Source organism: Oenanthe melanoleuca, chromosome Z, assembly GCF_029582105.1.
Source record: "Oenanthe melanoleuca isolate GR-GAL-2019-014 chromosome Z, OMel1.0, whole genome shotgun sequence".
NCBI classification, from domain to species: domain Eukaryota; kingdom Metazoa; phylum Chordata; class Aves; order Passeriformes; family Muscicapidae; genus Oenanthe; species Oenanthe melanoleuca.
The window spans coordinates 51,117,604-51,261,782 of record NC_079362.1 but is presented as its reverse complement, the minus strand read 5'-3'; the positions used below and the strand labels follow the sequence as shown (position 1 = coordinate 51,261,782).

Genomic DNA, 144,179 nt, shown 5'->3' with positions numbered 1-144,179 from the left:
ATATAATTCAGGCTGGTGTCCTGTGAAATGCTCCCTGGGCAGATTTACAAGAGAATAAGAGCATGTGCCCTTCTGGACAGCAAGTGTCTCTGTACTTAATTTTCAAAACAGTCTGTGAATAGTAATGAGAGAGGTTTGAGACATTCCCTCCCTCTTGTCCATTAAAAGGTCCACTGCTGATCACTTCCAGTGCATTAAGAAATGAGGGCTTAAACCCCGGGGCCTTCAGCATTTTCAGCAGACTCTTGAGGAAGAACATTCTGGTGCAGAGGTATTTAAAGAATTTCAGAGCAATATCTATCTTCTGCAGAATTGAAAGTTATGTAACATTTTGCTATGCAAAAGATATATTGGTTGAAAAAGAAGGTAGAAATGGGTTCATAAAAGTCAATAATTGTTCGTGGTTTTTTTTCCTGAAATGAAAGGGAATGGCCTGAGCTCTAGATCTCCCTTTAAATCCCAGGAATAATCTTGTCATCTTTGATAAATCCCATTTTCTCTGAGAAATTTCCATTCTTGTGCAAATGAATGTAATGTCATCAAAGAAATGAGCACATCAGAAGCTGGACCAAGCTGACCCAAGCATGACAAACATATTGTCTGAACATGTGTGCTAGCTAGCAGAAGATCAGCCTGCATGCTATTCATAGGAACTGCCCTACACTTTTTGTTACCAAGCACTGAACCCAGCTCAGCACTGTACTTGTGCTTCAGACAACGTGAAATCACTAATTGGATTTTGGTGACATTAAACTGAAAAATCAGACTGTCTAGGTCCTGAGAACTGCATCCTGGCCAACAATGTCGTACCAATTTATGCTCATGCTAAGTTGCAGTTACATTTCCTTCACTGTGAGCAAAAGGCAGATACCATAAACTACACGTAAAAGCGAATGAGGAGAGGATCCTAAATTGTGTCAGAACATCTCTGTTGCAATTGTCTGAAGTCCTTCTGCAACAAGAAAGGGCTAGTAATTGAGGCAAAGACCTCCCCAGCCACTGCCACTTAGGGCTGTCTGCCAAGATGTGACTGATTACTTCCTTTTCCCATCTAATTATCCATCCTCAAGATGTCTTTTCTCCACAGTTACCTCCAGCAAAAATGTACAGGCAAGTAAACCATACCACACAGTGTCTTAGCTGACTGTCTCAAAGGCATAGCAAACATGTGACTGCCATCCAACTAGATGACTGGACATGATATTAAGGATGAGAAAGGCATGGAGTTCCAAAGTTTCTGTGGTCTTTCATCCTATTTTCAAGTTTCTAAAGACTTACAGCACTCTACCAAGTTACTTAACAGTCCCCCTCTGAGTGGTTTTAGTTAGGCACACAGCATGCTATTTGAAACAGGATTTCTTCAAACAGGAGCCAAGACCTCTAGGTTGACTCATTCTATACTGGTGTTGTTAATGCAAAATGAAAAAAAGATAATCACCATTCAGTTATAGCAGCTTTATAACTGTACAACTATTATCTACTTATGTAGCTCAGTAGAGGAATTTCATTAGGGAGCTCCATCCACATATGTGTTCTGCTTGAAGGGTTGTGTTCAAAAAGAAATTGTGCTTTTACATCTCTGCAGCATGTACTCAGAAGTTATTTGCTACTCAGTATGACTATAAAAAGCCCATGTAAAAATTCAAAGGTGAAATTTCTTGAAAATTATCAGCTAAAGCAGCAGATGTATTTTCCTGGTGCCTTATTTTTTGCCATGCTTGTAATACCCCAGCACTACTGCAGCACAGTTAGAAGGTAAGAGCTAAAGGCTTCCTGTGTTTGTTTTTTATTGAATTCAGTGAGAGTGATGTTTGAAATGAAGTGGGGTCTTAGATAATAAGAATAGGGAAGAATTTCACCATGGGGCTTAGGGACACATGACACATTTGCTTTGCATAGGCCACAGGGACCCCAGAGGGAATTTAGGGAATAAATGCAAACCTTCCTCCCTGCCTGCTCATTCGCACCATGGTGAGGCACAGACAAGGACTCAGTTATCTGAAGCTGACCTCAGTCACAAGATAAGTTGTGAGAGATATTTTTGGGCAGGAGAACAGACATGGGTTTAGTCTTGTTAAACAAACACCCTGTTGTTTTGCCAGTGTTGAACTGGGTGCAGAAAAATCCACTTCCCACATGAAGTTGATCTACCACACAAAGGAACAGCTCTGGTTCTCATCATTCCCACATAGCACAACTCTTGCCACCAGTGATAAACAAGAAAGAAATTGCATTTCAGTTGATTTCTCTTCTGTCCTCTAAAAGCTAGTCATGAGCCTCTTTCCTATCAAGGATGGTTTCATAAGAGGCTTTCATCCATTACTTAGATTCTGTTCTGAGTCTTTGTAGGAAAAGCTAAGGCCAGCACAGCCCTTCTTTCCTGTCTGCATGCTGGTATTGTTACCAAGCAGGTCACCAACAAGGGGAGTGCTGCTTCTCTCTCCTATTCAGTGGAGGAGGAGATTTGGAGCATGACACACTACTTGGTTCCAGAACCATTTTTGCTCTTGGGTGGATAGGGTGCTAGAACAATGGGACAAGGAGTAATTTCTCCAGTTTTAAACTTCTAACGATGCTATAGCTTTCTACAAGACAAAAATTAAAACCTCATTGCCTTCCCCAAACTACAACTCCAGAAAAAAAGTTTTATCTGGGTCAACTGAAATTTTTCCTATTCTAACTTTGTATTTCATTTCTGGTTGTCTTTTACATTTTTTACTGCAATAAAACAAATGAGACTCTGCTTCAAAACAAAAAAAAACCCAACATTTTTTCTTCACTTGACAAGTTGATGATAAACACCATTTCTAAAGGAGAAAACAACACAGAGATCTCCTTTATGTGGTCTCTCCCCAGTGCACCAGTGAAGGTCATTAACGTGTTGCAGTCCTGTGGTAACATCCAGCTGTCCTCTGCAACAAATCCTGCTTCTCTGAAGTCCCAGAGGTTCACTTCTGGTACTGGGTACAAGATCATTGAAGTCATTAGTTCCTCACATGTGATTGATCATGGTTGTCACAGGACCTGGCTTCCTTTTTCTGGCTGAACGGTTAACTTTAGAACAGGCTATTAACTCATCAGTAAATCTGGAAGTGGAAATAGGGAATGTTTGAGCATGAATTTTCAAATGGATGTCACTGATGCTTGCCCTTGTAACATTTCTCAGTTCTGCATACATGGCTATTAATACAGCATCTCAGCCTACTGTGCTTATGGTAATCACTCACAAAGCAGTCAAGCTGAATTGATGTCCCTAACTTCCAGAACACTTTCGGGTTAGCATTTTACACTATTTGAATTAGTAGTCCTGGTTAAGATTTGGCTGATTAAGAGTGCTTTCATTTCCTTTATCTTACCGTCATCTGTGGCTTCAAGCTCGAATTACATTTTATTGTAATAAGTACAATGACATAATAAATACAATGTAATAAATAAAATAACGTCTGAAGGGAAGGAGTGGGCAACCAGTAGCATTTAAAGCTGAGAGTCTGTGTCTACAACCAGCACCAGTGCCCTCCACACAGACAGGAATCAGGCATCCCAACTTGGTTCATTCCCATACCCAGATGGAGGTGGAAAGTTTAGAACTTGTTCAGAAGTGGCAGAGACAAAAGCAGATCTGCCCTCTCCATCTGCTGCCCAGCCCTGGCACTGCTGTGTGTTAGCACAGATGTGCTTGCCACCAATAGCTCCCATGTATTTCATCCAAGTGAGTTCAGTCCTGGAAATCCCCAGGAACAATCCTGAGAGCTGACATTCTTCCCCAGCCTTTGCCTTTGCCTGATTGGGAGACAAGAGTGTGCATGAACATCTCCTTTGGGACACCCAGTAACCTTCAGTGTTGTGTGAGAGAGTTTCTAACCTGAACATAATGAAAAGTCTATTTGCAACATGCTACAGTTACTGAGTGGCTGAAAATTTTCATGCAAATTTTATTGCTGTAGATTTTCAGGGCTGTTATTCTGCTTGTTTTAAACTGAGAAAACAGTTTAAAAGATACTACTGTAGCTCTTTTTAAAAGCCGTGCTGCAACTGCTGTCTGTAGTTTCATTCATTCCTGATCTACTGTGATTGCCTTATTCATCTGTTTCATGTCAGGCATTTCACACGATTCAGTATCTTTTAAAGCAGTGAGAGTTTGCTCTGCAATTATGCAAAACATTCATTTCTTAATCCAACCAAAATAACTGTAGCCTTCATGGGATCAGATTTCTGCACATTGCTTTCTATTAATATGCGATCTAGCTGTTGCTGATGCAGTCACACTTCTAGGAGAAGCAGAGTTTGCAGAATCCACTGATCATCTGTGTGCATGAGTCAGGGATCAGGCTGATTAATACAGTTCGGGCTGCTGCCCTCTGGGATGCAAGGGACCAAATCTTTCATGACTGAGGAATTTGCACTATTCAATCTACAATAAAAGAAACTGCTTTGGAATAGCAGCTCTTACTCTGTGGTGCTTAGTGTAGCAGGAAGATTTCCTTGAAACCCATAAAGATTGAGGAATATAAGAAGTCTTAGCCCTAAGAAGTCAGAGATTAAACATTAGTAGCAGGACTATCTGTTGAATTCTTATAAACTGCTTCTATATAGAAACAAAAGAAAAAATATTAAGATCTGCTCAGACCATAAGACCTTTTTACACTTTAGAGATGCACAGCAAGCTCTTCTATGTTTTTTGCTTCCCTGTTCACCTCTCTTTAGAGGGAGCAGAGCTCATTGCAATAGTATGTTTCAAGGAGTTTTTCCCTACAGTGCACAGACATCTCTTGCTTTAGCTACAGCTGCTTGTGACAAGCAAGTCATTGTTTTTATTGCAGGATGGGGGCACATCACAGAATCAATGTCCATGAGCAAAGCAACCCTCCAAAAGCACACTTATGCCCTTCATCTTCAAACAAACATTTTGTTCAGGTGTGAATCCAGCTGGAACTGACACTATGGTAACTCCAAGTCACCAGGACACTAGTAAAAGCCCAATCTTGAAAATAAGTTGTTTTTCTATGAATCAGCACATAAAATTTAACCTCCTTCCATAACAGAAAATATCAAATTTGCAAATGAGTACCCATGATTCTGAAACAAGGATAGCAAGGCTTTCTCTTCAGATTTCTAATGAGTTCAGTACTTCAAAAAATTACACTAATATATTGTACTTTAAATGAAGTTTACCACTGCCACTAACAAGGTGATTGCATGGCAAGGGCACTGGGCAATCTGAAGCAGCCCTATAAATACAGGTTCCACATTAAGGTCATGGTGTTCTTGTTTGGTGGTGTCACCACAAGCCCTGTAGCACCACAAGAAATCCCTGTAGCAGCAAAGACAGGTTGGAAAGCCATGGCTACAGCTATGAGTTCTTTGCAAAGCAGAATGTAAGCAGCTGTTTCAAATAAGAGCAAGTACATGCTTAAACTGTGCCAAATGTAAAACAATATGAAAACACAAGGAAACCCCTCCTGCACTGCAGTAATTAAACCTCTGGTGTCATCAGGACTGTGGAGTCAGCAAAATTCCATGACAATTGTACTGATGCCAACACTTTATGCAAGTCTCACTTCTGAGTTCAGGTGGTTTTCCTCAAATGACTTAACTGAGATGAGAAGAACAAGTATCTGCAAAGCTTGCAGAATTCATGCAGTGTTGCTTGACAAATTTGCTTTCATGTTTGCTTTCATTTGCTCAGATTAGAAGAGGGAAGAAGAGGGGTAACCTGGTGATTCTTGGCCTACCTCCTGGCTGAGCACTGGGAGCACAGATGCTGTCCTTTCATATTGCAAATCTGCTCCTCCCACAGCATGCTGGCTTTGGTGGACTTCCAGTTTCCTGTGGTAGTGATGCACAAAGCAGTTTCCCTACTCCAAATCTCCAGAGGCAGCAAGGATCATCTGACAAGCAGATTTACATGATGGGGGAGACCAGTGACTGTAAAAATAATATTTGATTAGAAGAAGACTCGTGTTTTCAAGAATGGACAGGATTTATTAGGCAGAGCAGAAAATAATCCTCAGGAAAGCATTTGAGACACCTTGGACATATTGGACCTATGCCCAAGGAATGGTCTGGTAGTTTAAGGAAACTGTGTTTCTTGTACTGGCTAAGACACTAAATGAGCAGGTTAGAAAGTCTTGCCAAGCCCTTCCATTATATGCTTCAGTAAGACCAAGCTTCTGAAAAAGGAAAAAAAAGAAAGAAAAAAAGAAAAGAGAAAATAGGAAAGAGAGAAAAGAAAAGAAAAAAAAAAAAAAAAAAAAAAAAAAAAAAAAGAGAAAAGAGGAAAAAAAGAACAAGAACAAAAGCAAGAAAAAAGAAGAAAATAAAAACAAAAGAGAAAATGGAGATGACAATTTAAAGGTATTCCCTCTGTTTTAGATGAAATAAAGAGACCAGTCAAAATGACAGCCTGAAAATGAAAGTGTTGACTAGAACTTTCTAGCTGGGTTTTGATCATGGAGTGTTCACCAATCTTCTCAGTTCTTCCATGTGAGATAAGAGACAATCAAACCACCTTGCCCATGGGAAACCTTACCCTGTGCTTTCTCCTCATCCAGGCATCTTCAGGAATGTTCTGTATGCCTTGGCAAAAACACTATCTGAGAGGCACCAAGAGGATCAGACAGCTGCTGGGTCTCCTGGAAGGTGCCTTAGCCCACCTGCACAGGGGTCAGAGGAGATTTACTGGCAACAAGACCTCAACCACACTCAAGTTGGCAGAGGTGCCTTTGGCTGAGGTACTTGATTTGTGGGACCTGCTTTTCTGGTGGACAGGTCCCAGCTTTCCCTGCAAATGTCAGGCAGTCAGACAATTAAGGAACATGCAGTAAAATCAGTAGGAGGTAAGCCTAAACCACATGAAACACAGTCCTTCCTTTCTAGTACACCAAACAATTAGTAACTTCTGTAATTTTCTGCCATGGGGATCTGGGATAGATGGCATCAGCACGGTGGGAAATGTTTTAGACTGTAGTTCTACAACAGGATATGGACAGGATGTCTCAGAGATATCTTCACCAACATATGTCAATACAAGAGTCACAGAAGGGGAAGAGAGGGAGGGCTAAGGCTTACATTTGCACCCCATAAACTTCTCCTATCCCTGTGGCAGGACACAAAACCAGCCTGATACCCCCAGGAACTCCTTGCACCCTTTATGCATCCTCATGTCTCTGTTGCAATAAAGCGTAGCATATCTGGGTGTCGGACGGGCTGCTGGAAGTTTTTTTGTTTGTTTGTTTGAAGACAATAGCTTCCATGTACCTCAGATGCACCCTCTTAATCTCTTAGGGCACATTAGGCACATTAGGCATTGATTTGCAAGCAGAGCATTGAGAAAAGGAGAGTGAATCTCTCACCCGAGGACATGCGAGCACTCTGTGGTCTGCTCAGAATTGAGCACTGGTATCATTATTTAAGTGCCTCATTTTTCAGACCATTTCAGCTGGAAGGCTGTTCTCGAGCTAGATTGGATGCAGGGTGTAAGGTACACTAGGAAGAGGGGGGTGTGCTGCAAGCCCAGCACCACATGATCATACTACACACCCTGAATCACTTGTGAGAATCACTTGTGCACCAGCAGCCATCAATGTGCTGCTCTGGAGGGAATCCCCACCGACTTCAGATGCTACATCATAGCACATTTTCTCTAACAGGGAAGGTTTCCAGTGCCTGAACAGAAAGAGCCCAGAGCTGCTGCAGATATTGATCTTCCAAACGATGCTATCAAGATATTTGCGTGTGTACATCCTGGCAAAAAGATGCAGTGCTGTGTCATGGCAATGATGCACTTTTTACTTCCTCAGAAAATGTGGCATCTCTGCTGTGCTCACCACAGGCTCACTGGCTGGGCACAATCAGATGTGACTCAGGACTGTCTGACTGAGCAGCTGTCACACAACAGGTCATATGCCAGTGCCAAAGGTCTGTCACTGCACTCTTACATGGCAGCACAGGAGGAATTCAAGCAATTGGCACACTAGCTGTAACACCCAGCTATTAATCACGTGGGTGCATAGAGCTCCCAGGATAAGACATACCTTGTGGTTCAGAAGGAAAATGTCTGTTCCTCTTTTTGGCTTTTGCATTTGCAATCTTTTGAAATCTGATTTCCCTCACTCACCTTGCCCTGCAGCAGTTTTTTGGCCTTGTGCTTTAGAAGGATGATGCTGCCTGGCAGGGTGTCAGGAGCCCACCTGCCTAGCACTTTGTGGCACTGACATTGGGTGGATCTTGTTTTGTGGGACATCAAGTCCACATCTGAACTCTCTGAGTGAATACAGAATGCTCACCTTGGTCTTCTAGGAGCAGGCATCATTTTGGGTGTCAAAAAATGAGTCATCACTGTCCTATGTGAAATCAGATCTCTGCAATCTGTGGAGATGGACAGCTTGAGGCGCCCAAACTCATGAACCCTTTGTTTACAGAGTTTGTAGTAGTGCTGACTCATTTGCCTGCGCAGTATCTGCATCTAGACAGAAACAAGAGATGTGGGCAGAAGCTCAGCCACTCCCAAACATCTTTCCTGTGGTAAACTGTTGAAGGCAGTTTTCAGAAGCCTTTCTAATTCCAGTAGGCTGGGTTCTTTTGCACAGGTATCACGGATATCTTAATGCCTTTACCTTCTAAAAACTTTCCTTGCTATCTCTTCATTTATTTGTTCAGTATTAACCATTAAGTTGTTCAAATACTCATCAGTGTAACTGCACTGCTGAATCTCTGTAGTCTCTTGTTTACTCTGCCTAGATTTATTTCACACAGAAGATTGGCACAAATCCCAAAAGGCACAAAACTAATGAAGGATTGATTTCCACTGTGACAATTAGTTGCCTATCCAAGTTATGAAGCAAAAAAGCCTGGCATGTAGATGACATTGGGTGAGATTGTTTACAGTAAGTACATGCTTCAGTCTGGAGATTTAATGTAAAACTGTGATAAACACAAACTGAATTTATTTTTTTGTAACAGTGAGGCTTCAGTTGCAATATTCTTGTCAAGGCTGGGTATTCAACCCCACAGTACAACAACTGGTCCTAAGAGATGAGTGGAATATTTTATCTCACTCTGCTCAATTCTTTCTGAGAGCTATGCTACAAATACTATGTCCTTCCTCACTTGCAATTATTTTCACAGATAACCTTATCTTCACTTGTATGTAGGCTGTAAGTAACTCAGTAATCCAAGAGAAAACATCACAGGGATGCTGTAGATAAAGTTACCTACACACAAGAGACTTAAAGACCAAATGGCAAGAAAGCTGTAGTGTTGATTGCTGATGCCGTATCAGAAAGACTGTAACAACCAGATTAAAAATCATCAGAGTGATATGTCCTCAAATGCAGAACTACTCTCCACTGGGGCATAAACATTAGCTACTGCAATGATGGCAACGTATTTCCAGTTATTTTTGAACATCTAATGTCATTCAGCCATTATAAGTGCAGCAAAAAAATGGCTGATAGTCAGCTCAAATATCAAAATAACAGACCCAAAGGCAAACACAAAGCTCTGCTGGGCTTAACTGCTGCTATCAAAAGTGATGGCATTTCATAGTGCAATGGACATGAGGGAAAAAATGTGGACACTTCCTGCATGTTCCCATCCCCTGCTGTGTTCCTGGTTCCCCAGTGCAAAGCTCATCATCTACTTTTTGAAGGCCAGGAATCTTTCCACTGCCAGTTCCTCCTAGTTTCTGCATCCTGTCAGAGCTGCCAAGGTGCCCAGATGCTCAGCAGGAATGCCAGATGGGGAGCAGCCCCAGCCCCACTGGGATGTGGGCTGCTTGGGAGGAGCAGGGGTTGCAGGGGCAAAAGACAAAGGAGCAGCAGCTGAACCTGGCAGGAAGCTCCTGCCATCTAAACATCTAGGGCACAATGTGAGATCCTAGTAATATTACAGCTATTATCTACCAGCTCCATGTTGCTGTCTTACTTTTGTAACAAGGAAAAACAGGCAGTGTATTTTTCTGGTTTAAAAGAGAGAATATACTCATCTATTCAAAAACAATTAATCATATTTTTCCCTTTTTACTGACTGCCAACTGAAACAGACTACATGAAGTCAGAATCCATACCAAGAAAGAGAATAGCAGTCCTCCACTGAACTGTGTTTTTTATTCCTCATCTGAAGGCAAATACCAACATCTGATGGCGTAAGAACTCACCACTGGTTTCAGCATAGATAGGCACTTCAAATAGTGCTGTGAAAAAATGCATCACTATGAGAAACAGGAATTAATTTCAGTTGAATAGTTCTTAACGTAATGTGCAAATCTCTGTCTTCAAAGATAAAGCAGAGGGTACAGCATAGGCTGTAGATAGGATGCCTTAGCCCTTTCCTGGCTCCTTGGTCACCATCCCACAATTCCCCTCTTAGCCCTCTCCTACTACCAAAATCCTTGCCACACAAGCCAAATACACATAAAGAGCAATAATTTCTCAAAGATGCAGTGAGTGTCTGAAATACTTTGTAGGAGGTGATCCAGGCAGGACTGCACTACAGTTTATATTTCCTCCTGCAGCTGGGACTATTAAAACATTATTTGAAAAATCAAAGGAGTGGTAATTTAAATATGTCAGAGAGTCAAGATAAGTCAATGTACCATATAATTTTCTGCAAACATGAGCTGAAGGGGATAAAGCTAGAAACAACTGTTTGAATTTGTGAAAGCAGACAAAGAAAAACCAACTGAGCAACAAAGAACTGCAGGCAACCTTGAAAATACGGCAGAGGACTTAGCATCTGATAACATTTAATTTCAATTAGTGTACAGTATTTAATTTCAGTTAATGTACTAATATAAGTTTTAGGATTTTGAGCATAAAATATTGAAGAAAACAAAATGTTTTTCCTGAACAGAGATTTTGTAATAAATGCATTTGCAAACATGTAACTTTTTTCTCTGCAGTACTTTCAGTGTTATCAAAAACTCCATCAGCTTTGAACACATCTGGCTATATCTAATTCCACACATTTCCTCAGTTGCTAGGAGCTTAGAAGAGTGCTTCAAGATCAACCTGAAGACATTTATCAGCATTGGCAAATAATGAAGAAATATTTCAAAATACAGTTTTGTGATAATAGGAGTTATTTTAATAAGGAAAATACTGCAAGGTCATAGTCATGTGGTCACTCAGTTTGGAGTAACTCATCAATACAGTTACACCAGATTGTCAAAGCAGTGAATATTCACAATACTGTTTACCTTGTGTCTGTGTGTGACACATGCAGACAGTATGTCTAAGCAAACTGAGCAGGTAGCAGAAAAATAACCATTTCTAAGTACCTTGTCTGTAAATATAGACATTAACTTGCATGTGGGACTACTGAAATGGATTACTAAAGTGCTAAATTTTTGTGATTTAAAAAAATACACAGCTAACAAAATCATTATTTGATTTATTATGCATGCAATCCAGAGAATGAATAGAGCAGCATGCTATGGATCCAGGTCTAGGTTCTGTCCTTTTAACACCATTAGAAACCAGGCATAGGAAAATAATTAATTTGCTTAAAAAAATGGAGCTTTGACATGTTCCATTAAATTCTTGTTTCAGGGACTTTGGATGGTCAGTTTGGATACTTATACAAACCTTCTTTCTACCACTGATCAAAAAATTGACTTCTTCTTTTAAGTAAATGGATATTTTTCTTTATTCCTGGAAATACAGAAGTACTGAAGCTTTATTTCCCTGGTACATTCTAGCCTCCCTATATTGTATTAAGATTAGATGAGAATAAATTCTTGGAGATGGTTTCTGTAAATAAAAACAGCAAGTCTGTTTCATATTTTTATGTGTCATTCAAATGATAGAAGTAAAGAAGTATTTTTTGTCCCCCACTGAAAATATTTTATTAATGAGAAAAAGTGCTTGATCAAACATTTAGATTTACTTCTTTGGTTCTAAATGATACCCTGTCACAAGACTAACTTTAAATGTGTGAGTAGTCCTCTAAATTAAATTATTCACTTTTCTAAATTAGATATGCACATAAATAATGAGTCTACATTACGAGAACCAAAGAAATTAAAACAATCACTGACAATCAGTCCAGTCCCCTTACAAGCTACATGCAGAGTCTGCATCTTTTTTCCACTTTTGTTGAAATTCTAAAAGTTATTTTTCATTTACGAATAAATTATAATAGCAAAACATTAAACAGATGCAAAAATGGTGAAGGATGGCAAATTATCAAGTGCTATTTCCATTTTCTTTTATTGTTCTAAAATAAAAAAAAACACCATTCAAATGAAAAACATTTACCTACAGCCCTATTAAGCAGAAATAAAAATCCAAGGGTGGAAATTTCCAGGTGTCTCTGGTCATACTTTACCATGGTAGATGATCTGTACTATATGGAGCATGCTCCTCATGAACTCGAGCTTCCTGTTAGCTTTCCATTAATCAGTGTATCACAGTCACTTCAAATTTCTTTGTTTCTGAAAGGGGATTAGTTTTACAAGGATCTGCATTAGAAATCTTGCATTAGAAGTCTTTTATTCTACATAGTTCAAAAAGACTTCAGGTAGAGAAATATGTTTTTTCTCCTATTTGTTCCTTACTTTGTCCTTTGCACAAAAAACACAGCCATATGTAAAATCTGACTGTGACTCCAAAATTCCACATTTTGCTGACAGAAAAAGGATTCAAAGGTCAGCCAGCTACAATATATACTGAAATGGATTCAAAACAGTGACACTGTTGGAAAAAGTAATAGAATATTGATGTCCCTTCTATTAGTGTATCAAGAGGATAAAAAAAGTGATAAATTATCGTCATCTGTCCTTGGAAGAATACAGCAAATGCAGAGTCCTCCTTCTAGATCTCTTCTGTTGCTGTGTAGTGCTGATAAAACATTAGCTCTTGGACCAAGCCCCAGGACTAGAGGCAAAACATCAACACACTGAGGGCAGCCAGAGCAGTTTCAGTCCTAAGGCTCTTTTAGGGGTACCTCATATAGAACCCATCTGTGATCTCCACGCATTGCTTGTGGGTTGCCAGTCTTATGCCTCACTATAAAATGGTGGGGACGAGCTAAGACCTACATTTATCTTCATCATCACAGGACTGCCAATTTTTTTTAGCTGATTCTAAGCAAGTGTTTATTTTTGGCTTCTAAATGGATTTTATGAGCCCAAAATGCTCTGCCTTGCCACCATCAGTGTTTGCAGGCCAGCTCTCTACCAGGCTGATTCCCATGGCATGATGCTACAACTCAGCAAATGGACACAGATACTGCCCCTAGCCCATATTGCTAGTGGTCAGTGCTGGCCATGAATGTACCCTGCTCCTTTCAACCACCCCTTACTTGCTTTCTCCATAGGGTTGCAGGGCAGATGGGCAACAGTCAGTGAGAAGAAGAGAGTAATTGAGTGGGAAATCAGGCAAAAGCCTGTAAAAATCTGGGAGGAAAACTTAGCTGGAAGGCCAACGTTTATTATCATTGCTGTTCTTGCCAATGAACTTAATTCACAGATTTAGGCTAGAATAAATTAACAGAATGCAAATCAAAAAATTAAAACAGTCAGAGAAGGCCACAGACAGGATCACATGCTTCATGAGCACTGATTCATCTCGTTTATTCATTAAAATATTTATCCTTCAGAAGGCACACACCTATGCACACACTTGCTGCATCAGTTAATGTATACCAAGACTCTGTTCCTTCAGATAGGCTTGCAGTGCTTTTAAGGAAGAAATAAGCATCCCACAGCATACTCCAGCTGTAACACACAGTGAAGGCTGTCCACAGGTAAGACAAGGCAGCCCAGACCTCACAGACCAACAGCAAGAAACAAGCAAGAGATACACCAGAGGAGGCCAGATATGCCAAGCTGCACCAGAATAGCTAAGAAAAAAGGCAATTATGGACTTAAGGTGAAAAAAATATAGTGCTGCCAAAGGGCTGGAGGGAAGTAACCAGTTTGGTCAGGTGGGAGAGAAAAGGATCAGGAGGGAGCAAAGTAAGAGAGGGATTTTGTGCCACAATAGTGTATTGCCACTGTTCCAATTTTTGCACAGCAAAAATTTTCCTTGTTTTTCTATTTTCAGCCTTTGGGACAAGTGGAATCTTAAAAGCTTGGGCTTTTGTCAAGATTAAAAGTAAGTCAGTAAATGCACAGCACTAAGCCTACTGGAATGGTGGTAGGGTGGTCTCCAAGCCTTTTCTGTACCTTCCCAAGGGTGAGAGAGTATGTGGCACTAAAAAGTATCCCAGTGCCCTTCAGTGCCAGCTTGTTCATTACTGCAGTCACTGCACCTTTCCTCTGGCATATGACCAGAATTTATTAACAATTACTCCTGTAGAAACTGGAAAAGGGTAGGTGATGTGTAATGGTTTCAATATTGGTTCCACCATATCTTGAGATTGCAGACCACTCATTAGTGTATGAAAAGACACATGTGGAGCATTAAGTAAGAGCAAATTAGTGTGAAGAGTTCTAGAAGCAAATGTTAAATCACAAAAACTATTCGATCTCCTAAACCACAAAGAATTGAAAAGTGATCTAAGTGTTGCTTTGCTCTAACATATATTTGCAAATGAAACATTACTGTGCTGTTAATGCAAGTCCATGAAATGTATTGTATTCTTTCTTCTACTCTACCAAACATAAAATAAAAATCATTTAATATTTTCCATTTTACACATAATGAGCCAAATTTTCAAGTGATATCCAAAGGTCATTTTCAGAAAAATGCAGAACAATTACATGGCTGATTTTTGTTCAGTTATCTTGACAGTACCTACATAGCAGGTAATTTGTCTTCCAGATGGCAATTATGTATCACACAGATACAGAAATGCAATTGATCTTACACAGGCTGTAGCTCTTAGGGATTTGGTGCCTTTCTGATAAGTAGAAACAAAGGGCACAGTGAAAACCTGTTTCACTACTCCTTCATTACTATTAAATCCATACACAATTTTAGCATTTTAAGTATTTTTGAAAATCAGGTTTGGCTCTAGCAGTTCCTGCAAGATTATAATAAGAATGCAATCCAGCAGCATTGAGTTTCTCAGAAACTCTGCTGAATTTCTGAATTTACTGTCAGGCCAGTAATTCTCATTTGTACGTTTCTATGCAGATTCTTTTTTTTTTTTTTTTTTTTTTTTTTTTTTCCTCTCCTTCTGCAGTTTCTCTTGATAGCCATTGATCAGAGCTGTAAAAAACGCTGTGCATCATTGAGCAACATCTTCTGGTACAGTAACTCCATTAGCCCTGCAGCTGCTGCTGCAGATGCGGCGTGTGCACTCTCACAGCAAATGAGCCTTTCTTGAAAAGCTGCGAGGGTGTGTGCTGATGGCAAGATTCCTGCTCCCTGCCTGGGGTGGGCAGTGAGGTCTAGATAGCCTCTTTGGCCCCTTGACTTCTCACAGGGTTTCCAGTGTCACATCCTCATCCTCTCTGTGCACTAGTATGCTACATGGAGTTCTATGAATCACCTCCTTCTGAGAAAAACTCCTTCTCCTCACATTAGCAGCCACCAGAAGAGTTTTGTTTCTGCCTCGATTGCTCCCTTTTTGCCCCAGGGCTCCTGGATAGGCTGTGCAGCCAATCCTCCACTGAGCCTGCACCACCTCCAGGATGAGGGAAACACAGACTCTCCAGTCTGTGCCTGCTTCCTGAGTGCTGGCTGCCCTGCCCAGGTACAGGGTGCTCACCTCAAGCATGCTTGTCTTCAGACAAGCAGGCTTGGTCCATTTTCTCAGGGCAATCACGGCTCCCTGCATGGCCCAGGAGGCAAGTGTTTGCAAACTCTGTTTGAGTGGGTCAGTAAGTCAGCTGCCCTTTTGTCCTCTCAAGCAGCTCATTTGCAATTAATCATTTACAACTCAAGGGGCAAGACGGGGCAAAGGCTCTCCCAGTTCCTCTGCTGGCTGGGAAGCCCCTGCAGGCCTGTCCCTCCAGGGGAGGAGGACAAGGACAGTGCCACCATTCCTGGAGGACTGGGGACAGACACTGGCACAGCCTTGGTCTGGTCTCAGCAGCTGGCATGGAGCATGCTGCAGAAGCTGAGACAGCTGAGCCCAGGAATGTGTTCCATTTTGCCCTTTTGGTCAAAGAGCACACAACTCCAGTCATATGAAAGCCTCCCGCAGAATTTACTTGCAGAATTTTAATGTTTACAGAAATTAAATGCATAGATACAGGAGTGGATTATCAAAGCATGTGGAAGACACAACACAGATCTGACAAAACTCATTTCTATGTTGGTATTGCAGGAGCCTGACTGAAAATATTGCTTCTTGCTGCAGTATTTTAAAATTGCCTTACTTTATGATCCTTGCTTCACAGAATTGCCACTGTCTTCTGATACTGAAAGGAAGTAAGTAACATAAATTTTTGAAACCTATTTTTTCTTTGTTATCTAAGGGATATTAAGAGTCAGAATGAAATCTGCTGCCCAGCCCCTACAGTATCAGCCATTTAGGGAGTTGACAGTTTTCAGGGGCAGAGAAATACAGAGAATACAAAGCTTAAGAGTTTATTATTAGTGTGGATGATTGGTAAAATATGCCAAAAGTCTAAGTGGCCATATTACAAAACAGACCAAATCTGGGTTTATGCTGACTGCAGAATCATTCCCCATGGTTTCTGACCACTGAGCCTTGGCTCTTGCTGCTTCAGGCCCAAGTCTGCTAGAGCACCCAGCCATATGATATCCAAGAGAGAAAGCAGAGGCCTGAAAGCTGGGAACTGATTTCTTCTCCCAGGTTTTTAAAAAAAAAAAAATAAAATAAAAAATTCTTCACTTGGGTGAAAGACAAATGTGTGAATCAATGCCTGACAGTGTTGTTCTAAATACAGGCAGAAGGCTTAAAGAGTCACTTTTATGTGGTTTTTGTCCTTTGATTTTTTTTCCCCTGCATTATCAAATTTTTACAGCACCAGGATTTTGCCAACTGTATGTGATACCAAGACAAGAAGTTCTGCCAAAGGATTTGCTTGAAGGTAAGGGGAAGAAGGAAGAGAGTGTTCTTCAATTTAATGTGTGTGATGAGCAGTTTGTAAGGTCTGCATATTTAAAGTACTTTGCATTGCTCCTGCATAATTCCAGCCTTACTTTAGAAGCAAAAACATGACTGATCATCTCAGTTGCATTCAAAAGTTTCCATTTCTTGACATCAGCTGACATTTTGTGAATTATTTACAGTGGGACACTAAAGTATACATTACATCTCTCCTAAAAGCTTAACTCTTCAAGGCAAATGTCTAGGCCTCCTGTCTGTGGAGTATCTCATCCAAAGACAGTATGCAGGACTCAAACTCACCCTTATGGCCCCTCAAACCTATTGCTGCCATTTTATCATTCTGCAGATTCAGACAATGTACTAAAGGACACCAAGCCTTTGAAAATCTGTGAAATCCAAAGACTGCATTTTTTTCTTAAGGTAAGAAACTGCCAGGCTCACAGTGGGAACCTCTGAAAGACAGATACAGGCTCTGCTGTGCACATCCTCCTCACCAGCTGCAAATCCTCAAAACTGCTGTACTGAGGAAAACAGTGCAGTTCAGCAGATCCCCATAGGGATGCTCCTAAATGATTTCCAGGAAATGCTGTCTCGCTCCTCTGGGAGATGTAGGCAGCAGTGCCATGTGAGGCACCAGGACACATGTCAAATAACAACAGAAACCCAAAGGCTGCATGCTGAGACATGGCACAGTCAGGACATCTGTCTGATGGGGTAGGCAGGGGCTAAGGGCTAGGGCTTCCATTCACAGAATTACAGAAACACAAAATGGTTAAGGCTGGAAAGGACCACTGGAGGTCATATACTCCAACCTCCCTACTCAACCAGGACTCTGGACTATGTTCAGGTGGCTTTGGAGCATCTCCAGGGAAAGAGAATCTGCAGCCTCTCTTCACAAGCTGTTCCAGGGCTCAGTCACCTGCTTAATAAAATTCTTCCTCATGTTGAGGTGGAACTTCCTGTTCATCAGTTTCTGTCCTTTGTCTCTCATCCTATTGCTTAGCAATATCAAAGAGGGACTGGCTCCGTCCTCTGACAACCTCCCTTCAGACAATTACATACACTGATAATAAATCCTCACAGTCTTTCCCAGGCTGATCAGTTCCAGCTTCCCAAGACTGCCTTTGTAAGAAAGATGTTCCAGTCTCTTTGTCCTGAGGAGCCCAGAACTGGACACAGCACTCCAGGTGAGGCCTCACAGAGCTGAGTGCAGGGGCAGGATCACCTCCCTTCACCTGCTGGCAATGCTCCTCCCAATGTCCCCCAGGATCCCATTGGATTTCTTGGCCACCAGGACACGCTGCTGGCTCATGGGCAGCTTGTTGTCCAGCAGGACCCCCAGGTCCTTCTCTGCAGAGCTGCTCCCCAGCAGGTCAGCCCCAGGCTGTGCTGGTGCCTGGGCTTGTTCCTCCCCAGGTGCAGGACCCTGCTCTTGCCTTTGCTGAATATCACAGGGCTCTTTGTCCATCTCTCCAGCCTGCCGAGGTCCTTCTGAAGGGATGCACAGCACTCTGGGGTGTTGGCCATTCCTCCCAGCTCTGTGATGAATCTGTTGACGGGTCACATTCCACCTTTTACCAGTCAAGGATGAGCAAGTAAGCAATACTAACAGCACTGGTAATTGTTAGTAATTGCCAGTAATGAACCTTGGGGGACACCACTAGGGACAGGCCTCCACCTGTGCCTCCGATTTTGACCTTCTGGGATCTGTTGTTCAGCCAGTTCTTGATCCACCTCTCTGTCCACTATTCAGCCCATGTCCCTGAGTTTGTCCATGGGCATATTATGGGAAACATAATGAAAAGACTTTCCAAAGTTCAGGACATTCATCCACTACTCTCCCCTCATCCATTCATGTAGTTGCTTCATCATAGAAGGCAATCAAGTTTGTTAAGCATGATTTCCTTTTGATGAATCCATGCTGATTGCTCCTGGCCACTTTCTTGTCTTCATGTTCAGAGATGGTGTCCAGGATGAGCCATTCCTTCACCTTTCTAGGGATTAAGGTGAGGCTGCCTGGCCAGTAGCTCCCTGGATCTTACTTCTTCCCAGTTTGGAAGATTTGGTTTGTTTGAGTCCTTAGGCACCATTTCTTATCTTTATTTCAAAGATAGTAGTGAGTGAAATAGCAATGAAGCCTCAGTTCCCTCAGCACTTGTGGATGCACCCCATCAAAGCCACAAGTCCAAACCTGTGGATGTCAAATTTGACTTAATGGTCTCTAACCCAATTCTTCTCAGCCAAAGGAGAGCTTTCCTTTCTCCAGGTCTTCTCCCTGGTCCCCTGGGTCTGGTTTTCCCTAAGGGATGGGCTTGGCAGTAAAGAAGGGAGGAAAGAAGCATTTGATATCTCAGCCTTCCCTAAAACCTTGACTGTGAGTTCCATTCAGTAGCAGACCTACAATTTCCCTACCATTTATTTCATTACTATCTATTTGAAGAAGCTCTTCTTCCTGTTCTTAATCAGATTAAATTCCAGCTATGCCTTGGCCTTCCTTACTGCAATTCTGCAAACACTGTCTATATCTGTATATTCATTCTTGAGGTCCTGTCCCTGCTTCCACCCCATGTTTAGGTTTTCTCTTGTTCATCCATGCAGGTCTCCTGTCCCTTTTTCTCACTTGCTAGCCCATGGGGATGGATATACCTTCCTTGAATCTGGAGGAAGAAATCTTGAAATACTGACCAACTTGTTGGACTCACATTCCTGCAAAGCTACTCCCATGGCATTCTTCCATGAAGTTCCCTGAAAGAGGCTGAAATTAGTTCCCCTGAAGTCTAGGGTTGCAATCTGATGTTCTTCATCCTTGCAGGATATTGGACATCACGATCCCTGCAGCCAAGGCTGCCTCCAGCCTTTCTTGTTAGTTAGGATAAAGCCCAGCAGTACACCTTTCCTTGTTGGAGCCTTCACAGCCTCCTGGAGAAAGTTAACATCAGTGGTGACCTGAAAGGAACTTCAGGGGCTGTTATCACAGCCTTGTTGTGTTTTTCCTTCAGCAGACATTAGAGTGGTTGAAGTTCCCCACAAGAACAGGACTCGTGGCTGTGAAGCTGCTTCCAGATGCCTGAGAAAGAGCTCATCCACTTCCTCCTCCTCATCAGAGGGCCTGTAGCAAACACTCACTGCAGGGTCACCTTTGTTAGCCTGCCTTTTAATCCTAATACATAAAATGTCACCTTGCTCCAGCTGCTTCCCTGCAGTTCTGTTCATCAGGCTCCAGGCTGAGCCTGTGGGGAGCTGAGGTCCCCATCCCTATTCACAGTAGCATTCCATGTGAATATCACCTTGGTAAAGGTGTCTGCACAGCTCCTTGTGTGTCTCACCAGTATGGATCATAAACACTGGCACAGTTGTATTTGTGTTGCTTTTCTGTAACAGTAAGTGAATATTTTCATAGAAGGGGATTTGCTGTTAATATTTGTGCTTGAAAAGGAGAAAATGGATGAGGCTAATGCCCAAGCATGTCTAAGCACAGATTTCCCTCCTCAAAGCAAGGCTCAAGCACACAGATTTCTGAGCAGATTTAACATCTTCATGTCATCCAGAAAATCCATGTGCCACCTGGGAACTGGGCAGAGACGTTTAAGATCTTGGTGGATGTACACAACTCTCCCACTCTCAAAACTAGAGAAATCCTAGACAGGATGCCCTTGTTCAAGAACATGCCTTAGAAAAACTATCATGGAAATCATTCTGCATTAAATGTAGATAATTCAAATTTCTGTGCCCTTCAGAAGACATGCTGTGCAGTGCAGCAGCAGAGAAGAACAGTAGTTACATTGATTTTTTTGGTAATTCAGGAAGGGCTGTGGTTCAGTGTAGGAAACAGTTGCTTTCCCTTGTATTGATGGGCTACTATACCAATAGAACAGACCAAGGTAGGCAGATTGCAAGCCTTATCTCATTGAGGTGAAAGTGAAGGCCATTTGAGAGTATTAATTATTTGGATAAGACCAGTGCTTTGATGAATTCCCGGCCTGTCAGGTTAGTAAATATTAAAATACTTTATGATCTTCTTTCTGTTAAGACAACATAGAAATTGTCATCAAGACAGTTCATCACAGCCAATATTATGTGAGGAACAGTCAGTTACCTGTCTTCTAAATCAAAGAATATCATAGAATCAGAGAATGATAGAATGAAGGAGACCTTAAAGATCATTTAGTTTCAATCCCATTAGAGTGGGTTGCTCAGAGTCCCATCCAACCTGGCCTTGAACACTTCAAGGGATGGAGCATCCACAAATTCTCTGGGCAACCTGTTCAAGTGTCTCACCACTCTCACAATAAAGATTTTTTTTTTCCTCATGATATCCAATCTAAACCTCCTTTCAGTTTGAAACTATTCCACCTTGTCCTGTCACTACCTGCCCATGTAAATAGACTCTCCCCAGCTTCCTTACAGGCTCTCTTCAGGCACTAGAAGGCCATAGTTTGGTCATCCTGAAGCCTTTTCTTTTCCAGGCTGGAAAAATCAAATTCTCTCAGCTTTTTGTAACAGCTCCATCCCTTAATCAACTTGTTGGCTCTCCTGTGGACTTGCTCCAACAGGTCCATGTCCTTCCTGTGCTGGGGATAACCACACACGTGTTCTCTTCCCTGCCTAAGGTGCATGCACTGTCACCATGGTAAATGGTGACACTTGCAATGCTGTGTCACCACAATTCTCTTCTACAACCACAGAAACTGAGAAATGGAAGACCCTCAGTTACAAGAGAATATCATGTACCAAGCTTGAACTTCATACAGCATATTTAAATCCAGAGTTACATCCTTAGGTCTCTGTCTCATTGGAAAATGGAAATGCAGGTATCCTGTTGTCATTAAATGTTAAATGTTGTTATTAGTGCCTTGCTTGCAGGGATGTAGGAGATCAGTCGTGAAGCAGCTATTTGAACCTGTAGGTGACTAAATGTGCAGGACACCCCTTTACTCCAGACATCCCCTTCCTTTCTTTTCAAAAGCCTGTTTTCCAGCTGATAGCATTTGCTTAGGTCTCAGCTTCTGACTAAGAGGTTTAATGGCTGAAAATTGCCTAAGGGTCAGAATGCTCCAGCTCGGTTCATCCTTGGGTCACTGCATTGAACCAAGACTGCAGACAGGAACCTGACCTCTCCAAAATGTTCTGTGCCTTGTAGTGAAATGCAAGTATTGTACTTGATGCCTTGTTTAGAAATGTAATTGATTTTAAAGAACTCACAGTCTCCTGGATGAAGCCACTAATGGCACGCAAAGCTGTTATTGCCATTCTAAAATTTGCTGAAATAAAATTAAAGCTATAAAGAGCAAAAGTACCTAGCAGTATAACTACAGTTTCTTTTTTGCCCATCCTGTTCAGAAAACCTACGTGAAACAGTACAAAATTTATACTCTGCTCTGATGAACCAGGCAGTGTGTTGAGGATATTCTGGCAGCTAAAGGGCACATTGCCCTATATTCATATCCACACAGAAAAGTGTATGTATGTCTGCATGGTTGTTACCTCTTACCTAAAAATGCATTAAAAAGCACATGGGTGCAACAAGGTAAATGCATGTACAGGTTCTGCACAGGTTGGAGGCCAAACTTTCCATGTCCATGTGTGCAAAAGAAATCTTATTTCTCTTCATCAGCTTCAGGAGCTTTGCTCCTTATATTCTTCTTCAGGAACAGCTGAAAAAATATCTTATGTATAACTATGCTACAATACTCAGGCCTATAAAAAAGAGAAAAATGGCATTAAAGAATCCCAAGCAATTTGGTCAGTAAAGCATGCTGTGGTATCTCTGGCAGTCTTTCAGAGAGCTAAAGAGCTGGTTCAACTGGTCAGCCATCTGTACAGAACTTAAAAACATTTTCTGCTATATACCATATAATCTGTAGACCAGTTCCTTTCTGATGGAGCACAAGCTGTGACAGTCCCATATTTTATGCATAGCAAATCTTCTGTGTTGCTGTAGATCAATCCATCTGGTATAAATTAGAGTCTCTGGGAAGGGAAGTATTGGCTTTTGGGTTTTTTATTCATCACAAAGGAAAATGTAAATACACTCTTTCTCTTTGTATTTTTTATCCATCACAGAAAAACGTGTAAATATATTTTTTCTCTTTGAAAACTGAACATGGAAAAAAATATAGCAATGCAGCAAAAGAAAAGGAAAAGCACAGCATCAACATGAAGTGTGAATGTCTTTTTTTTCTACTGTCTCACACAACATACAACCAGAGGGCATTTCATATCTTTATTTTCTCTCACCAGCACAACTATATTCTGCATATAAAACCCTGGGGAGAAGTTGCTACACAGAAACTCCATGGAGTCCTACACCAGCCTACCACATGGCATTTTGATCTGCAAAAGGGGCTTTTCCCAACATCACACAGCACAAACCATCAGATGCAGATTTAATGGCCCAAGCTCCAGCTGCTGCTATTTATGAGAACAGGATTTGGACTCTGCACATGTTGCTGTACAGGCTGAAGCACCCAGGCAAAACATCACTTCCCTACAGCTGAGCTATATAAAGGACACTCATATCTTGTGCCACTTAGAAGAAAAATATGCTTTTGCTGACAAATGCAGCCATGATTATATTTTGTTGCAAACAGAGATTAGCTCTGTTGTTTAAAGCATGGTGCTAACAGCACCAAGATTGCTGGTTTGATATGGGCCATTCCCTTAAGAGTTGTGGGTCCCTTCCAAGTCAGAATATTCTGTGACCTGTGATATATATTAGTGAATTGCTAAATAATGGTTTAAAAACCATGTTAAAGGACAGTGTTAAATCAACTCTTTATTTTACAGGTTTTTTAGGATTAGAAATATAAAAAAATTACCTGCAGTTTTATTCTACTCATAGAATATTTTTTCAGCCATTCCTGAGAAGCACAACATTGATACTGCTGGGCTAAGCTGTACCATTTCACTTCACTGATAAACACAAACAAGTATTCCCCAATAATATTGATTTTTAATGCCAGTGACAATATCCCTATTACTAATATATGTGCCAAAAAAGATGATGATCATCTCAGACATAATTAATGCTGACAACAAATTGGTAGGATTACTACAGATTGCTAAAAGATATAACTCAGGATCCTGGAACTGACACAAGGGACAGAGGCATTGCTCCCCAGGGTGGCTACACCAAGAGCTGCCAACATTGCCATAACATTTCACTGAGGGATTAATGCCTTTTTCCCTCTCAGGATATGTAATTGCTTGCTCTCAGAGTCTGTCACCCAAACACAGAGGGTGAATACCACACCTTGTAGAGCAGCCCTTAGAAAGGCTGGCCTGGGAGCCTTGTGATCCCTGGGGAGCAAAGCTGGCTGAGAACAGTGAGCCTGGAGTAAAGCAAGGGATTGGGCTCAAGCATTTACCATGCACCCCTTAATGAAACACATGTGGGGAAAAAAACCCTCTCCTGAACGTGCAGGTTTCTCAAAACTGTAAAAGATTTTCTACACTAGAAAGCCAATTCATCCTCAGCTGCATCCAGAGCAGAGTGGGCAGCAGGGCAGGGAGGGGATTCTGCCCCTCTGATCTGCTCTGCTCTGCTCTGCTCTGCTGAGACCCCACCTGCAGTGCTGCACCCAGCTCTGGGGTCCCAGCACAGGAAGGACATGGAACTGTTGGAGGGAGTCCAGAGGAGGGCCATGAAGATGGAACAGCTCTCCTGGGAGGACAGACTGAGAGTCTTGGGGCTGTTCCTTGAGGAGAACAGGCTCTGGGGAGACCTTTTAACAGCCTCCCTGAAGAGGGCTACAAGAGAGCTGGAAAGGGATTTTTTTACAAGGGCAGGTAATGACAGAACAAGGCAGAATGGTTTCAACCTGAAAGAAGGGGAGGTTTAGATTGGATATCACAGAAAAAAATCTTTATTGTGAGAGTGGTGAGACACTGGAACTGGTTGCCCAGAGAAGTTGTGGATGCTCCATCCCTTGAAGTGCTCAAGGCCAAGTTGAATGGAGGTTTGAGCAACCTGGTCTAGTGGAAGATGTGCCTGCCCATGGTGGGGGATAGGAACAAGGTGATCTTTAAGGTCCCTGCCAATCCAAGCTCTTCTTTGATTGTATGCAATTGTTTTTCTGAAGATTATAAAATCAGATAGGGTCAGTGAGAAGTGCCACCCAAGTAAAAATGTACATTGAAGTATGTAATTTTGTGTTTGAAAATATACATTTCTGTTTGTATGTGTCTCACAGTTATGATTTTCCCCCCACTGCATGTGATACTTACACACATAGCAAGTTGCAGAGCTCCAGGAAAGCTGCATTTCTTCACGCTGCTGTCTATTGACTATGGTTTTGATGGTTTTTAGTGTAGGTGTCTGACAAACAGTGTTGCAATTGCCAAGGATTCTGGTGAGAGCAGCAGAATACTTCTGCAGTGTCCCTCAAAATGGTTTTAATCTTATGGACGAGCATTTAACTTATACAGTGTCCTTTAAATCAATGTACTAGGTACACACATTAAAAATTAATATAGAAATGCAATATAGAAGTGTGTTAGTGATGCACATTTAATCCAATATAGTTACACCAAAGTTGAGCCTGGCCCACTGTATTGACTTTTGCAGATAAAAGCAGAGGCACAAATAACTCACAAGCTGAGAGGGAAAAAAAGAACCAATTATGTTGTTGTGAGGAAAATATACAAAAAAACTGAAAAAATGAGAGTATGAAAGAATAGATTAAAACCTGAAATACAAAACATTTATTTCTGTGTAAACATAGCATTTGGAAAGTCCTTGTGCAATGCTATGGCAATGCTGTGGCATATGTATTTCTCTTACAGACATATGTGTGTTGAAGAAGAAAGACAAAAATCAGCTAGTGGTAAGGTGGGGTGAATCTCAGCAATAACCAGTTTCACTGCAGAGAAGTACACCCAGCAGTTTGGGGGATTTTGTTTTAATAAGCCCTCTGAAGCTGGAATTTTCACAAGGGCTTTTAAATCAGCTCTGCACCTTCTTTGTTGTACCAGGAGACAGCCTGTGTGTGCATCACATTACCGAATGATGAATGTCAAAAAAGACAGAATGCAAATTCAAGCTGCTCCCAATTAAAACTGGACTGGAATACGTGCCAGGGGACTGTGGAGCAGCCGCAGCTCCCTGCTAGTTAGTGGTGAGCCCGTGCTCTGTGCTCTCAGCTGCAGACCCCCACACGGCCCCCAGCCCCAACCAGTCCCAAAGAAAACTCCCTGTGCACTGAGAGTACCTCGCCAGGCTTCACCACAGACTGCTTTGCCTGCACTTGGAGGGAGTGTGGACTCTGGCACAGCTGAAATGTGAGATCATTTCTGGACAAGACAGTCCCAAAAAATGAGTGCTCCCCACTTGCTTGAAGGCATAGCTCTGGGAGAAAAACAGTGTTAAAAAACAGCTTGTACTGAGACAAAACAAAATCAAGCAGCTCAAACCATCTAAAACACCTGAGAGTCGATGTCATTGTCTCTATCTTCTTGAACCCTGTAATCCTGTCATCAACCCCCTGCATCACCACTCACCTTCATCTTCATGCTTAGTACTTGCAAGGAGGATCTGTTTTGACACAGTGAATTACTAGGAGACAGAAAGCTTTGCCAGTGAAGAAATTGAATAGTCATATCCCTCAGCTATAATACAATTTACTTACAAAGTTAGCAATCCTGCCATGTAAAATTACACATACAAGCTTCCCATATTGTGTTTCCTTACCCTATCCCAGGCATCACGTAATATTTGCAACCCCGAAGACATGAAACATTACAGCTGCTCCAAAATGTTCAGAAGTTAACTCACAAGAGTCACTGTGGTCTTTACACTTTGTGCTGGAGCTTTTAGAGACACTAAATTGTTCACAGATAGACAAGAGAAGGATTGCAGAACAGAGGAACAGCAAATGTGAACTAATAACTCTAAGATAACACAGTAAGCAGCAATTTATTTCAAGACTGGTTTAAACAAAAAATCTTCTCTGCTCCAGACACAATACTTGATCAAGATGGTGTTTTGCATTTGGATCATGTTAGCTGGAGGAAGAAACCTCTAGGGAATAAACACCCTTTCTCTTGGATATTTCATATCAGCATCTCTTCCTCTACACCTATATTTTGCAATGGTCCAAGTTGTGTTGCACAGATGGCTTTTCTGAGAAAGGAAATAGCATTGGACAAACAGTCAGAAATATCCAGGGGAACCCTGGTACTTGTTAGTTCTGATTTCATGCCCTTGCTTTATGATTCAATGTTCCCAGGAAGCAGGCTACTGGTACCTTACCTTGTGGCACAGAAGAACTGATGTCTCATGTTCAGTGACAGCTCTGAAACTAAAATTTGCATCTCTTTCACTCTCAGAAGTCAAGAGGTACAAATGTATAAAGGCATGCTTAACCTCTTACTGGAAGCTAATACATCATTGCTGTTGGCTTACACTAGTTCCTACCTTCATAAAAGATCATCACACACTCACATCTATATTTCCAGCTACAGGAAGAGTTTCTGCTTATTTCTAATGCTGGGCATTGCTGCTCTGCAGGTGGCAGTAGGAAGTCAAATAAAGGAGTACTGACACCTGGGCCAAATAGAGAGGCCAGAAGTAGAAGTTGGAGGTTGCTGAGAAGGGATGGTGAGAAGACAAGGAGATCTGCCTTTCTGGAGACTACCAGTGGGGCAAGAGGGGGCAAGAGGGGTTACTCACCCCTCGGAGACATTTCCACAAAAGTGTCACTTTCTCTAACCTTCATGGAACTTTGACATTTCCCTTGCTCAGGAATGAGCATTGTTTTTTGGGTGGACCATGGTGGTGCCATGGGTGGTGCTCCAGCACAGGTATATCCCATCTTTGGCCTGTCCTAATGGAGGGCCAGAGTGTTCACAATGAGACGAGAGCAAAAACAGAAGAGATTTGTTGTTCACCCATGCACTCCTGCAAGGCCAAGGCTCCAATTTACTCAGTACTCTGGGGAGATGCTCCTGGGGTAGAGGAATGCTAGTTTTTATTGTCTGCAATAAAAATGTTTCTAATCCAATCTCCACACCTTTCAGCATTGATTTGGCTGTAAAAGTAAAGACTATCTGACCCTGCTCTATTCTCACAGCTTCTCTGCAATTTAAGGACTCTGCTGTGGGGCCTTCAGTGCAGTCCCTTGCTGGAGCCAGTAGCAGCAGCAGGCCTGGGATAGGGACAGGTCCCCATCATGGCATGATGCTGGGGCTGCTGGAGGAAGGAGGAGCTGAATGACACAAGGGCCTCTTGACACAAGGATGTTCAATCAGCAGCTGGGGAACAAAGTTAGTACCCTGCTGTAGAACCATGGAAAGCATTTCATGCACTGTATGAAACTTGTATTGCCATTTTCCCAGCCCAAAATCTTTTTTTAAGAGTTGCAGCTCCAAAATGTCACACAAATAATGTGTTGATCCTGGCTACTCTGATTTTGTCTTGGGTAGAGTTAATTTTCTTCCGGTATGGGGCTGCGCTTTGGTCTTGTGTTATAAAAAGGTCAATAATATAGAAATGTTTTTATTGTTGCTGAGCAATGCTCAGCCTGCTCAATGGGCTTTTCTTCTTTTTGTACTGCCACTCTGGCAAGGAAGCTGGGGGTGCTTGGGAGGCTGGGAGGAGACAGAACCAGGACAGGTGACCCAAACTGACCAAAGGGATAATCCAATACATGTGACATCATCTCAGTGTATAAAGTGAAGAGAAGAAGAAGAAAGGAGGAGATATTTGGAGTGACAGAATTTTGTCATCCCAAGTAACTGTTACGTGTGATGGGGCCCTGCTTTCCTGGAAATGACTGAACACCTGCCAGCTCATGGGAAGCACTGAATTAATTCACTGGGGTTTTTTTCTGCTTGCATGTGCAGCTTTTGTTTTCCCTATTAAACTGTTTTTTATCTTAGCCCATGAGTTTTCCAGCTTTCACCCTTCTGATCTTCTCCCTGGTGCTGGAGGAATGAGTGGCTGCAGGGCCCTGGCTGCTGGCTGGGGCTGAACCATGGCATTGGGCTAACCCAAAGGCCAGGTGGCCACCTTCTTCCATGGGCCTCCTCTGGTGCCACACCCCAGACCATCAGCCCCTCGTCCACTGCATTTTGGAGAAGCTTCCCAGAGCTGTGACACAGGCAGGCTTCCCACTGCAGACAGAGACAGAGGTTTTCACTGACAAGCTTGTTGTGTTCGGCTGTTGCTTCCATTGATGCTTTCACAGATCCTAAATTAAGGTATTTTTCTCCTGTCAAGTGCAATGACCTGTATTAAGCTTTTTCATGCAAATCAATCATCTACTTATTTCCCTCTGCATGTGCTGCCTTCAACAACAGATTGATAATGAGAACACATAGACAGACAGAAACCATATGATTAGGCCTTCATCTCAGAGGACATTGTAGTACCTGTTCTGCTTTTAATCCCTTTATCTCTGTCCTTAAGCCTTTATCCTTTCTCAAGGATAAAGAAAAAGGAAAGGAGAAGCAGGGAGAAAGGCTAGCTTCCTGAAATTTGGCCTGTTGGAGAGTTTTTATGCCTAAGCTCAGCAATAAAAATAATTTCTGCTACTCACATACAAGGTTACAGTCATACATAATTGCTTGTCTTGGCTACTACATCTTAATGATCTCCCAGACACAATCCAAGAGGCCATGGTGCCTGGCACCTCTTGGCTGGACATGCCTGAGCACTCACACTTCAGGAGCATCATGTTTTAAATATGCCCCTGTCTCCATAAAAGGGAAAAACATAGTTTCCTGACATGACAGTGAAGCCTCAGAAGGAAATTCTTTAAAGGAAGAAGTGGCAGAGGGAAGGTTAATGAAATGTGTGAGGCAACAGAAAGAATTTTCTATTTGTCTCTAGTGCTAGTTGGGTATTTACATTTAAGTGAATAAAGAAAATTAAAAATTAATAAAGCATTAGATGCCAGACATTGAATCAGAATTATGGCGCTGGAACAATCTTGTCTGGAGAGTGAAACATTATACAAGTTAAACATCTGATCACCATTGGGGTAGAACATGGATTTTGCAGATTTCTCTCTGCAGCACTGCTCCTTTTGTTCACAGTTTGCCTAATTCAGCAGTTTTGTTAGTGGGAAAACAGTCTCATACTCTCACTGCTGCTATTTTAGTGCACAAACTTGCACTCCTCTGACAAAGAAGTGTAGAGAACACACACCCATCACTGCATGATCAGGCATGGTGACTTCAGCAGGAGAGAGGCAGGGCCCAGTACCCTTGCTGCTCATGGCTCATGTCCCCAGTAGCATCCAGGGGCTGGCCCTGCCCTAAAGGTCCAGGGATGGGCCAGTCTGTGCCAGGGTGCAGGAGCTGCTGCCTCCCCAGTGTGAGCAATGCAAAACTCCTCTCTCCTGCTGCTCATCGCTGGGGTACTGCCAGGGACCTGTGCAAGTACAGCAGCACCTGAAGGTTAGAAATGTACTCAAAAATGTAAGGTAAGAGTTTGTACTTTCTGGTACTTCAGTGTTCCATGAGGGCAAGGAAGATACCTAAACACTGGCTCAGTAAGACAGAAGAATTGAGAAGTACAAAGCTATGTTTGATGGGAATGTATAATTGTTTGGCACCTGCTTCTAAGGTTTTATCATACCAGCAGGAAAAGGAGGAAGAAAAATATGGGAGGGAGCACCTTCAGTCTGAAAACACATATATCATACAGCTATATGGGTTACAAATACCACCTTTCTTTAATGCTGTTGACAAGAAATCCAGGACTCATCTAAAATGCATGCTATTCAGAAATAACTCACAGTTTGTAACAACTGCTGTTCAAAATTGTTTTGCTGTGTTTCATCCAGCTAATGAGCCCAAATCACTGCTTTGGTCATGGCAAGGGTTAGACTCAGATTGTTGTAGCAAATTTATCCATTTAATAATTTCAAAAGCAGTTCCCAACACTGTTTCAAATTACTGACATAATCCTTGCACATCTGCAGCGCGGAGCAGAACCTCCATTTTCAGAGCCAAGAAGTGCTGCTCAGAACCAGTAATCAGAAGCCACAGCAGCTCATCTCAGGCCCCACAGCCTGGCTATCACTGCCCCCCACCTTGGGGACCTCCACTGGATGAGCCAGTGGGACAGCTGGAGCTGGAGAAGGATGGTGCTCCCAGTGTAACACTGTTTGTTGTCCACCTGATTCCCTGTGCAGGCACACAAAGCTTACCAGACAGTCACAGAAAGGAGGGATAGCACACACTTCTGCTCCTCATTGCCAAAAAGCAGGAAAGCCCAAAGCACAGATGCTCAGCTCGGGGGATACTTGCCAGACCCACAGATGGGAGCTGTAGGGAGTCTTGGTGTCCCAAGACTGAGAAACAGTGAAATGCTGCCAATATTCACCTGAGCTCATATTATCAGAGAGCCAAATATAGAGTGGGATCGTTCACAAGAGAGACCCAAACCTCCTGATAATACATGGACTCCAATACTTCTGGCAGTAATTTCATTATTTATGTTTTATATAAGGTCCAAGTGGAAATCTTGAGAAAAAATAACTGGAAACAAGTGATGGATAATAACAAAGAATCAAACGAAGGCTGGAAAAAAAGCAGGGTAGATTTTCTGCTTCTTCCCTCCTATGCATACATAAAGAATGACATACTTTAAATTGTGAAACCATTTCTTAAGCAGTTTATCTCATAAGACTCATTATGCAGCTTAAGTTTAAAAAAGAGAATATTTTAATTATAATGACCTTCTTTAGAACTGCACTGAAAATTACTGGGAAAAGGCATTATCCAGGAGCTACATACTTCTCCACCATTAAGGGAAAGGGCTTCACAGAATCCAGTTATCACAATAACTGAACTACATTGTGGAAGATAAAACCTATCATTACGGTAAAACATTTAATTAAAAAAGCCATGAGTTTTGGCAATGTTATAAGCTTTTATTATTCATGGCACACACCAGCTTCCCATTAAATAGGATTATAAAAAATCCTTTTCTGGAAAGGTTAATTTATGATTGCCCATATCAGAACCTTTTCATGTGTGTCTCAAAGCTGCTTCATTCATTTCTGAATACTGATTTTGATCAGAAACTCATCCACTATCACAATTTTCAAGCTCCCATTCCAAACAGGTATAATAAAAAAGAATGCAAAACCATCTTAGATTCTGCTTAAAGACACTGACTTTTAGACATTTAGATATATTTAACATGCTCATATTAGTAAATATATACTCAAACAATAAATTCCCCTTCTTTGTCCCAAAACCTTGTCCATCCCAGCATGAAGATCCCTAACAAGGTCTCTACTTTTAAGACATTAATCAACATTGAAACATCCATTTCAACTGAAGTTGCTTCAGGATCTTCCCCAGGTAATCAAGTGGCAACCCCTGGTACTGGCAATGTAGCTGCTACAAGATGCTTGCCTTGTCCATGCATGAAAATGTGCCTTAACATAATCACACTTTCTTCAATATTTAAGAATTTAAAACTAGCAACCCTACTGGCAAAAAAAGCTAATTATCAGATTAGTTTAAAAAAAACAGATTGCCATTCTTAATGTATCTGATCGCACAGAAATGCTTGAACTGAATATATGGTTCTGTCTACAAAGCCTCTGTATAAAGCCTTCCTTCATAAACATTTCTTAGTGATTCATTCAATATTTCTACCATACAAAGAATTAATTAATATTCTTACAGATGTAAAATATTTAGAATACTTCTTAACTTCTGCAGCACGTTATTTTTGTACAGGCATAATTATAATGAAATATTTTTGCTTACTTATTTTACGACATGCTAAATCTAGCTGGTTTTGAATTTTAAAATTAAATTAAAATTAAAATGGTTTAAAATTTAAAATTTAAAAACCACCAAAAAAGTCTATTTGAAGACATTAGTGCTACAAGCAAAATATAAAACTTCTCTCAGTTCATATTTTTCTTGGCCTGAAGTATTTAGAGCTGAGCTTCAATTGGCAGATGAGTCACCCCATGTCTTAGATCACTGTCTTTTATTTCTTTGATTAATTTCTTAGGCTGGAAAGTCTTCACTATAAAGAAACTGAGCCTTAGAGCAGAGGTAAATAACACATCTGAAATGAAAACTGCTATTTGAGATTTTGACTACTGAGGCATTGTACCTCTGCTGTTGCACCTGTAATGCTCCTATTGGAGAGGTATGCAGAGGACAAGACATGAGGGCTGGTCACTGTGGGCGCTAGGGAAATGCTGGGGAAATCTCCACCTCAGTGGAAATGACTCAGAGAGAAGGCTGCCAGGAAGGAGTGGGAATGTGACCACTGCTGCAGCCAGCTGCCTCCAGCAGGCTCACACTCTTCCAGAGAGACTTTCCCAGAGTCAGTGCAAATATTTGCCCAGTGCAGCAGCCAGAGAGCAAGGGAAGGCTGGAGCCCCAGAGGCTCCCTGCACTGCATCACTGACCTGCTACACTGTCATACTGCTGGGCTGTAAGGGCAAATCTGGAGCAGAGGGCATGGATTTGTAGTTTGTGTGGAGGTCTCTGGTGAGGTTTAGTAGCTGAGGACATGCTTTTGTCCTTTTGGTCTTTTTCTCTTTTGTAGGGAAGTACCTGCTATCTAAAAACAAAACAAAAAAAAAAAACCAACCAAACAAAACCAAAACCAACCAACAAACTGAACAAACAAAAACCACCACAAAAAACAAACTACCCAAACCAAAACCCAAAAACACAGCACCCCAATATCTGAAAAGTATTTCCCAAATAGCTCCTGCCTGCCTAAAAGAAATCGCAGAGAACTAACCTCTGTAATTCCACCTTTTGGCATCTCAGGCTTGTTATATCCCATACATTTATTCTGATTTACTTACTGCTTGCATCAAGCCAATCTGGTATGCTTAGTGTAGAGAACAGAGGAAGTGAGAAAGACCTAATGTTAAACATGAGTTCTCTTTATGTATTTTCAAGTGATCAAATTAATCTGAGCGTAGATCTTGAGTGTGACAGTCAGTAATCTGTCACAGCAGCTCAAACCAGCCCCTTTAAAGAAGACATTCTATACCTAGAAGGTGTAGAGAAGTGATTCTGCACAGGTCTGTGAAGATAACAATAACTGCCATAGGGCTTAATGGAAACTTCTCAACCATAAGGCACCATGAAAATGGAGCAGATGATAAAAGACATTCCAGCCTAGCTTCTAGCAAAGCTTGTGAATGGGTTCTTGCTAAGAAATGTGAAAATGCAGAAGATGATGGCAAAGTGACTCAAGCAGAAAGTCTGGATTATAATGCTATTTATATTCATACCCTCAATATAGTACTTCCTCTTTTAGCAGAGGATAAAACTGGGATCTCATCTCAGGTGTGCATAGTTATCTATATGGGCACAGTTTGACTGAAACCCTAAAAATAACCAAATTTATGCCTATCTGGTTTTTATTACAGAATTGAAAATAAATAATCCCAGGAGCTGGTAGGTTTTTGACTGCTGCTTTGGGGTTTTTTGGAGACAAAAGTTCTGCATTATGAACTTTTTTATCTGTAAAGAGTGTGCTAGGCCAAACAGCTTGAATCTTGACAACAGATTATGTGTTGCAGATGATTTTGGAACACAGCATGAGAAATGCTATCTATTTAGAGATTAATGGAAATTTACTGGGTGAAATTTACTTCTAGATAATTGTTCCGTTTAGATGATAAACTATGCAGCAAAATACACCATAGATAGTCATAATTTAATCCTCAAGACTGTAACATACTCTGAATTACTTTTTTTCATCTGCCAAAAGTGTTTCGGAGTGATAAAAAATTCATTTTGTCAAATGTGAACATGCCTGAATACCAAAGCATCCTCTCACAAGACAGTTATGGCTTCAACCTGCTGCTGAAAGGCTAAGCATGTCTATCAGCTATTATATTTTACTTCTGAATACCAGATCAATTAGAAAAATCTGATTTTACATGCATTAACATACACATACAATGTATTCCTTGAAGAAGTTGGGGCCCAAAAGTTGCTTCAGCACATTGATTTGTTCTAGAGTTAAGACAGTATTTGTCTGAGAGCAAACATCTTCCCGTCAGGTAGAGAATGGGAAAGTGACTTCATTCCATCATATATCCAGTATCAGGCCTGATTGCATTTTATGAACAGAGCTAGCAATCAAAATAGGTTAATCGTGCTTTATGCTATCCTATTTTTTATTTTGTAGGAACAGATGCTGGCCTTTCAATGTCTCAAGTTTGCCATGAGGTTTGGTAGCACTTGTTTGTATCCATAATATTGTATCCATAATATTGTGAGAAACACAATTTGTTTGTGTGTGCATCTTTCAAGACCTTTGCACCATTTGTATCCATCAAAGTACCATTTTAAATAGTAATATGGAAATTACAATTATTGAACTTCCATTTTTGAAGAGCAGAAATTATAATTTGGTAAAAATGGATTTTAGAACAGGCAGCAAGGAAGAATTAAGAATTCACATTAGAAGATATAAAATGCATGCACTCAACATTACAGACTGTCCTCTTCCCTGTTCCTCAGTCACCTTCTGTACCCAACACCCAGGACAGTCTGAATTCAATCAGTCCACGGTAGGAAAGTGAAATTCCCTCTCCATTGTAAAGGGGCCAGGCTGTGATGACCTTTTCCCCCTAGCAGCATCAGGCTTTACCCCTTTTCTGTGGCTGGGGTACATGGCCTTTCCTCCCCACAGCCACTGCAGCCACACAGGCTCCACCAACAGCTCCATCCACCTCAGATGTGGATGCTTCCCACTTCTCCTCTCCTAGTACACCTGCTGCAAGGCCTGGAGTTGCTGGGATGTTTGCAAACTCTTGTCTTGGAATATCTCATTGTCTGTACAGATCTTCTCTGCAGCAGATGGCATGTTCCCACTTTCCTCCTAAACACCTTGCTCTGCAATGGAAAATGCTGCACTGCTGTACAGACTGGGCAAGGACTGGTTTCCAGTAACTGGAACTGGTAAAAAATATTGCCCTGTGTTTACCTGAAAGAGAGCTCAATAGGCTTTTATCTACAGCTGTGGATCTGGTTTGTGGGCTTTGAGCACCTTGCCAGTGCTCAGCTGGCACCTATGTTTTCCTCCCACAGGAAGAATCAGTAAAACTGTACCCTCTGCTAACTTTACTCCTTGCGTGTTGAAACAATTTTTCCTTTAACTGTGATCTTTCCAAAGGCAAAACTGCACTTGCCAGAGGAAGAGGTGGGCACTGTTCTACACATCTTCTGGACAGAACACAAGGGAGGAAACTGCTTGTTGCTATGAGACATAATGCATTAATTTGTGAGTTTTAGAGACAAGGGAACATTTTCCTATGCAAGTCTTATTATGACAGGCTGTTTCCTCCCATCCTTTAGGAGATTGCTTCCAGTGGGCCAGCACTGATTCTCACAATCACAGCCACAGTCAGTCATGTATTATCCCAGACTGAATTTTAAGAACAAGTCCCTAAGGGGGATGTCTTTGAATAGTCAGAATTGTATTTAGCTTAGTCAATGTTGTATTTAGCAACTCTCTTTTGACCCTGGAACATGGAGGGCTTGAGTCAGCAAGTCTGCAATGACTGTGTTTCTGCAGACTTCTTCACTCAAAGAAAAGACATGGATGTCATGATATTTGAGAGAGATATTTAATTATGACATTCAAACATCTGCCCTCACTTATCAGCAAACAGCTTAGCAAGGACCACAGCTGATGTAGCAGTTGTCTCATTTGCTTTCCCTAAAGTTAAAGCAGAAATCCAGGCCTTCCTTTCCTTTAGGTATTTTGGAATTTGGTATTTTGGAAAAGCTGCTCTTTTCCTGGCAGAAGCACACAATAAATTCTTTTCCTCAGAGGTATCTATTACATCTAAATGAAAATTGAATTTTACAGATAAAATATACTTCTGAAACAAGAGGTAGAGGGCTCTTGATGCTGAGGACTTTTCTCCTCTGTTGTTTTTCCCTACAATCCAGGAACAAGAAGATCACTGTAGCTAAATCCAACATCTACAGCCAAGAACAAGCTGGGATTTTTTGTTTGTTTTTGTTTTTGTTTTTGTTTTTGTTTTTGTTCTGGTTTTTGTGGTGTCCTTGTATTTTGAGCTACAATACTGCCCAGCACTGCAGTGAATATTCCCACACAGCAGCTACCAGCTCCTGCATCCCCTGGAAATTGAAAACCAAGCTGTGACTCAGCAAAATGGCAATAAAACTGGAAAATAATACAATATGCAACACAGAGTAAACCACAAGTAACTCAAAACCCAAAGGACAATAAACACTGAAGAAAATCACTACTTTTCTGTGGAAGAATATTCTTCATTAGAATGGCATCATCCATCACCAGCTGTTACAGCAGTAAAAGTAAAAACAGCTACAAACACATCAATATCTCAAATGCTACTGTATCATTCTTTCCTCCTATATGCGCAACAAGCTTAAAATAGATAACTCTATTAGTGCTTGATTTTTATAAAGCCTTGTTCCTGCCAGCCCAAGATTTCACTCTCTAAAAGCTTTTTAAAAGTCAGGATTCATTTGAGCCTGGCTTTGGTCAACCTGAGAGCTACCTTGTGAAATTCCCAAGCTGGTGACTTCAGTTCTTTCCTGATTTCAGACAGCTTCCAGGTAATGAGAGAGATTTAACCTTCCCCTTACCTGGCCACCTTAGTGAAGCAGGAGGGACAAACAGTGCAGATGTGTGGTTTACCTTTCCTCTTACAGATTGGTTAAAAAAACTCTGAGCCTATAGCCCCTCTTCAAGGGGCCAGAGAGGAAATATTTTTGATTGCATTGATGAATTTCTGAGGACCCTGAGGAAGCCAAAAGGGTTTCCACACAAACTGGGAGGGTGTCTGGAGTAGACCAGCCTATTCCCAGCCATAAGCTTCTTCCACTGATTTCTTTAATGAAAAACAGCACAGACCTCACCCCATGCAGCAGAAAATGTGAACTTACTCCTATGCACTATCTAATTAGTCTCGGTGGAGAATCTCAAAATGTCAGCTCCTGCAAGTCATGCTGACCTATATCAGCTAAGAATCTGCCTTCCAAAGGCTCTCAGGAGGACATTAAATGGATCCCAGGGTGACATTCTCCATCACAGCTGCCTGTTCAAGGAGAGCTCTAGTGTAAACGGTGAATGGGGAAGTTAGTGCAAGGCTGCAAACACTAAGGGCTTCAATGTCTAAACAATATCTTTTAGGACATTTCTTTCAGCAGTACCCAAGTCAGGACTGTGAGACACATTTCTCAACCATGTACAGAGCAATCTGCAACACTGTGCACACGTCTGCTTTTATAACTTTATTTTAGTTATTATTTTTTCCTTTGAGTTTTGGGTAATGAACTCAAAGACGAGAGAAACACTCTACTCTATCCAAAAAGAGAAAAATAAAACCAAGAATGCAGGGAAAGCATTTATGAGATTGTTCCATTATTTTTTGACATAATGTTTCAGAATGAGTCTCATCTCAGAGCTTCTCCATGCCACACTGGGGTGACACACAGCTCCCTCCAGCCTCCATTCTGTACTTCCAGTGGCCATAGCCAGATACCCAAGCCAGCAGCAATTGCTGAAAGCCACAGCTGGGCTCCTGTCCCTCCCACCCAGCCGAGTCTCTTTGGATAACAGCTCTTCAGAGCTTGCCAGACTGCCACGCCTTGCCACTGCCCACATGCAGAACAGCTGCATCCCTGAAAAAGGACTCTGCTGCTGTGGTTTCCTTATAAAGCTCCTTGTCAGAGCTGCAGTGTTACACTTGCTGTAACATCTCTCACAGTTCCGTCACTCCAGAGAAACATCACCCCAAACACCACTCTCTAGCTTCTCCAAAACACAGGTAGCAGGACTGCTGTGCCTGCATCTCTCACCAACCCTGAGTAAAAAAGAAAAAAAACCCCTCCCCTTCCTTCCCACCTCTGGGTCCCTGCCTGCCTCAAGCCCAGTAACAGCCAAATGACACTCAGCTGCTTCTTGGTGTGCCCACAGTGAAACTGCAGTTTTACATCCGTGGGAGATGGAACTAAATCAAAGAGCCCAAACCCAAAGCTGAGTCCCCCAGCAACATGGTGCATACTGGACTGGGGGTGTTCTTCCATGTGCCACCAAGGCTGAAGATGCTCTGCTGCAAGCTAAGGCTGGAAAAATTGTATTCTTCTTCTGAAATCAGCTAATTTCTCCTCCTGGACTAGAGAAATGAAGGAGATTACACAATTTTTAGAAAGAGAGAGCAAAAAGGAATTTCAATGCCCCAGGCAGCAGTGCTAAAGCAGATGGTAAGATGTGCTGCAGGGAGAGATAACCACAAGGATTATAAGAGCAAACCATGAACCCTGACTATTATCAAATAACTATTGAAGTAGAAGGATCTGTCTGAAATTCAGGAACATGCTGACTCGGGCTGAAATTTATAAAAGCAATGCTTTGTCGATGCTTCCACAAGGAATATAGACACAGCAGCCACCAGAAAAAACCAAGACTTGGCTGTGTAGATTCAATAGGCTACATTTAAAAGGATTTTTGGTGTCAGGTTCCAACAACCAATTTAAAAAACTGGAGACCTATCACCTCAACAGCTTGTGGGAAATTAGCCTGGGTAATGGCCACTTATGCTAATACTTGCACAATGCCTTGTGAAGAGCAGAATGCCCACCAAAACCACCTGGATACCCGTGTGGGGGAGCAGCAGCAGCAGATGCTTTTCTCTTTAAGACCCAAAGGCTCAGAGCATTAGCAGCTAAGCTTTGCATGGGCTCATTTAAATAAAGAGTGAGGGTGATTTTTGTGGGAATCATGCCCTCTGTTGATGCATCATTTTATTGAGAGGGTGTTGCTGGCTGAGGTATGGCTGCCTCAGTAAGGCATGTTCATAGCTAGGAAATGGTTGGTTTTGTTTGTTTGTATAGATTTTTAATGATATTTTTCAAATAACCCCACAACAGACATCACCTGAAAAGGTCTACATAGAAACGCATTAACCCAGAAAAGACTTTTTCTGGTCACTACTTATGAACTGTCCACCTCCCTCTGGTGACTATACATCTAAAATAATTAGAGTAAGTGTCTTGACCAAGCTGGACCAAGGCCAGGTGCTACCATTTGTAGTTGCACCATTTGTAGGATTTCAGTGCCTGTGTTAAAAAACAGAGCAAGAATGAGAAGACTAATAACAAATTAAATTTATATAATCAATTAAGGCTTCACAAAGAAATCTGCATTTCCTCATTTGTTCCTTCAGACATTTGTCTTTTCCAAATCATACTTGAACAAATATTGTCTCCCCCAAAAAGTCAGAGGAGGCAATGAAAATATTCAAATGTACTATGTCATGTTCAGCATACAGAATATGCCAATGTAGCAATACAGAATACACAGGAATTTACCTTTAAGAGTATTTTTTAAGGCTCTCTAAGCAAGTATTTTATCTCCCTGGTGTGTAAGACTGCATTACATTGGCTCAGATTAGATGTACAATTAAACCATTGGGGCAGCCCCTTCAAGCACCTTCTGCCCTGTAGGCTTTTCTAGCAAGACCTAGGTGTTGTTTTCATTAGGGAGATGTATAATGGCATTCACTCCAAGCCTTTCTAAAACCTCACTGCTCTGTGCTGGTTTGGGATCCCTTTATTCTACATACTTTATATCTTTTTTCATGTTTGTCATGCTTGCTGGAGCTGAAAGCCTTCCTTCCCAGAAACCAGCCATAGATGAATTATTTAATATCCCATGATATGTATATTTTATATTTTCATTAAAAAAAAAAATGATTACAAGCAGTGATTTCAAACCTTGGTGCAATTCTTGGATGAGAGTTTCAAGCAGATTGGCTGCAGGGTATGTGCACAGTCACACACTTGGATGGAAAAAATCTGAGGAGTTCTGTAAAGACTTGCTATTTCTATCTGAGAAGTGAATATGTTATCAGAGATCAAGATATAAAGCTTGGGAAACAGCTAGTGTGGTTCAGACTTACAAACTTAAAGCCAAGAAATCTGGCATCTGCCCAACAACAATACTGGCTGATTCTCAGCAGAAAGGGAAGAGTCTCATAAGGATCAAGGAAACTTTGGAAGTGTTAATTAAATGTTGGAGTTAAGATTTTAAGTCAATGCACTTAGCCTGACCCCCTGTTTGCATTGCTGCCTCTGCCTAGCAGGACACACCATCTGTCAGGCAGCTGCACTGGCTTTCCCAGCCTCACCACTGCTCTGTAGGGACACACTTCATCACCCCGTGCCCACATGAAGTGTCCCTGAAAGAAACAGGCCAGGAAAACACCTTTCCCTCCTTCTTTTCTTACCCATCTCATGCTACAGTGGCTGGCAGAGCTGTCCCACAGCTTGAGGACAGGTCCTGCTCACCCTGCTCAGGTGAGAAACATCAACATGGAGAGAGTTGCCAGGCTTGGGTCATACTCCTGCAGATTTACCATGGACCAAAGGGAAAAGGAATAGCAATTCTCAACTCTAAGAGGGTCCAATACATACATATGGGGAGACTTTATGGCATTTCAGTACTTACAGGGGAGCTGAATGAAAGATGAACTCAAACTTTTTAGCAGGGTCTGTTGTGACAGGACAAGGGATCATGATTTAAAAATGAAAAAGGCTCAATGTGGATGAAATGTAAGGAATATTTACAGTTAGGGTGGTAAAATGCTGGCACAGGTTGCCCAGAGAGGTGTCTCTGGTCATAGCAGGGGGTTGGACTAGGTAATTTTTAAAGATTCCATTCCATTATGATTCTATGATTACAGAAATGCACCCTGTGATGACAGCTTTGCTGGACACAAATAATGAAATCCAAATGGAAAATGATCCTAAGAGTTCAGCACTGCAATGAGACACTGCAGTGCCACTGAAAGCCCCATTGCAAAAGGATTATTTCACTCAAATATCACAGGTATTTTTGGAGGTGGCACAGGAGCACATCAGCAAGGAGTTCACTCATAAAAGACAATAATAGAAGTTCAATTTCTCCCTTTCTTGCTCAGCTTGTCGAGGTTATGTACTAAAAACTGATGTAATGAAATGGTATATTCACCACAAATCATTAATACAGAGCCCACTTACATTTGTTTAGGAGAGATAATTATCTATACCATGCTACATTGTGCTCCATTAAACATATCCACAGTCATAGTCATTACCTCACAAATACACTTTATTTACATTATTATACTGCTTTATTTACAAGAGCTTGAGGTAAGTAATGCATAAGGGGAGAGCATGCTAGAGACAAAACAGGCTTCTCTGGTAAGCCTTTGCCTGAGAGGAGTCTGATCAAGTATGCTTTCCCGTGTTCTATATTAACTGACTGATTTCTTTCTAGCCTTGAAGAGTAAGATAGTCTCTGGGAGTCTAAAAATCTTATAGGATAATTAGTCCTAACTTATCAATTCACCTCATCAATATATTCATTAGTTTCATAGATTAGAAGAAAAGTCTGGCGGTTTCTGATCCAAATCCCCACTTGAAACAGACTTGACACCAAAATTGCATGGGATTTACCATGGCCCCACCCAAAAAGATTTTGTGTATCTCCAAGGACAGAGACCCCCAAAACATCCCTCAACAGCCTGTTTCAGTGTAAAGACTGTCAAAATGAGGAACCCTTTCCTAGTACATGATCAGAATTTCCCTTGGTGCAAACTGTGCCCTTTTATGTTTATATCTTGGAAAAGGCTCTGTCTCCATGTCCTCTATAACTCTCACTAGGTACCTGGAAACAGCAGCTAGATCCTCACCTCTAGAGGGGATCCCCTTTTCAGGACTTTTACCCCCTGGTGAACTTGGTTCACCTCCCAGAAGAGCCAAATTTAGATGTATTATACCCCTCCTGGCCTCTTGCAGAGTGTTTACTAAGAGGAAACACATTTTCATTCACCTAAATTGTCATTTTCAAGCCAACTTCTAATTACAGCTGACTGTCAGGAAGATGGATTTTAAACATCAACTATTTTCCTCAATAACCACTACTCCTATTCTGGTCCCACATCAGGAGCAGCAAAACAAGCAGAGCACAAACCACAATTATTTTTGCTGCTTCTAGCTCAGCCAAACCCAGGAAACAGAGTTTCTCTAGGGACAGGGCCACCCTGTGAGACTGCCAGGCCAAGGAGCTGTGGTTGCAGATGGAAAAGCAGGAGTCTTCCGTGGTGTGGAGTTTTAAGAACAGTTTGTGCATTTTCTACCCAGATTTAGTCCTCCTTTTGTTTGCCTCACGTTAGGAAGATGTTGGCAAAAAAATCTGAGCACTTGCTTTTTAAGCCTTTTGGAGAAAGGACTGCCTTTCCAGTATAACAAGCAAGCTGTCAGACCTTAAACAAGAGATTCATAAATAGGTAGCTGTGTTACTAGGCACATAAGAAAATACAAAAAGTCCTCAAACTTGCATTCAGACCCATCATCAGCACTCCTCTCAAAAGAAATCCTGTAAATTTAACATTGGGTTATGAACACAGGCCTCTTCCCTGTTTAACTTAGGACAGAGGAGTCATCTCTACATCAGCTGTTCACACTGCTTCCTGTGTTATAAATGCCAGGGTGATTAGATGGCTCCTGCTTTTTTAGATATTTCCACTGTAATTTCCTAAAATAATAAAAACATCAAAAAATTACCCACTAGAATTACCAGTGGTCATCCTTTCTAAAAGGAGATTAAAAAGCTGACTAAACTGCTTTTGGGAAACTCTGATCCATTTCCTTCTGTTTGCATAGTCTGTACCATTTGCTGACCATGGAAGTGGGTGAATGCATTGAGAATCACTGGGTGCAAGGATCCTTGTCCTGGCTGCATGGGGCCAGGCTTCCTGTGCCTACACACCCCTGGGAGGCAGGAGGAGCAGCCATGTGCTCCTGCTGCACTTACATCAGGGGCTCCCCACCCTCACACCCCTCAATAATTAACCATATTATTCTTTGCAAAGGAAATAATTTCTTGGAATGACAATAGCATACATCTGTGCTTTATTTTGCACATGACTGGTAAAATTAGGTAACAGCAGGCTTTTCAAAATGGGGATTATTTCATCTCATGTCTTCTGTAGCCCTTTCTTTTACTTGAGCTATTTTTTAAAGCACAGATGGGTGCTAATGGAGCCCACCACAGAGCAGTGCAGCACAGACAGCATTGTAGGTAACCACAGCAGGTTGAGGGATTGATCCTGTCCCACCCTTCAGCCCTGGTGAGGACTCACCTGGAGTGCTGTGTCCAGTTCTGGGCTCCTCAGGACAAGAGAGACATGGAGCTGCTGGAGCAGGTCCTGTGGAGGACCACAAGGATGATTAAAGAATGGGAGCATCTGTCTTAGGAGAAAAACCTCAGGGAAATCAGGCTGTTCAGCCTCAGAAGAGATGTTTGAGAGGGGACATCATCAATGTCTAAAAAGTGTCTGAAGGATGGGAGGCAAGAGGATGAAGCCAGGCTCTTCTGAGTGGTGCTGAGCAATAGAAAAGAAGCAACAGGAAAAAACTGATGGACAGGACGTTCCACCTGAACATGAGAAAGGACTTCATTGTGCAAGTGACCAAACACAGGAACTGATTTCCCAGAGAGGCTGTGGCATCTCCATCACCAAGGATACTCCAAAACTGTCATGACAATCCTGTGTCATGCACCCTGGGAGGCCCTTCTCAAGCAGGAAGGTTGGACCAGATGACCACTGTGGTCCATTCCAACCTGGCCTGTTCCTGCGATTCTCTGATTCTATAATCTTTCAAAAATGTTTTCCAACATCACTCATGTTTTGTGGTGTAAACACCCACTTCTACTTATGTAACAAACAGACAAGCTCCAGTGTTAATACTTTTTTCTTAAGCCATGCAGAGATCTTGAGAAAAATAAGGAAAATAATTAGGCCAAATTCTAAATTCTGGTCTGAAAAATAAATGAAGTTACAGATCCAGTCAGAATTTGACTTCAGTTTGCACTTGGAATTGATCTGATCCTAAGATCTATAGCAGCTGAGATTTCTGCTTTTCCTCCAACTGGGGCTTATTCCAGCACTGTAGTCAACACAAGGGCATGTTGCTTGAGGAGGCTGTGAAATACCCATATCCATCTGTGGAAAGGTCTGGAGAGACCCATGCTTGGTGTTGAGCAGGGATTTGCCCACAGACCCCTGGTGTCCTCCAATCCAAAGTGTGCTGTAGCTCCCAACACCTCCTTTCCATTTCCCTAGTTCCAGCTAGATTCCCAAGGCATCTTCTGTAGTTTCCTCTGACATGCACTGAAATGAGCATCACTTGTGCTTTGGTGTGCTGCCCCATAGGCATGTGCCCAAACTCTGGCAAAGGCACATCAGCAACTGCTGGAGGTGGCAGGGCTCAGTATCTTCATTGTCAGCTTTTTGGTGAACACAGAGGGTGGCCAGGTTAAGACAACAAGCAGAACTGTTTGCTTTTGGGGTTTTTTTAAGTGTGGGAGGAACTTTTATTCTAAAAAATAATGGTGTCTTGATGACTGCATTAGACTAGATTGCAAGGAAGAAAAACACCATCTTCAAGCTGTAACAACCCAGGACTTAAGCTTGCGTCTTGATTTCATTGTGGTCAGAGCTCAGCCTGCAGCTGAGGGCAGAGACCTCCCCTATCTTCATGCTCTCTGGCTCTGCTTGTCCTTCTTTGCCCTTTTTACATCTTCAGCCACTCACATACCTGTTACTAAAACTATTATGGCTGCCATAATACCCCTCTCCTATTCAACTACCTCTGCCTTTTCCCCTTTCAAGCCCCTCATTAAAAACCCTCTCCTCCATGACCCTGTTGTAGTCCCCATCATCAGAAATGCTGTAGGTTGTGTTTTACTCTGCAAAAATCAAGGAGCTTTTCTTCTCGGGCCCACAAGATACTATTTCTGGTTATTCCTATTGGTCTTCATTCTCCACAGCCTCCACTCCCTTTACAAAGCTGCCATGACAAGAAGCATGGGTAGGTTTTGATCTGAAGATGTGCCACTCAGTCCTGTAATGGAACTAGTGTCTTCTCAACAGTGACATTCAGGGGAAAAAACATCCCCTTATCATTTCCCCTGGACAACTAGAACCAGTAGAGCAGATGTTTCAGTGAGCTACACACAAAGATGCTTAGGTCAGAACATATACAGTCCAGCTGTATGAAATATGCATGGTAATTAACTGTGTCAGCCCTTTAAGGAGACTGAAGTCACTGGGTCATATTATGGTGCTTTTTCTTTGATTTCCTTATCATCAGTCAAATCCTGCACAAGGTGAAAAATCAGCTATCTGTTAAACTATTCAGTTCATTTTCTATGCAGGCTTTATTGAGCAATCAGCATTAAAAATGCATTCCTTAACAACGCTTTAGATAAGAGCACAAAAAAAGAAAAAATTACATTTTGCAGAAGAACTTTAATAGCTCCAAAAACATGTTTTGTTAGTTAATTTAGTAGCAGCAGAAATACTTGCAACTCTGTATTTTCCTAATCACATGATATCAACCACTCATCAGTGACACTGCTATTCAATCTTCTAGCAATTATTCAGTTTACAGTTACCATTCAAAAAATTGAGATAGCCATTTATGAAGGCATACTAACAAGGAGACATTCAAATTGGCTTAAAAGGGCCAATTATTAGATATATTTCAAAATTAAGTATTAGTTTCCATGGGCCTACATGCTGCTGGTAGCCATCTCTGCAGCACCAACCACCTCTAACATGCAAGCTAGCTACTTGTAAAATGACAGCACTGCTCATCTGGGAATCTTCCAGCAGTGATGAGCTGCAGTTTCAGTGTGATTCCATACAAGCTAAGTTTAAGGTTCCCTTTGCCTTCTTCAGAATTTGTCAGATGCATAAATTACTTCATATTGTTTTATTATTTGAAGTCCAAGTAAGGCTCCCCATTCGGAGATGCTGAATGGGGCAGTTCTGTTACAAATGTGCATCTCTCTAGAATAGAAGAATCATTTATGTTGGAAAAGACCTTTAGAATCAGCAAGTCCAACCATTAAGCCAGCACTGCCAGGTCCACCACTGAATCATTTCCCTATGTTCCACATCTACATGTCTTTTAAATATCTCCAGCCACAGTGACCCAACCACTTCCCAGGCATCCTATTCCAATGCTTGACACAAAAATTTCTGTGTATAAATTTTTCCTAATATCCAATCTAAGCCTTCTCTGGCACAGATCAAGGCCATTTCTTCTAGTCCTGTCACTTGTTACCTGGGAGAAGACACCAACACCCACATCATAAAGCAGGCAGTTGTAGAGAGTGATATGGTTCCCCTGAGCCTCCTTTTCTCCAGACTGAACACCCCCAGCTCCCTCAGCCCTCCTCATAGGACTGGTGTTCCAGACTCTGTAGCCCTTCTCTGGACATGCCCCAGCACCTCAATGTCCTTCTTGGAGTAAGGGGCCCACAATTGAGCACAGGATTTGAGGTGTGCCCTCACCCATTCTGAGTACAGAGGGACAATCCCTCCCTGCTCCTGCTGGCCACACTATTGCTGGAGCAGGCCAGGATGCCACTGGCATCCTTCAGCTAGCAATGTTTTACAGATAACAACAGAGACTTAAAGAGGAATAAGTATTTGGTGTCATGAAGTCATGTTTGATTTTTAGTGTTCTGGTAGCAATCTGACTAGAGGTGTCTCAGTTATAAGCTACCCCATCTCACTGTATCATTTAAGCTAAATGAGAAATTTGAACAGTTCAAGAGGGCACTAGTAATAACAATGGAGAACTGCATAGAAATTCCTTAGCATAACCATACCAAGTTAGATGGGGCTGTCTGCCACCTGGTTTAGTGGAAGGTGTCCCTGCCTATGGCAGGGTATTGGAAACAGATTATCTTTAAGGTTGCTTTTAACTCAAGCCATTCCATGATTCTTTGATAACCAGAGGTGGTAAATTCTGGCCCCTCATTTTGATTCCCATATATAAGGTCTGGAAAGACAGAGATATTTTTCTGCATCAAGCATAAATGACCACAAAAATGCAACTATTGCTTTCATCAATTCTGTGTGCATGCATCATTACATTTTCATCAGATAATTTCATCATCTGTGTGCATACAGATCACAAAAAGGACTGAGAAATGCCTTTTTGTTCAGCTATAAACCACAGACTCCTGTGTCTATTGACATCCTTTTGAAACCTTAATCAAGGATTATTTTCACTGCATTTGCTACCTCTCTAAATATGGATTATTCTCCTCATTCTGAAAGAGGACTCTTTGGCAAAAAATGTATGAAGTATGTACTAGGACCACACCACCCTTGTACAAAGATATCATATATAAACCACAGATATAAGATTAATTCTGGTCACCATGGTACAGGCTTGTAAAGCCACAAGTAATAGCCCTTATTTAAGGAGAAAGATGTTACTTTCTGATCTAACTGTGCCTTCACCAGGCTCATGGCATGCATCACTTGTTTCTATCATATTGAATATACAGGGTGAGTATTATCATTGTGGTAATAGATTACTTCAGTCTAACCACAGAACTGTAAATACAACATATATTTATAAAGTTCTGGGGAGGTGTCCAGATTAGCTCAGAGCAGTGCAAGATTTAAATGGTGTTATTGTGCACACTTAATTTAATACCTGACATTTCAGTTGTGCCAGAATTATATGCACAGCCTGCTACTGCCATTCAGTGGGAGTTACTGATATAACACTGGAACAGCTTACAGAGAAGGGTGCCAACACTGCCAAATAGGAAGAATTCCTGAGAGAGGTCTGTATCTATTTCAAAGTCTTGAAAAAGGTTCAAAACATACCAAAAATCCACCACAGTATGTGGCAAGGTCTATTGCAAACAAAAAGAGTGTCCTATCACCCAGAGGTTTTCTCTCTCCCAAGCTTTCCTTGCCAGAGACCCTCATTTCTTGAAAGCCATGAAAGTGCATGTTTCTCTGTTGGTATGGTAGCAAGGCCCCACCATTAACCAAACATTTTTGTTTAAACTTTACTGGTCTCAAGAAGATCCTACAGCAATGCAAAAATCCTGTGGCTTTCTTTCTGTCTTAGGCCCAGTAATGCTGTAGATCTGGCACTGCTTATTTCCAAAACACCACAAACATCACAGAGAAAATTATTTAGAAAAGTTGGGGTTTCCAGCAGTAGAAGAAGCCCCACTACATACCACAGTTCTTTCAAAACCCATTTGGAATAAAGGGTTTGTAAATCAAAGCTCCTGCAAAGAATACAAATCTGGTCAAAAGTTTGGGGAAGAGGGTACTTCTACAACTGGAAAGGTACCCTTGCAGCTAATCCACATGACCACAAATGACTGTCAAATGATTGCCACACTCTTCCTAGGTTTGGCTTCAGCTGCAGCTAATGCTAGTGCACAGCTTTGTGTTAGGGACAAAAATAATCTTGCAAGAGCTTTTTTTTATCAAGACAGTCAAGACAATCACGGAGGACAAAAATGAGGAAACAAGAAATGTTTCCTAATGAGCATGTGCTGTATATCACAGTAAACTCCAAGTGGTGATGCACTGTGTTGGTGATGAATGCCCCCACTCAGTTTTTCATTTGACCCCAGCAAAGCACTGGCCTCATTTGTGGGAGTGTCAGGATGGTGAGATGATCCTTGCCTTGCCTTGCCTTGCCCTTCTCTCTTCTATAATGATTCTATTATGCTGCCTGTAAATCAATTCCTACTATATTCTTCAAAAATATGCATCTTAGGCATTGAAATCATCCTGATTTGAGGTCAATTTATGCTAGCTTCATGTGTAAGTTTTCATACAAGCAGCAGCTTGCCTTCAACAAGCCAGTAACTTTCTTAGAAATCCTGTATGTCAGCCTAAGGATTTCCACACCTGTATCAGCAAAACAATTATTTAAAAGTTTACCCTGCACATAAAGGTACATGATTAAAATCATGCTCCAGCCTGTGCTAAATGTGAGCCTGTGTTAAGCTAAGGAGGTCTAGGATAGGGTGTTAGCAGTGTTATTGCTGTTTCAGCAACACTTTTAACAGGAGTAGCAATGCAGAGTGTGAAATAGGCACTGTCCCTCTTCCCATCCCATGTTCTCCTCATCAGGCAGTACCATCAGCAGGCAAAATCAGCCTCTAGGTGGGCAGTGATGCTTTGTGCCTATCTGTTTCAACTGCAAGGCATTCTGCTTTGCCCTGCTCTTCATCTTGTAAAACACATGGTTAGGTGTGCAGCAAACACATGGCTAGCTTTTGCTGAAGAAGGCAAAATCCCTAAATCACTTTGCATGGATAATTGTCCCCCAGGAAAGAGAGAAAGACTGACAAATTTGGATCTCACAAGTTAGCATGTACATCACTGCAGCATGGACATTTTTGCTGACTTCTCAGGCAAAAGACTGAGGGAAGATACTCTTTTCCAGAAAGTTTGGGAGCTCCTTGTGAAACTTTGTGAAACTCCTGACTTTCAGAGTATAAAAGCCTGTGTGCAATTCTGCCTTATATCCACAGGTGTCAGTGAAAGACCAGCACTTCTGACATTTATGAGGCAAAAAAAAACCCACTGAGCTGGCTTGAAAGATAGAAGTTTAACATAGCTGAACTCCGTGACTGTAGGCTCATTATCACCTGGAAAACATGCAGTTTTAAAAAGACTTCAAGAGACACTTTCTGGCAAGTTAAGAAAAAAACATTCCTAGAATGAGGCAGGCTGAACAATTCAGCAGAGCAGTTCCTTTCCACACTGATCTAATCCTTTCCTTTGTAGCATAAAACCCCATCTCTTTTTATTTAATTCTACAGGCCAGACACCTCCCATTTCCCCATCCCATCAGCCAGACTCATAGCATGTTTTCCCTTCATTTCCCTGGACTCTGCAGGTCTGGGCTCATGTTCTCTGTCCACACTGGATAGCTCTGCCTCATTTGTACTTTTTCACCCCAATTCCATCCAGATTCTTAGTGCCTCCTGCAGCCCTCCCAGTTAAGGCTTCCCAAGCTGTTGTACTCTGAGTGCTGCTGGAGGAGTGAAGGAGAGGAGAAGCATCTTAGATGTGGCTGTTTGCAGTCCCCACACCCAGCCCAGGCTCATGGCATGCATCTGGCTCTTGCAGTCCTGAAGGCCAGTGGGTCTCAAGGAGAGCTGTTGTGGCAAAGAGAGGGGACTGGTCCTGGTGGCTGTCCTCAGGGACGTGTGATCAGCTGAACAGCTGCTCTCTCCATGGGGTCTGCCTGTGCAGAATGCTCTGCTGTTTGCATCTCTGTGATCTCCACTCAGGCAGGGCTCCTTCAGGAGATGCTGGATATGACATCTTCTTTGCAGGAACCACCCAGCACCTTTTGGGGGTACACACCCCTACACAGGAGTTACAGATGTAAAGCACCTCTTTGCTGTGAGGAGGGAATGGTGCATAGTCCTTCCCCAGCAGATCACTGCTCTGTATCATCCTAGCTGTGTGAGCAAGTATTTCTGACAGGAACACGCTGTGGTGTAAAATCACCCTCCCTTGTCAAAACAGAGCTGCAGATCAAGCTGGAAGACAGCTACATGGCTTCTCCAGTCATTTCATGGTGCAGCTGAGAGTGACCTTGGCTGCAGATGAGAGCAGTGCTGCTATCAGCTGCTGAGGCTGGCACAGTCCCAGCCAAGGCAGGGCAGGAGAGATCTCCTCAGATCAGCACACTCAGCTGCAGGATGAGGCTGAGCTGCTTTGCCTGTCTGGCAGGGATGACTGGGTGCAGCTCTCTCAGGCAGCCAGGAGCTAGGACTGCAGCACCTGCTGGTCTGTGGCCCTTCACAGGCTTTAGCACTGCAGCCAATAAAAGGCTTGTAAGCATCATCACCCAACCTGTGGAAACTCTCACTTCTGTGGGATCTTACTTTCCTTAATGTAACATTTTTTAAAATTTATCTTTTAAAAAGAATGTAGAGAATTTGAGACTTAGGAAAGGGCTGAGATGGATGTTAACAGTGAAACTCATGAAATAATGACCGTTGCAATTGTGATGCTGTTAGCATGTTAATTGAGAAGAATAATTATGTACATGATCATTTCTGAAGGGTGAAACTTCTAGATTGTAGGAGAAGGGGATAAGGTGCAATGCTTCAATCATACGGGTTGCTTAAAGAAATGAGAAGAAGGTCCTATGGAAAAACATGGGAAATTGTTCCCTGAATGAAGAAAATAGAATATTAAGAAATCTTCCTGAAATTGAAATGAAAAGTAACATAAATTCTTCCTTTCTAAAAAAAAAAAAAATAATAATAAAATAAAAAATCAGTATAATAAATGAATGTATTTATATATGCAAATATAAATATTATGCCATTGTGAAAAAATAATGGTTAAATCTGAAGTGTGGTAAAAGTTTCCCAACAAAAATGACTGTTCATCAGATTTTATGTGAAGTGTAAGCAGATGTAGAACTACATTATGCTAACTAGTGAATCTTTTGAAAACTCCACTTAACTTCCAGCAATTCAAAAACCCTTCGGATGTAACTGGAAGAGCAACCAAACCAACACTACAGTGTGCACAGACGCATTAGTATGTGCTGTTTATTGTCAGTGAAGTAGTTTCATGCCTAATGATTTACAAACAGTTCTGATAACTGAAGACCTCTCCAGCTGCCACTCTTCATCATAATCTCTAGAGCTTCTACACAAAATTCAAGGGAAAATTCATAATTATTTTATTGTATTGTCCCATTGAGCTAATTTGTGGTTTGGTGATTTTTTTATTTTTTTTTTTTTTTTTAATTTGGAGGAAAAAAGTTCCATTAGAATTAGCTCCAGCCCTGTTAGTCTTGTAGACTCCTCCAATCATGTGTTAAGAAAGAGAAAGAAGTTCTGAGCAACTTCTCTCTGAGGTTGTTTCTGAGCCCTGCAGCTCTGGTCCTTCACAATGTTAGAGCTTGCACCTCCAAAGAGTGGCCACCTTGTGCAGGTGTTGAGCTGAACGCCCAAGCTGTGCACAGCCCTGCCTCACCACCTGGCTGAGTTCTTCTAGGGTTTCTTTGCACTCTTTTTGCATATGCAAAGAATAAAACTGAACATTTTCATCTGCAGTCATGCGTTGCCATGCAGTTATTTGTCAATTTGTATGATGGATATCCCTGTAGTCAATCAGGTGTAAGGAAACATTTCCCTTTTTAAGCTGCTTATAAATACCAAAATGCAGCTCACACACCACTGCTTGGCCTGGATAGCTTGTTTGGATGTCAGCTGTGCCCCAGGCATGTTGAGCACAGACAGCACTGCAGAGGGATTCTGATGCACTGACCAGAATGGAGGCACCTGTCAGGGCCCCTGCTCCAACAGCCAGCATGGCAGGTCCTGCTGACCAGTCTGCTGGCCTTCTGTGATGGGGGGATGGCATCAGTGGACAAAGGAAGGGCTACAGAGGTTGTTTATCTGGACTTCTAAAAGGCCTTCAGCACAACTCCTCACATCATCCTTCTCTATTAAACTGGAGAGAATTTGTGATCCCGTTACTCTCACTTATATTCTGTATTTAGTGTGACATCTTTTCTGCTCAAAGGTTGTTTTTTTTTCTCAATTCATGTTTTTGCAGTACCTCATAATATTCTCATGAGGCCAAATTATCAAGTGAGAAATGACATGAGATAGAAAGGTGACAGCAGTGTATGGAACTATGGGTTGAGAAAAGAGGATTTCAGGCTAGCGGGGAAGACAAAAAGATTGATACTTATCCTTAAGTTTAACTTTTGTGAAGAATATTACAATTTTTTCAGATTTTTATTTAAAAGGTGATGACTAGGAAAGTCATATGGAACCTTAAAATAGACATTTACTTCCATAAAAATGATGGAACTACTTAATTATCCACTTGTTTCACTCAGCACAGAAGATAAAATACTCCCATGATCAAATTCTTCCAGTGCATGGGCTGAGGGCACAGTGCCTTCTTTTGCCTTGACCTGGAGCATTAATTTTAATGTGCATCTTGTTAAGAACAAAATCGTAATTCAAATGAGAAGTCTGGGGGCCTGGGGGTGGGGTTGGTGTTGCAAAGCCACATTTTGCACACAGATGAGTAATTAGACTGCAGTGAGTGTGGTAGTTCTCCTTTACCACTGCAAGATGACTCCCATTCATCAGGTAAGTTTGCAAACAGAGCACAACAGAGCCTTAACATTAAATTTGTCACCATTCAAGACGAGTTCAAGATGTTTTGAGTTACATCAAAGGAAATAGCTCCCACAGTGAGATCACAAATTGCAAGGTCCAAAGCTGTCTTTGTTATTGCACAGCTGGGAGAGAGATTATTGAAGTGACATTACAAGAAAGTAACAATGTAAAAATTAATTCTTTATCTTCAATCTTCTGTAGGTATGCTTAAGGCAGAAAAGATGGATGCAGATCTTGTCTTCTGCAGGGAACAGAAGCACTGACCAATGTCGGAATTTAAATTGTGTATGGACTGAAATATTATTTTAAAAGCGTAAATTTTAATGGACTCATATGCCTTTCCCTCCCTTTTCCTCCTGCCTAAGGTCTATATGGAAGTCATCTAGTTTATATGCAGACATTCTATGCTTAAGGATAACAAGGAATTTCAAAGAGCTCTCTTTTTCCTCTTAGAAGTTTGTTTACATTTGCTGAGCATCATGAGTCTGAAGAATAACAGCAGAGTTAAAAGATAAATTCTGTTTTCCAGAACTCTACATATATTGAGGTGCTTTGTACCTGAGAATTCAAAGAAAAGAGCAAAGTTTCCAGCAGTCAAACCTCATGAAGTGCACAAATGAACTTTCTTGTGAGATCTTGGTCTCTGTCACGCTTCACGTGGATCGTCTTTGCTGGCCTCAGCATTTCAGTGGAAATGACCCAGGAGCAAATCAGACACTGGGATTAAATGAAGCTGAAAACAAAGCAAATTGCAAATGAGCAGGGTACTGAAGAGTGAGTAGAGACTTCACCAACTCTGGTAGTTGCATCAGCAAGGGTTAGGGATAAAGGGAAGAACTATTCCCTTTTTCAGCAACCATGAACAGGACCTGTAGAGTTTCAGGGGAGTGGATTGCTAGAAAATAGGATGGAGTCAGTTAGGAAAATGGAAATTGGTGAAAAATGTTGAAACCAAACCAGTAGTGGATACTTTTTGTCTCTAAAATGCATCTGTTCTTCATTAAGAACATAACACACTGTAAAGGAGGGTTAGTCTGCAGGGTTTCCAAAGTGAGTTGTCATATAATACACTCTCTTTCTTTTCAGTAATCTCCCTCCAGGAGATGGAAGGCTGCTTTAGTTTCCCCACCTCCACCTTCTCTCACTGGGCTGAACTGGAACTCCCTACGTAACTTTTTCTCTTATTTCCCTATTCTTCAGTACAGCTCTTTGAGTCCTCCTTACCAAGATTCATTAAACTATATTGGTATCTGTTTTATAATCAGGAGTTAAAATTGGACACTTATGTGCTGCTCAACTTGAAATGCTGCATGTTTTAAAGAAGGATGCAGCATCTTTGAAGAAAAAAGCTGGCTTTGAAAAAAGGATTGGGTAAGGGGCAGGAAGAAACTAGGCAAAAACTGGTAGAATGAAGAGCTGGAAAGAAGAGAGAGAATGAGAAGCAGAGAACTTCAGCCGGAGATAAAAAAAGTCTACTCAGAATATAGGTAGGAACTGTTTCTCCTGGGGGGGGTATAATCAACAAGTCCACAGTTACCAAAAAGTGAAGTTGTGCCCTTTTTCTTGACCCAGCTGCCCAATTCTGGCTGCTCCTCCACTTGGGTGGAGGAGCTGAGCAGCTGCAAGCTGAACTGGATGAATGAAAAAAAGGAGAAAAAAAAGTTCTTTTCTCTGATTCAGGCTGTGGCCATTTGAGTGTAAGCGCTGGATCAAATGGGAAGGGAGCAAATAAGGGACTGGGAAGGACAAAAGGCACTGACTGTGAGCTAGGGTATAAGTACATAATCCCTTGGATTGTGGTTTATGCTGACTGAAGGGCTGCAGCATCATTCCAGAAGTTAAATTACACATGCACCTTGTTCAATAGGAGCTGAGAAGTAAATGCACAGGACTGCAATTCTGCTCCTCCTTCAAGACTAGATTATTGAAGGCCTTGAAAGATACACAACCCCAAAAATTAAAGAATCTGTTCTGGCCATGTTAGAAAATACAGACTCTGCTCAGCACCATGTTTTAAAGGAGAAGTCTCTGAAGCTGCACTTCTGATAGCTTTTGGCATGCTTCAGAGAAGCATTCTATGGGTTCAGTCTTTGGAATGTGGTGGTAAAGACAACAGGTATCAGGAGCATGGGACATCATACTTATGAGACCTAGCAAGGTTCAGGTAGACAGGAACATTGATCAGTGATGGTCATCTGGGAAGAGGAAGCTGGGAAGGTGACTCCAAATGACTTGCCTGGGAAAATGAAGCATTAGCCATCAAGCTAGCATGAAGTTCCTGCATGTGTGTGGCTAAAGGTTTATGTCTTTTCTTTCTCCAGAGAGCAATCAATCAGGAACAGAACTGAGTTAAATTGCTGTTACAATGAGTTGAAAACTAGATTCACCTTAAACTTTGCAGGTAAAACACCTCCAAAAAGCCTTTTATGCCTTCTTGGTTGGAGGCAACATATGGGGAAGGAAAGCTTTACCTGATTTCTCTCAAAGACTACACTATTGTTTTAATTAGAGCATGTTGTATGAGTTCACAAAACAGTGATGTGGTTCAGATTAATATGCTGGAATGAACTTCATAGCCCTTACAGGGTCCTCCTTTTATTGAAGTCTGTTTGTGCAAGGTGTGTTGGGAATACATGGCAGGGAAATATGTCACTGAAGATATGCATTCACTGGTATTTATCCATTTCTATTAAGTTAGTTTCATAGCTGTTATATGTTTTCAATTTGATTCTGAAAAGCATCAGGAATTTCCCTCTTCTAAGTTCTCTCATTTTCAGGCTTTCTCCTGACTATTTTGAATCCTTTTTTTTCTTCTGCTTCCATAATTAATAACTTTAATAGCTCTTTTTTTTCTGTCCTTGGTGTTCCCTTGTTGATGTGTTTGTGGGCAATAACCATGTTTCCTCTCAGCTTTCATTTTGCCCAGTACAGCATGTCCAGCACCTTCAGTTATTTCCTGTACAGTGGGCTGTTAATTCACCCTTTACTTAATAGCACTTCTGTGTCTGTTCAAAGGATATGGCCAGGATATGGTAAGTTATGCATGGAATCAGTGTCTTTGAATATGAATACTAACACTTTTTAATCCCTGCAGAAGAGATCTTTCTTGAGGCCTCCTATGGCCAAATCTGTGTCTGTTACAGTTGTGTCATTGAACCTTGTCATCAGCAGTACTGCAGATTTCTTGCCTCCCCTCTTGTGAAGCCAGAAATATTCTCTGTGATGTGTTATCTTTCTATGTGTAGCCCTGTTGGTTCCAAGGAACTTGAGTCAGTCTAGTATGACCTACATTCCCTGCTTCTTCTGCTCCTTAGTAAGAATATATTTGATATTTCTTGGATTCATCAGTTCCTCTTAAGTCTTAAATTCAAGGCAGAGTTGCTGTCCTACTTAACTAGACAATGTTTTTAGTCGACCCATGATCCAAAGGGAAAGTTACATTTTTTTCCCAGTTTTCTGTTAGCTTGCTGATTTTTTTTCCCCTGTGGCTTAACTTCCTTGTGTTTTCAATCACAGAGTCACAGAATTACAGAACTATTTGGGTTGGAAGTTCAAAGATCACCCAGTCCCACTCCCCTGCAGAGAGCAGGGACATCTTCCACTGTTATTGGCTCCATCCAAACTCACCTTGATAGTTTCCAGGGATGGAGCATCTACCATCTCTCTGGGTAACCTGTTTCAATGTTTCACCACTCCCATTGTGAAAAACTTCCTTCTTATATCTAATCTAAATAGACCCTCCTTTATCCCTTGTCCTGTAAAAAAATCACCAAAAATCCATCAATAAAAAACAATGACTTTCTTAGATTCTTTTTGAGTGTCATCATATTATCCGCCAAATCATTAATGATTTGTCAAAAACAAAAGTCCATGTTACACCTAAGGTCTCCCTAACACTGATTCTGCCTGCTGCATCACCACCAGCTGTGGTTCTACTTGGTGCTCCTAGAATGAGCCACATCAGCCCTACTGTTTAAAACGTTCCTAAATTTTTTATCCCAAAGAGTAATGAGGGTCTTTGCTGCCTTTTTCCACCTGTGAATATAGAACCCATCAAGGGGTGTCCCGAGTGGGAAGGGTGGAGGAGAGACTCGGCTCATGGATCTTGGGGTAGTGTCAGTCCTGGTGCTCCATCAGGATGCTTGGAGATGGCAGGCTGAAGCAGGAGAGTGTCCCAGCAGGGGTGCAGGGTCCCACAGCTGAGGAAAGGCAGCTCCTGGAGTTGGGATGGCAGGGCGAGGTGTTCCAGCAGCCGTGCTCCTCCCAGAGCCAAACGAGAGAGAGAGCAGCTGCCCACATCTCTCCTTTACCTGCCCCTGATCTCCTGTGTTCCCTCCCCCAGTGAAGTGCCCTTTACTCTTCTCTAACAGGAAATCTGGTGATCTACAAAGAAGACAGAGTTTCCACATGCATTTTTGAGGGGTTGAATATGTTGTTGTATCATGTGTAGCATGGAGGATCTCACAATTCTCCAAATCGTGAGAAGCAATGCCAGTGCAGTGTTCTGTAGCAGCCTGCAAAAAGAACAGAAATGTTTCCCAGAAGCACAGAATTTGTCAGCTTTTGCAGTGGGACTGCAGGCACATGTGGGTCATACATTTCACATCCTGCAGTGGCTGGAGATGTCTCTCCTTGATTCATCAGGGAGATAGCCTGCACTCCATTTTCCTGCAAAGCAGCAGCCTAAATGTAGGTCTCCTTGCTCCATGCATTAATGAGCAGTGTTGTGTAGGTATTCCCTGCCAGTATCAGCAGTCTGGCGTTTGAACTGAAAATTAAAGAGCCTTGGGGTTTGCTGATGTTTCTGGGTCCACCTGTCAAAATACAGACCTTCATCACAAACATCCACCTCCTAAGACACTTGTCATTAGTTTGGCCTCTTGTTGTTGTTGTTTTTGAACTGGCCGACCAGTTCTCCACAAGTCATGCCTGTTCATTTGCACAGAAGTGTGAAAGCTTTGCACAATGCAAGCTTCACACATGCCACAGGCTGTAGTTCTTGTCCATGTGCTTTCCCAGTAATTTCATATTTGTGTTAACTGCTGCTTAGGCCAATGTGTTTAACTCTCTCTGTTTAAATTATTTTGTATCTTCTTGTGATATCCACCTTCTTCATTTTCTTTGGCAAATCAGGTATGCTGGAAGTGCTGAAAACCTGCTTCTTCACAAACCTGCCTGCTTGAAGGGTAGACTGTTGAGGCTTACTTGAGTATTGATTAACTTGTTTGGTTCAACTCAGAAATGAGTAGACCTCTGCAAGTAAAATTTTTACATATCAAAGCATGATCTGCAGTTATGGAAACAAACACAGATAACTATAATTTCTAACACCAGATTCACTCTGAAAATAATTTTGAAAAATATTTTAAGATCTCACTACCTGAGACCATTTGTCAATTTTTTGAAAACTCACAGGATATTCCTCTAACCAAGAGCAGAACTTTTGTATCTATTCCACTATTCTTGGAAGTTACACCTATGATAATTAAGCTCTACTAGTGTACAATATTTGATTGCAGTGTTCAGCCAGCCTACTAGAATGACGTCAAATAAGAAGAGTTTCAGGAGGTTCAATCTAATTGTGTTACAATATTTAACTGTATTTTAAAGCCAGTAGGGATTCTTGTTTTAATATTAAACCTTCCAGCACAGCCAAACAGCTAGCTCTAAGCTTTTTGTGCTTTGTTAGAGCAAGAGCTACCAGCACCTCCTTCAAAGTTCGCTTCTGATCAGCTTTTGATAAAACCCCTACAATCTTCAAGCCAAGACAGAATCCCTGACCTTGCTCCTGCTGCCAAAGGCAAACAGGCATCAGTGCCTACAGGACTGTGCTTCAGTGCCTCCCATGCCCTAAAACTAGAGTAAAAAAGTGCTCAGGGCAGTTGTCACCTTTCCTGGAGGAGGACAGCACTGTTTGTATGAGCACTGTCCTATGCTCTCCTGCTTATCTGAGCCCTGCTTGGAAGTGTCTATACAGGCTATATGTCTTACTTTGACAAAAACATATTTTATTCCTAGACCTCAGTTGAAAAATCCCTAGGACAACCTTCTTCTGGGGAAAAGAAGTATGTAGGAGGAGTGAAAATTTGAAAGAAGAGTGACATTTAAATTTTGAATGGAAAATAATGCTTGTTCATTTTTTCCCTAAGTAAATTTTTCCCTCAGACAGTTTATACTAAACAGTATAACCAGCTAATTACCTATGATAGCACTATTATTTAACTGGTAATTTTTTACTAATTTATGATTGGAATTCTGCCACAATCCTCATATGTGTAATGGTGGAATACAAATCTTTCTGTAAAATGAATATTTCAGCTGGCACATCATCTACAGTAGCGATGCATGAACAAAAGGTAACTTGTCTCATATACAGAGGATCCTCATTTTTTGGGGTCAAAGTTATCCATATTTGCTAAGCAGTGCTTTAAAATTGCTTCCTACTCAGGAGTTGTGCAGATACAGCCCTGCTGGAGGCACCACAAACAGCTGGAACTGAGCAGAATGGAGATGATGGCCCTGCACCCCTTCTAATCCACACTGCTCAGCCAGGCTGTCACTCTGTTTACCCACAGCTCTGATTCTTAAACTTAGGTAAACAGACACCAAAACCTTCTGTTTGGGGGGCTTGGTTTTTCTTGTTTGGTTTGGGTTTGGTTTTTGTTTTTTTCATTTTAAAAGCATTTTATTTCACGGTACACATGATAATTTTTTAAACTCTTAATTCTACAAAAAGAGCCATAGTGTATGTTTCAACAGATGCTCATATGCAGCTCCTAGCTTTCCCAGGCTCCTGGATGTCATGCAAGACATGGTATTTTTAAAGATGTGAACATGAGACAAACACAGCACGCCTGTATTTTCATTGCCAGAGCCTTCCACTATAACTTCTTGCTAAGAGAAAAAGAAGAGCAGTGTCTACTGTATTTTTTTTTTCTTGACACAACTAGAATTCTTGTTTTGACATATAGAAATTGAAAGGAAATGCCTCAGATGTCCTGATAATCCATCATGTTCATTTCAAAATTTTACAAAAATATACGATTTTGATGTATATATCAATAAATAGCCTGATAAACCAAAGATAATTCCACATTCATTAGGGAACTGTCTCATTTATGTGCAATTTTCTGACTAGCCAGTTCATACCATCACTTTAAACAATTTAAACTGTTAAAACTTTAAACTATTAAATGTTGAACTATTGTTAGTTATCACAATTGTTATCACAATTACCGTATGTCATTCTTTTAGTAAATAACTAAAACAATAACATTTGGAAATAACACCTGGGGGAAAAAAATAGAATATCCAATTCACCAAAAATAAAGTTTAAGTATTTGTTAAAATATCATCTGTTAAACCTCAGGTTTTTTTCCACTGACTTTAAAACTTAGTCTCTTAATTCTCCTTAAGTATTTATTGCTTTTTTCTGTTACCTGTATCTGGAGTAAACTATTCTCAACCATTTGGGGAAATTTCTCAATAAAAATCCTGCCATGTATTATTTCAATCAAATTAGTTCATTTCTGCTCTTTTCAAGTATTTATAGAACGAGTTATACCCAGTTTATACTATGAAATTCAATCATTCATTCTCAAATAGGAGCCACAACTCCTAAAATCACATTACCTTCAAACACAAATGGCAGCCCTGGCTGTGTTCATGCATCTTGTTTTGTGTAGGCATCATCACATTCTCGGGTTGGAAACTGGTCTGGGAAATAGGATTTTGATGCTCATATTGCATCGACTCTCAGTCATTATTAAACTTTTCTATGCTCTCAAAACTGTAATTAATTCAGGTATGATATGGAGAAGAGACTACACCTGCAGAGCTTAAAATCATTTCCCATTACCTCCGTTACATATTTTGAAGGAATACTGGAATTGCTAAAGAAACCTACTGGCAAATCTGCTCTGAATTATTGACAACATAAAAAACCCTTTCAGTGAGTTATTACAATAAATCTTATCACCTAAAGGTGCTAGGAAGTTACAGAAGAAAAAACCAAAACTGATGTAAATTCAGAGTTTTAATTCTATTAAAAATAATTCATTTCAGACCAGAGTAAAACATAAAATCTTCAAATTTCTGGTAAAAGATCATGTTTTAGTAGCAAATGTGACCATTATCTTGTATCATACATGTACTGTCATATGATATGCAGCTGACACAGCCCCAAATATTTGCATTAAAAGGTCTATTTTTAAATTTTCTGATTATCAAGTTTTCCATTTTATTAGTAGTAAAAAAATAAGTTTGTGTTTCACAACTGTCATAAAAATGTATATGATATCACAAATTTCTTTTTGAGTAGCATAATTCTAGAAACTGGTTTGTTGAAGTCTTACATGTTTCAACAGGATACAGGATAAGCAGTGACCTTTCAAAGTGAAATGCAAATTGCCAAACAATGGCAATCGTCAGATCATCCAGTGGAACATCCATTAAGTTCATCTTCAATCAGGCTTCCTAAGAACTGCTTTTTCTCCATCTGGACTGCTACCTTTTGACCTTGGTCTGCAGCCAGTTCTGCTCAGTAACCTTTACACCATGTTAGCTATTCCCTTTTCCCACCTGATCTCATTAGAAGCAACTTGCTTCCTGTTTTGTAAGAGAAGTAGGAAATCTGCTCATCCAGTCTGATGCAGTCCAAGACACTCACTGCCAATAAAACAATCAAGCTGCAAAATGTTAGGGAAATTGGAAAAGGCCAAGAACAACATTACAGAAAATCTGAAACTGTGGAAGTTAAGAAAAATAATGGAGCCCTGATAATTAAACAGCGTTATGGAGCTATTGTCACCTTTTATTTTTCCTTTTCTTTTATACACCCACTCGGTGATATACAGTAATTTAGAATCAAATGCTAAGGATAATGTACCCATAGTCTGTTGCCACAGATGAAACTGACCTCTTGGAGAAATCACCAAACTTCTGCAGCCTACAAAAAAAGCTTGCAAGTCTCCGAATGCAAAACAAGAGACAGATATATACCTTCTCCATAAAAGGGGCTCCTCTATGTGCCTTCTTCTCCCACAGCATGGTGAGGAGTAGCTCTGGTGCTCTGTGTCCCCCCACCCTCAGCTCCTGGGCAGTGCTCAGCTAGCTGTTCTCTGGTCAGAGCACCTTGCAGCCTCTCCAAGCCCTGCTGTGGATTATCCTGCAAGTACAGATCTATACAAAAAATAAGAAGTAAAAATTATTTTTATTGACATCATTCTTTCATAAATACCACCTTGCAGCAGAAGGAGTAAAATTACAGAAGATGTGAATTACATTAATTAACTGGACTTTGGACAGCAGTCATTAATAACTTGGTATTTCTATTTAGGTGAGTCAAAGTCTGAAACATCAAAAACCTAGAAGTAATAAGAACTATTTTGTAAAATAAAGCAGGTTGGACAGATAGGCAGAAAGCAGAAATTTTACAGAAAAAAATTTAATTTATCTGAATCTGTTAACCTATGGGAAAACAAATTGATGGAAGAACAGTCATTAATATTTGAAACAACAGAGCATGAAGCAAAGGTGTCCTGGAAAACAGTCCTGCAGCAGAAGGAAGATGAACTGGTGGACTTCATATGAGGCAAGACAGACATAAATTACTTGCCTTTTGAAACGGTTTATTTTAATGTGTTTCTGTCACAGTACAGTTTTGCTGTTACATTTCTGGAAGAGTAGCTGTTGCTGTTGAGTGGGCATCCAGCATGATGAAATGATTCTGTCATTTCACTGTGCTCCACCTGCCTGTCATGCTCTCAGCCTCCACTCACACCTTCCCTGCATGAATTCTTACCCCCAACACATGGCTTTACCCTCCTGGTTACTGATTTCCTCTGTCACCACTGGGCCACCTCTTTTAAAGACACGAATTTGGTGAAGCCAGTGCCTAAAATAACAGGTTTCCCTGCTCTACCCCCACCTCATCCCTGAGAAACATGCACCTGCATGCATGCTAAGTGGCAACTCACACTATTGGGAATCTACTCTACTTTATGTCTTTTCTACTACAGCAACTCTTTTAAGGGAAGTAATCTGTTTGTTGTGTGACCAGTTGCTTTTGAGTTGATACCTATCAGACACTAATATTCTCTAGTGATACCTTCCTTATCTTAGCAAATCAGAGAGAAAAGGTGAGACGATATCCCCCCTCAGAAATAACTGGTTTTAATATGCCCATTCCCCTCCCATGTCAATGTCATGGATTTATATGGAGCATATTTTGCCTTCAAACTTTTAATGGGGCTTTATGAGCAGCATTTTTGTTGGTTGTTGGTTGTTTTACTTTTGAACTCAAGTAAGTCAAACTTAACAAATACGGGTCTGGCCCATAAGCAGTGAAGTGTATAAACCACTGCAAATCATGCAATGAAGGCAGCAGTCCACGTTTACACTCCAGAGATTACAGCAGCAAAGGGATGGTTCAGGAAGTTACTGCTTCCTTCCTTAAAGTAGGTAGAAGGTTACAAATTAATCTCAAAGGAGTTTGTAAGTCTCTCAAAGAGTTAATGAGTAGGTTAAAACTGCCTGCTTCTCTTATTTGTCTAAAGGCCAGTTGGTCATGTAACCTATAAAGTACCCATACATGAAGATGAGTACAGCAGAGAGAGCCAGCAAACAAGCAGCAGACAGCAACAAAGTGCTGTGTCTTCTGCTAAAGATGCCAAAACATCTTTTTACTTTCCTTCGTCTTTTTATGCTCTTACTTAGTTTCTCCACTATTTGCCTGGGAGTACTTTGCATGTCCACGAATTCCTCCATGTGCAGATGTGGGAACAACAAGCTAGTGTTTTATTGCCTGTTAGCTCTGGGGCTCTGTCTCCTTGTTACTGGCATTTTCTGGAGCACCTTCCATGAAGCTCTGAAATACAGGGCCCTTGGCATCTTCATTCGAAATCCCAGCCACAGAGAACTGCATGTCTGCACCATAGACAGGTATGTGTTGCAGATGAATTGGGAGGGAGGGATGCTATTTTTTAAACATACTGTGAGAAGAAAGAAGCAATACAAGGTTTTTACAAAATGCGGATCCTGCAGTCATTTTATTATTTTTCTGTGGAGAGAAGTGTAGTCTGAAATTTTATTTGCTAGAGCAAGCAGCAATGTGCAAACAGCCATTCATGCAAACAATGTCTAGGGTAAGGCATGCTACATGAAACACAGAAAATTTCAGATTTTCCAAAGCTTCCAAAGTCATGAACAGAGGCAGCAGGTTCAGCTATTCCAATTCCACGCAGGAGCATCCTGAGTTTCATCTCAGCAGACAATCCCAGATGCTGCTGTGAGGTAGGTGCTTGTGCAGGTTATCAAAGTAGAGGCATGCAGGGGGCCTCAGGTCCTTCATTATATGGCTCCTGCTTAAATTTTATTGCCTAATTGTCCCTGCAAATTAAAAACCTCTTAATATTCAACCAGGCCAAGCACAAGGTCTTGCACCTGGGTTGGTGCAAATGGAAGCACAAACACAGGCTGGGCAGAGAATGGATTGAGAGCAGAACTCGGTGGGGTTGCTGTTGATGCGTAGGTCAGTGTGACCCAGCAATGTGCACTCACAGCCCAGAATGCCAAATGTGTCCTGGGCTGCATCCAAAGGAATGTGACCAACAGGCTGAGGGGGGGATTCTGCTCCTCAGCTGTGAGTCCCCACCTGGAGCACTGCATCCAGATCTGGCATCCTTGGCACAGAAAGGGCATGGACCTGCTACAGTGGGTCCAGGAGAGGGCCATGAAGATGATGAGGGGAATGGAACACCTCTCCTCTGATGAGGCTGAGAGAGCTGGAGTTACTCTGCCCAGTGAAGGTTCCAGACAGACTACAGCACCCCATGCACATGAAGGCAACTTATGGGAAAGATGGAGAGGGACTTTAGAAAGAACATGTAGTGGCAGGACAAGGGGGAATGGTTTCAAATGGAGAAAGGTTAGGTTTATATTAGATATTGGTAAAAACATGATTTATTGTGAGGGTGGTGATCACTGGAGCAGGTTGCCCAGAGAAGCTGTGGCTGCCCCATCCCTGGAGTGCTCAAGGCCAGGTTGGATGGACAGCTTGGTCTGGTGGAAGGTGGCCCTGCCCATGGCAGGAACTGAATCATCATTAAGGTCCCTCCCCAAAACATTCTGTGACACTAAGATTTTGTTCTTAACAAAGTCTGATGCTTTGAGAGAGAGTTTCTTAAACTGACTGGCACCAGGCCTGGCAAAACTCTTGAACCTGGTCACTGGATACAAATTACTTTTCCTGGACTGTTGTGGAAACCGTACTAGAAACACTGACATTGGGTGCTCTAAAGGCACTCTAAAAGCAACATTCAGTAAATTTTGGTTAGATAAGCACAGACATATCAAATTTATTTTAAAACTATGGAAAACAATGGTTATTGTAATAATAAATAACTTCAAATACTGATCTCATTCTCCTTCCAAATTAAACTTTACTCAGGCACTTGTTGAAATACTCATAGGCATGAATGTTTGCATGCCGTGGCTGGGAATTTTCATGGGGAAGGCTTGTCTTTTTAGAATGCTGTGTTTTAATAAAACATTTTGTACAAATTCAAGGCAAATTATATTGGTTATGCCTACTTTTTTGTATTAATATATTTCATTGCTATAAACACACTTAGGTGTCTGTTTACAACTAAAGCCTCATCTAAATTTTGGAAACATAATAGACAAAGCATCTAACCAAGCTCTGTGAGATAAATCACACTTCACCATGATCTCTTTCTTTTTTGGTTTGCTTATTTTAGGCCTGACTTCTATCCTCCCTCTTATGAAGACAGCATAGATCCTGAAAAACTGGTTTCCTCACTGTCAGTTGCCTCCACACTAAAACAGCAAGAATTCATCAATATTCCTCCACCTCCATATAGTGAAAGCAGTGCAGAATTTATCAGTGAAACAAATGAGCAGGAACAGCCACCACCATACACATTATCTGTGGAGCAGCAGCAAACAGCTGACCAAGACCCAAACCACAGAGGGGGGTTAAATTCTCATATATCCATGCAAGAAATCAGTTGCCAACAGGATACAGACTTCCAGAGGACCTCAGGAAGAGCAACACCTGTCAAAACATGAGACATGCAGCCAGCAAAATTCTGCATCTGTGAAGCAGGGAAAACTGGAAGAAGGCTTGTGCCATTGATCCCTAACAGTATGCTAATTAGGGTGAAATTGCACAGGAAAAGCATTGATCATTTGTGACTTGGAGTGGAGTTGGAGGGGATATGTAAAAGTGCTCAGTATTTCAAATTAGAATAAATCTCCACAGAGACAGAAATGCTCAGGCTGTCTAGTAGAAGTCACCATCTCTGGCAATGGGAGTTTTTTTATGCTGCTAGATAAATGAAGCATCAAGGCATTATCAGTCTTGACTTGTGCTTCATAAGGAGTTTCAGATGAAAGCTGTCAATTTTTGTTTTGAGACATTAACTAACTTGGGAAACCTATTAACTCAGCTTTTGTCTGAAATTTGCAAATTATTTGTTGCACCTGATTATTTTTGTATTGTATGCCTTTCAAGTTATTTGTTTTATGTGGTGGTAAAAACGACCGCTATTTTACTAGTCGATTTGTGAATAAATTTTGTATTTAAAACAAATGTCTTGTATTTGCTTATATAATACAAGGTGCCCATGATTCAGGATAAGGGTGCAATAAAATACACCACCTAGCTGCCAAACAGAGAGCTCTGGTTATACTTACATCTCCTCAGAGGGAACTATCAATTGCAGCAGGAAAAATTGTCTCTGACTCCTCTGAGCCAATTCTAAGAGCAGTTGCTTCTGTCACAGCTTACTCAAGACTGTGGGAACTGAAAAACCCTGTACCCTGTTTCTGACACAAGCGGCTTCATAATTATACAACAAACACCAGAAAAAGGGCAGGCTTGGATTCATCATTCTTCTGTTACATGTATCCTTCCTCCTATAAAATCACTGAGGCAATTTTGCATCCAGGCCATTGTCATTTATAATCCCAGGTGACAAGAAAAATTTCATGAGAGTTCACTCAGATTTGAACTTGTAACGTTTACTTCAGACAGAATTTTTCATGTTGTGTTGGAAGTTTTGGATTGGACAAGGTCATTTAGTCCAAGCCCCTGCAATAAGCAGGTACATCTTCAATTATATCAGATTGATCAGAGCACTGTCCAACCTGACCTTGAATTTTTCCAGGAGCATGTATCAACCTGTTCCTGCTTTTGCTACAGACCAGTGAGACAGAAAAGCTGTCACTCTTTCCAGATGTTCATGTACTGTAAGACTCCAAGCTGAGCATTATGGCTGTACATGCAAGCCATGGTGGTAGCCATGGCTAAGGCCAGGGAACTAAAGTTGCATCAGTTTTGTCTTTCAAAGAAGTTCATCCTTTATGGGAAGAACATACAGTTCCTCAATTGCTGTAAGTAGAAAGAAAAGAAGAATAAAATGAGTTGGACAAACTACAGAGGAAGAAAAATCCTTTGAAGACAAGTTGGGGATGAAAAAGGTAGTAAAGTACCCAGTGGGAGAATAAAGAGTCCCTGAAAGAGACAAAAGATATAAATATGTTTCAAAGTGACTGAGAAGCAGCACAGCACAGAGAACAATAAAAATCAGAGGAACACAACATGTTATTTTCAAAATAGCTGAAGAAAGGATCTACTTGAGTGACCTCGTTATGGCCTTACCTCCTAGCATTACCATATCCATCCCCCAAAATCTCCTACTTCTTTACTCCAGAGTCCCAGATTCTGAAGGCAGCTGGCACTGCACAAGTATCAGTGCAGGCATCAATTACAGCAGATAAAACAGATTAACCAGGAGATATTCCACAGCAAAATGCTTGTCCTTTGCATGTTTAGCTTAATTTTTTTTTCCCTCATGGAAATCTAACTTTTAGGTGATACTAAAGCAAGACAAAAACAGTGGGAAATGGCTGGGTCTACAGCTCTAAGAGTATTGCAGGAGTACCACTGAAGTTTGCTCTTTGAGTGGTTTGCTATAGGAAATGCATTCAGAGCATTTCCACATATCCTTGTGAACAACCCAGAAGTTCTCCCTTTCTCCCAATTCCACAAGACTCCTGCAGTGCCCCTTTTTAGCACCAGCCCTTTGCAAATGTTGTGAGGTCATAATGGATCAAGAAACACGAAACTGAATATAAATGCATTTTCAACATGCAGTGTGCAATAAAGTATTCGATACAAAAAAGTTACTGAGATAGGGATAACATTGGAGTTTATACCTAATATTTTGATACAAATGATGTTTGTTTATATGTTGTTGTATCTTATCTTTTTGTCAGCTATGTTAGGTAACAAAGCAGATTTACCAGTGATGCAGCCAAGGGAGAAGGTTTGGGAAAATTTAGCACACACAGCAGGGTTGGACACAATTTGTTTGAGACATTCCAGGCCAAAAGAGCCATTTTCAACATGTCTGGTGGGATTGCCAGTGAAAGAATGGCCCATTCCAGAGGGCATCCCTTCATGAGCGATGCGAGTTGTGACAACTCCTGTGGACAGATGGCATGTGTGGGTTCAATTTCTCCCTGTGGCCTCTTCGAACCAGAAGAATTAGAAGTGTTTTGCTTCGACAAGAATGGACTTTTGTATTGTATTTAATGTTTCAAGAGTGACAAACAACCAAGCAATGGATGTTTCTCTGAATCAGGATATATATAGTAATTGTACTGTAGTCTCAAACAAACCATCCTTCCGAGTTCCAGCACAGCTGCTGCGGGGAACATTTTTTATTTATGGGGACAGAAGTTGGGCTGGTATCCCTGCAAAAGTCAGAGGAGGTCCATGAAGCATTGGGAGACTTTAAAACAGAGCAGCAATTGATTACTTACTGCTAACTCATGGGCATGGATGTGAAGAATTTGAAGGAATGTGCTGCATGAACTTGTCTGATCATTCAAAATCCATTCATAAGAACATAAAAGAGTTGCAGAAAGGTGTGGCAAGGCTTAAAAAAGTTACTAAATCATGGTTGGATGGTCTGTTTGACCTTTTTGATATTTTACCTTTGTAAAAAGATATTTTGAAAGTAGGGTTTTATATATTAGTGGGGCTTGTAGTTCTTGTCATTTCGCCATGCATCATTCAGTGCATTTGGCATGCCATGGAGAAAACTGTGACAGAGGTGTTTTTAGTGCAAACAGCAGGGGAAGATGTGGGAGTGCAGAGTATTCCTCTGGCTTCCCTGGGAGGTTTAAGACTCCCCTGGTGGGATCCCCAAAGACCCTCAAATGAGACCCAGGGGCTGGATTTAGCTCCTTGGAACAATTCACCAACATTAAAAGAAGAAATGCAAGCTGCAAAAATAGAGTGTAAATTAGACTGTTAGGATGTAGAATAAGTAGATTTCTAGAATGTTTATATTAAGGGGCTCGTGGCCAACATGGAGAATTTGGGGCCTGGATACTTCTTCCTCCTTCTTCTCCGTGTCTTCCATGCTGGGTGACATGCTGGCACTTTCAGATTGGATGTGAACAAAGCTGGACCATGTTATAAGACTGAATTGTACTGGAAAATAATTGTAAATACCTAGTACGTAATTTAGACTATAAAAGATAAGTGCTGCCTTTCTCAGGCAGATTCTGTCTTGGACGTCTAGCGAGCAGACCGCTGTTCACTGGACAAAGCATTCCTGAGATAAGGAAGAATAAACAACCATGAAAACCTCTAAGAACAGCCTCCTGCAGTCTCTCATCGGCAGGCATCGGGAAGAGCTGGGTTCCAGACCACCTGCATGTCCTCCAGAGGTGATCTCAGGTCTAAGGAGACACCTCGGGATGTGACATCTGGCTTTAAGTTTCTCTTTTCAATTAACGAACTACTTGAATATGAACTTAATGCAATATGGCATAGGCAACAAGCTCAAAAAAGGAAACAATCTTGAGGCAACAAAAGGTTTTAAACACTTCGCTTTTAAATATACTTAAGAGCACGAATTTATTTTTGCCAAGAGTAGCAGCTGGAAATTTTACATTCAAATGGATTTTCTTTGGGTTGAAGGATATGAACCTGTCCAACTAAAGCTTCAGAATAGAACAGATTCAGTGCATTGACAAACAACTTCCTGACACTGGTGACTGAGAAGCCAATCTTGGCACTCACAACAATGAAGAAATGCATGGGCATGTGAAGGTTTTTGCTGCAGGGATCATGAGAGTGAATTCAGAAATTTGAGAGGAGGGAGAATAGCAAAGAGCAGAAGTGAAGTTTGCAGAGCAGACTAACATCTTTAGAGTTGCTTGAAAGGGTCACACGGGTTCTGGCCTGGAGAAATGATGAGTCCAGGACAGATGTTTAATTTTCAAAGATCACCTCCTTTAAGCTCAAGAATCATTCAACCTGATATGCAGAGTTCAAACAAAGGCAGCAAAAGGCCTACATGGATGGCCAGAGAGCTCCTGACTAAACTTGGATACAAGCAGGAAATGTATGGTAAGTGGAAGCAGGGACAGCTGAATTAGGAGGAATGCAGGGCACTCTTACAATCATGCAGGGATGAAATGTGGAAAGCCAAAGCTCACCTGGAGCTGAATGAGGTGATGTTGTGGTTTAAGATCAGCTGGAAATTATGCTCCAAACAGCCATTTCCTTTCCCCACACCCCCTCCAGTGAGAAAGGAACAAAAAGGCAGAGATGATGGGTTGAGACAAAAATTTACTGTAAAAATAGTCGATAAAGAAAACAAACAGTAACAGCAACAATACTCATAACAACAATGTATAAAAGAGGGTGATTATATGCCAAAAATGCTTATGGAAGTCCTGTTGTTACCACGGCCAGTAACATGCAGCTTTTCCTGAGACTAAGGAGAAAAATGGCAGGTGTTACCCCATTCCTGGTGGCCATGCAGCTTTTCCAGAGACAAAGGAGAAAAGGGTGGACATTACATAGCCAATGCAGAGGTTTTTGTCCTGTGCTCGAGACAATGGAAATCAATGATGGCCAAACCCCACAAGCCAATCTGCACTGCTCTGCCCAGGCCACACCGAGTGCACCACTCTGTTTGACACTTGGTTTCCACAGGTAGAGGGAACAAAAGCCATGCCCTGCAGCAATGACACAGAATACATCACCTGTACACACCCATAGGGCTTCATCCTCCTTGCCCTACCCACATCCCCATCCCAGAAAATGCAAAAGTAACTCTGTACTGGCTGCAACTAGGACAGATGGGAAATGTGAAGCGTAATGTGAAAGTTTCTACCGCTACATGAGTTGAAAGATGGCATAGAAAAGGCTGAGGTGCTCTATGCCTTCTTTGCCTCCATCTTTACTGGTAAAAGCAGCCTTCAGGAATTGTAGGCCTTTGAGACTAGAGGAAAAATAAGGAGCAAGACTTACCTTGGATGGAGCAGGAAATAGTCAGGGAGTACTTGAGAAAATACACATCCATTAAATGACTAAGGATGGCATGCACAGAGCTTTAAAAGCTGACTCATGCTATTGCAAGCTACCCTCTATTGCCTTTGAAAGGTTGTGAGTGACCAGGAGTGGTCCTGAGATAAAAGCAAGTATCCCTCCTGTCCTTAAGAGAAGAAGGATGTGGGGAGTTACAAGCTGGTCAGCCTCACTTCAGTTCCAGGGGAGGTGATGGAGTAGCCAATCCTGGCAACCCTTGCCAAAGCAAGGACAAGAAGGTGATTAGGGACAGGATTTATGAAAGGTAAATTGTGCTTAACTTGGTGATGGTCTACAATATCAAAATTCAACAAAGGGAAGTCCTGCCCTTGTGGGGCCAGTGGGCTGGAAAACAGCTACACAGAGAAGGATCAGGCAACACATGCTTAACAAAAAGTCGTCAACTCACCAGCAACTCACCTGCACAGCAAAGACAGCAACTGACGTCCTGAGTTGCATCAGGAAAAACAGCAGAAGCCGGAGGAAGGTGATCCTTTCCCTCTGCTCAGCACTGGTAGAGTTAAGATGCATCTGGGTCCAGGTCTGAGCTTCCCAAACACAAAAGAGACATGGACATTCCAGAGTACCTCCAGCCAAGGACCACAGAGAAAAAGGGACTGGAAAATTTGTCATACAATGAGACACTGAGAGAGCTGGGAGTGTTTAGTCTGGAGAAGGATCTTGAAGATTCTATTGATTTCTGGAAATACTTGGTGAGAAAAAAAGAAGTGTATGGACCTAGGCTCTTCTCAGTGAAAGGACAAGAGGCAATGAGCACAAACTGAATCACATGAAATAATCTGAACACTCCAGAATGTTTTGCTATTGGGTTTCTGGTTTTCATCTTTTTTTTCTTTTTTTTTTTTTCTTTTTTCCCACTATGGGAGCAGTCAATCACTTGTACAGTTTGCCCAGAGAAGTTCTGGCATCTCAGCCCTTGAAGATAATCAAAACCAACTACACATGGTCCTGGGCTGCTTCCTCTACCTGACTCTGCTGTGAGCTGGGACACAGACCAGGTGATTTTAGTCCTGATGAACTAGATGGCTTCTTCCAACCTGCAGGATTCTGTGATCCTGTGGTTCAGGTGAGTAGTATATTGCCTTCCAAACTGTCTCTGAACACAGAGAAAATATGAGGGTTTAGGAAACATAATTATCCAAGTACATGTAAGTGCAATCAGAGCTGAATAATACAGGAATCTTGCAACTTCCAGACTTCAGGAAGCTGCTAATTAAACAATAGCACAAAAGGGTGTGGGTCTTTGTCACAGTGCCTAGACGCATAAGATGAACTAAAGTATTAATAATAGTTTTTTCTCTGCTAAATGTATGGTCTGGTTTTAGGAGCTTTGCATCTTTTTGTAAGTTTACATATCTTGCTTTTTTCCGTGCATTCATCTCTCATGTTAATAATTAAAAGACCTCAGAGAATGCAGCACACTCCATGAGATGGTGGCTACAGTCCTCTCCCACACACATCAGACATAAAGAGGTACTTGAGCTTTACAAAGTTTTATTAATCTTCCTGCAGAGAAAAGCAATTAACTGGTGGTAAATCAGTTGTATTTTATCAGTATCACAAAAAAGGGATGGTGAGTGGATTTGGGATTAGGCTACTTCTGCAAGTCTGCTGCTTGACAGCTATTAAAGACCACACACAAACAGCCCTTTTCTCCATTTCAGTACACAGGCACAACTAATGTTTCTCCAGCTCAGGACAAAGTCAATGCAGAGATTTTAAAGTATGTCCTGTGTCTGTGGTAACTGCCTTCATGAAAGCAGACTGCCATCTCCTGCAGCTCTAGAGACAATTTTCTGATAAAAGCACAGTGTGTTTCTTCACAGTCTTCATCAGTTCTTGAGTCTTCCCACTGCATCCTGAAAGACACCTGGCTTCAGTACATCTTACTTTTCAAACTGTGTTCTCCCCATTCCAGAAAATCTTGGCACATGGGATACTCCTTAGTATAAACAGCTAGTTCACTATGTAACCAAAAATAATTTCATGGTCAGAGAACATGTAAGAGATTTTAGAAATTTTAGTCGACTGACTTTCAGAATGTTCTTTCATGCAGCCCAGTAATTTGAATTGTCATAATCAGAATGTGTCTGTGCTTGACCATGGGTGATCTGCTAGTTAGAAGATTATTATCCTGCACCTAGAAAAGTTTAATCTCTAATAAATACAAAATATTAGATAAACAAGGTTTCTGTGAAGATGAGTGCTCTTACATTATAAAACAGATGTACAAATTGCGTGAGAATGTCATGGTCAAATAAAAGAAAAGTCTTTATAAAAAGAACTAAAGTCTTAAAATCTCTTTTGATTTATGGGAACACTTAATGGTAAGGTAGGATACTCAGTGAGAAAATTTGCATCTCATTTGTTTAGAGTCAATTAAGTAATAATGTAATTGTAATAAAGGCAATTTTATTAGGATGCTTGAAAGTGCAGGATTTCTTGTCCACAATTAGGTATTAAGACAAATATACAGCATTACTCTTTATTGTATACTAAGTGCCACAGCCGTTTTTTGACAGAAGTGTTGAAAGAAATTTAAACCATTTCCTTTGCTGCAATATTATATAAATTGTACTAAAATTTGACAACCACAATGAATTGAAATACACTGCAAAGAGGCAAGCTGCACAAAGCCACCTTGACAAACGATATAAGTGACCTCATCATTTCCAAGGAAGCAAAGCTTTCAAGCAAATCACATGCATAAAGTGTTTGTGCTCTTTTTCAGCGCACTGTATTGTAGCTAGAACTGCTATAATCATTTCACAAGCAGAAAAATGCTGATGTCCATATCCCCAACAGCCTTCTCAGATCTATGCCGGGAACGTCTCTTGCACTCCCCAGATTTTTACTGCATGATCCACTGTTACCAATACTCTAACAGAAACCAGAGGGTGAATCAGACTAGTAGTTCTATTCAATTGATTAGGGTTTGTTTAAATCCTTCTCACTAATTTACTTCATGGTAAGTGGAGCATGAGTATTCTGAAGACTTAAAAAAACTTCTGCAACTCTGTTAAAGAACTGCTGAACTTACAGAGATTATCTTTCAAACACAGTAAGCACCAGTATCAACTCCTGACATGAGGAATATTATGGAAGACAGTCAGATTCCATGCCCGACATATTACTGGAAGGACAAAATCAGCTCTATAGCACAAAGGTCTCCTTTTGGAGGAAAACAATCAAAGAGTCAAAAAATAAGGAAAATCTAAAGGCACAAGTCACATTGATATGTTTCAAAAGCAGGGGCAAAAAAGTATGGAATAACCCCATCTCTGGAAGCAAGTGTAAGTGTGTATACAACACTGCTGTCAGCGTGCATCTGTGAGCAACAGGAGAGGCCTGAGAGGAGGCACAGAGCCAGGGGAGGAAACACACCCCATGCAGAGCTTAGTACATGGCCCAAAGACTCAGACATTCTCTGTACACCTCTTCAGAAACCTACCGAACCTGCCAGAAGGTGACAAGAATCCCAAACAATACTCACTAAGCATGTCTTTGCTTTGCAACTCCTCCCTCTCTCCCCCTAATTGAAATTTCTCCAACTTTTATGATAGCATTCAAAAACAAGTCTTTTTGGGCTACATTACTGACAACATTTGAATGCTAAGGCCTCTTTCTTTGGTTATACTGTTATCAGAAATTATGATACTGCAGGTAAAACAAGTCAATACACTACTGCATTTGGAGATCAATGCAAATGATTATGCTTAATGTTACATTGAATTTTTCTTCCCACCTAACTTTTTAAATCATACAAGGCACAAATGGCTAACAAGTTTTAACAAGGTTCTGTCTTCTCCTTGCTGATCTTCTTTTGGCCCTGGTTTAACAATCTTCTGTGGCTTCAAGTGATGACAGTGGGTCCCTTCCGTCCTGTCCTCTCATGAATCTGAGATATTTTCAGTGCAATTGCTATAAGAGGACTCAGCACAGCCTAAAGATGAAGAAATACATTGAATTACGTAAAGCAGAAACATCAAAAGACATCTTACATTTATAAATCCTTCTTTTAACTGTAAAATTATGCAAAAATAATAGTAAATAATAATATAAAAAACTGACACAGCTATGGTGTCTATTACTGTTATACTTGACACAATGAAGTGTCATGCTTAGCATATGTTTTGCAAAATGTTACATTGGTATACTTAAGCTATGCAGAAAAGAGAAACTAATAAATAAACACTGTACTGATCACGTCTCTGTGTAACAGGAAATGTGGAGCTCTTTGAAATCTGCAGTACAAAACAACCCAGAAATAACAGAGGTAGACTTGTTTCTATTCTGATGAGGGGAAACCACATAGATGATATTTCTTCCTAAATACACTTAATATGTGAAGCTCAGTGTCAGAAGGTACTGTAACAACTAACTACCTTAACAGAATTCACAGAAGTATGTTTCAACTAATATCACATGAAATTGTATTAATAAAATGAATTCCAACATGAACTTTCACATTTCAGGCTACAGACCTTATTAAACAGCCATTTATAGGCCTGGATGGGTGAGTACAGATGACAGCTGTGATAGTACCACATGAAAACACAATTTTTAACATGGCAATTGGATCTTCTTTCAGTTAGTTAAACGATTCACAAAGATAAAATGGCAGAACCGAGTTTTGTGTGAAAACTTTCTTTTCAGAGACTCATATATTTGGTTAGAAAACTAATTCTTCGACCCCTAGAGATTTCCCACAGCTGCCCCTTTCAAATAAACTAATTCCAGCTTCACTACATTAGGTTTGAGAATCAAATGAAACAGAACAGTAATTCTGGAGAGCTGAAATTTACAGATATCTTTTTATAAGCCCATATAATCAATACTTTGAATCTGTTTCAGCCACCTAACAGTTTCTGAGAGGATGAGGTGTTTGCTTTATTTATGCAAACAGTCAGCTAAACCAAAAGAGTGAAGCGACTAACTGTACAAGCAGAGTCATGAAATAACACAATGCATGCCATTGGTGTCAAGTGAGTTTATGATTAAGCTCAGTTACGCACAAGTGTGAGCAGTCTGACATGTTATTGTTAAAAAAGCTCCATATTTGTAGATATCTATCTACTGAATAATCACTGAAGCAGAACACAAGTCTATTAAAGTCAAACATACTTAAAGAAGATTAATATGTAGAGCACAAATTCACATCTGTGAGCAAACTCTGCAAAAGTAAATATTAAAATGTGCCAATTTATAAGGTCTGGTTGAGACTAAAGCACGTGAAGTTCTCCAGCACTCCTCTAAGAAATCACTTCCTTACTTAATCGAAAAAGTACAAGAAAAATTAAAAAGCAACTTCCCCAACCCACTTTACTAGACCTTGCTTTCTTAGACAACAAATGCACTCTGAATTAAAAAAAAAAAAAATCCAAAACCAACACTTTACACAATGCTGGAACAAAACCCAGAATCAAATGAGTTTATGTGACATCCATTTACAAAAACTATTTGGCTTGCCAAATTATTCCAATTACTACCAAGTATTCTGCTTGTTGCAATCATGCTCTTCAACAGAGAAACTCCTTTTTTAATTCTGTCTTTCCACACTTTAATTTAATTTTAATACTTTCTTCACTCAAAATATGCAAAAAGGCAAAAGTGCATCGTATCTGGAACAACAAGAACAGGACAGAATAACTAGGACTACACATGCCTTTTAAAAATTCCTTTACCTCTGCCATGAATAGTTTACATTTCAGTTGCAAGAGAGAAATCTCAGCCAACAACCATTTACCACTAATATTCCTCTAGAAAGACTTCCATATCTCAAGGAGATATTTTAAAAAAGTATTCTTCATTCTGTCTACTTGAGAAACTGTAGAACTTTACTATTGACATTTCAACTCCAAGTGACAATTGAAATTACTCTGTATGTTACATAACCCATTTATCCCTTGGCAACTGTTCAGGATATATGACATGTTACCACTTAGATGAAATTTAAGAATTGAAAATTAAAATAACTGACTTAATCAGAATCTTACTTTAGTAATCACAGAAAGAATTTTTATCTCTAAAAAAATAACTGGAAGGAACAATTACAAGAAAATAAATCAAGCAAGCAGATATCTTACATCAGGCAAATGCAGACTAAAAGCCTTTTGCTTGGGAATAATCTGTACCAAAGCTGTCAGACATGTATCATTCCTGCTTGGCACATTAGCAATTTTTCTCTCTGTGATCTTGTATGAAAATTCCATACAATTTCATCTCTTCTAATCAAGGTCTCAGATAAGATTTGTTCCATGATGCATCTGGTTTATCAGAAAGTTAGGAAGAGCTGAAATGCACCATGCATGCTTGCATGTTAAAAGCTCAGCATGTGCCTGTACATCCTGGAGAGCTTCTGCCATAAGGGCTCAATACACAGCTCAGCACAGCATGCTTACTTTGACCTTCCATTCCAAAAAACCCAGAAGTCTTTGGACAGGTTTATGCTGCAGCCACCTCTCCTAAAAGATCTAAGTGATGTGGTTTGTGAAACAAACTGAACTGTCTCTGTAATATCCACAGCACTGGTGGTGTTCAGTTGATTCAGCTGAGAAGAAGACCTTCCACAGAAAAAAGGGAAACTGACCTTTCTATTCTTATGCATGTTAATTCAAACAAAATTACAATAAAGGTCAAGAAGCCAGTTGTTCTGCCTCTGGCAATAGAGGAGGGCCGGCTTGAGGGGTGAAATAAACAGAAGGAAAATGGAAACCCAGTGGAGCATGAAGTCATCTATGTTTGCAAAAGATTAGTTCTTTTCTAGTATATCCAAAGATCTTTGAAGGAAGATCAGTTCTGATTAACGAATTTCTTTAATTCATGGAATATTTTATAATTAGCGCCCCATGATTTATTTCATTTGCAGTCCCAGTTGATTTAAAATTTCTTCACTTTACAGTGTGATTTTGAGAAGAAACTGAAGCTAAATTACCTGAATAGCACAAACATGCTGCATTATCTAAGAGTGTGCTCGAACATATATAAGTTTCCATATTCCATGTGTCCTCTAAGAAAATCTTACGAATTTTAATAGTAATGGCAAAACTTTTACTATGGTTCAACTCCAGCCAGCAACTAAGTACCCTGCAGCTGCTCACTCACTCCCCTGCCCCTGGCAGACTAATAGAGAATTGGAAAAATGTAAAACCCATGGGCTGAAATAAGCACAGCTTAATAGCTGAAATAAACTAAGATAGAGTAAAAAAATTAATAATAAAAGGAAAAAGAGTAAGGAATAAAATTCAACCAAACTCCCACAAGTGATGCACAATATAAGCACAATACAGCCTACCACCCATTGACTGATGACCAGCTTGAGCTGAGCAGCCATCAGCCCCTCACAGCTTAATACACTAAACATGATATTCTGTGGAATGGAATATCCCTTTGGCCAGTTCAGGTCACCTGTCACAGCTATGGTCCCTCCCAGATTCTTGTGGACCTCCTCATGGAGAGAGCATGGGAGACTAAAAAATCCTTGACACGGTTAACTTCTACTTAGCAACAACTACAACATCATTGTGCTATCAACATTATTCTCAAAACAAATCCAAAACAGCACTGTACCACCTACTAAGAAGAAAATTAATTGTAGCCACATGAAACCAGAACAATCTTATATTATTTTTATGGATTGTACTGTATGTTCTGACAGCTAACCAGAGCCATGCTAAAAACCCCATGCCTCAAAAGTAAACAGAGACAATAATTGTCTAACAAACTGCACCTGTGTTTGTGTTTTATGTGCCTTCACAGAACCATATAGATTCCTTTTATTTTGTCTCAATTAAGTGATATAGAATCCAGGACTTCTACGTTATTGATTTCAGTTCCCTGCTCTTGACCATCTCACAACATAAACAATCATTTTTTATAGTCACTCATATACAATCACATGTAACAAATTTTTTTTCATATACCAAACAAGATCCACCTGAAAATCAGGGTTTTTTTCCCTCTACTGCTCACTGTTCAAAACTCATTTCAGAAATTCAGTGTTTGATGATCAAGATGTATTTTTAACCTTTTTTTCTTTTTTGTTCCTTTGTAATTGGCTTATCTTTTCCAATAAAAACACAAAGAAGCAACTCCTGCCCCAAAATCTTTTCTAGGCTGCTGCTAATCTTATAATTCTGTAGCTAACTAGCACATTGTTTACTAGTCTTCAGCAAAAATAATTGCAGCATTTGTGATTCACTGCATCCCATTTAAAGAGTACCCAATACAAATGGCACACAAGTGAGGGAATTGGTTGATGTAGTTGCCAAGCCATTCTTCATGATATTTGAAAAGTCACTGTAGTCAGGGCAAGTCCCAGGTGAAGAGGAGAAAGGGAAAAACATTGTACCCACCTTTGAAAAGGTTAGAATGGGGGAATACTGAGAAATACTGACCCAACAGCCTCACCTCTGCCTGGGAAGATCATGGAACAGATGCCCCTGAGCTGTGCTTGTGTAGGGCAGGGAGGTGATTCAAGACAGACAACACAACTGCAGCAAGGGCAGGTCCTGCCTGATCAACCCAGTGGCCTTCTGTGATGGGGTGATGGACAAGGGAAGGGTTACAGATGTCATTTATCTGTCACTTTACTGTAAAGCTTTTGGCATCCACAATATCCTTCTCTCTAGATTGGAGAGAGACGGATTCAATGAGTTCAGTGGATGAACTGGTTTGACAGTTGCATCCAGAGGGTAGTGGTCAATGGCTCATGTTAAATATCTTCATTAATTACATGGACAAAGGGATCAAGTGCACCCTTACCAAATGACACCAACCTGAGTGCTGCACCTGACACACCTGAAGGATGGGATGCCACCAAGAGAGATCTGGACAAGGTTGAGTAGTGGGACCATGGAAATATCATGGAATTTTTAAGACCAAGTGCAAGGTGCTGCACCTGGGATGGGGCAGCTCCAGGTATCAGCCCAGGCTGGGGTGAGCGTGAACAGATCAGAGCAGCCCTGCTGAGAACGACGTGGGGCTGCTGGTGGGTGAGAGGCTGGACATGACCCAGCCATGGGCACTGCCAGCCCAAAGAGCCAAACGTGTGCTGGCTGCATCCAGAGCAGAGTGGGCAGCAGGGCAGGGAGGGGATTCTGCCCCTCTGATCTGCTCTGCTCTGCTCTGCTGAGACCCCACCTGCAGTGCTGCACCCAGCTCTGGGGTCCCAGCATGGGAAGAACATGGACCTGTTGGAGTGAGGGACACCAAGCTGCACAGAGGGATGGAGTACCTGCCCTATGAGGAAAGGTTGATAGAACTGCACTTGTTCAGCCTACCAAACAGAAGGCCTGGGAGTGACCTAACTGCAGCCCTCCAGTGCCTGAGGGGAGCCTACAAGAAAAAGAGGAAATTTTTACAGTGGCATGCAGTGACAGGGCAAGTGGAAATGGATTCAAACTGAAACAGAGTAGTTTAGATTTGATGACTAGGAAGACATTCTTTACTGTGAGGCTGAGGAGGCACTGGAACATCTTGTCCTGAAAAGCTGTAGATGTCTCATCCTCCATCTTCAAAGTCAAGTGTGGATGGAGCTCTAAGAAATCTAGTCTAGTGAGAGATGCCCATGGCAGGGGGTAGATTGGAACTAGATGATTTTTAAGGTCCCTTTCAACTCAAACCATTCTATAATTCTGTGACTCTATGACAACACCTATTTACTGCTTACAGAATTCACATAATATATTATAATGTACTGTAAACAAAGCAAATTAAGTCATTATCAGAATAATGGGGACTATTAACTACTGACATCTTTCTAGGACACTTATCCTGAAACAGCAGCACAACATGTTGAAGAACACACTGGATTTACAAGTACAACCATAGTGGATAATTTCTCTTTACCTTTGTATATGAAACTTCTTGTTTGAATCTTATCTAAGTTCAGTAATACATCCATGTGGCTAAACAAAGGACAAAACATTTGGGGATGTACAAATATCAAATATTGAGGTGACCTCATAAAATAAGGCTATAAATGAGCCTAAAGGTCAACAAAGTCTTATTTTTTACTTCATGCCCACTGAACATATCTCTGCTTTTTACAACTGAATTAAATTTAGGAAAACTCATAACTCTGTTCACTTAGAAAAAGATGCATTCCAATGCATAAAGGTCCAATTCATAAAAGACTTCAGGGAGAAACCTGTTGTTTGTTATAATGAACTGAGCTTTCTGAAATGCTAGTTGGGTGCCTATTTGAATAGTTAAAGAAATAATTTTTGAATATAAATCTTCCATGTAAAAACTACCTGGAAAGCACTGTTCTCAGGAATGCCCAGTGATGAAGGATATCACCTGTGACAAGTCACATCAATGGAGTGTTTTTTAATTCTAGAGCAGAACATTTCAGTGTCAGAAAAGTGTTGGGTATTGTTTATAAGACTGTTTCAGATCTAGATTGAATCGCTACTCTAAGTTATGCCACATTCAAATTCATAACAGATTGAATTGAATTGGATTAGTTTGAATTGGAAACACTGAGTTGTTTTTTATATACTTTGGAGAGAGCATGATGGTAACTTTTTTTTATTGCTCCTGGTTTTCGCTGTTGATATTGGCTTACAGGAAGAACTGAGTGGAAAAAAGTAGCAATCCCTTATCTCCCAGGTGTCCATGGAGCTGCTTCTGCAAATTGCTTTAAATGGATCATTCAACAGCCAGAAGCCATGGCTATTCACATTAATCCATGACCTCAAACATCTAATTATTGGCACATTTTACCACTTTCCCTGAGCTCTTTTGTTGTAATCAGGAAGTTGTCTATGCTTTATCCCAGTTAAAAGTATTACCAATTAATTGTATGAAAGGTGGTACTAAAATATGGTTTGGATGACTCTTGGATGGTTTACAACACATACTATGGTCTACATATAAATTGGAATAAAAGGTCAAGAAGGCCCACTTCAACTCAAAAAGTGTCGTAAGTAGTGTTCCAGAATAATAAGCACATCTCAACATGCACATTGGAAAATTAAGGTGTTTGCTATCTGTGAAGGATTGGCCATCAGAAGTTACATTGTCAAAGACTACAGAAGCAAACTAAAAGAACTTGAACACTACTGTAAAGTTGGATGATTAATTTTGGAAAAGACTTTGTCTGAAAGGAAAGGGGGGATATGCTGGTATAAGGCAAAGTCAAGCTAATTACCATAATGATTCCACAAAATGGAACCTCCAACACGACTGAGTTGTCTGTCAAGACAAAGACATTTATTTTTGGTGACAAAAACCAAAAGATATATGAAGGTATTTTTGTCTTTCAGTTCTGGTTTTGACTGGAATTGTCACCAGGCAAAAACATGGAACAGTGTATTATCTAAAATAAGATGCTGGAAAGAGTTGGGGCAATAAACAAAACCAACTAAGTATTTAGTTAAGCACCCACCCATCAAATAATCTTGTCTTGGTTTATGATATAAAAGGTATGGAAGGGAGTTTTTCCTGATCAGCTGTTTCAGAAAGGGTGCAGTAATACAAAAACCACATACAGTCATCTCCTCAGTGACAAAGATCAATTACAGAGAAATATTCATTTATCATTCAAAATGTAACAATTTTCTTAAATATCATAACGCAATACGTAATGTATATATATGCAACATACTTCTTCATGTCAGTGTTTTTTCCTTAAATGAGAACTTATGTATATGCTGTGTTCCTATTACTGACAGAAAATAGACAACAAAGCTCTTGAAACTTCAAATTTGTCACAGCTCTTTTAGATGTGTGCATGTCAGTATGAACTTCAAAGCAAATCAAACAATAAAGGAATTACAGAATCAGGAAATAGCACCTCTTCCTAAAAATGCTATTTTCTGAAAAGGGAGTTTTTTATTCATTCTCTTTAACATACTTCACTGAAGACTATCAAGTGTTCTCCTGGGAAACGTTTAGTTATTTTTGTACACGACGATCTCCTAGAATTTATGCATTGTCTTGAAGTCCGCCATCTGCCTGTCAGATACAATCTGTGACCTTGCTGCTTCTAATGCACTCATGTTGCTGGCAAAGCATGCAGCCAGGGAAAGGCAAAAGAAACAATGGGAACTGTGCAATGCTATGCAATGAGAAACCAAACTGATTTATTGTATTAACTGAGATGAAACTTCTACTTATCCCAGATTTCGTGCACATGGCAGGAGATGAGGAGGGTGTTTATAGTACCATGTATTTCCTGAGGCAGTCTGGATATTAAAAAGCCTGTCTGCACTGCTAAAATGCAGGAAAGTCCCTGTAGCAAATTTTGAGGCAATGATGTTTCTGCCCCTGGGATTCAGTAGTGAATATCCTGATTAAATTGCCAAAAGTGCTGTGATCTGGCAGGCTACATTACCAGCATAGAAAAAAATCTTCTAGCCTTTTTTCTATCCTTGGGAGTAACAGACCCTTTTGGTGTGCTGAATAAAAGACCAAACTCTGAAATCTCAAAGGGCAGTCATAGGCCCTAGCAGCCTGCTTAGGATCGACCCCCTGAGGACCTTCCCCTGCACCCTGCCCAAAGCCCATTACAGCCTGTTCCAGGTGCTGGTCCCTGCCTGAGCTAAGCTGTAGGACAGCTTGTCTCCAGCCTTATCTCTGGCTCTGATGCCTGGGTGCACCTCAGGCCCACACTACAGGCAGCTTCTTTCCCCGAAAGGCTGTTTGGTTATATGCTGTATCTTGCCTCCAGTTTTGACTCTGACCCTGTCTCCTGAGTAGGTCCAGGCTGCTGCAGTGTCTCCAGCTTTGTCCCTGGTACCATCTCCTGCTGCCCCAGATGAACCCTGGACCTGATCCATCACTTTTTGAGGGCGCTTGTTACCAGAGAGCTGCCCTGTCCTCCTCACTTTCCTGCTGTAGGACTGTCCCCTGGACAAGGGTGGCACTGCCTGGGGTGCAGCAGGTCTGGATGCCTGGCTCCTACTGCCTTGTGCAGCACACCCATTCCTGCTGCTCCCTGGACATGATCTGTATTGCTGGTGCGACTTTAGGTACCTCTCTGTGCTCTTCAAGCAGAACAAAGAAGAAATGTTAACAGTAGGGCATTCCTCGTTTTTTGAGGACAACCACTGCTCCCTCAATCTAGTCTCTTCACAAGTAGAAAATTCACTGAGAACATCTGCTGTTTTCCATTCATTTAGAAGAACGAATGTTAAATACTGAACATTCAGTGTGGGTTACTTAGGAGGCACACAAGACTAAATTCTGCCAGAGTATTACTTCTCTTATAGAAAATAAAAAAACCTGTTAATGCAATAACAATTCCACTTTAAAATGCTCATGCTCATTTGCAATGAAATAGCCAAGTTTAGCCAGATAATGCTGCCAGTACATCTTCCATTGTTTTCTAGTATTTTTTACCGAGTCAGACAAGAAACGTGTTCAGATCACATATTTTGGTTACATATTACAATGTTATTTAATTCCACTTCAAACCTCTAAAATCAAGTCATAGCCTATCTCTTACCATGACTTACTTTCATCTGTGCCTTGTCTGCATAACATGAAGAACTGTATTTAAAATGCAATCACAGTGCAATCACAACTGATAAACAATTTGTGCTGTAACAAAATTTGATGTAACTGTGGTGCATTGACTTTGGCTGGCTGTCAGGTGCCCACCAGGCCACCCTATCACTCCCCCTCCATTCTGCACTGCCCATGGTGCCTGCCTGTTTCTCATAAATACCCCCTTCTTCCCTTCCTGCTGCTGTTGCACAGTTGGTTTATTACCCTGCTTATGGATGTTACCACAGAGGGGTGCTACTATGGCCTGTGGTGGGTCCATCTAGGAGCCAGGTGAAACTGGCTCATTTTAACACAGAAGAAGCTACTAGCAACTTCTCACAGAAGCCACCCCAGATACCAAAACTTCACCATATAAACCAAGTATACTAGCAGGTGCAAATAGGGTTGTAGCAGTGTTCCTCCCCAGTCAAAATATATTAATGATCCTGCTAGCTGGGCAAACCTAGATACACAGAAAAACATTAAAGTTGCTAAAATATGGTCCTTTACGCTGTTGCAGCTTTAACATTTTAAATATTCTATCCAAGAAGTTACTGAGGATGCAAACTTTCACTTTTAAAAAAAAGTAAATAAATTTAATAGAATATATCTGAAGGTATGGGATCTTCAACGTTTGCATGACAACTGAAGCACTAATACACGACTGTTTAATAGCACAAGAAGAAACTCACTAAGTTTATGGTCAGAATCTAGTGAATCATCAACACTTACCTAGGGCTCAAATTCATTTGACAGCATATATGTTTTGTTAGATCTGCATCTGCATTCCAGCCATGAACACACAACTACATGAGACTTAAAACTACAGGGTTTTGATTTACTACAAGCCAAATGCTTGACTTCTTCTCCATGAAATATCCTTAGTCCTCTCTTGTATATCACACCTTTAAGAACACATACTGAGAAGAACCTGAGAGAGTGAAGTGTGATTTATTTTATTAATTGTATAAGACATCTGTTGGACAACCCAGCAACTTGCTCTCAACCTTCACTCTTCTTAGGAAAAGGTCTGGTTATAATATGAGATAATACTTAAACAGCTGCAAGTCTTTCCCTTACAAGGAATCCCTATATTGTTTAGACTCTGGTATCTGTATTTCCTAACTGTACTCTGATTGTAGGGAATCCTTGGGATGCCTTAACTAACTTACTCTCAGATAACCTGCTTTAAAAATGGTTATCTTATTTTTAAAATATTGTTCCATAATCAAGTCACAACTCGAAAAAAGTTCTGAAAAAAATTCAAACTAGAATGACTTTTCTTAATAGACCTGAAATCATTGCCCAGCATTTAACATGAGGCATCTCAGCCTTTGACAGTCCTGTTGTGTTAAATATTATACCAATATATATTAAAATTGCTGGTCTTCCTCAAAATGTGTAGATTTACAAGACTAGGAAAATCACCTACACAGACAGTACATGGGTCAAAGCACTGAGTGGTGCTTCTGATCAAAAGCAAAAATCTACAGCCAGTGCTATTACCGAGGCAGTGCTTCACTTACTGACTTACTACAGTGCTACTGCATTACCTGTGGTTCCTTGTTGTGCTGGCTAGGATCCTTTTCATAACTCTCAGCATAGATCCGCAGAGTAGCTCGCACATGACTAGAAGCACTCATTCTGAAGATGAGTCTGGAAGCATCTGAAAAAATAATCCGCAGCCCCTAGGAAAGAAGAAGGAACAGCAGATACGTAAGCTGACAGTACCTTTACAAATCACCATTCACTGCTCCAAAATAAAAGCGAAAAGAAGAGCCATTTGGATGCCGTTCTGCTTTCCCCACAACTTTGGACAACTCACTCATTACTCTTTTTTCTCCTCTGAAAACTAGAAATTATGTTGTACATTCTCTTCCATTCCTCATAACAAATTCTCTCTTACTGATGTTTTCATATATTTTACTTGATTTGCTCGTATTCTGCATGGCAGAGAACAAAATCAATGACCTGAGAAATAGGTATAAGATCACTAAAAGGTAAGTGGCCTAAGAAACAGCAAGAGTCCCTGGATCAAAAAATAGTTGTCAGTAGCAAATACAAAAGACAGGACCAGTTGCTACCCCCCAAATACCATTAATATGAGTGAAAGAATTTCAGCAAGTCTGTAGTACAATTTGGAAAACTTAAGGTGTTAATTAATTTCAAGTACATTAATTAATACACATTAACTGTGTGCATAATAAAGAGGATTGATTAATTCATTAGTTAGCTAAAAATCTACTCTTTGCTGCCCTCTTCACATCTCTTTTCTTTTCACCTCATCCCTTTTGTACTGCATATATGAACACATTTTTTAACAGACCACAGATCATATTCTTGGATCCACAGTTTCTGTACAAGAAGACCATTAAGGCCAGAGGACTAAATTGCACAGATAAATAGTTGTAATGTTGCGATATTCTACTAGATGTGCACTAATATACATTCTAGTTTCTTTCATGTAAATGGTACCCTTAGACTAAGTGCTACCTCTGATAAGCCACTGAACTTTTCTTCCCCTTTGTCTTTTTGTTGTCAAAGGTCTAGGGCACAAACTGAGATCCTCACTACTTCAGTTTCAAGGGCAGAAAACCATTAAAAATGAGAGAATTAAAAGAAATGCATTTTATTTTTCCAGTTTTATCAGTGGCTTGATGTTGGAAATGCAGTGTGACAACATTCTAAAGTATAAGTAAAACCTAAGTAAAACCTTTGTTTCCTCAGGTACTTTGCAAAGCATCTTTGGCACCATATAATGCAATGTTTGATAATCACAGAATAATGGAATGGTTTGGTTTGGAAAGCACTTTTAAAGGTCATCCAGTTCTGATATCATCAGGTCAGCAGTGGGCAGGGACATCTTCAGCCAGATCTGGTTGCTCAGAGCCTCATCCAACTTGACCTGAATGATTCCAAGGATGGGGCATTCACCATCTGTACGGACAACCTGTTCCAGTGTCTCACCACCCTCATCGAAAAAAAAGTCTTCCTTATATCTAGTCTAAATTTACTCTTTTGGTTTAAAGCCATTACCACTTCTACGACCGCATCAGGCTCTGTAAAGAATTGTCCTCATCTTTCTTACAAGCCCCCCTGAAGTACTGAAAGGTCACAATAAGGTCTCCCTGGAGCCTCTCGTCTCTTAGTATAATGGCCAACTTGTACCTCTCATCCTTACAATTCAAATTTTACACAAAAATGACACTGGTCCCACTCCTGGCTTGCTGGACCCTCAGGAGCAGCATTGTTATATGCTGATATATGCAAAAACAGAGTATGGCTTTAAAAATTAGAACAATCTTCAAGAACAACAGAATGTTTAATTTGATTTTAAGTCTTATTACTGCAGTGTGCTAAACAATATTCATGGATTTCAAGGAACAGAATTAATTAGAAGCAACAGTCTGTGTGTATTGTTTGCTGCCTGTTTTCTCATTGCTGTGTTTGTTTTCTGAATATGTTGTTTATTAACACTGAATAATTACCATGTAGCCAGCTTCTTATTCATGAGACATTGTTGTTACACTGAATATAAATCTCTATTCACTATGTTCTGGGGAACAAAATTTGGAACATGCTCCTGAATACTCAGCTGAAAAATCTGCACAAAGCCTATGATAGTCTGAAAGAGATATTTGCATTTAGACGATAAGCAAGCTACCCAAGCAAAATGGCAGCAGTGAACTGTTGTTTCATTTGCATAGATCAATATCCTCTCCAATTAAGTGTGTTTGGAGAATCCCACTGAGGCTGCAGACATATAAAGCTAGGAATTTGTACTTGTCAAAGGACAAACTGGTTGAACTGTACCCTGAATAAAATTGGAGCTTCTCCCTTTGAAAAGACATGCTTTCTGGTTTTATGGGCTCCCTTTCAGAGTCCATCTGAAAACAAGCCAAGTCATGTTTCTCTGTTTGTGTTACATGGTGATATGATTTGCAATTATATTCCCATATAGAGAAGTGCTTTGAACAAAAAAATTAAAGTGTAATGAAAATTCACAAGCTGCTTTTTAAAACTACAAAGGTCACGAGTCAGCCATGCCTGTAATTTTCCACTAGACTTGGAAATGACAATATCCTCATATCTTGTTTCAGTAGTAATATGCAAAAAGAAAGTAGCTCAGTGGAAGATAGACTGCTTATATTTTCTGGATGCAATGATGAATGGAAACTACAAAGACTCTCAGCAGAAAGGCATGACAATAGTTTTAATGGCTTGTAATGTAATTTCCTAGGGTCTGTTTAGGCCAAATAATTTAAAAAACAGAGAAACCAGGACCATAAAAACATAAACATCATAAAATCAGGACAAACATTAATAGAAGTCACAGCTCATATTCAAGACACTTGAATATAAAGTAAAGTGCTAAAAGTACATGGTAACTTTTGAGCACATCATGAATTTCCAAACACTGAAGGCTCAGTTTGAACTGCAGTTCTTGATAACTAAGGAATCTCAGTACAGACAGAGTCCAGAAGGAACTGGTAATTTGGACTACGGAAGTCAAATATGCATGCACAGCTACAATCTTCTAAAGTCTTCTGCATGCTACTGGCTACAATAGGTATTTGCATCTCAGTTGTGTAAATCCTATGGGTCACTGAAAACGAGCAAGAAAATCTATTATTTTTTTTTTTTTTTTTTTTTTTTTTTTTGTGATGTACAGCCAGTGCAGATTTCAGATAGAAAACACAAAAAGGATATGATATCTTTCACTGTTCTGGAAAACGAACCCTCCCTATACATGCATTGCTCTCAACATGGACATAATTCCATCCTATGTTCACTGTGACACTATTGTCTCCAGTTATGTACAGCAAGCACAAGATAAACTCAAGGTGGATTATCTTATCCAGACTGAGCTAATCTTAAGTAGGAAATGCAGTATCTGTCACAGCAAAGGAAACACCATCCCAAAAATAAATGGAAAGTCTTGCCAGCTGAACTTTAGAAACAATGCTGTTGGGGACAATATGACAGCTGCAAAACTTTGCTAATCCATCACTACAGCCATACCTGTCTTTTGGTCACAGTGCCATCCACAGGATCTATGTACTCAAAGCTGTCTGTTCTTTCCACACTGTAGATATTGTTACCCACAGCAAACTGCTGATGGCTGAATGATTTGTCAGTGATCAAAGCTTCCAGGTCTCTCATTATGAAATACGCCGTCCTGGGTTCCAGTGCTTCGTAATCAAACCTTGCACATATATTAAAAAAAGTGAGTAGAACCACAAAGTAAGTCCCCAGAGCTGAGAAGACAGTTCTGCTTTCAGAGAAGTCTATATACTCATAATTAATAATTTACTGCTGACTTCAAAAATCAGGAGTACTGAAGTGCTAATTGCAAATGAAACCAACACATACATGCAAGTCCTGTGCCATCTAACATGTGTGCAACCACAGTTCTGCACTGGCCACCTGACTCTAAATCAACAAGAATCTATAAAATGCAATTTCTAAAGGAGTCTAGAAAATACCACAAATACACAGCTAGCTTTCAAAACTTAATGCAGTGAGTGCAGTGCTGAACAAACAAGTGAAACAGAGAAAACTGCTACAAGTTTTGAGGAACAGCTGTGTGCAAAAGCACTTACAAATTGCAAACTCCTCTGAATTGAGTCTGGATTAAGAGAGGGGCAAAAGCAAAGATGAAAATGACAGCTGCAACTTATCATATTGAGACCTTAATAAAAATATGTTTGTATCTTTGGAGAAGTTATCCTGAATTGGAAGCAGGCATAGGTTTCAGTTCTCACTAAAACTGTCACATGTAGGCACTTAGAGAAAAAAATAAAGGAGTAAATTTTGCTGGGATTATATTTCTTTCTCAACATCATGTAACAAGCTGTACCTATATATTGCACAAGTAAATCATTAAAATCTTTCTGCCATTCAATATTTAAAAATGCAATTACTCAGCTAGCAGTGACATACACATGTAGCTAGCTCCTTTTTCTGACACTCAGTCCTCTGGAAAAACCTGTCTAAAAAACAGTGATAATCTGTGGCAGATTTTCATTCTCTAGGCACAGCGAATGCACACTTAATGCAGCTGAGCACATCTAAACAAGCAATGGTTGTAGCAGAATTCTTCTATCAGCTGCATAAGTGCCTTTTCCTCATTCTTCTCACCTGCAGTAGTAGTGTCGGCCAAATTTCGCCCAGTGATCCCTGACAATCTCCTCCACACTCTGCTTTCGAGCTGCTAGGATTGAAAGCCAAACTAGCACAGCCCACAGTCCATCTTTCTCTCGGAGGTGGTCAGACCCTAAAGAGATAGACATTAAGTACATTACTTGGTATCACTGCAAGTCAGAAAACAAGGTAAGGAGGCTGGGCAAATGTCTCATTTAACTGTGTATGTCACATAATGGTAATCAACAGTACTACCCACAGCACCTCTGATATGCTCTAGACAGAAAACCAGAACTAATGTTTAAAATGTGATCCATTTATGCATGACAAAGCCCCTACTTGTAAAGTTAAATAAAAAATATGCATGACTACTTGAAAAGAAACTGTAGCAGCATGAAAACACTTGTAGTCATTATTCCTGCTCACTGATATACAGTGTTTTCACACCTCTGCTGCTGTTTCCCAGAACTGGGCTAGATAGGGGAGCCCCAGCCATGAGCCAGAATGCTCTCCTTAATGAGAGTCAAGTTCAACAGCATCTCCTTATCTCTGCAGATGTCCATCTGCAGATGTCAAGCTGCAGAGAAAAAACTTCCCCATTCCATAAATATCACAAATTTCTAGAATGTTCATGACCTCCAGTCAGGACAACAGTGAAGACACGGATGCCTGAAAAGTGTTCCAGAGGGAGAAAATAAGCCAAGGAAATCACAGAGTGGGACTGCTCCCTTTTTTGTATTTCTTCATACCTCTCAGTGGTAAAGACATTTGGATGCTCCAATCTAGACCCCTTCATAGGTTTGTATTTATGAAGAAAGAATTGTTCCAACAATGAAGACTAGGAACAGTTTTGGAATACCCCACATGATTTAACATGTAGTCTCAGATCTGAGTAAAATCCAAGATCCCTGACACTCAGTAGATGCTGATGGAAATTACATAAGCTAACAGACTCAAGAAACTAGACGGGATACCAAACATGTAGCCACGGTCTGGCATAACAATACTAAATTTGGTTAAAGTTTTTTGGCTGCAACCTTATGGTTTTCTGTCTACTCACACATTATTGAAACCATGAGTACAAAGCTAGTGCAGTAATTCAGAAGTTTTGTTTACTCCATGAAGTACCTACTGGTTATGGAGCCAACCACCTGAATTATCTGTCTTCAGAACATACTTAACAAAATCCATCAGAGAGGAATCTAAAAACTCTTAGGCTGAAAGCCTATTTTCTGAAATATTCTCCTTCCTCAAACACAAAAATCCTGTTGCAGCAAGACTGCTTTGCACAGCTTGGCTTTACATAACAGCCTGCAAGGTCCACACAGTCAATCATCTGTGAGAACAGCTGTCTTCTGCTACTGGCAGAGGACAGCTCCCATAACAAAAACTGATGCACTGAAGCTGCTAATCCTGTGAAAAACTGTCAACATATTAAAGGCATATAAGGAAAATAACAAGTTGTGCACAGTGATTCCTAGGGTCAATCACTGCTGTTACCTTGAATTTGCAGTCCCATTTCTTAGGAAGGAGCAACAATCAGGGTAGCAGTCTCTGCTCATATGATTTTCTATGAGCCCATTGTCCTGGGTCAGCCACACGTCTGCCTGCTGCTTATGCTTCTTGTGTTACACTCAACCTCAACACTCTTTAACATTAAGCTTAACATTAAGTTAACTACCACAAGATTAAATAAATGCAAATTACTATTCAATATTACTATACAATATTCAAGTTGTATAGGAATGATTACAGAACACCTGTTGATGAGGATAACAATTTGCATAAAGATTATGTTTATATTTGTTAGGTATTACAGAAAACAAGAACACTGCAGATGGACTTAAGAGCTGTGACAGTAACATGCCTTCACATTTGCAAAGCAGCTGTCATGATAGTAAGAATATCTCTTTTTGCTACTCACTATCTACATTGACCTGTAATCTGTGAGCTCTCTGCAACAAAAGCAGTGTCCTTTTACAACAGCCAGAGTTTAGGGCTGGTGCCTGAGGAACTCCTGCTTGAGAAGCCACAGCTGACTCTGTTCCCTGCTTCAGAACTGTGAAAGCATGGAGTGCCAACCAGCCAGAAGAAAAAGGGCAGGGTTATTTATGAACTCTCAAAGCTTTGCAAATAGCTTCAGATAAGAAAGGAAAACAAATGCTCCTCTACAGAAAGTCAGTCCTTCAGACACTTAGGCATAGAATCACAGAATTATTTGGGCTGGAAAGGACCTTAAATTTTCTACCCCCTCATTGCAATAATATGCTATATCAGCTTAAGGAACACCAGCAATATGTCCTATGTATAACAAAGTCGGCTTACGTGTAGTCAAAGCAGACAGCAGAGTCACAGTCATTGCTACCAAAGCAAGAGTCTGGTGCAGGCTTCTGTCCCTGCCACCACCAAAAGAGAAATCTAGAATTCACTTCCCCCTGAGCAGATATTGCTTCCCTGGTAACAGCAGAGAAAGTCATCACATCACCACAGCGCCTGGGGATGCTCAGGGGACTGGGAACAGCACAAGCAGCCAGGGCCTGTCCAGTCCCAGCACCCCCACAAGCAGGGAAGTCCCAGCTCTGGGCATCAGGCACTCCCTGGGAATGGGGATAGGGCAATGCCAGGCCATGGGAGCAGGGGCAGGCAGGGCAGGGCTGTGGGGAGCTGGACACTGGCCCTGCTGCAGCACTGCTGGGGCAGGGCTGACAGCCCTGGTGCTGCTCCTGGGCAGAGTGGGAGCCCCAGCAGGCCAGGCAGGGCCCTGGAAACAGCAGGCTCACCCCAACCACGGCTGCTCCTTTCCTTCTTAAATCTGCATGCCTCGCCATGCCTCTCCTTTCAGACACTTATCCTCGCACAGAAAAAAATCCATTCTGCCTAAAATGTCATCTCTGTTGCTGATTATCACCAGCCACCTAAATGGCTTAAATGTCTCAACAGACATGGAGACATTGAAGTGAGCTTAACCCCTCAGCAATCTGCTCCAATATGAATGACCATTTATTCTCCTGCTGCGTAACACTCTGCAGACTGCAGGCCAGCAAATCCTACAGTGAAGAGCTCTGCAGTCATTCGGCAAAATGGTCTGTATCATGACAATGGAACACAGGCTAAGCTGAACATTAACGACATGCAGTCTGATTTAGCAAACATTTTAAGCATATTTCACTGAACCAAAATGTTCTAGTGAAACATGGACAGAAGCATTTCTGAAGAGCTCTTTGCTGCATTCTGAACTTTGTTCTGGTACAGCTTAAGTGCATAAATCTATATGAGGAGGGCTGACTGTATTATTCTTCATATATATTTAGAGATTTGGGATGCTCTCTGTCCTTGCATGTCTCCAAGAGGACATAAATTGTTACTTTTCAGGAAAGAGAAAGCAATGGGAGAAGATAATCCAGAGACAAAAGTCAGGATATCTAGAAGCAGCTCAACTGTTTCAGAATCAAAAATCACCAATTAAAAATACTAGCATGATATGACTACAAGGACAATAATCCTGTGTGCCCAGAAAATGTTTCAGTTTGTTAGTCTTAATGGAAGTGAGACTGAGCACATCCATCAGCATGGTTACTGTATATTATATATGTTGTTGTCTTTACTGCCCTTCCTTCTTTCAGGAAATTGAAGTTGCAATACTAACACCTCCCCCAGCTTGCTTGGGGCTCTAAGTAACTTCAAGATGATTCTCAGTGCTACTTTTAATTGAAACATCCCAGAATGAATGAATTCCTGATTCTATTAAATGAGCTGAAGCAGGAAGACACAACAGAACAGTCTACAAATATTTTTTCTGATTAACCCTTCATATTTAATTTGCCACTGGTTAGGGAAATTACAATAACTGCGTTTCAACGACTTATTTTTAAGTTAATTCCTTATGTCTCCATGTAACAATAGGAAATTTTATTCTTTACTACAGTAAATTACCATGTCCAGCCTCAGAGTAAACAACCTGGGCAAAACTCTAAGAGCATGTTCCCATTCATAGAGAAGTACTCAACATACAGTCTTAAACTAAAGAAAAATCTTCAAAGGCAGTAGCTTGAGAAACAAAGCAAAATCGTGCAAATATGTTCATCTTACGATTTTTCTACTATTTGAAAGCTTTCTAACGTTGTGTCTGAAATATCCAATTCTGACAGGGAAAGCAAGCCTTGTGGGTCATATGCATGACTAAAAGGTAATAGCTTTTCCCTAATTTAGTAATTCCAGTCTACCATACTGCATTCTGTAAATGTGATTTTAAAACAAGAAAATCACAGGAGTCCACAAACTCACAACAAATCATTTTGTTACATACATGCTTGAGTATTACAAATTTATCATCCAGCAGTCTGAAATTTAGCAATATTTTAGGCAAATGGAGATTTAGGGGCATTCTGATCTGATGATTTTTTCAAGTTAGTAAGATTAGTTTAGATTTGTATTACTGCAACAGACACCACCAGATAATTCCTTTGTGTCTTTCATTCATATCAGCAACAGCATATTTTTATATTCTCCACTAGTTCTTCTTCCACATAAACTTTAAGGAGAAGGGGTTTGATGTTAATAGAATCTGAAAATTTGGAGATGAAGCAAACAAATCTAAGAAAGTTGTAGCAATTACTGAAGTAGCTTAAACTGCAGAGAGATAAATCAACCCCACTGTTCTCCTAATCCTGGTTTATAGCTTGCTGATGAAATTTAGAAACTAATTGCTGCTGCCGAGGCCCTCCTTTGAACTGTGTGCTGGGCATTAGTCATAGAACCAGAAAGATACTAACCTCATCTGACAAGCTCCCCACACTGCTACAAAAATGGAAGAAGTTTTTAAAGCATTGGTTTAGCTCCAAGATCAGCTGCCAGAAAACAAGTTTGGGAAATACAGCTGTATGGGATGTTTTCAACATCTTTTCTCCTTTTATAGCAGAAAATTTGCTTTTATTTACTTGCCAGACCAAAGTCCCTTATGTTATAAAACCAAGGCTCTGTATTACTTGGAAATTTCAACTGGGCTTGATTACCTGGGTACACAAGCAATGGATTTCCAATTCAGTTTGATGACCAAAGGTGGATTTTTAAAACTCCTTTCTCTTACAGAGAGCAGTAAATTTCCCACTCCGATCACTATATCATGCACTTATATAAATATTCAATGCTGAAAGCTAAAGAAGTGCCAAATTTCAGTTCCCTAAATAGATATGACTGTGCAAAAGCTCTAAAATTGATTCAAATGCCCAATCCTGGCAGAAACATGTGAGGGTCACACAGTTTAGGACATTACTAAAAGATTTGCAATAAGGTAAATATTTACTGCTAGGAACAGCTCACATTGCTGAAGTATTGGTTATCTACAAACCAGAACATATTTTACAAATAAACCTTCTGGCATATGAGGACACTTTTCAGACATCTGCATCGAATTGAAAGATGATAAGGAAATTCAAGCAGTGAGAAAAACAAACTTCAGACATCACAGTCATTACATAATTTGCCCCAAAAGTACCATATGAATCACAGAATGGGTTGAGTTGGAAGGAAACACAACAGGACATCTGGATCAGTCTCTCTGCTCAAGAAAGCTTATCCCACAGCACATGGCACAGGATTGTGTCCAGACGGTTCTTCAATATCTCCAGTGAAGGAGACTCCTCAACATCTTTAAGAAACCTCCTTCTGTCACACTACTTTTTCACACATCAACTACACATGGACTGAGGAATTCAAACCCTGTGCTCAAGTTCTCTAGATGCCCATGGGATTGAGTCTCGAGCATCCAGATTTGCCTTTAGATGGAACTGGATAAAACTGGAGGTCAAGAGGCTTTCTGCACTGAAGTGCTGCAGGTACAACAAAGTTAATCTGATCAGAACATACCAGGATGCCAAGAATTTGCTGTAGACCAGCTCTCCATGCTGGCCAGCAATATGTTATTTAAGCACTCATTTACAAGAGTCAGGATTTATCAGGAATCTGAAGAATTGATGATAGGATAGAAGAACCGGATTAATGTAAGGAACACAGAGTGGTAAGGAATGTAGAGACTAGTCTGAGGTCAGGTCTGACAAATTTGGAAGAGAAGCTGTAGTACAGAAGACAATTGTTTTAAGGCCTCACAGAAAGATACATGCAAAGAAAAAAGTCAACAGCAAATTAAGAGAAGTCAGGGTAATTTTTTTTGCCTATCAAGTACAGTTAAATCCTAGAGGCACTTCCTTGACCTCCATGAGTGTTTCTCTTCCAAATTCAACCACTATCAGATACTCAGGATGATAAAATCAGACCTATAGAGATCACAATGTCCTCATTGTTACAATAGATCAAAACACTTTATTTTCATTTCTATATGACTAATCTCCAGGGCTGAAATCCAACAGTACTTGGGACAGCCTGCTTAGCAAGACCTGAACACATGTTTTTGCAATATGAAAGGGAAATCTGATGTTTGTCTTTTTTTATAACTGCATCACAAAATTTAAATGGCAAGTTTCCTCAAAGAGGACACGGCCTTTACTAAGAACAACCAATGATTCCTCTCTTCTCCCTCAGACAGAAAGCATCTACTCAACGCCATCAGAGGAAGATGGTAACAGGATAGGATAATAACTCCCCAAGCAAAGATAGATCTGTAGCAGTGGTTTGGCATGGCATTCAGCACAGAGGTCACTCCTGTTTGTTTTATACATCTCTACATATAAGCCTGCATGCAGCAGGAGGTGCTGCATTCTGTGGGCCAGGGTATCTAGATATACTTCAACATACAGGAACTCACCATCAAAACTCTTACAAGCTCTTTCTGGTTAAAATTCACATTTAACTTTCTTCAATATGATGATGAAGACAGAAGTTTTTTTTCAAATAATTTGTGTGCTGCTGAGGTCATACTGATGTCTTTAGACCCACCAGATTTCATGAAAGTATCTGGTTTTGCATGAGCAAGAGCAACTTCAGTATTTAGAGGGAAGAGGTACAGAAGTGGCCCAATGAAAAAGTATTAAAAAGCAGTGAGAGCTGAAAACTCCCCAGTTCATACCTCTCAATGGGTTAATGGAGCTGCAGTTCAACAAACAGCAGTACATTTTGAAATGTACAAGATCTTCCTGCCCTTCTCTCCCCAAATTATCTCTCTCTCAATGACCTCATAGAACATGTTGTAGAGGAAGTTTCTATTCAAAAGATATAGTCAAGGCAACCCAAACCTGTGCCACTCAGAGAAAATAGTGAAGGCATAGTTTGCTAATCTGGCAACAAAAAGAAATTAACATTCATTATAAATTTCTCTTTCTTTGTATATATAAGTCCCAAAGAAACAAAACATATTTTTCATTCTTTCATCATAATCCATTCAGATCTATACAACAAAAAAGAAGATAATACATGAAGTGCCATGTCTATGGCTGCTTAAAGGTATCATTATATTCAAAAAAGCAGCATTCTGCTACCTAATTGATGCTAACCAACAAACTTAATACTTGACATAAGTCAATTAAAGCAAAATGAAATTTTTAATCAAGTTGCACTGCATGGTAAGTAATTTTCTACAGAGCTGCAGCCAAGGTATTACACATTCGAAACAGGTAACTCCATAAAACTCACATCAAAATATAGAATTATTAGCCCAGGCAAATTATTAAGTTATTATTAAGTTATTATTAAGTTATTATGGTCTATGTTTTTTCAAAAAGACTTGTAATGTAGCCCTACTAATAAACAAAACGGAAGAATTTCTGTACCAAAATCCAGGAAAGAAAAAAAGAAACACTCCAAAATTTATTCTGTTATTCTCATAAACTAAAACCACATTTGTGTACATCTACAGAGTACACAGTTCAATTATTTGCCCTATTGCTTACTATCAATACTAGATTTCTGACGGCTCAAATTTGTCATTCATTCTGCATTCTATTGTTTGATTGGTTCTTGGGACAGATAAGGGAGAAATACCTGACATGTAACTTAATTTCTTCTAATTATGACTTTATCTGATGCTTGAGCAATTGTGATGTTCCAAAAAGGAGAGCCTGCAACAGTTTTGGATGTACCATCAGATATACCAGTCCTCATACTCTGTACACCTAATCACATTAGGAAAACACATGTGGCTTCCATATTGGCAAAATGCCTCCAAATGCTGTTGCTGTCTATGAAAAGACTTGTAGTGGAACCAATGAGGCTTTTTTGCATAATGTTCAAGTCAGAAGAGAGTGCCAGGCACCTCCAGAAGCTGTCTGGATAGTAGTAAAATTTCTTGCCACTGCTAAATATCCATTTTCCACATTTTTCATGCCTCAAGGTGCTGGACACCACACTTACAAGATGAACCTCAACATGTGAACAACAAAAAGTTCTCTGTTTCAGCACAAGATAGAGCTAACCTGCCGATTCTTCTGGGTTTGACTTGAGGCATCCAGGAAAAATTAAAAATCTGTGGTAATTTTTCATTATGTATTACTTACCAGTGCCAAAACTCTCCTCACCACAAAGGGAACAACGTCCAGAGTCCATGAGATTAGAAAAATATCTCCATCCTGCTGGTGTCTCATACACAGGAACCTTCATTACTTTCGCCACTCTGGAAAACATACAATAAAACATCACATGATTAAGACAGTGCTTTTTTAACATATCTGTGGTCAGTTCAAAAATAGTCTAGGTCTCATTACATCTCCTGACAGCTGTCTAGAAGGAAAAAAAAAAAAAACAAAACCAAGAACAGGGCAACATTATCATTCAAAACTGATCCTTGTCTCAGCACCTAACTTCAACCAGAACCCAAGTATGTTTGGGAAATGTAGGACTTCAGTTTAACAGGCTTTACCAGTATCTTTCTCTTCTTACTGACCAAGAAACAGCTAATCTAAGGATGGACAGTTTTATAATATTAATATTTTAATGGAAGTTAAAGTATCATGTTGAAGCACCTTCCTTTACAAAATACAGGTAGGCAAATATCAAAACGCTCGAAAGATACTTTTACTTCTTGCAATGTGTTCAAAGACAAGAAAACACAGGAATGCTTCCATTAAATGCTTTCTTTAAAGGTTTTTCCCAGTCTCAACCTGAACTCCAAATTATTTTCCCTGTCCCCTATTATGTACTACAAGAAACCCTCCCACTATCTGGGTGATGTGCCAGTGTTTTCAAGAACCAAAATTAACCTCCTCATAAGCTGGATGTGCATTCTTTTTCCCAGATTGTTAACTGGTAAACATTTATTTTTAAACTGTAATGAAAAAAATCCTTTCTTGAACTAAAAAATAAGAAACAAACAAACAAACAAAACCAAACCAAAACAAACAAACAAAACAAACAAAAACAAAACAAACAAAAAAACCAAACAAACAAAAAACCAAACCAAACCAAACCAAAACAAAAACAAACAAACAAACAAAAAACAACAACAACAAAAAAACCCCAAATAACTCTAAAGAACTCTAAATCCCAAGATGGGATTTACACAGAATGGGTATTACCAATCTTCTTTCTAATTTTATTTGCTGGCTTTTCATTGTGTGCTCAGGCTTTTCAGAACCAACTGCTCTATAATACAGAAAGTAAGAACTATACAGTGAAGCAATCTGACCAACTACCAAGGACCTTATGATTGCATCAACATCATATCTAACAACATTTCTTGAATCAAGAAAATTTATCCAATTTTAACTCCAGTCAAGCCAAAGCAAAGTAGATCAATCAAAGTTCAATTCAACACACTTAACACAATCTGTCTAGAAGTATCAAGGTGAAAGCAGTCACCCTTCTGATCAACAAAACACCTGTTTTCTGATGGCACCTCTCTCTGTCTTAAATTAAGTGCATAAAATAGACAGGATAAACTGTCAAACTATGCTGGCACTGGCCCCTTCAAAACCTGGTACATAAATATATCTAAATGACAGAATCACAGCACTGTCAAAGTTGTAAGAGACCTTCAAGGTCATCTAGTCCAAATGCCAACCTCGCACCACCATAATTATCCCAACTGCCACATCCAGACACCTCCTGAATACTTCCAGAGGGTTACTCCACTATCTCCACAGGTAATTTATTCCAATATCTAGCCACTCTTTCAGTGAAAAAATCCTAATATTGAATCTGCATCTCTCCTTGCATAACTTAAGGCCTTTTCCTCTTCTCCTTTCACTTGATCATGGCAGAAATCATTGACCCTCACCTGGTTACGATCTCCTTGCAGGTAGCTGCAGGGAGTGACAGGGCCCCCTTGAGCCTTCTTTTCTCTAGGGTAAACACCCCCAGCTCCCTCAGCTGCTCCTCACAGGACTTGTGCTCCAGACCCTGCCCCAGTTTCACCGCCCTTCCCTGGACATGCTCCAGCATTTCCCAAGTACAGGGGCACAATCCCTGCCTGCTCCTGCTGGCCACACCATTGCTGGGACAGGCCAGGATGCCATTGGCCTTCTTGGCCACCTGGGCACTGCTGGCTCATGCTCAGCTGCTGTCAGCAGCACCCCCAGCTCCTTTTCCTGTGGCAGCTTTGCAGCCACTCTGCCCCAGCCTGTGGCACTGCATGGAGTTGTTGTGACCCAAGGGCAGGACCCAGCACTGGCCTTGTTGAGCCTCACACCACTGGCCCTGGGCCATGATCCAGCCTGCCCAGATCCCTCTGCAGAGCCTTCCTGCCCTCCAGCACATCAGCACTCCTGCCTGGTGGCATTACGTGTGAATTTACTGAGCTAAATTCTATCCCCTCATTCAAATGATTGATGAAGATGTTAAACAGGACCAGCACCAGTACTGAGTCCTCTGGGGAACACTACTAGTGACCAGCCACCAACTGGACTTAGTTCTATTCACCACCTTAAGTGGTGGCACAACAGTTCAGCCCTTAAGTATTCTCCCTGAATTTTTTACACTGTTAGCCTGCACTGTAATGTAGTCTCTAAACCAACCTTTCTTTTATGTATGAATATCCATTCTCCAAGTTCTCTCCTATTCAGCCTAGGTGTTCATTTTTTTTACTTATATATTACATCTACAGAGTGATTTTTATATTAGATAGAGTAAGAATTCCTGATATTTATTTGAAAAGACCCAAAAAGGTATATGAGGAAAAAGGTTATTAACAAAATTTTTAATCCTAAGCTTTGATTTCATACCTCTAGTTTAGAGGTAGGGGTAGGTACATATCTCCTTGTGTTTATACAGCACTACATATATTACTGACCCTCCATAAAGGAGGTTTCACAGGGCACAGAATAGGTTTCTGTCTGGCACTTCAAAAAAATCAAGAACATAAAAGAATTTATTCTCTGTGTGACAATAACTTCAGGCTGAAAATAGGACTGTACTGCCAAAAAAAGAGAACATAATACACAAAAATGCAATGCCTAACAGGCTGAAGAGCAAAACCAATTCTCTTAAGGTAGCCTAACAATACAGATGGAATAAGTTTGCTTGCAGAAATGTTCCCATATCCTGGTACAGTTTTTGGAGAAGCAAATTCTTTCCCATTTACTCTTCCATATTGCTCTAGCTGGGGAACAAATAGCCTAGGATGGACTTATCCCAACCACTACTAAAGCAGAGGCTGTAGCTGTTTTCAAAGAGTTCTATGCACTAGAACAGCACTGAAAGTACAAAATGTTGTTTCTGTTGGCATGTGGGCTCTCTTTATACAGAGTTTACAGTATGCATAGTTTATAGTAGAAATACGACAGGTTGTTCCATGCAACTTCTTTTATTGCTGTTGTTTCTGGCTCTTAATACTTCAACAGAGTAAGAAGTACACTGAAAATTAAGCATATGCCTTTTTTACTGACATTTTTTTGAAATAGAGAGTCATCACTGGAAGTCTCAAAAATGCAGAATGTGCCTTTACACAGCCTATGGACATTCATGGTGAAAAATCACCCCAGAAAACATGAGGGGGGTTCTCATGGGAAGTTGCAAAAATTTTCAAAGCTGCAGACTCTGAGAAATAATATGCTGCATTTGATCAAGCACATAATCACAAAAAATACAGGAAAACACCCTCACAGGAAGGAAACTAATATGTGATGGTGAAATTAATTAGATCTTCAAAGCCAGGGAAAACAGAGATTAGATGCAGGAAAGGGGAGGGATTTTTAATGCTCCTATATCTACAACTTTTTAAACTAAAATATGACTGGGTATTACTTCAGTAGAGAAAAAGTGAAAAAAAATATAATCTTCATTTCACCAAAAACTTTTTTTTGTTCCAATTTATATTTACCAGTCTGCTTTTTTATAGACAGAATTCCTAAATCAGAGCTTCCAATCACTGTACAGCAAGAAGCCGGATTTCTTTTTAAAGAAGTTCTAGTAGAGAGACTGGTAGAACCCCTGTGGACCAAAATTTGGAAATTAGTTTAGTACTGCTGAACTGAGTATTTCCAGCACCATTTAATGGAGCATATGGCTTCCTGACAGGCTTGATAGATACCCGGCAAATAAATGCTTAGGCTAAGGGTTTCAGGAACTTGCAACTCCGCAAGAACTGCTGATGAGTCACAGTAAGGATTTTTATCTCTAACAAATCACAGGTCCATTAGTTACATTTTACAATGCTTTTAGAAATGCTCAGCCAAGATTACGTATGTACAGCTTTTTAAGTTTCTCTTCTTTCTGAATACTCCAATTTGGGGAGTTAGAAATGTAAAGTCAAGTAAATATAAAGAATTTTGTTTGTACGAGATCTCTTGATGAGAGAGAATACTACTTTTCTCAAGAAATGAGTCTTGGAACTGGTACTGCAAGTGGTTTATATCTTGCAGAGGCCTCAGACAGCAAGTAAATTTTATATATCCTTAGATATGTATAATGTATCGTCAAGATACTGATGCAGCAATTTACCTGTAAGGACTCTGAGCTTTCATATTGTAGGTATTGGCTGTTAAAAGGCCTGGCTTAATGCATGGAATACACTTCCAGAGCAATTCAAAATAAGAACTGGAAAAAAATGCCCTAAAAATAGGTTTATTTCCCTAGTCTTTCTGAAGTAAAGGCATTCTATTTATACCTGTGTTTATATGTTCCATGAGTATGAACTATGTTGAAAGAAGACAACAAACCTTAGACATTCTGGTTCTTGTCATCTTGGACATTTAATGGGATTGACTTCAAACACTACTCTTGCTTGCCTTCTTTTAGTGTAAGCGCTCACTACATCAAGTAGATTATACAGTAAAGTCTCTTCCGTCTGTGTGTAGCAGTAATTATCCCTTGCTAGACTAGGAAACAGAGTATTTACATTTGGAACCAAACTGAAAGGCAACCTTAGTTGTAACCTTAGAATAACCTTAGTTAGTCTGCCCATATCAGAACTAATGGCACTTATGTTCCCAGGATGCTGAAATACTAATTAAGGAGGAAAAGCTAAATCCAAGAAGAGTGGACTGTACTTTTTGCAATTACACAAGTTGTTTAAACCGATACCTTGTGAATTTAAAAAAAAAAAGCAGGAGCAAATGCTTTTAAATGTGGAGATAACAAAATGAATGAAAATAGGAATATAAATACTTGTACAGTTCCATAATTAAATTTCCTCTTCTAATGTTTCAGTTTCACTGTCATTTTTGTTTTGAAGGGCTAGACCCACACTACCTATACTGACTACCTACTTTTTATTCAAACATTAAAAAATATATACAATGCAACCCTGAAAAGCAGTTTGAGTTATTTCATCTCTAGAAAACAGAATTATGGAAAGTTTAGTACCAAAACAGAAACGTGAAGCCAATTCTTGAACTGTACAGTAAGTCTCACTTAAGCATGAGCTAGCGAGATCATAAGAAAAGTAACAGTGAACATAATTATATCATCCTAATAAAGATTAGAATTTTTTTAAATTTCCTGTCAGAAAAAAAAACAAAAAACAGCTAGTTCTAATATTATTCCTGAAAGACCTAACAGACTTATGTGGAAAACTTTACCAGGAAACTGGACTACTTATTGTACAGCTTTACATGTGAATATCCCCGGTCTTCTTCCCTATACTTCATAGTCATCTACATGCAGCCTAAGCAGGGAAACAGAGGGTACAGAACTCTTGATAGACCAGATAATCTTCCTTGGAATTCTAAAAATATTAGCCTGCTAAACTGTGTAAAAAAATAACTTTCCCTTTTAAAAAATATGTTCTTTTATTTAAAAGAATTAAAGATTCTTGTGATAACTTTCTTTCAGTTTTCAATAGAAACAACAGACTATTTTTCACAGAGAGGCTAATAAAACAAAGTAATCCTTGGTGTTATCTCCAGACATGATGGTTTTGCACTAGCAAAACACCTCTGACAGAATTACCCTGACTTATATTAACAGAGTCAGAGAGAAGTTTTCTCCAACCTAATCTCTACAATGCCACGAAAACATCCTGATGAATATAAATCATTCAAATACAACAGCCTGCAGCTGACTTTCTTGTGCCAGTGAAACTCTTATAACATCCCAGAATAGATCAATCACCCAGAATCACTCTGCCAAAGCTGTGATGCCTGTTCATCACAAAGATAAAGGTCACAACACCGGGGGAAGGGCTTTCTGTGAGAGGTCTCACGAATTCATTAAGACTGGCTAGAGTTTTGCACTGTAGGTGAAATGCTGTCTAGGGTAAACAACAGCATCATTTTCATTCTGGAGTCCGAACCTGGAGGAAGAAATAGGTATAAATGAAAGAAACACCAGAGAAGCAGCTACAGCATGTCCTTGTCTCTCACGTTCCACCACCTGTAGGTATTAGCTGACATGTGAAAGATGCTTATAGGCCCCAGGTTAACAGGCTACAAAACACTGACTGGTGTTCCATGGATACATTTCTTTTCAGTCCTGCTCCTCTCTACAGTGCCAGCAATGAGGTAAAAAAAAAGGTTCAGTAATTCAGAGAACAACAAGTCTTACTCTGTAGAAGAATGAGCACTGACAGGCACTAACAATCAGGAATTTAAAGAATTTGTGGGACAGACATGGGCCACTGAAGTGTTGTAACAGCTCTCCAAGAGAGAACAAACCACTGTTATGGCTTCTTCTAGAGCTACTATGGCTATAGAAGGAAAAGGTTTCCCACTAGGTCTTGTAAATTTCTACTTAGCCACTGAAGTAGTCTGTGTCATCTAATCTCCAGATGAAAATAGCCTCATTTGATTTCAGGTCTCAAAACATATTTTATTTCAAAGACAAGACTATTATTTGACTGAAACTAAGAGAAACTGTTTTTCTTTCCACTTCTGTAGTTTTGCTTCATTCAAATAATTAAAAATATCTCAATGAGGGACCTGCATCTGATTTATCAAGAAGATAATTTCTTTAGCTGAAAATAAGTCTTCACACAGTCTAACCTTAGCCTATAAATCTTTGTATTTGATATTTTACTGCCTGAGTTGCTTGGATCTTTTTTCCTAACACTCTGGACACTTCTGAGGTCAACACAAGTAGTTTATGTTTGCCTTCATCAATTTTGCTATCGCTTTATTAAAGACACTGGGTTGGCTGTTTTCTAACCATATACTACAGAATTTGTCTTAAGTGTACTTGCAACTAGACCCAAAATTTAATGGTTTCATTCTTTTGGAGAAGTCTCTACAATATTCAGATTTCTTCTGCAAAAAACACCTATTTTTTAACTTTCCTGACACCATATCATTGCCTGATAGTCACCGAGTCCCTGTCCCATTCTCACTGCATGGTATGTCCACTTGTTCTCTCTTTAGTCCCTTCTTCCCCATGTTGGAGAGCTCTTTGCTACTCCATTTTTCAGCTTCTGAAGTCTAATAACTCTCACCTTTGATCAGTTCTCTTTTCATTCTTATTTCTCAAGATGCAAGAATCATGAACCAAATGGTTGGAATTTTTTTTGTCCCATCTTCACTTTTTATCTATGCAACTGCAATAGACTGTGAGAAATTCACAGTAGTAGCAATGACAGAAGGAGCACTGGCACCAACTATAACATGAAATAGATGTTCTGCTTCTGGATGTTTTCACTCTGCACCACCTTCCCTTAAAAGGCTTCAACTGCATATTATGCAAGGAGCAGAACTGAAATAGTCACCTCCCTTATATGGTCAAGTATTACAGTGTTACTCCTTCCCAGTCTTTAATTTATGAAGCAAAAAGCAGTGGAATGCTAAGCCCTTGCACACAACACAGATAACGAGGACACATCACTAAGATAAGATGTAAGCTGTCATATCTGGCAGGGAGGCTGTCAGGACCCTGAGGCAGAGAAAAAAATAGTTAGTAGACAAGTTCCCTTACTTTTTGCTTTCTAGTATGCTACATCTCACAGAGAACAATCACAGTAAAAGAAATAAAGAAAGAAAAAGTACCTGGAGAGGCTTTAACTATGAAGCATCTAAAAAAGTTAGGATTTTGTTTTTGTTCTCCTTCCTCCCAACCCCTGCAGCGTTATAACAAAAGTACTCACACAGGTGAAATAAAGGCATGCTGAATGAAGCTCTGATGTTCAGGGCTAGTTTCTGTCTTGAAAACTGGCAACTTCAGGTGGATTTTTTTTTGGCTGACAATAGCCCTGAGTAATGGATTGCTAATAACTGCAGAAATCATCAATAAATTCTAATCATGACTATGTGAATTAGCTTTCTATCAAATGAGCCTCCTGGAATTCATGTCACACAACCTGTGCCAATAAACTGTTGCAATATTTTCTCACGCCTCTCAGTCTCACATGGGCCTTTCTTTGTTTTTTAAATCTTTCAACTGCAAAAACTAAAAACTGCCCTACCAGAAAGACGAAGTCATAGAATAACAGTCACAGAATCATAGGATGAGCTGGACTGCAAATGACCTAGAAGATGATCATGGTAAGGATGGAACTAGATGTCATGGGCAAAGATGCCACCCACAAGATCACATTTTTTATAGTCCCATCCAATCCAGCCTTGGACACTTCTAAGGATGGGCTGTCTACTTCTCCAGGCAACCTGTTTCAGTGCCTCACAGTGAAGAACGTTTCCTAAAACCCTAATCTAAATCTCTCATATTATAGTTTGAAAACATTCCTCCTTGTCCTATGTACTATGTGCACATGTGAAAAGCTGTTCTCCATCTTTTCATAAGCCCTCCTTAGGTACAGAAGGGCTCCCCTGAGGTCTCCCCACAATGTTCTCTTCTCCACACTGAACAACCACTGGTCTCTCAGCCTGTCCTCATAGGAGAGGAGCTTCAGACTTCTGATTATCTTCAGGGTCCTCTTTTGGACCTGCTGCAACAGATTCAACCTTTCTTGTGCTGAGGACCCCAGAACTGGATGCAGCACTGCAGGTGGGGTTTTACAATGGCAGATTCCCCCTCTGACCCTGCTGGCCACTCCTCTTTATGATGCCATGTGGGACCAAGTCAGAGACATAAAACAAACCTACTTTTATTACATCTGTCAGTCTTCCCTTGTCAGCCATTGCAGACTCCATCAGACAGGGCCACCAGGCTGGTCAGGAACAGTTTGTCCTCAGTAAAGCTGTGCTGGCTGCCTTGAATCACCTCCTTAACACTGCTTCCATGAGGCTCTGCCCCACGATCTTCCCACGTACAGAGGAGAGGCTCACCAGTTTGTAGTTCCCAGTCTTCCTTCCTTCCCTTTTTAAAAATAGGAGTGATGTTTCCCTTTTTCTAGTCTCCAGGGACTTTGCCTGACCACAGTAACTTTTCAAATATGATAGAAAATGGTTTGGCAAGAATATCATCTAGTTCCCTCAGGGTCCTGGAGGGCACCTCAACAGGCCTTACAGACTACCGCCTATTTAGTTTCATCAAGTGGTCTCATACCCGCTCTTCACTGCCAGTGATAAGAATCTTACTCCTCCATGCCCCACCTGGAGGTTCAGGGACTTAAGAGATGTTGAAAGCCTGACTGCCAGTGAAGATGGAGGCGAAGAACTCATTGTGTACCTCAGACTTTTCCATTTTTGTTTTCACCATTCTTCCTTCTCACTTAGCCTTTTATTTTCTGGCCTTCCTTTTCTTTACTTATAGAATCCTTTCTTGTTATTCTCCACAAGTCCCATTCCATCTGTGCCTTAGCTTTCCTGACCCATCCTTCCACATCCAACCTGTATCTCTATACTCTCCCCAGGTGACCTGTCTTGCTTTGTAGTCTATGCACTTCCTTACTCCTCAGTTTGAGGAGCAGATCCTTGCTCAGCCATGCCAGTTTCTGTCCTGCCCTTGTTGATTTTCTAAACATTGGGATGGAAAGCTCCTGTGCTCACAGAAAAGTGATCTTAAAGAGTTGCTAGCTATGGTCTTTGGTCCTTAAGGACAGTTTCCCAGGGGATCACATCCATTAATTCATTAAAAAACCTGGAAGCTTGCTTTTCTAAAACTCAGCATCCAGACTATTTTCCTTGCCAGGCGCATGTTCCCTGCAATCATGAACTTAACCCAGGCATGGTTGCTACATTCCAGTCAGCCCCTGATCTTAACCTCTCTAATGAGCTCATCTGCACTAGTCCAGGTCCAGTAATGTTTCTCCTTTGCTCAGTTTAGCTAACAAATCCATGAATACATTCTACCTGGCTCATGTCTTGTAATACCACAGATGCGTGCAAGAAACTGAGCTACATGGAACTCATGTGCAGCACAATCACCACCACAACCAAGGAATATTGTGTGGAAAGTCAGACACTTGGCTTTAAATCTCGAAACCAAACAGATTTAAAATTTAGTGCCTCCCTTTGGCCCCTCGAAGCTCACTGGATTGCATCTGTTTTCCTTAGGAGCAGACTTGCACCACCATAAGGATGATTAAAGAACTCATCATGGAACTCAGGCTCCCAAATACCCAGAGTGAGGCCTTGTAGTTAATCTATTCCTTGCTGCCACCTGTATGTCATGATGTGAATACACAACACCATATTTCACACTATTAAACTTTCCTACACAGGCTCTGCAGCACCTCAGTCAAATGTAACAAGCACCTGGTGCAGCGTACAAAAAAGCAGCACTCTCAAAAGTACTTGAGAAACTACACAAAATGATAGAAAACTAATTAGTGTCCCAATCCCCACCGGTAACTTTCCAATTCTATCCCAGAGCAAAAGTAAATTCACATGCCTAACTGCATGGTCAGGGGAGCACTGCAGAACTGAAATGCATTTGTAAGCCGGCCAACAGCTGCAGCACAGCTCTACTTTGAATCTCTGAGAAAGGACTGCAGAAAGCCACTGCCTCTTCCTTACTCCTCAGGGAGTTAAGTGGTCAAAGTAAAAATAGCCAGCACAGCTCCTTACTGAGTCTGCCTCTGCCTTCAAAACTAATGTGATAATCCTGTCCACTATGGGCAGGAGGTGCAAGGATACTTTTTATGGATTCTGCACTCTAGCCTAGTCTCACTAATCTGTGAGTGAACTCCCACTGATGCAGAAGTCACTGGTGAACAGGAATGGTAAATGCACCTTTAAAAAATAAATTAAGCAGATGGCATGCAAAGCTGGGATTTATTATCCCACACTTGCAGATGCTGCAAATAGGTTACTGTTGTAGTGATCAAGATGTGAAACTACTGCCAGTGTTAAAGCTATCAAGTGCATGCAAGTTACATACATGTTATAGTGAGATTGTTACAACCCCAGATTTGGGAGCACTATGGGCCATTAAAGAATGTTAAATCACTTTTAGGAAGTTACACTGGTGGAGTCCTCATACGGGGGCCTCATACAGGTTTTAAGGTCTTAAGTACAACTTTGGCTTATAAGTCAAAAGATAATACAGAGTTCTAGCAATAAGATTCCATAGGAGAAAACAGTTCTCTGAAGAGTTAAATGCTTAATTCAATTTAATTGACATTTGCAGGTACAGAAATTGAGAACTATCCCTCCTTCTGAGGAAATTCAGCCTTTAAAAAACCCCACCATGGATTTTATGACAAGCTCCTTAATTCGGACATGAAACTGACCAGTAAGTCTGTGGCATCTGCTTCTGCTCAGTCAGACTATTATGGTAAGGATACTGCTATCAGCATGAAAGCACAATAGGTCAGACTACAAAACACACAATTCCTTGCAGTCTCCAGAAAATAAAAAAATATCACAACTTGAACCTCTTCTATCAGCATTTAAAAAAAAAAATCACAACACAGATTTTAGCATGGAGCAGATCTTCCAAAAGGAATCAGAAATGGATGCAACTCCTAGATAATAGCCTCTGGTACAATAATAATAAAACTTAATTGGATAAATACTGTATCAGGTGGTGCTTGCTATGACTAGAGCTACTAAGGAGCACTGTCCTGCTCATCTGTATGTACATTGTTAGGTCAAGTAAAACCCCAATATTCTTGCCTTTTTCTTAACGAGAAGTTAATTTAATCATAATGCAAAACCCTTAATTTCATATGAAATATTTGTGCTCTCATTACAAACAATGAAATCAGGTCTTAAGTGAATTCACTTTTAACTGCTAGAAATTACTTAGTTGCCTTTTACTAGGAATAAGTTGATTGTAAAATTCTATTTCCAAACCATTAATAAGTTTATCCTTCTGAACTTACCACACTACCAACACTTATCTCTTCTTTCTCTTCCACTGAATGATAAAATTCAGAACTAATCCACTGCGTTTAGAAGTAACTCAGACTATCAACCTGAATGCCTGTATCTGGACTGAGTCAGCTAAGAGCAAGTATTTATTTTAAGTACAGTATTTATAACAGTGTTCTTTTCTGCTGAGTGTCCAGGAAAACAGACATGACAAGATGAGAATGAGCAAGAAAAAAGACGAGGAAAGAGCGTGCAGCATTCCTCAGGGGCAGGCCTTCAAAGTTCATAGCCAGAATTTTTGTGGGAGGACTAGTGATTTAAGTCCTGCTGGATACTCACCCACTTTGAGCACCTCTGAAGGTGAATAAAAGCTACACTGAGCAAGGGAGCATAGTGTGGTACCTGTAAGCTCAGGGTGAAGGAGCTATCTGCTAAGCAGGAAGCAGCCTGGGTACATCAGCATGGCACTGTGCCCTGTTGGCTGGTCTCCTTCACAGGCCAGGTTTGGTGCTTTGCTGGCACAAACACACAGGCAGTGGGACTCTGCAGATTATCTTTGCACTGCCTTGCATGTAGACATATGGGCTTACCCAGGCTTCCACAAAAACACCACACTGTGTGAAGAAGGTGTAGTTCAGGCTTTGCTGAATCTGTATCTTCCTTAACTGCAGCAGTGTTCAAAATGTTCACAAGCTTTACACAATTTCACACTATTGCACTGTCTGTGGACGTGAAACCCCATTTTCTGAGCTGTGTTCTTCAGCACTCTTCCCCTTCCATGTCTTATGTCCTTCTGGCCCAGTTTCAGCATGCCACCCACACTGAGATTTATAAAGAGATGCAACCTAGGAGGTTTGTGCTGGGGGATGCTGACTCAGCCACAGCACAGCTTCAATTTCTCCTTTACAGGACAGTAAGTGTTTTATACAAGGGTTCAGTGCCAGAAAGAAATGAGTACAAAATAAAATGGATGAAAATAAAAAACAAACAAGTAATAGAAAAACAAGTACTCTCATGCAGATCTTCTTTTTTACTATATTCTCCATACATTTATTTTTTTTAATAAACTTTTACAAAAGGCTTTCTTATTTCCCTTCAAATCTCTAGGGGTTCTCATGAGCCCAAAAGTAAAATGTGCCTTATTATTTTGCTGAACTGGTACCAAGATAAAAGTGTCAACTACTTTGCTTTACTGAGTGTTGAACACCCATTATAAAGCAAGATTAGTTATGTGGACTGTAAGAACTGTTTCCAAAAAATCTGCTAACAAATTCAGTACCTTCCAGACAGAAATACCACTCCTTGTGAAGGGGGAAAAAAAAAATTATTCCAAGGTGATTAGGTCTGTGTAAATAAAATAAGGTGAAAGGTTTATTGTTTAAAAAGAAGGGAAGAAGCAATTTCGAAGTACAAAATGGATGTATTCATCCTCTTGCTTCAGATTTCTCATGATTGTTTTTAATCTACACAGAAAAACAGGATGCTGTCCGCAGACTGTGTAAAGAAGCCAAATGATTCTGCAGTATAACTAAACCTACTTGAGAGGTTTATATGTGCCTGGACTACAGATTGCATGGGCTCCTCCTGCCTAGCCACTGCAGATTTCTCCTTTGTCCTTAAACAGAAGTACCAACAGGAAAATTCTATTTTCTAGAGGAAAAACTCTAACATTGCACTTGAAGTCCACCAAACCAATTAGCTTGACAAAGTATCAGTCATCACGACTAAGATAATTGTAGCTGAGATGGACTTCAAAGCTTACAGGAGGAAGGCAAATTTGTCAGATCCACATGAGGAAAGAAAACCTTCTAGGATAAACAGCTAGTGAATATTAAGAAATTAATTTCATTCACTGAGACTCTGCCCACATAGATTCCACTAACTTGGGGTGACCTTTCAGCACTCTCCCAAGCCATGGGGCAATGTATAGAAGATTTAAAGATAAGTAATTAATAAGAAACATGTAATAATATTAAATAAGAAACAGCGATGGGGATGAGCAACAGGTGCAGGAGAAACAGTTTCCTTGCCCATTTTGCCTCAGGTATGGTAATACTCTTAGACATGCTAAACAAGCTAACTCTTAAGACATTGCCAAGACTCTCACCCATTCATCAGTAATAACATTTAATGTTCTGAATTATTCATTTGAAGAATTTCTAGATAAGTTACTGCCAGGCTTTCCACAACTCTTCCCAATGAAACAAAGAACTGACTGATCTGATAAAAATAAGAAAGTTCTCTGATATGACAAGTGGGCCTTGACACATCCTACTTTTAATAATAACTGCAAGGATAGAAATGGAAGGGTCTGATGGTTATTTCAAGCTGCAGATAGTAAACTCAGCTGGACAATCTACTAATACATCATTTCAGTGACTTACAAGAACCTTAATTAGCTCTCTAATTATTCTGTCTGAGTGATTTCCACCACAAAGAGAATTTCTGCGAAGAAGCTAAGTCAGATTGAAACCGGACAAGTAGCATACAGCTCACAGACTGGTAACAATGTCAGTAAAATCCTCTAATCAGCAAAAGCAAGAATAAAGCAATCATCTTAAGCATTTCTAAATGATGGAGGAGATAAAAAAACCCTATTTGCGCAGAGCTTAAAAAAAAAGAAGCAGATAGAGCTTTAGCTGTACCTGATAGGTAGCTGACACATTTGAACAAGAGAAAGTACTCCTAGAAATATATAAGCTCACAGCAGTGTTCCTGCTACCACATTCATTTGATTTTAGGCAACAATTTCTTGTGTCTCTGAAGAACAATCTACTCAACATTCTGTTAACTAGCAGGGGTGTAGAATTAGCTCTTGATTCTGGTGGAGAGCTGGTGTGGACCACTTCCCAAGGGCTGACAACCAATGCTGACCGGCTCACAAAGGAGTTATCCTTATGGTCCCATCATGTTCCATTTTCTCTATGAAATCCATCTGCACTTGGGAGGAAGGAAACTCAGAAAAATATGACACTGGACGATTGCAGAGATAAAGCAAGACTACACCAGCACTGAGTAATCAGCCAGTCAGGAGCATATCCTAAAGAACTTAATTCTACAATTTACAAATAGAGCTACAATATGACTAAGCTAATTTCCTAATACAACCCAGCAGTAAGTGTATACAGAGACATATGCTATATCTATATCATTCCTCTCTGGAATCGCAGAAAGATTCTGCAAGCCAGTCATACAATCTACACATACGGTACCTCAGATATATAGTACCAAACTAAATAAACAAAAAAGAGCAATATTTTAAGGAAATTTTAATTCACTCTGTAATATTCTGGCAACTTCATGATGTTGCTTTAGTAGTAATAAATGCTACTTGGACAGCAAAACCATAGTAATTTTCTTCAACAACAAAACTCATACTTCTCATAAATTCAAATGAATGATATAATTGATAAAAGTGATGAAAACACCAAAATTCTCACTGGGTTCCCAGTCAAACCAGTTAGGATAAAAAAATGCAAACATAAAAACTGTTTATACATTGTATCACAAATAATATATATGGGCAACATATATTCTCTTCAACTTAAGTAACACACTCCATGTATAATATGCAAGTTTGTGAAAATGCCATAATTGCCTTTGAAATGCACTTTTCCACAAATCCAAACTTATAAGTCTGATAACTTCCAACAAAATGCACTGCAGCAACTAATGCTGTTTCCAGCTGTTTCTCTTGGTTACAAATATACTGGAAAGCTTTGCACAAGATGCAGTCTGTGTAATTCTTTTTTATTAGGAGGTTGTTTTCCTCAGTGTGTGGGATGTTAACAGGTGTACTCATCATGATGTTCCACACCAAATGCTGTCTCATGTTGCTTCAGTCATCAGCTTGAGATTCAGATCCAAAATGCGTAACTTCGCACCCTCTTCTGCAAATGTTACAAGAGTCAGCTCCCAAAGGAAGTATAGCCTTCAGGACAGTGTGCCTGTAACTCCATGCCTTATGAAAACCTCATTGTCCTTTTCACACAAGCTCTAATAGAATGATTAGAAACAGCTGTTGACATATACAGTATTAGCTATGGCTGGGCTAGAAGTAGGGCTAAAGCAAGAGACAAAAGCTGCATTGCTACAGACAACTAGCAAACACACACATTTCTGTGAGTATAATCGGAGAGAGATGTGCTTTGGCAGCAACATGCTCCAACAGAATTTTGCCTTTCACATATTAAGACCAGCTGGCATAGTATCCAGAGTCCTTGTGAGATTAAATTAGAATCGTAAAATATCTCAAGTTGGAAAGGACCCATAAGGATCACCAAGTCCAACTCCCTGCTCCTCACATGATGACCTAACGATTAAACATATGACTGAGATCATTGTGCAGATGCTCCTTAAACTCTGACAGGCTTTGTGCCACAACCACTTCCCTGGAAAGCCTCTTCCAGTGACAAATTGCACACATATGTACTGCATATCCACAGAGAATGAGGTTTGATTGCAGAGTTCACAGTAGTAATGAAGAAAAGTCTGACCAGCTGGAAAGCATGCAGCCATGCTTTCCAGATGTGTTGCAGTAATCCCTAGGGTTATTCATGCCCTTCATGGCACAGAGACAAGAACCACTTCTCATTATTATTTCAGCATTCATGTGCCTATACAGTAACTTAACTCTTCATCAAACCAGAATATATATATATATTGCAAACCAGATGTGAATATATCTACTTTATTACAAAACTCTGTATTGACTGCAATTCAAACTGGGCTACCAGTACTCTGAATTTTCTGAATAGAGAAAGAATGGTACCCATCAGAAGTTATTGATTGCCTCCCTAGCTGCTTCTTCACCTCCCGAATACTATAATACTACTTCCATCGTCTCATGCAGATTCAGCAGGAGATATCCTGCTTCTGATCAGAAAATGATCAGGATAGAAACAATGCAGTTTCTCCAGATGGGCAATTCCTTCATTTTGACGAAAATTTCAAATAAATTAAAAAAAAAAAAAAAAAAAAAAAAAAAAGCTAACATAATTTTTTTTCTATAAAACACCTTGCTGCTACATAGTAACTACAAGAACCTAAAGGTGCAGGCAGGCTCAACAATCTTGGTGGTGCAAGGGCTTTCCAGCAAAGGTCTCTTCATAATTCTGTAATTTAGATTGGAAGTGACCACTGAAGGTTTCTAGTCCAACATCCTGGACACAACTTGCTTCTTTCAAATTTCTTTGCCTCTTGTCCCTCCACCATGCACAGCTGGGAAGTGCCTGGCTCCAGGATCTCCACAGCCACCCTGCAGTAATGGGCAGCTGTTGTTAGGTCCCACCAAAAAAGCCATCCTTCTCTGGCTGAACAAACCCAGTTCCCCAGCCTCTCCTCTTAGGGCTGTGCTCCAGCCCCCATCTGTGTTGGTGATCCTATGCTGAACTCACTCCACTTTACTGATGTTTTTCCTATAGCGGGGATCCCAAATCCAAGTATCTGGGAGTGGTTTCACACATGAAAACTAGAGAATAATCACTTCCCCCACTCTCTGCACCACATTTTTATCCATACAGCCCAGGGTGTCACTGGCCTTTTCTGATTCCAGAGCACACAACTTCTCAGACAACTGGCCCCAGGATGCTGGCCTGCCTCTGCAGAGCTGCTCCTCAATTCCTCTGCTGCAGTTTGCATCACTGTTGGGCTCTTCTTCTCTGAGGTTCATGGTTTTTGCTGAATTTCATTAGGTCTTTGCCATCCGTTCCTGCCAGTTGTCCAGGTTCCCCTGACTGTATCAAGAACAGTGTGGCCAGCAGAATGACAACAGAGATCCTGTATTCCTCACTGGTGAGGCTGCACCTTGAGTATTATGTCAATTTTTGGGCCATTCACTTCTAAAAGGACTTTGAGGTTCTGGAACATGTCCAGAGAAGGGCAACAAGGCTCATGAAGGATGTAGTAAACATGTCATAGAAGGAATGTCTGAGGGATCTGGGTTTGTTTAGTCTACAGAAGAGAAGGCTCAGGGGAGACCTAATAACTCTCTACAATTTCTCTGCATAGAGGTTGTTACTTGGCAGGAGCTAGTCTCTTCTACTGTGCCTACAGTAAGAGGACAAAGGAAATAGCCTTAAACTAAGATACAGGATATTCAGATTAGATACTAGAAAAAATTTTTTTCACTGTTACAGTGGTGAGGCCCTGAAATAGGTTGCCCATGGAGATGGTGGAGTCACTATCCCCGGAAATATTCAAGAGGGTCTGGATCTGGTGATAGGTTTAGTGGTATAGGGGTGACACCTAGGCAGTGCCAGGTGAGCAGTTGGACTGGATGATATTGTAGATCTCTTCCAACCTTGATGATCCTATGACTGCTGGCTCTGCTCCCCAGCACATCAACAGGCACCACACACGCAATTTGGTGTCATTTACAAACTGGGTTTGAGTGTCCTTCACCTCTCCCTTCAGACCACTGACAAAGATGTTAAAAAGGACAGGTCACAGAACAGACCCCAGCAGTACCCCACTTTTTACCAGTTCATTAGCCAATTGCCCGTGAGTCTGAGCATCAAACCAGACTTTCATAGCTCTCTACCCGTTCAAATCATAAAGTCCTGAGTTGGATATAAGGACAACGTGAGACAGTTTCAAAAACCTTGCTAAAATGGCAGTAAACATCATCTACTGTCTTAACCTACCAACAGATTCCATCACTTTATCAGCCAGGCAATCAGGCTGGTTAGACATGATTTATTCTAGCAGCTGCCCAATGATGCTATTTAGATTTGGATTGCCTGGCTTACACTAGTTTGCCTTTCTCAATTGCGAAATTGTTCTTTAGATTTTAGAGAGTGAAAATTAATAATTAATAAGTGGTCTTTTTTGGCTGTAGGACTTGTCTGTGAAAAGAAGAAAGCAGTTTTACAAGTGTATGACAGTGTTTCATAGAAAAAATACAGAAAGAAGACAAAACTATAATATGCCATAGGTATAGACTGTTACTACAGAATCAAAGAATCACTGATGTTGGAAAGATTTTAGGCTTCTTTCTTTTCCCCACAAAAGGAAACATGAGACAATGTTTCTTCTCCTTCAAAATTAATGTAACAATTAAAGATGATTATTACTTAAAGTACGATTTAGTCTAACAGGACTCAAACTTCTTCAATAATTTTAAGTACCCTGGCTCTTCCAATCTTATAGTGACCTTCTTCAAAACACACAGAATGTAAAAAACAATTTACTGTCCTCTTAATTTCTAAACAACCTAAGAAGATTATACTTTAATACACCCTAAAAGTAGAATTTTAAACATACTGTTTTGATTTCTGTGCCAGAAAAGTCTTCCTTTAAATCAGCAGGATGCATACTCTGTCAAGGTCACCCATTGACAAAAAATCCTTTGATGGGAGAGGTTGGATTGATACCAGCTAAGCATTCCAGCCTGAGCAAAACATGCTCAGACATGTTGAAAGGACATACCAGGGAGCCCTTCTAAGTTGAAGCACATAATAAGACTGCATAAGACCTTGAAAGAAAAAGGGCCTTCAACCTTTAAGTGGTCACAGTGTCTTCTGTAAATTACTTGATGAAAATTCCTCAAATAGTTTTAATTAAAACATTTTTGGACTTTTTATTAGGACATTTTTAGGAATTCCTGCTGTTTATTTGTAACTGTATACTTTATGAGATACAAAACATGCACTAAGAATTCTGTGACTTTCTGTTACCCACCAGCAATCTATTGCATGCTGCAAGGCCTGCTCCCGGCATTTTGCAAAGTGTTTCTTTTTCTCAGATAGTTTTTAAGATACAGCACATTAAGCCTAGACAAAAGTATGTCTGTGAAAACTACAAATACACATACTTCTAAACAGGAGTCATTTAAGGTTACAAAACATATTTATTTCTCACCAAGCACCAAATCTTTATCTCTCTAACTCTGGTTGACAAACTGACCTCATTCTTAGCCAAAGATTAAACTGGAAAGGGAACACTGCATAATTTCCAACTCATCTTTACCTCATACATGAATAAAGCTTTCAATACACCCTTATGTAGTCAGTCCTGCAAGCTTCACATTGCACAACCAATGAACCTGCTCATGTTAAGCTAAGCAGCTACAGCAGCCACTCCATGCACAGGTCAGAATCCAACTATCTCCGTGTAAGAGCTGTGTGTTGTGCAAGGCTGCTCTGCAGCCTGCCATTCTCAGCAGGGAACAGCTGCCTTCAGGCCCAGAACTGGCCAGGGAATCCCTCTCAGACCCTAAAGCTAAGTTGTGTGCCAAGTAAAAGAAGGCAAGCCATGGGACCACTTAGCCTCTTTTGCCATTAATCCATAAAGGACAACACAGATACTCAGATATGATTGAAATATCAATATTCTACTGATATTTCACAGGACACCAACATGTCTCCATCCTTTTCTTCATGAGCAGCCACTGAAGAATACAAGTATAACTCTCTCCTGTAAATGTCAACAGTATGCAAGAGATTGGCGTATGCTCATTTTTACTATCACTGACAAAGTGTTTGAGTGTCCAACTGCTGTTGAGAATATTTACCCCATATACATTTAAAATGTAGACTGTCATGACTATAGCATGTTTTCACCAGTGCAGGCTAGGATAATGAAACACTGCATAGTCAAGCATATGGTGGGCTTGCAACAGTCAAATATGCCACTCCATAGTAAAGAATAACAAATCCAGCATCAAAGAAAACATAAAGACTAAAGCAACTCCCTAAGGATATCCTTGTAAATGTTTGCAATGATAAATCACCTCCACTGTTTAAAAAACATTCAGGGGCAAAAGGACAGCAGCTAGATTACAAGCAATTTGTAGAAATAAAGCTAAGAGGCACAGCTAAAGAAAGAACATTAGTGCCTTGTAATGATAGTTGGTTTTTCCTCCACAAGTCTTCTCAAACATGTCATACCTGTATATATGAAACATTAAGCTGTAGAACATATTCGAAGGCAGATACAGAAAAAAAAAAAACAATCATTTTTTACTATATATACATGTATACAGAGGATTTATACGGACACTTTTAGTACTGCAATGTTACTTTAGAAGTTACAAATCCTAAACACCTTTCCCATCACAGTGCTCCCCAACTTTATATTATGTTTCAAACATGTTAAATTACATTCCTGAAGGTTTTATGCACTTGTCCTTCCAGAACACAAACTGTCCTTCTACTCCATCTAATTTTAAAACTGCATATATGTGACTTGGACTCCGTTTGACAGAGGTGTCTTAAAAAATTCACAGTGAGCCTATTTCAGATAAGAGGGAATGAGACTGAATTATCCTGCTGAAGAAAGATAAAAAGAATAAGGTCATGGCTGAATGGGAAGGAAGTGGGATAAGAGGAACAAGGGAAGAACAGGGAAATGTGGAAGGTAAGAAAGAGAACAAAGATAGATAAAAAGTGTTTTGCAAAGAAGAGAAGAAATCAAAGGGGAAAGGGGAAGGGGAAGGGGAAGGGGAAAGGGGAAGGGGAAGGGGAAGGGGAAAGGGAAGGGAAAGGGAAAGGGGAAGGGGAAGGGGAAGGGGAAGGGGAAGGGGAAGGGGAAGGGGAAGGGGAAGGGGAAGGGGAAGGGGAAGGGGAAGGGGAAGGGGAAGGGGAAGGGGAAGGGGAAGGGGAAGGGGAAGGGGAAGGGGAAGGGGAAGGGGAAGGGGAAGGGGAAGGGGAAGGGGAAGGGGAAGGGGAAGGGGAAGGGGAAGGGGAAGGGGAAGGAGCAACCTGTCAGATTATGCTAGTCACAGCAGTATTCTCTCAGTAACCATTTTCTCCAGTACCATCTTGACTGCTATTTTATACACCCAACTTCATATTTCCTACAGAAACAATTTTTATTCACACTTGTGATTCTCATTTTCTATGCTGTTAGCTAACATCTCAGTATTTCATTTCCTTTCCTGTTATGCAGTCATCAGATAAATCAGAATAAAAGGATATGAAACAAGAATAGTTTTTTGAACAGGGAACACAGGTTCACATTCTCCAAAACAAAAAGAACACCAGCCTAAGGGTACATATTGCCAGAGAATTGAAGTCTGGAAACGTATTGCCACAATGCTGTTGATGTTGGAGCATATTAAAGCAGATGTTTCCTGTCAAGTGTTATCCTCTCCCTACAATACATACCGGTATATTCCAGCAGTCACTTCAAGCAAACACATGCAACACTGGTAAATATTCTGAGTGAATTCTCTTGTAATTCACTGCTCCATTTGCTAATGCCGTTTTTCTGAGCAACATTTAGAGTCCTCTGGATTACTGTTTCCTTCTTTCAAAGTTTAATAATGCCCTTTCAAAAAGTCTTAAAGAAATAGATTTTCAAAACCCTTAAGTTACTGTGCATTTTTTTTTCTTTAACAGAGCAAAAGGAAAGCTCTAGCTCAATTACGTAGGCTAAACTGTGGCCACACAATACGGATACACCATAAAAAGAAGTGGTTTTCATTCGCTGTCTAGCACAGACTTCAGGAAAGACCTCCATGACCTCAGAAGACAGCAGCAAAGTGGACAGGAATTAATCCAGCTCCCCCACAGGAGAGCCACTCTTAATACCACGATTTAGAAGCAGGCCAAAGCTCAGTGAACCTCCAAGGAAGGTGTCTATGATACTTCTTTCTTGGATCAGTGCTCTAATCCATGTAGTCAGCCCCCACACACCCACCCAGGGACAGATAAGGAGCTATGGAGAGCTTATGGTTCAGGATTAAAGGGAGAGCAGTGACAAGAGACATTACAGTGAGGGTCTGCCACAGGCCACCTAACCAGGAAGACCAAATGGACAAAGTCCTCTATCAAATGCGAGGGAGCAGCCTCACATTCACAAGCCCTGTTCATTGGGGCTTTCAATCACCCTGGTGTCTGTTGAAGGGAGAACACAACAGGCCACTTGCAACCCAGGAAGTTCCTGGAGTGCAAGAATGACTTTTGTTTCTCCAAGCAACAAGGAACCTAAGCTGAACCTTGATCTCACCACAATGAGGGGCTGATGTGGAATGTGACGTGCAGTGACCATGAAATGGTGGAATGCAAGATCCTCAGGGCTGTGAGGAGAGAACACAGCAAGCTCACCACCCTGGACTTCAGAGGAGCAGGCTTTGGTCTCTTCAATGATTTGCTCAATAGAGTGCCATGGGACAAAGCCCAGGCAGAGAGAAGGGCCCAGGAAATCTGGGTAGCATTCAAGGATCACCTCCTACAAGCTTGACAGAGATGCTTCCCAACAAAGAGGAAGTAATGCAATAACACCAGGAAGCCTGTGTGAATGAACAAGTTACTCCTGAACAAAGTTAAACACAAGAAGAAAGCCTTTAGAGAGTAGAAGCAGGGACAAGTAGCCAGTGAGGAATACAGATGAATTGTCCAAGTAGCTGGGGATAAGGCTAGGAAAGATACAATCCTCAAAGAAATAAATCTGGCCAAGGATATCAAAAGAAACAAAAATAATTTCTACAGGTACACTGGTGATAAGCAGGATTAAGACAGGAAGACTAGGAAAATGTGGATTCTCTCCAGAAAGAAACAGGAGACCTGGTTACTGAGAACATAAAAAAGGCTGAGGAACTCAGTGGCAGTCCTGCCGCAGTCCAAGGTGCTCCACTCACACTACCCGAGTTGCACAGCTAGTGTAAGGTATCCCTGCCCATGGCATGAGGTTTGGAACCATGTGATCTGTGTGAAAACTGCATGATCTACACTGAACTACATGACAGCATGTAACTTGTAAGTCTTCAAGAAAACAAGCAGAACCATAAAGCAAAAAATAAATCAATAAAGTGTCCTGGATACAGACTGAAAACTTCACAACAATAAATATCTGTAAGAATGGAAGGGAAAATACTTACATCCTTCCATCATTATCAGTTGCTCAGTTTTATTTAATAATCAGACTTAGCTCCACAAACTAAATAAGGCAGTAATCACCACGAGACGATCTTCGCGCCAGAAGGTCAAGTAAACATCACAGAGAATATAATTCAAGCAGTCACAGTGTTATTGAAGGGGACTTGAGTTCATGTTGACATACTTATCCAACTTTATGAAAAGAAGACACACAAGCATTTAAATGTCACTGCTTCTTCAGTTCTTACAGAAATGCAGATAACTCTACTTATTTTACACCATGTTTCAATATAACGATAATGAAATTTTTGGACTGCTGAACAGAATAAACAAAACACATCAAATACTGACCTAACAGTATTTCCTTAAACTAGACTATCTACCCATAAGTAAGGAATATATTCCCAAAGACCCTGTCAATCATTAGAGGGAGCTGCAAGCTCTGAATTTAGTAACATTTCAAAACTTCCTGAATAGGCAAACTGTAGATACAGCAATTAACCTTTCCATACAACCTATATTTCACTTTAAAATTACTGTTTCCTGATTAGGCATTTAAGGAGAGCAGCAGATCACTCTTGTTGTAGTAAAGCTACACAGCCAGATGAGCACTGAGACTTGATTTAAAGCATTGATTTAGCCAATGCTTTTCCAAACAGAATATCTTAATGTAATAATATGCAATCATCTTGTCTTGGTATTTACAAAAAATTTAGGCCTGGATGAAACTTATTCAAAATTCAGCTGCCAACATAAGATGCTCGTATTTCATCAGTTTCAGGAGGGTCTTGATTTTTTTTAATATTTATTTAGTATTGAATTATTATTTTACCTTTTTTAAACTTCCATGACTTTCATAAAAAGGGCTGACAGACTAGGCTGAAAACCACTATTACAAATAAAAATAATAAACTTTTTTTGAAAAATACAGTAAAATATCTGTACATGAGAGTTACTAATTTACTTCTTTTCCATTCTGAATTAAACTCTTTCAATGTAAGTAAAGGTGGTAAAAACTAGTGTAGGTAAAACCAAAATCTTGTCGAAATCAGTTTAAAAAATAAAGCATATTAAGATTGGGAAAATTAGAAGCTCTTACCAAAAGGTGCCACAATTTTGGAACTGCTATGTAATAAAAAGTAGAGATAACTAATGCAATGACCAAGGTGATAAAAGTAAGTATTTCATCTTACTTGTCCAGAGCAGTGCTGGTAGGCATACTTCTGCCAAATCCTCGGACACCCATCTGACAAAAGTATGGAATGCAAGACAGATTGGCAGCAATTATAGCCAGTGAATCTGATGCATTAACAAAGAAACCATTTTGGCCAAGGATCATGTAGCGGTCCTAGAGAAGAAAAGAAATTAAAACAGCATCCTAAATTCCATGTGTTGAGGACATCTCTTCTTAGATCCACTGAAGGTAGAGAGAAGGACAGGTTTTGGATTACTCACATCCCTCTCTGGGCAGAAAAATTTACTGGCATCATCCTGGCAGGTTTATAATCTCACTATCACACCATCACTCCCTCCTGCCTTGCAAATCAAAGCTCCAGATGAGTTTCTAGCGTCTGCCTCCTACATGTCACTTCAGTAGCTCTGTTTCTGCCAAGAGAATGCTTGTGTAGGAGAATCTTTTTGCCAATGACACGAACCATTATGGGAGTGTTTTGTGTTTACTGAGAACAGAAAACAGCTCTTGTTCTTCAGAACGTTTTAATCTTTCTCCCACCTTTTCAGGGCAGAAAGCTCTTTTGTAATACATTGCTTTCTATTAAGCTGATAACATGACATGAGAAAATTATAATAAACAGAGATCATGATTCAGTGCTTTATTTAGCTAAAAAACCCTTAATTCATGATGCTAATGAAAAAGGACTTAACATTGTTACTGTTTACTGTGAAAAGTCTGTATCATCTATATGCTGTCTGTTCCTAACCAGGGAAAAACTGTTACACCAGCACAAGACAAAACCAGCCTGATATTTAAATAATTCTCATCCTGCCTTCAAATTCTGCTTGATTTGCAGTCATCTGCAGAGAAAAATTACAACATATGTGTCTGATTTATGGGTTGCAAATGTTACCATCTGTATCTGAAAGTAATACCACTTTCAGCTTCAATGGGTTATTAAAAGCAGACAAATTATACTTACACATCCCATATCTGACCCCAGAAAAAACAACTACTATGGTGGAACCTCAAGACAGATCTAAACACTTACCCCATCAGCATCAAAAGCAGCTCCAAATCCATACTCCCCACCTTTCATAGCCTCCAGCAAGGCAGTTGCATAGGTTAAATTTGGATCAGGAGGCTGTCCACCAAAATCCTCCAGAGGAATACAGTTGATGGCAGAATTTGCAGGAGCTCCCAATTCATCACACAAGATTCTTCTCACATAGGGTCCCATAACTGTGAAAACAGAAATCTGCCATGCAATCACAAAAGCGTATGCTTGACATTCAGATTTTTCACAGCACTGTGGACATTGCATACAAAACATACTTTCATCAATTCTATATATCTGTCCTTGCAACAACCCCTCCCCTTATCATTTCACAGAGAAGTATGTGATTGTTCTCAAAGTAAATAACTAATCAGTAAAAAAAATAATCAATTCAACACGAAAATCAAAATGGTGAAAGATGCAGAGGTCTTTTTACCCATTATTAAGTGAAGAACTTATCATACACATAAAGGAGTTTTTCTCACTAGAATAAAAATAAACCGCTATTCTATGTGTCTAAATAACACATAATAGCAAGGAGAGTAAACAGTAGGTGAATACATACAGGAAATACACCACCTTAAGATTCCAACTCATGTGAAAATTCCCATAGATTTGTCCACCAAAGAATTTCACTACATTTAAGTTGTTACCATGCAGAGAATAGATTAAAATTTTCTCAAAACTAACTCCAAAATGCTTCTTTATTTTGTGCAAGACATGACAAACTAAAATCTCTGTTATATACCAAAAGTTTTACATACATTTGGTCACTAAACAGTCACTACCTGAATACTCTGCATCCCTGACGGAGGTGTGAACAGGTCACTGTGGGTGACTGCCCTCTCCTTCTCCCACTTTACTCCCAAATATTGCTAACTGGAGCAGCTGAGACCTGAGGTGAAACTGTGTGAAAGAAACTTCTTTCCACAAAAATGCAGATGTTAATTCTGTAAAATATACCATGATTCAGGTTCTTATCTAAAGCGGACTCCTGTCAAATTACTCTTTTTTCTGCCAGTGTTAAACTACCAGTGTGTACAGGCATAAAAATATATTCCAGTTGTATACACTTAATCTACGTGTACTTTAAATTATAGATATCCATCTCTCCACCAAAAATGCAACGCCATAAAGCCAATTCTCTGTCACCTTGCAAAAAAGTAAACAAACAAAGTCCTTTAAAATGTTTGTGATGCAAACATACTATGCATCTTTTTGACAACATGTAAAGATTCTTAGCCGTCAGTAACAGACCTGAACATGAGAGCTCCTAGGTATTTTAGTAACATTCTCTCTAGCATGGTAAGTGACAAGAGGCTTCCTCACTGCTCCCTCTGCATTGCCCAAGGACACCATCTGCCCGTCTGACATAGCCTGGCAAAGCTGGGTGCTCACACTGCTTGGATGCAGACTACAATCCTTGGCCACAGTGAACTGTGTGTTCACACTGACTTGGAACTCACTATGGTATTTCAAACAGAGACTATCATGTTGTACTAGATAAAATGCTTTACAGAAATTTTCTAAGTCTATCCAGCTCCTTTTATGGGTCTGTTTTTGTAATCCCATTAGAGAATGAAACCTGGTTTGCTGGATGCAATCTGTTTTCCATAAGATAATGTTGAACAGTCTTTCTTAGACTCCTACCCTTCAACTCAATATCTGCAGAAATCCCTATTTATATATTCATAATGTAGCCTAAAATAGATCTTATCCTGGTCTGTGTTTCCCCAAGTGACACAGTCGTATTTTTTTAGTATCAGCACACCACTGAGATCCCCTTGCTGCCTTGTGTGACACTTTCAACTTGTCCACAGTACTCTGAAATTTGCTCACTTTTAACATTAGTGAGACAGAAGTCTCAGCTAACTCTTTAATTTATTTATTCAGACTTAACTAGTTTTATACCACTTATAATTTCCTCTTAGTAGAGAGTGCCTTGTAACTTCCTTGGTCACTGAACACTGCAATATACTTCATCACCCTGTCATGGCAAGATTACCTCATCCTGCTTGCTTCCAAATGCAGAAAGAAAACTTTTATTAGACACATATGTCTCTACTTATTAATTGAGTAAGATAAACGTCTTTGCCTAGTAAGAAATCTAACCCATTGCTAAGATTGCCTTTGTTGGTATTACAAGGTTCAAATTCTTTCTTATTACCCTTAGCTTCTATACTTCTATAGAAGTCTGACATTTGTATGCTGTATTGTTATTGGGAAACCATCGCAGTGTACAACTTTTTTGGGAAGTTATTTCAGTGTACCTACAATTCTGTTCCAATAGTACTTAAGTTCATACCTCCATTCATGGCATCAATCCTTATTTTAATCTGATTGGGTCCAGTCAGCAAGTTTCTGATGGCACTGAAGTCAAAAATACTTCGAAGGAGATTGAGGTAGATTTCCACAGAATCCACAATTTCCACTAGAAAAAACATATACACACACACAAAAAGTGACTACTGTTCACCCGAGTGAAGTTATTTCTTCCAGCTCTCTTCCACCCAAGTGAACTCAAGTCAGAGCACACAACCCCTGTACGACACTCCTTTGAAGTTCACAAAGGAAAAGTCTAAGGCTCCTGCTGCCTTCAGTGGGGCTACTGTCAAGCTTTAAGCCTTGGAAAGATCAACAGTTTTGCCTGCCAAAAGACTGAAGAGATAATGTAAGTTGGCAGCTCCTATTTCACTGAAGACATTCATGAGTGTATATTACATTTAAGTAAACTCTTCTAGATTGTTCACTAAACCACTGAAACACTTTTTCTCAGAGGAAAAAGATGTTAATGACAAGCTGACATCAGAGGTTCTATTCTTTTATCTGACAGCAGTATCTATCTGCATCACTCCTTCAAGGGAGACATACAACATATTCTTCTAATTCTGACACCAGAAATATCTGTGTTCAGTTTGTTGTAGACGGACAACAAACTAAACTTTTGCACTGTAGAGCTCATTGATTTAGGAAAGTAAGGCTCAGATAAAACATCTGGTTTTTTGCTAAGGTCTTGATAACTTGAAATTTAAATTCAAAAAAGCAGAGCACTACGATTTTTCTAGTTCTTTTGGATGTAAAACATTAAACACAAATGAATTAATGAAAATAAGTCTATCATAATGAATGCAGTAACCAAACAACTGTCAAAAGCCAGGCTTCTCAGTCATCTTGGAATGAATTACTTTTCTTGACTAAATTTATAAAGCATATGTTATACAAATGTCTTTTCGTCTGGTTAAATTAGTATCTTGAAATATCTTACTTACAAGTTAAATTATTACTTAGAATCTCATCCAATTTTGCTCAGAAACACTGACCTCACATTAATGCTCTTCTTTAGAGTAACATGAAAATGGCACAGACATTTTTTTGAGCCTGAGAAAAACACTTAGAATAGATTGTGACAATGTGCTTGAAGAAACAAAAAAAGGTTCTCAAGGCTGAAAAACTATCTGTAAAACCTACTTGAAAAAGAGTCAATTCTATAGTATATGCTGAAAGTTTTAAACACTCACTAAGATTATATTATTTCATATCTTCTATGTCCTGCTCCTAAGAGCATTTTAGTAGGCCCTAAGCTTTACACATATAAACAAATATGGCTACTCTGGTGGAGCTGCTCACACATGTGAAGATAAAGTACATGAAGGATTAAAGTCTAAAAATTATTTTAACTGCTGCCAAACCCAACACCTCTGTAGCCTTGATGCACAGGAGTTCACAGAACAGAAGAAAAAGCAGAAGTTTCAAATACATCAGATAGTATCTTAAATTACTTTTTAGATTATTTTCATTCTTTCTGCATCTTCAGTCTGCATTCAAATCTGTGTAAACTGTATTTATTCATGCACTTATAAGCTAATTGCATTGCCTCTATAGGGCTCCCTGATAGCTCTACTATCTCTGGTTAATGTATTCTTGGAAGACGTGATTGGGAAATGTTTTTTTCTTAGAAAAACATACAGAAAAACTGCATACATATTTGGGGGGAGGAGTGTCTTGTTTTCATTTTAAAAATACTATTTGGAGAGATTAAACAGTTTAAAAACCAAAATTTAATATTGTAGCAATTCTATGATTCTGGAGTGGGGCTGGAGCTGAATTTTCTTTGCTTTCTGTTTGCTTAAAAAAGCCAAACATGTTCTTTGCAATAAAATAAAATACCCCAGCAAAATCAAATTTAAGGATTTTTTTAATGAAAAATTTTGTTTCTTAAAATGTTAGGTTGTCTCAAAATGTGAAGTTTGGGTATAAAACAAAAGGGCTTTAATGCTAGGGCATCAAGAATGAGGAAAAGTTTTTGAGGCCACATAGTGTTTTACAGTATTTGAAATATATGAAATATACACTAAGTTTGAAATACATGCCAAGACCCTTTCATTTGTTTTTGACTCCTTCCAGAGAACAGCTGTGTTAGATAATTTAAAATCAACTGTAAGCATAAAAGTATTCACTACGCCTAAAATTAAACATGCACTTAAGCAAACCCTTTACATTTAGAGCCACTGGTTCTAGAAATCCTACAACTTTTCAGAAAGTGTTAGCAAGACTGAATAAACCGAGAGTCTCACTTACTCCTTTGTCAATTAGACTTCAATAAACAAACCATTCCTAGAGCAAAAACGTTTGTGTTTGGTGTTTAACTACTAGCAAGCATAAATTTGGCAAAGATACTTGGCTGAAAGATGAGGCCTGATGCACTTAGAAGTCTGTAACTCAGATTCCTAAAATGCAAAACAAACATAACACCTATAAATGCACACAGCATTGGACACAAGCAAAAGGAATTGGAAACCACAGTGCAACTAGAAAACTATTACCTAATCGCTATCATAGAAACATGGTGGGATGAGTATGACTGGAGCACAGCAGCTGAGGGTCACAAGCTTTTCAGAAGAGACAGGCTGGTCTTTTCAGACAGACGGGAGGGAGGGGGGTGTTGTGCTCAATGTTAAGGAAGGGTCAGATTGTGAAGAGCTGCCTTTGATAAACAGCCATAAATAGACTGAGACCCTGTGGGTAAATACCAAGAAGCAGGTCAACATGAGACTCTTTGTGGTTGGGGGGGTCTACTACCGTCCACCTAACATGGGGAGTCTCTTGATGAGAGTTTTTGCTTTATTAAAAAAAACACCAAACCCTACCTCTACCTCAAACTTCACTGCAATCTCCACGTTTCCTGGGACTGTGGTTAGCTGTTAGAGCAATTCCAGCAGCTGCTTTAATCTTTCAGGTGATACACGACACACCAGTGTCATCTCCCTAGCCTTCTTAAAGGTCTTTTACACTGTACAGCATGGCATTTTATCTCCAAATTGGAGAGACACAGATGAACTATTCAATGGAAAAGGAGTCTGCTGGAGGGACACAGCCAGAGTGTTATAGTCAATGGCTCTCTGTCCAGGGGGAGGCCAGTGAGGAGTGGGTTCCTCAGGGCTCTGTCTTGGGAACAGCCACTGTTCTTCAATACCTTCACCAATGACATCAACAGTGACATTGAGTGTTCCCTCAGCAGGTTTGCAGATGACACAAAGCTGAACAGTGCAGCTGACACAACAGAAGGAAGGGATGCCATCCAGAGCGATCTGGACAAGCATGAGAAATGGATCTGTGAGGATCTCATGAAGTTCAGCAAGTCCAAGCACGAAGTATTGCACCTAGGTCAGTTCCAGACACAGGTACAGAGTGGGAGAAGAACTCATTGAGAACAGCCCTGCAGAGAAGGACTTCGGGGCTCTTGGGAATGAAAAGCCAGTTGTGTCCTGGGCTGCATCCACAGCAGTGTGGGCAGCGAGGCCAGGGAGGGGATTCTGCCCCTCTGCTCTGCTGAGACACCACCCACAGCGCTGCATCCAGCCCTGGGGTTCTCAGTACCAGAAAGACAGGGACCTCTTGAAGCAGGCCCAGGGTAGTACCACAAGTATCATCAGAGGGATAAAGAACCTCTCTGATGAGGACAGGCTGAGAGATCTGGGATTATTCAGCATGGAGAAGGCTCAGAAGAGAGTCCCCCTAAAAGGGAGCTTATACAACGAATTTCAAAACAGGCAAATAGTGTTATGTGGGAAGGGTTTTAAACTGAAGGAGAAGAGATTTAGATTAGATTTTAGGAAAACATTATTTACTATGAGGGTGGTGAGGTACTTGAATAGGTTGCCCAGAGAAGCTGTGGATGCCTTATCCCTGGAAGTGTTCAAGGCCAGGCTGGATGGAAATCTGAGCAACCTAGTCTAATGAAAGGTCTCCTTTCAGCAGCAGCAGGGTCGGAACGAGATGATCCTGAAGGTAATTTCTACCACAAAGCATTCTATTGATTCTATACTGCCTTGTTTTTTGGTAACTTTTAGTAAGGCATCTTGAAGAACTGAAGTTCTGCTTGTATAATTACACGTTATAATTCTGCTGCAATACTAATATAGACTTAAAGGATTTAGCATGAGTAAAAGCACACACTGATACCTCGGAAAGGTTTGAATTTGTTCTCCAGATCAAATTCTTGTCTTCCTAGGCGTGACAAATCAACTCTGAGATCAGGACAAATTGCATATTCCTCCAAGGTTTTGCTGATTTGATAGATTTTTTCTGAAACCATGTCTGGAGCAGGTCCTATAACAGAAAATAATGTGGTGGGTCATTTCTTTGAAATGAAGATTTCCTACAGCAAACATTTTTCTGAATGTATTTGAGTTACAATGGAATAAATAAAAACAAACAGTGGTAACTGTGCCACTGCAACGACTAAAACATTTTTCAAAAAAATTAAACACGGAAATACACTGCATTATGCACAACATTTTGATTCACATAGAGTACTTAAATAAACTATTATCCAGTGGCAGGGAAGATAAGGTAACCACAGTCATACTTGTTTGGGCTTATTGGTCAAAGACTGCCTTTTTCACTCTGCATGGACTCTCAATATAGCTTTTAAAGGGAAGCTTGTTCTTTAGCAGCAGGTTCTGGTGTTTCATGTGACTTTCTGCAATGCATACTGTGAAGATCAGATAGCTTGGTGTTTCACATTATTTAATTAGAAAAAAATACCATTTTTAGAAATCTTACCAGCTTGATAGTGGTGCTGTATCGCAGTTTCCTTCCACTACCCTGAATGAAATTTATCTTTGTTGGAATTCAAAATACCTTAATTGCTTAACAATCAGCAATTACAACCTGGATTGGTTATGTTTCATTCAGAAACAGAAAACACATCATTGCAAAAGCCTGAAAAATAGCTTTATTTTCAAAGATTTACTGTCACCTAAATTAAAGTTGCAGGCTTGATGTGAAAATTACTAGATGAACTATGCTATATGCAGTAAAAAGGTTGAGTCTGAGTTGCAAAGACTGTGAATTGCAGCAAGTCCTTTCTGGCTTATCTGACTCTGCACAGATTATATTAAAGCTACACTTCTGCTCTAAAAATTATTTCGTTTATTCCCTTTGTTGTGCTCTTTCTCCTCATCCAAAATGTCCTTGAAGGCTTTTTCCATGCAAATTGACCATTTGTCTAGCAATACTGCTATATGCAGTGCACTGCCATGTAAATTAGTGCCTTCCATCTCAAATGCAGTGTACCAGGATGGTCCAAACCAATCAATACAAACCAGCCACTTAACTCCTCATTTAACTTACAGAACGACTTCCTACTCATCTAATCCAAATCCATCCAAAGGGTGAGAATGTCATCAGCTACAGATCTTCCTTGATAGCTGGATGGATTGTCTACTGATATTTCCAGCTAAGGAGGTCCCACAGAATCACTCTACATGCTCTTCTACTCCTACAGAGACAAACCACTTCTCCTTGACCCGGAGCTGCAAAACAAACTGAGCAAGAATACAGAGCAACAATAACCTTTCCTTGAAGCTTGCTCCTGTGCCTAAACACTATCTTAGTTCAAACACCTTGCCTAATACTTAACAAATATTTTCTCAGCTGGAAATTGAACCAACTACTTTTCATTATGGCCCTGCTGATTAACATAAACAATTAAACCTCATGACCTGTGTTTGAGGAGTATTTCATATATAAAGCTTAATAGCCTTTTTGAATTCTCTTGAAAAAGGCAAAGCACACTAGAAAGACTGCACCACCAACTTACCCATTTATCAAGCAGATTTTAGATGCATATGGTGTTTTAAAGTTTATAGAGTGCTAATGCATCTAATGGTTTGGCTCTGGTACATGTGTGCTGTGACCCTGGCTTTCTTACTGGCTGACCTGACACAGTCCCTTTAATCCCTCTGGGATTCAAGTCTATTCTGTTTATAAAATCCCACTCATTTAACCATGCACATTTTTCAATTACACAAGAGAGAAGGAAGAAAGCATCCCCATCTAGGGGAGAGAGCACCTCCCACCTTCAAAATGGGGAAATAAATATTTTATAAGCACTTTCAGTTCTTTTTTTTTCAGCTGGAAAGCACTCTACATGTGTGAGGTATACAAGGTGTCAGCAACATAACTGAGCTATGTTATATGAGTGTACACAGATCTATAAAGTAAAGCATACAGAACTTATAACATACCTACATGTGTTAGTGGTCAATTTTGAAAAACAAGCTATATAAACTTCAGCTATATACAAAAATTCCCTTACTCAATGGTTGAATTGCAGTGGTAAAATGATACAACCCTCTACCTGGATAAGACCAGTTACTTCCTAGGTAAGAAACGTAAGAAGTGCCTTCTTTCATTCAAGACAGTGAGTTATACTGCTTACAGTACTTCTGAAATTACATGCTTTAAAGTAAATACCAAGATAAGCAATACAGAAATATGGGGAAAACAGAGCTCCTTCACAGGCAATTTTGTAAAAGAATCAGAACTGTTAAGGTGATCTGGATGGCTACATAAATGACTGTAAAAAACAGATGGCAACTCTGCTGTTTACAGAAATCTTACAGCTACCCCAAGGGCTTCGGTGAACATTTAATGCTTATTTTTTAGACCCACATACACAAATACACTTATATTATTTAAAGCAAAGAGATGCCTATGTTCTTCACAGTTTTAACAGAGCAAATTAAAAACACATAGTTACAGACAGCTAGTTGTCCTCATACACCATTTTCAGCATACCAAGATGCAATGTTTTAGTGCCTTTAAAAAAAAAAAAAAAACATACCTCCATTGGCAACTTCAAACTTGACTCCAAATTCTCCTCCAGGTCCCCCAGGACTGTGGCTAGCTGTTAGAATTATTCCACCAGCAGCTTTGATCTTTCGGATGATACACGAAACAGCAGGTGTGGACAAGATCCCATTCTGTCCAATAACCAATCTGCCAATCTACATGGAAAAAACAAGCCAAAGCACTCTGAATAGTACTAAACTTTTGAAAGTTTGTATATAAACACACACACACAATAGGCTTATAGGTACAGGATAGAAACGGAAAAATCTTGGTACAGAACATACTCTTTTGCAGAGAAATATCCGTAAGTTGGTTGCATGCTAACCTGGAGCACTGACAAAAAATACTGTAGCCTGGCACATATAACCCTAGTCGCCTGGGTATGACAGTAAAGCAAGAGCACAACTACAAAGATTTGCAAAGCTCCCAGGCACAACACTAGGCTATCATCCTACTACTAAAACCTGACAGATAAACCCACAAATTAGCAAATGCTCTCGGATATTAGTACACTTTAGGGCTGGTTCCAAGGATGCATTTGCAGAGCTGGGGCTTTAATAGAAAAAGAAGAGAAAGAGAATTGCCTTAAACAGAGCAGCCTTTCCGTGTAATCACATGTATCACTCCACACTAGGACCTGCAGGCTCTTGTACTTGCACCTCTGTTGCCAAGACAGCCTTGGATGTCCTGACCCATAGAAAGCACTGCTCCTCCTGCAGCTATCAGTGACTCCTTGGCTATTCCAAACGAGCAGGGTGTGTTTCCCAGGGCACAGCTGAGCAAGGGAAGTTCCCACCATTCTTAAAATAAAAAAAACCTCTCAGGCGGTGTTATTAAACACTGACTCAATGCGCTTGGTATTATGTGCAGTTCCACTGCAAGGTTCCAATTTCAAAACCATGCCTTCATCCCCTACGCAGATACTACAGTTTCAGCTTAACATAAATAATCCAGGAGCCAGCAAGAAATGTATTTACAAAGAAATACAAGAGAGTTCCAATTTCTGGGGAACCCAAAAGGGAGGTGAAGTGTTACAGATGAGAACAGAGGCAGCTACACATGGAGCTTAAAAGCACATTGTCTAAGTCTGGAATTTGTCAATAACATCAATATTAAAAACAAAAATCAAAGAAACCAGCACCATCACTACTACTACTGAGCAGTAGTTTGGGAAGGTGCACGGCAGTTAGGGGAGGCAGAGGGAAAGGCAGAACACTGAATCCCTCCCACTTCCCATCAGAAAACAGAGTGGGAATTGAACTTCAGATTTCATTCTCTGGTTTGAAGGAGATTTGATAGCTCTGCAGTCGTGTGGCAAAGCAACAGCACAGGAGGTGTCAGTACCTGCCTCCTGTCCATAAAGAGCTGCTCCCTCGTATATAGACGACCTTCTTCTGGACACCCACAAGAGGACCTTAATGGCTACTTAGAAGTGTGGGTCCAAATAACTTCAGAAGAGCAAAGGATAAGAAGATTGTTTATTTAAACTGGTTTTGTGAACTAATTGAATTTTAAAAATTAAGAACACAAATAAATTATCAACTTCTTCCACAATTTATTTTTTTTGTAATTTTCACCAACCACAAACTATGTCTAGCCCTTTCTCTTTCTCAGGATCTGCTTTCAAATTTTAAAAAATGCGCAGAAAGTGCATTTTCCTATATGCGATTTCTACCTTAAGCTCTGATGAAAGAATGATTGTTTGTCTACTTGCTTCTCTTTTCAGAGTTTTCGCAGATAATACTGAAGGCTATGGAAGGTTGCTAGAAAACAGGAGAGTTAATAAATTAAGAAACAAACAAAAAATTATCATGGAAAAAAAATATCATTAAAAAAAACCTTGAAATTGTTTTGAATATTGTCCCTCCTTTTTTTAAAACTATGAAGCATGTAGAAAGCTAGAGCAATGACTCAATCTTCCAAATACAGCTGTCAGAAATATGTGCCAGCTCTTAAAAGGGCATTGTGTATGGGTAAACAAAAGGAATATGAAAGCGATAACATTTTACAAAATGCCTGAAAATAACCACTCTGAACACTCTGGAGGTACCCAAGCATAAGTGTATCTACACTTGCATGAAGGCTTTTGACAAGCATGTTTTGAGTATTTCTAAATTTAAAGTAGTGGATTTTTGTCTTCATGCATAACACTGTATTTTTAAAAGTTAGTACAATACTTGAATTATTCAGAATGCACCAATTAACTAGGATTATCTCTTCACCATACTTCATTTCTTCCCATTCAGCAGATGATGCACATACCAGTTTTCCCATTTTACTGGATGTCAAATATTAATATAAATGAGTAATCTAATTTGCCTTAAACACTTGTCATGAGGCTACTATTTCTATACTACTTTGAAATATTATTTATTATGCTAATTTATGTACTATAGAAATATTGCAATAGTTAGTATTCTAAATTAAGGATCCTACAGATCAAATTACATAAATGACACATTGATATTTTATTTGTAGGGACTACTATAAAGTTTCACCTTATATTAAGGTCATCAGTGCTGCTACAAAAGTCCCTGAGGACAGTGCAGACCTTGGAGGTGTAAATGTGCTATCCATTTTCCTTCAATTTTTTCATTTTGGTGGCAGGAATGCACAAGGTCATCTTCTCTTGGTAGAGAATCCCTCCATTCTAAATCAAATGCTAAACTAGCATTTAATTATTTCTTTAATCAATTTAATTAATATCAGTTTTTACAGACTCCTCATAATCTGAGCTAAAACAGTAACCAAAGTGCACCCACATACTGACTCACAATTAAAATTCCAGTAATACTCTTCTGAAAATCTTGGACAATTTCATAGCACAGAAAGATTATCTCTGGAATTAAAAAACGTACACGGCTACAAGATCACAGGCATGCAACATCTCTTCTAATACTCTCTCCCTACCCACATTCTATTTTGCCACTGTACTTTTAGTAACAACAGCAGAAACAAAGACCCTCAGCAAACAGTTATAGCTGAAAGAATGAAGTACCCTATCAAGTACTTTACAAGAACAATTTTATGCAATATTACTGCTCACAACTGTGCCTTTTCAGATGATTGAGTTGATTGCCATGGAGTCACTTAATGCTTTTTAAAATTATTTTTCGCAGTAATCTCTCACATGCCTCAGTCAATTACACTTGAAAGAACATGAAGAAAGCAGATTATATCCTGAACAACTTGGGGCTGTGCCTTCCTGTATTTTACTACAGTACCCTAAAGATGACTGAACATTACACTCAGTGTAGAAGCAAATTAATATCACACAGACCCAGGGAGGGAGGGCAAGATTTGCATGAAAAGCCATGGAAAATAAAACCAAGATGGTTTAGCATAGAAGACAACCAGAAAACTCCACTCTGCCATCTCAAACTTCCACAGCATTACCAGCAACACTCTGCAGTCTCTCTCTAGCATGTTGTCATGACTTTCCATACTCAGTGTAAGATCACTGCCTTCTGATCTGCCACTGAGACTCACAAGTAACAGCTTCTCATTTAAGCTTTCCATCAAAAATTAGACACCCCAAGCAGTTGCTGGGTCAATGAAATATTTGCATCTAATTCATAGAGGAATTGTACTGCAACTGCTGGAGCTTTCTACCTCCAGACATTAAGGCTGACAGACACTGCTACTGGCATAACACAAGCAAAAAGGGAAACAGACCCTCAAACATCCTTCTACCACTCCAGTTTGTTGCTTGTTGCAACCCAGAATGGCACAGGACCTCTGTCTGGCCTTTCTCACTCTCCCCCACTGTCCCATGACATGCAGTCCCTCACCCAAATGTGTTTGCTACCATCCCAGCTGTGTGACCCACTGAAGGGTAGCCCTGGTCAGCTCTGAACACAAGGAGCTGATGGAGCATGGGCTGCTTGCAGCTGCAGAGCATGGGCCAGCCTGCAGCTGCTGCCACGAGAGGAAGGCTGAGCAGGCTGTGGCTGTGGTGCACAGACCCACAGCCCTGAGCTGGAGGGTATGAGCCACCAGCACCAAGGATGAGAGGAAGGCAGACCAAGCACTGGCAGCTGACTGAGCAAGGGACCTCATCTCATTCCTTGCTCTGGAGCCTATGCCAGCCATGCCAGGCTGTTAGCACAGGGAGAATGTGGGATGAGTCACCAATTTAGAACAAGAGGAACCTAGCAACTCTAAAGGGCAATCCATTTACAGATGATAATAGAAAATCACTTTTATTTTTGTACTCAGCCAGCACAACTAGCCGTGACTCTCAGTATGTGTCTTCCAGGAAGGAGATTAAAGTTCAGTTTATCAGCACTGCTGGCACTCAGGGCAGCTGAACACTTCCAATGTACCTTTAAAGCCTTCCCCATGTTTCATCTGACCCAGCCTACATCAATTCACTTCTTTCCTGTGATATGCTTTCCCATGATATTAACCTCATCCAAAGGGACAGATTTTTGCTCTCATGAGTTTTCTCTTCCTCTCCCCCTATTTACACAGCACAGCACTGAACAATGCTACCAAGAAGATTTAGATATTTTCCCATCAGGTGTATTTTAACAACAACAACCAAAAAAAAACAAACCATACAAATAGTAGTAAGTAAATGTGAAACTTATGCATTTACATTGTGCTTGAGAGAAACAGAGGTGAGGATAAGCAGGGTGAGAATGTTAGAGAAGGAACAGAGCATTAGAACTTGGAATTGGTAAGCCCTTTCAATAGCTCCCTACCAGCTGGGCTGCTGAATTTCTGAGGACTATGTCACTAGCAAGAGAATAATACATGAATTCAGGTATCTGTGAGAACTTCGAGGAGAAAAGTTCAGGGTTTGGCTTCAGAAAGCACTAGGGTGAGACTGTGCTTCTAAGAAACTTGCAGTAACTTAAGAAAGGGGAAAGTGTTATTACAGCAACGTGTCAGAATCCTCACAAACTGGAAATCTCCTAAGGTCAGAAAGACCTGACAGGAAAAATTAGTCAATATAACTTTCAGCTGAGAAGCCCCTGCTCCTCTAAACCCGAAATTTCTTCAGCGGCTCAGTTCTTGCGGTCACCCTGCACTGTAACCCATTCTTGTCGGAGCATGCAAGGACCTCAGCCTCTGCAGGGCAGCTCTTGCTGCTGGCTCCTGCTTTAGCTGTTGCTGCACTTCATGCCATGTAGTCAACAGGCACCACTCCATCAGTGAGACTATCTCCACGGAGCTACAACGGCAGTGGGGCTAGGGAGCAGCAAACCTCCATGTCCCATCCCACCTTCCTTGCGACTCCTCACACACCATCCCACCTCCTCTGCCCTACACTCACTCCCTGCATGCTCCCTTCCCTGCACTGCAGATGGAACCACTGTGCTGTCCCCACTTCCACCAGTGTCCCCCACAGAGCCCTCCCACACCCCGGGCCACATAAACCCTGGCCTCTACCAAGTCTCTATATAAAAAGAGATTTTGCACTAGGTTGACAGTATGTAACACAACCTCTGGAATCTCAGGCAACACAGAACATCTGCTTGATATTATCAGCATGTTGATAACATGCTTCAGAAGTAAATTTAAAATACTCATCATTTATACAAGACTGGTTGGTCTTGTATGTGACAACAAATCAGCAAGGAAAGTTCAAACACATAGGGAGATTCATTTCAAAACTGAAAGATCTTTTGAAAGGACTGCCTTTAAAGTACTGAGCATTTTTTCCAAAAAAATCCCTACCCCCCCAAAAAAAACCCTATAAAATTATATCACTCCTTTTGCCAATCTAGAGGATCAGTCTAGGCATCTTAACAAGTGATAGCAGTTTCAACTCTGCTTTGAAGTAGGAATTTCAAGCTTGCACAATCTGGTGTTTCCAGATTTCTGTACATACACATTTACACATGAATGCACATGTATCTAGCAGAAGACATAAGTTTTCTTCCTGAGTTCTTTCCTACTTTCAAAACTGCACAAGAAAAATTTGTACCCTGTCTGACCAGAGGTTTCTGCCACCACTGCATTTTATAATTTTTTAGCAAGTGACCAAGAGAAAAGAACTATTATTTTCCTAAAGTGTCGGTGAAATGCTGTATTCCTCTTCCTTCAACAGTACGATTTCCCTTGAATTATTTTTAAAATATCCTGCGCAGCAGATGCTTTGTTTCTCACGTACTTAGTTTTACCTCTGCTACATTTTCTCTTGCAGAGTGTAGTCCTATGCTTCAGCTCCCAGGCTGAAACATTGTTTTCCTCCTTCTAAAACAAGGTGTGAAGCAGCACGGCACGGCTCGCAGCCTCCAGAGGCTGCCGCCATCGCCTGGGTCACACCCGACGGCTGCCACCAACCCCGCCAGGACCTGGCCAGGGCGCAGGGCACAGCCCGGGGCAGGCACGAACGGGCACAGCGCTGAAACGCAACAGCGCCAGGCTGACCGGAGCACGCTCCATCCGGAGCGCTGCGGGGTGATGGCTCTGGGGGGTCGGGGTGCCCTGTGCTCCCGGCTGATGGCTCTGAGGGGTCGGAGTGCCCTGCGCTCTGCGGGGTGATGGCACTGAGGGGTCGGAGTGCCCTGTGCTCCCGGGTGATGGCTCTGGGGGGTCGTGGTGCCCTGTGCTCCCGGGTGATGGCACTGAGGGGTCGGAGTGCCCTGTGCTCCCGGGTGATGGCACTGAGGGGTCGGAGTGCCCTGTGCTCCCGGGTGATGGCACCGAGAATCGGAGTGCCCTGCGCTCCCGGCTGATGGCACTGAGGGGTCGGAGTGCCCTGCGCTCCCGGGTGATGGCACCGAGAATCGGAGTGCCCTGTGCTCCCGGGTGATGGCATTGAGGGGTCGGAGTGCCCTGCGCTCCCGGCTGATGGCACTGAAGGGTCGGAGTGCCCTGTGCGCTCCCGGGTGATGGCTCTGAGGGTCGGAGTGCCCTGCGCTCCCGGCTGATGGCACTGAAGGGTCGGAGTGCCCTGCGCTCCCGGCTGATGGCTCTGAGGGGTCGGAGTGCCCTGTGCTCCCGGCTGATGGCACTGAAGGGTCGGAGTGCCCTGTGCGCTCCCGGGTGATGGCTCTGAGGGTCGGAGTGCCCTGCGCTCCCGGCTGATGGCACTGAAGGGTCGGAGTGCCCTGCGCTCCCGGCTGATGGCTCTGAGGGGTCGGAGTGCCCTGTGCTCCCGGCTGATGGCACTGAGGGGTCGGAGTGCCCTGTGCGCTCCCGGGTGATGGCTCTGAGGGTCGGAGTGCCCTGCGCTCCCGGGTGATGGCACTGAGGGGTCGGAGTGCCCTGTGCTCCCGGCTGATGGCACTGAGGGGTCGGGGTGCCCTGCGCTCCCGGCTGATGGCACTGAGGGGTCGGGGTGCCCTGCGCTCCCGGGTGATGGCACTGAGGGGTCGGAGTGCCCTGTGCTCCCGGGTGATGGCACTGAAGGGTCGGAGTGCCCTGTGCGCTCCCGGGTGATGGCACTGAGGGGTCGGAGTGCCCTGTGCGCTCCCGGCTGATGGCACTGAAGGGTCGGAGTGCCCTGTGCGCTCCCGGCTGATGGCACTGAAGGGTCGGAGAGCCCTGTGCGCTCCCGGGTGATGGCACTGAGGGGTCGGAGTGCCCTGCGCTCTGCGGGGTGATGGCTCTGAGGGGTCGGAGTGCCCTGTGCTCCCGGGTGATGGCACTGAGGGGTCGGAGTGCCCTGCGCTCTGCGGGGTGATGGCACTGAGGGGTCGGAGTGCCCCGTCCTCCCGGGGCAGCCACGAACGGGCATAGCGCTGAAATGCAGCAGCGCCGGCTCCTCCGGGCACACTCCATGCGGAGCGCTGCCGGGGGATGCCTCTGAGGGGTCGAAGTGCCCTGTGCTCCGTGGAGCTGCCGGGGCGGGGAGCAGGTGCCGCCGAGGGGCGGCGGGAAGGGCGAGGGCACAGCTTACCCCGTTGGCCGCGGCCATCTGAACCACGATCTCGATGGCCGTCTTGCTGAAGTACCTGCCGTCGCTGCCCACCACCATGGTGCAGCCCTGCCGGTCGCGGAGGTCGACGGAGGAGAGGAGGCTCTGCACGAAGTTGGGCAGGTAGTTGCGCTGACTCTCGAAGAGCGCCGTGGGCCGCCGCAGGCCCCCTCCGCCCGTGGGGCGCTGGTCCTCGTAGGGCGCGGTCTGCACGGTGAGCACGGGGATGGGGGTGCGCTCCATGGCCGTGCCGCCCGCCCGGCCGTGGCTCCGGGGGCTGCGGCGGGCCTGGCGCAGGCTGCCGAGCCGGCCGCGGGACCCAGAGGCGTTCCCCGGGCGGGGCCGCGCTGGCTCGGCCCCCTGCGGCCCCCGGCCGGCGCCCGGCGTCGCGGGGGAGCCGGGGCGGGCCCGGGCTGCGCCGCCCCTTCCCCGCCCGCCCCGCCGGGGGCCCCGCCGGCGCCTCGCTGCCCGGCAAGGCGCCCGCGGCCCGGCAGCTCGCTGCCATCAGCATGCGGCGGCCCCGGCCAAAAATAACCCTGGAAAGCGAAGCCGAGAGCCGCGGGCTCCTGCCAGGGGTGTAACTGGAGGCAGGGAGCACACTTGCTCGG

General features: G+C 40.8%; 2 protein-coding genes across 2 annotated transcripts; one reads left to right on the top strand and one right to left on the bottom strand.

Annotated features, from left to right (window-relative positions):
- Positions 1 to 64,029: 64,029 nt before the first annotated feature.
- TMEM252 (transmembrane protein 252) lies at positions 64,030 to 68,233 on the top strand. Its single transcript, XM_056513793.1, has 2 exons — positions 64,030 to 64,918; positions 66,736 to 68,233. The coding sequence occupies exons 1-2, from the start codon at positions 64,569 to 64,571 to the stop codon at positions 67,064 to 67,066; spliced, it is 681 nt and encodes a 226-aa protein (XP_056369768.1). The 5' UTR covers positions 64,030 to 64,568; the 3' UTR covers positions 67,067 to 68,233.
- A 5,657-nt stretch (positions 68,234 to 73,890) lies between these two features.
- On the bottom strand, positions 73,891 to 143,925 carry LOC130264686 (phosphoglucomutase-like protein 5). Its single transcript, XM_056513061.1, has 11 exons — positions 143,554 to 143,925; positions 135,691 to 135,853; positions 133,023 to 133,169; positions 128,866 to 128,991; positions 126,555 to 126,745; positions 125,523 to 125,677; positions 100,496 to 100,611; positions 92,049 to 92,184; positions 90,930 to 91,113; positions 87,461 to 87,595; positions 73,891 to 76,356 (listed from the first exon to the last, which is right to left on the bottom strand). The coding sequence occupies exons 1-11, from the start codon at positions 143,812 to 143,814 to the stop codon at positions 76,267 to 76,269; spliced, it is 1,704 nt and encodes a 567-aa protein (XP_056369036.1). The 5' UTR covers positions 143,815 to 143,925; the 3' UTR covers positions 73,891 to 76,266.
- Positions 143,926 to 144,179: the final 254 nt, after the last annotated feature.

Excerpts from the sequence above, each read along its gene's own strand:
- TMEM252 (XM_056513793.1), top strand. The coding sequence starts at position 64,569 with ATGAAGATGAGTACAGCAGAGAGAGCCAGCAAACAAGCAGCAGACAGC. Across the intron at positions 64,919-66,735 it reads CATGTCTGCACCATAGACAG|GCCTGACTTCTATCCTCCCT; the intron begins GTATGTGTTGCA and ends TGCTTATTTTAG.
- LOC130264686 (XM_056513061.1), bottom strand. The coding sequence starts at position 143,814 with ATGGAGCGCACCCCCATCCCCGTGCTCACCGTGCAGACCGCGCCCTAC. Across the intron at positions 133,170-135,690 it reads GTTTGAAGTTGCCAATGGAG|GACCTGCTCCAGACATGGTT; the intron begins GTATGTTTTTTT and ends TTTCTGTTATAG. Across the intron at positions 87,596-90,929 it reads GCACTGTGACCAAAAGACAG|GGGCTGCGGATTATTTTTTC; the intron begins GTATGGCTGTAG and ends CTTCTTTCCTAG.